General features: G+C 36.3%; 16 protein-coding genes and 2 non-coding genes across 29 annotated transcripts; 9 read left to right on the top strand and 9 right to left on the bottom strand.

The window, feature by feature from the left end:
- The first annotated feature begins 1,665 nt into the window (after positions 1-1,665).
- On the top strand, positions 1,666-4,944 carry LOC147279395 (uncharacterized protein At4g37920). The gene is made up of 6 exons (XM_086251470.1): positions 1,666-1,906; positions 2,264-2,685; positions 2,884-3,052; positions 3,701-3,945; positions 4,170-4,357; positions 4,448-4,944. The coding sequence occupies exons 1-6, from the start codon at positions 1,762-1,764 to the stop codon at positions 4,605-4,607; spliced, it is 1,329 nt and encodes a 442-aa protein (XP_086107596.1). The 5' UTR covers positions 1,666-1,761; the 3' UTR covers positions 4,608-4,944.
- A 5,416-nt stretch (positions 4,945-10,360) lies between these two features.
- On the top strand, positions 10,361-17,748 carry LOC147279394 (DNA-directed RNA polymerase II protein). Its single transcript, XM_086251074.1, has 14 exons — positions 10,361-10,501; positions 10,883-10,974; positions 11,186-11,273; positions 11,977-12,076; positions 12,167-12,240; positions 12,331-12,402; positions 12,671-12,748; positions 13,056-13,180; positions 13,433-13,505; positions 14,019-14,080; positions 14,164-14,544; positions 15,875-15,977; positions 16,633-16,863; positions 17,462-17,748. Exons 2-13 carry the CDS (start codon positions 10,892-10,894, stop codon positions 16,831-16,833), a joined length of 1,440 nt encoding a protein of 479 aa, XP_086107200.1. The 5' UTR covers positions 10,361-10,501; positions 10,883-10,891; the 3' UTR covers positions 16,834-16,863; positions 17,462-17,748.
- Positions 17,749-18,071: 323 nt separating this feature from the next.
- LOC147279393 (uncharacterized) lies at positions 18,072-20,118 on the bottom strand. Of its 3 annotated transcripts, none has more exons than XM_086251386.1 (3): positions 19,865-20,118; positions 19,473-19,685; positions 18,072-18,679 (listed from the first exon to the last, which is right to left on the bottom strand). In XM_086251386.1, the coding sequence occupies exons 2-3, from the start codon at positions 19,602-19,604 to the stop codon at positions 18,194-18,196; spliced, it is 618 nt and encodes a 205-aa protein (XP_086107512.1). In that variant the 5' UTR covers positions 19,605-19,685; positions 19,865-20,118; the 3' UTR covers positions 18,072-18,193. The 3 variants fall into 3 exon arrangements, with proteins under 3 accessions (XP_086107512.1, XP_086107513.1, XP_086107511.1); XM_086251387.1 differs by having other exon boundaries at positions 19,473-19,674; XM_086251385.1 differs by having other exon boundaries at positions 19,473-19,628; positions 19,865-20,117.
- Positions 20,119-36,966: 16,848 nt separating this feature from the next.
- TGA7 (bZIP transcription factor family protein) lies at positions 36,967-41,505 on the top strand. Of its 2 annotated transcripts, none has more exons than XM_086250137.1 (9): positions 36,967-37,301; positions 37,947-38,108; positions 38,206-38,277; positions 38,751-38,810; positions 38,902-38,976; positions 39,092-39,155; positions 39,799-40,076; positions 40,430-40,660; positions 41,017-41,505. In XM_086250137.1, the coding sequence occupies exons 1-9, from the start codon at positions 37,290-37,292 to the stop codon at positions 41,161-41,163; spliced, it is 1,101 nt and encodes a 366-aa protein (XP_086106263.1). In that variant the 5' UTR covers positions 36,967-37,289; the 3' UTR covers positions 41,164-41,505. The 2 variants fall into 2 exon arrangements, with proteins under 2 accessions (XP_086106263.1, XP_086106262.1); XM_086250136.1 differs by having other exon boundaries at positions 36,969-37,301; positions 41,021-41,505.
- A 525-nt stretch (positions 41,506-42,030) lies between these two features.
- LOC147279391 (Chaperone DnaJ-domain superfamily protein) lies at positions 42,031-44,258 on the top strand. Its single transcript, XM_086250027.1, has 5 exons — positions 42,031-42,462; positions 42,616-42,690; positions 43,098-43,237; positions 43,443-43,580; positions 43,880-44,258. The coding sequence occupies exons 1-5, from the start codon at positions 42,216-42,218 to the stop codon at positions 44,087-44,089; spliced, it is 810 nt and encodes a 269-aa protein (XP_086106153.1). The 5' UTR covers positions 42,031-42,215; the 3' UTR covers positions 44,090-44,258.
- A 223-nt stretch (positions 44,259-44,481) lies between these two features.
- Positions 44,482-49,671, bottom strand: LOC147279390 (phosphopantothenate--cysteine ligase 2-like). The gene is made up of 10 exons (XM_086250025.1): positions 49,446-49,671; positions 48,279-48,427; positions 48,014-48,137; positions 47,888-47,932; positions 47,684-47,769; positions 46,606-46,658; positions 46,396-46,455; positions 46,129-46,230; positions 45,573-45,692; positions 44,482-45,048 (listed from the first exon to the last, which is right to left on the bottom strand). The coding sequence occupies exons 2-10, from the start codon at positions 48,415-48,417 to the stop codon at positions 44,809-44,811; spliced, it is 969 nt and encodes a 322-aa protein (XP_086106151.1). The 5' UTR covers positions 48,418-48,427; positions 49,446-49,671; the 3' UTR covers positions 44,482-44,808.
- A 2,029-nt stretch (positions 49,672-51,700) lies between these two features.
- TRNAW-CCA (transfer RNA tryptophan (anticodon CCA)) lies at positions 51,701-51,772 on the bottom strand. Its single transcript has one exon. It is a non-coding gene; the product is annotated as a tRNA-Trp (tRNA).
- A 230-nt stretch (positions 51,773-52,002) lies between these two features.
- On the top strand, positions 52,003-55,143 carry KOM (Rhomboid-related intramembrane serine protease family protein). The gene is made up of 6 exons (XM_086252504.1): positions 52,003-52,328; positions 53,017-53,180; positions 53,305-53,468; positions 53,561-53,832; positions 53,913-54,039; positions 55,021-55,143. Exons 1-6 carry the CDS (start codon positions 52,003-52,005, stop codon positions 55,141-55,143), a joined length of 1,176 nt encoding a protein of 391 aa, XP_086108630.1.
- Positions 55,144-55,967: 824 nt separating this feature from the next.
- Positions 55,968-56,040, top strand: TRNAR-UCU (transfer RNA arginine (anticodon UCU)). Its single transcript has one exon. It is a non-coding gene; the product is annotated as a tRNA-Arg (tRNA).
- Positions 56,041-67,830: 11,790 nt separating this feature from the next.
- LOC147279386 (BPS1-like protein) lies at positions 67,831-69,674 on the top strand. Its single transcript, XM_086251828.1, has 2 exons — positions 67,831-68,647; positions 68,719-69,674. The coding sequence occupies exons 1-2, from the start codon at positions 68,291-68,293 to the stop codon at positions 69,325-69,327; spliced, it is 966 nt and encodes a 321-aa protein (XP_086107954.1). The 5' UTR covers positions 67,831-68,290; the 3' UTR covers positions 69,328-69,674.
- Positions 69,675-72,185: 2,511 nt separating this feature from the next.
- Positions 72,186-77,158, bottom strand: SHM7 (serine hydroxymethyltransferase 7). The gene is made up of 4 exons (XM_086251827.1): positions 75,957-77,158; positions 74,105-74,510; positions 73,218-73,319; positions 72,186-72,854 (listed from the first exon to the last, which is right to left on the bottom strand). Exons 1-4 carry the CDS (start codon positions 76,905-76,907, stop codon positions 72,631-72,633), a joined length of 1,683 nt encoding a protein of 560 aa, XP_086107953.1. The 5' UTR covers positions 76,908-77,158; the 3' UTR covers positions 72,186-72,630.
- A 2,364-nt stretch (positions 77,159-79,522) lies between these two features.
- Positions 79,523-80,942, top strand: LOC147279384 (uncharacterized). Of its 2 annotated transcripts, XM_086251830.1 has the most exons (3): positions 79,549-79,725; positions 79,881-80,037; positions 80,676-80,942. In XM_086251830.1, coding segments are annotated over exons 1-3 (246 nt in total). In that variant the 5' UTR covers positions 79,549-79,637; the 3' UTR covers positions 80,677-80,942. The 2 variants fall into 2 exon arrangements, with proteins under 2 accessions (XP_086107955.1, XP_086107956.1); XM_086251829.1 differs by lacking the exon at positions 80,676-80,942 and having other exon boundaries at positions 79,523-79,725; positions 79,881-80,041.
- Positions 80,943-82,400: 1,458 nt separating this feature from the next.
- Positions 82,401-86,477, top strand: LOC147279383 (pentatricopeptide repeat-containing protein At1g19720-like). Of its 3 annotated transcripts, XM_086251826.1 has the most exons (3): positions 82,401-85,279; positions 85,388-85,874; positions 86,342-86,477. In XM_086251826.1, exon 1 carries the CDS (start codon positions 82,520-82,522, stop codon positions 84,713-84,715), a length of 2,196 nt encoding a protein of 731 aa, XP_086107952.1. In that variant the 5' UTR covers positions 82,401-82,519; the 3' UTR covers positions 84,716-85,279; positions 85,388-85,874; positions 86,342-86,477. The 3 variants fall into 3 exon arrangements, with proteins under 3 accessions (XP_086107952.1, XP_086107950.1, XP_086107951.1); XM_086251824.1 differs by having other exon boundaries at positions 82,401-85,874; XM_086251825.1 differs by lacking the exon at positions 86,342-86,477 and adding an exon at positions 86,237-86,317 and having other exon boundaries at positions 82,401-85,874.
- A 1,747-nt stretch (positions 86,478-88,224) lies between these two features.
- On the bottom strand, positions 88,225-91,396 carry LOC147279382 (Co-chaperone GrpE family protein). The gene is made up of 3 exons (XM_086251098.1): positions 91,053-91,396; positions 89,903-90,415; positions 88,225-88,627 (listed from the first exon to the last, which is right to left on the bottom strand). Exons 1-3 carry the CDS (start codon positions 91,242-91,244, stop codon positions 88,427-88,429), a joined length of 906 nt encoding a protein of 301 aa, XP_086107224.1. The 5' UTR covers positions 91,245-91,396; the 3' UTR covers positions 88,225-88,426.
- A 2,087-nt stretch (positions 91,397-93,483) lies between these two features.
- On the bottom strand, positions 93,484-98,186 carry ARF17 (auxin response factor 17). Of its 2 annotated transcripts, none has more exons than XM_086252688.1 (3): positions 96,987-98,186; positions 95,201-95,951; positions 93,484-93,814 (listed from the first exon to the last, which is right to left on the bottom strand). In XM_086252688.1, the coding sequence occupies exons 1-2, from the start codon at positions 98,082-98,084 to the stop codon at positions 95,244-95,246; spliced, it is 1,806 nt and encodes a 601-aa protein (XP_086108814.1). In that variant the 5' UTR covers positions 98,085-98,186; the 3' UTR covers positions 93,484-93,814; positions 95,201-95,243. The 2 variants fall into 2 exon arrangements, with proteins under 2 accessions (XP_086108814.1, XP_086108815.1); XM_086252689.1 differs by having other exon boundaries at positions 95,218-95,951.
- A 6,634-nt stretch (positions 98,187-104,820) lies between these two features.
- On the bottom strand, positions 104,821-109,018 carry LOC147279380 (putative eukaryotic translation initiation factor 5-1). 2 transcript variants are annotated; one of them, XM_086251961.1, is made up of 2 exons: positions 108,880-109,018; positions 104,821-106,966 (listed from the first exon to the last, which is right to left on the bottom strand). In XM_086251961.1, exon 2 carries the CDS (start codon positions 106,634-106,636, stop codon positions 105,317-105,319), a length of 1,320 nt encoding a protein of 439 aa, XP_086108087.1. In that variant the 5' UTR covers positions 106,637-106,966; positions 108,880-109,018; the 3' UTR covers positions 104,821-105,316. The 2 variants fall into 2 exon arrangements, with proteins under 2 accessions (XP_086108087.1, XP_086108088.1); XM_086251962.1 differs by having other exon boundaries at positions 104,821-106,962; positions 108,880-109,009.
- Positions 109,019-111,711: 2,693 nt separating this feature from the next.
- Positions 111,712-113,699, bottom strand: LOC147279379 (cytochrome b-c1 complex subunit 9-like). Its single transcript, XM_086251495.1, has 4 exons — positions 113,579-113,699; positions 113,289-113,488; positions 112,552-112,599; positions 111,712-112,005 (listed from the first exon to the last, which is right to left on the bottom strand). The coding sequence occupies exons 2-4, from the start codon at positions 113,409-113,411 to the stop codon at positions 111,955-111,957; spliced, it is 222 nt and encodes a 73-aa protein (XP_086107621.1). The 5' UTR covers positions 113,412-113,488; positions 113,579-113,699; the 3' UTR covers positions 111,712-111,954.
- A 1,086-nt stretch (positions 113,700-114,785) lies between these two features.
- Positions 114,786-117,010, bottom strand: LOC147279378 (TonB-dependent heme receptor A). Of its 4 annotated transcripts, none has more exons than XM_086251144.1 (3): positions 116,925-117,010; positions 116,501-116,612; positions 114,786-115,182 (listed from the first exon to the last, which is right to left on the bottom strand). In XM_086251144.1, exons 2-3 carry the CDS (start codon positions 116,574-116,576, stop codon positions 114,968-114,970), a joined length of 291 nt encoding a protein of 96 aa, XP_086107270.1. In that variant the 5' UTR covers positions 116,577-116,612; positions 116,925-117,010; the 3' UTR covers positions 114,786-114,967. The 4 variants fall into 4 exon arrangements, with proteins under 4 accessions (XP_086107270.1, XP_086107269.1, XP_086107271.1 ...); XM_086251143.1 differs by having other exon boundaries at positions 116,891-116,960; XM_086251145.1 differs by having other exon boundaries at positions 116,501-116,609; positions 116,925-116,949.
- Positions 117,011-119,333: the final 2,323 nt, after the last annotated feature.

The following is a 119,333-nucleotide window of genomic DNA, read 5'->3' as shown; positions in this document are numbered from 1 at the left end:
AGTTACACCAAATACCAAACTTCTTCATTTATGATTAACAACTTTAGTTATTTGTATTCCACTAAAAAAAAAAAAACTTTAGTTATTTCACTATTTTGTAACTATTTTATCGTGGTGTGGGGCGAAGTTTGATCATTCATTCATCCAAGTGACCCTTATACATATGCTCGCTTGGCCCAAAATGAGCATGTATAACATGACTACATGAGATGGTATGGTTATCTAAGTGACCTTCTTGCTCAACTCCACCAAAGATGAGCATAATATGGAGTGGCAAGAGGTATAGTCATCTAAGTGATCCTTATGTGGTATAGTCATTTTCATGTGTTGTATTCCTAATTTAGGTATACAAAGATGTTTTCTATCGAAATTAGTGGTCAACTCCATTGGCTTGGTCACGGATTAGTCCAATAGTCATCAAAGTTGTAAGGTTTTTCGCAGTGAGCCTGAAAATTGAGTGCCAAACTCATATATGAGTATCACTTTATCTACAATGGATCAAAAAATGAGAGAGCTATAGGGTATGAGTGCCAAACCTAAAGGTTTTGTTGAGGGCCATAGGTGTGGGGACCACAAATTTAAAAAAAAAAAAAAAAGAGAAGAGGGAGAATCCACGTGCATAAAGATGTGTTAAGGTGGCATGAGATGAACGACACAAATTGCGCCATGTGTCTTGATTTTTATTTTTTGATTTTTCTCAATATTTTCTACTTGTAAAATCAACTAAATTTGAAAAATGTCCCGTCCCGTAAATTGCTATGCACTCGTATGAGTACTATTTTCTTGAATTTTCAAAATTAATTTTTGACTTCTAAATTTTTCCAAAAAATTTGCACTCCTTTAAATAGATTTCATAAATCCAACTTTAATTCCGATAACATCCAATAATTCATCCAAGATTTCAAAAATTCTGAAAAAAATACAAAACAAGTTGGAAAATAGAGAAATTTTGATTTGGATATTAAAATAAAGATATTTAAGTATATTCAATATTTGACTCATATTAAATACCCATTAAAATAAATATAATGATAAAATTTTCATAAATACTGAAGTTATAAATTATGAAGCAACGGTCACTTAATCAAATTTATAGCTCTCAATACTACTACAGCTTTCAATTCTATTTAAGCCAATTTGAGACCTATATATGACTATCACTCTCACCAAACCACTATAGAAGGTGGAACCACATAGAGGTAGTCCTGTGGTGAAACCTTCATTGATTATTTAGTTCACCTAAAAATGCCAATGAACAATCTCTAGTTTTTATATTAATTAGCATCCAATGAACAGTTAGTTTAGTAGTGTTTTTCATCTCAATGTTGGAATAAATTATAAGTTTGATTCTTTCCTTGGTCAAAAAAAAAAAATTATAAAAAATTGACATATTCATACGAAAAGTCTGTCGAAACCGTTTGAGTCTTTGACAATATGTGAAACTTTTCCTTTAACTATGATTGGTTTGACCATTTTCTTTAGGCCTTGACAAACTCTTAGGAACGAACCAACTAATTATTGGTGTAATGCTATTTTTCTTTTCAATGTTGAAAAAAAAAAAAGAATTAAAAGAAAATGTGGTTGTGCAAATTGTTTTCTTTTTTTGGGGTGGAAATAGAATTTGTCAAATTTGTTAGAGTAGGGTGCACTAAAATCTGCGTTTCGTTTAGTCACTGACTCACTCGCCGGTAAAGCACCGTCACTAGAATCCCATTCCCTCCCTCTCTCAGACAAACAAATTAATTTGGCGCAAATTCTTCTATGGAGGTTTCTACGGCCACTCTCCAACCCTCTTGTTCTTTCCCACTCAGAGCCCCTGAAACCGCTACCAGTGACCGCGTATCTTCTCTCTCTTTCATCAGAACCTCGGCTAAAAGTTCTTCCCTATCTTCTAGAAGCACCAAAGGTATGTACTTTAGAGCTTCTTTCATTCGAAAGTCGAAACTTACATCCTTCATTTTCAGTTTGATTTTTCATCAACTGGGTATTGTTAATTTGCACCAAGCATACAAGTAATTGTCTTTTTTGTGCTTTACTTAATGCCCATAGCCTCTTTCTATGGTATCAAAGCCTGTTTATGAAAATTTTCAAATTAGGAATTGAAAACATATATATATTTTGTGTCCAAGAAGCATCAGAGGAATTGGGAAATACCATGTTAATTTCTTAGAAGGAACCTTTGTTGCATCTGGGTTGAGGTTGCTTGTTGCTGTTTTGAAGTCACTGTGACACTGTGTAACAGATAGCTGTTATGAACTGTTAGGTTGTCAGTTACTAGTCAAACCAGTCAGGTTATGGCGGTCTTCTGTTGTTGCTGCTGCTACTGTTGGTGATACAACTGCAGTGCCAAATGATTGTTCTAGTGGGGAAGAGTTGTCTGTTTCTGATTCTTCTAATCCCACACTGGTTCAAGATGGAGCCAGAGGAGATGGTGAAGAGGGGGAGCAGAAAGGGGGCGTTGAGGGCTTGGATGACCACAAAATGACCCGAATATGCGACAAGCTTATTGAGGTTTTCATGGTCGACAAGCCCACTCCAACTGACTGGAGAAGGTTATTAGCTTTCAGTAAGGAATGGGATGATATCCGGCCTCATTTCTTTAAGCAATGTCAGGACCGAGCAGATAAGGAGGATGATCCTGGAATGAAGCATAAGCTACTCCGGCTTGGGAGGAAATTGAAAGAGGTAGGTCTAACAATTCAAAATATGAGCTTCATTGCTTAAATGTCTTTTATTCAGGTATAGTATATCCTTACATGTGAATAGAAATTTTTTTTTACCCTTTGGTGTATAGGTGAGTAAACCTTGATTGTAGGTTATTTTCTAATGATTTGTTTGAGTTTTCTGTTAAACTAACAGTGTTTGGGTGCTTCTCTCTTACAGATTGATGAAGATGTGCAAAGACACAATGCACTTCTTGAAGTCATTAGAGGCACTCCATCAGAAATTACTGAAATAGTTTCCAGACGTCGCAAAGATTTCACAAAAGAATTTTTCGTGCATCTTCATACTGTTGTCGAATCCTATTACGACAATCCAACAGAGCAAACTGGTGAGCTGTTTATAATACTTATGATGTATCCATCAGTCAGTTATTCAGTTTTGCTAAAGATGTCCATTATATAATTAACACATTGTTTGTCTTTTCCTTTAAGCATGATAAGCATCATTGAATCACCAACGTCCTTGCCTTTTTCCCAATTAGGGTTGAGCCTCGGCATTAGTATAATTTAATATACATTTAAAAGAAAAAAAATATTTGCTTCCCTTCATTTAAAAGCATGTGCACCTCTGTTCAAATTCTAATCGGCTGTGCAGTCCGATCTGATTGACTTAAGTAGTGTTACTTGCATAGATGCAGTGCCAGCTAAGACTTGTTAATATGTTATGCTTTACAAAAAACATCTGATTTCTGAGTTTTTTTTTTTTTCTTGAAGAAACAAAAGTATCACATGACCATAATTGTGTGGCAATAACTTTTAGCCATATAGATCCATGCATGGCTTTCGTTCTGGATTTTTTTTAGCTAAAATTAAGCCTGAAAGGGGAACCAAGCCATTAAACTGGAACTGAGGCTAACCTTGCGGGGCAAGAAGTGAGCCATTAAACTGTCTAGGCCTGAAAATGCAACCATCTCTAAACGTTTCTTAACCATTACATTGTGGGTAAAACTGATAAAATTTCTTTTTTGTTTGACTAGCTTTGGCAAGTATTGGAAATACGTGCTTGGCTGCCGTACAGGCCTATGATTCTGCAACCGAAAGCATTGAAGCACTGAATGCTGCAGAGTTGAAATTCCAAGATATTATCAACTCTCCTTCTATTGATGCTGCTTGTAGGAAGATAGACCACTTGGCTGAGAAAAATCAACTCGACTCAACATTGGTGATGATGATTACAAAAGCTTGGTCAGCTGCCAAAGAGTCGAACATGATGAAAGATGAGGTAAGATGATAGCTTGCCTCAGAAATACTCGTCTTTCTATAATTATAGATAAGCTGTTGCATCACTATTATGGCAAACCAAGTCATTCATATGGATAAACTAGAGACAAGAAAGTCATCTCAAATAATTATAGTTTTAACTTTGACACAGAGGCTAGTTAAGCTACAATTTCATTTGTTTGGTAGTGAAATGCTGCTAATTTTATGATTTTTTTTGGTGAGTAGGTGAAAGACATATTATATCATTTATATGTGACTGCAAGAGGTAATCTTCAGAGGCTCATGCCAAAAGAAATTCGGATACTTAAATATCTTCTCACAATTGAGGATCCTGAGGAGCGTCTGTCTGCCTTACAAGATGCATTTACCCCGGGAGAGGAACTTGAAGGGAAGGATGTAGATAACCTCTTCACGTGTGCATCAGGAACTCAATTACTCTTATTTGTGCATGGTTTTTCAAAGCTCATTTACACTCTTTTTATTTTCTTATTATGTTATCTCAGGACCCCAGAGAAACTTCACACCTGGATGAAGGCTATTGTGGATGCTTATCATTTCAGCAGGGAAGGCACTCTAATAAGGGAAGCAAGGGACCTGATGAATCCAAAGATCATTAAAAAACTAGAGGACCTGAAGAAGTTAGTCGAAAACAAGTTCATGTGACTGAGAGCTTATACACCATCAATGGTACTTTTCTATATGTTAAATATCAATGGTACACGTCTCCCCCGGACCTGTCTATTTATCTCAGATTAAGTTTGGAAATACAAGAGAACCGTAGCCATCACTCTCTGGGGTTTTTGGGCTCCTGGTGGCATGAACCATGAAGCTTCAAACATCAAAGTGATTTGTCAGCCTTATAGGTTAAAAAATTCTGTAGTTATGTGTTGGATTTTTGTAGTCGATACACATACACCAGACACCTTTGTCATTGTAAACCACAGCTTTGTAGAATTACAGGCTCAATATTTGTTCACAATTAATCAATTGAAAGTCTCTCTCTTCCTCTAGGATTTGCTTGGCACCATTTTGTTACTTTGAGGGCAAATGAGAAGTATTACTATATATGCCCAAATATTTAATCTCCACACCAAGCTTAGAAAAAAAATTTCCTAAACTTTCAATTTAGAACTCATTTTTTCCCAATAAAACTTAAAATATATATATAGGCTTAATTATCGATTTACCACCCAAAACTGTAACTCATTCCCACTTTACCACCTGAAAGTTTTTTTGTCTCAGATTACCACCTGTAACTTATATCCGTGTCTCATTTTACCTTGTTCCGTCAACAATTTCATTAAAAATGATGGCCTAGCTGTTAATGCTGACGTAACGCGCTGGATGTGGGCCACATGTTACATCTTTTCTTGTATTTTCTGATTTTTTTATTTTTATAAAGTTTGAAAATTAATTAAAAATAGTTCCGAACTTAAAAAATACACGGAAAATTCCTACTGACTTGTCTTTACTAGTACTAATTTACTATGAGGTCAAAATGCCAATTTTCCCACTAAAAATTTCTAAAAAATTTGGAAAGTCCAAATTTATTTCTAGAAAATTAAAATATTCTAAACTCTTTAGAAATTCATAGGATAATCTCCCGAACTCCAAAAAATATGAGGTCTGCACCGTTAATCTTCTAAAAACTAACAATACCTTTCTTGTGAACACTTGCTACCCAAAAGACCTCTCGGTCTTAGAGGAAAATAAATTCTAGAAAAATTCTAGAATTTATGTAAAGTCTCAAAATAATTCTCTAAAACAGGCTTTGGTAATTTTCAAAATATTTTTGAGAATTTGTCCAAGAGTTTAAGAAAATTCTAGAATTTATTTAATAGAGGGAAATTTATTTTAATTTTTTAGAAATAAATTTGGACTTTCTAAATTTTTGGAAATTTTTAGAGGGAAAATTGGTAATTTAACCTTATAGTAAATTAGTGCTAGTCAAGACGAGTCCATAAGAATTTTTCGTGTATTTTTATGAGTTCGGAGCTATTTTTAATTAATTTTCAAAGTTTATAAAAATAGAAGAATAAAAAAATCTGAAAATAAAAGAAAAGATATGACACGTGGCGCACATATAGCGCGCCACGTCAGCATTAACGACCAGGTTATTATTTTTAACGGAATTATTGACAAAACAAGGTAAAATGAGACATAAATGTAAGTTATATGTGGTAATCTGGAACAAAAAAACTTTCAGGTGATAAAGTGGAAATGAGTTACAGTTTTGGGTGGTAAATCGATAATTAAGCCATATATATATATAGGAGTGCTCTAAAGCTAACCAGTTAGCAAGTTAATAAGAAACTAACCATGTTTTTGGGCCCACCACATCACTAATCTCATAATCTGAACCATCAATTATTTAGGCCATATGTCAAAGATCATCATTGCAAAAAATCAACTAAATCGAAAATCATGTAGTCATTTAATTAAGATCAAATAAATAGACGATCAATATTTTCGATAAAAGTATAGAAATAGTTGTTATTATAATCAAATGACTAAATGACTTCCGATTTTAGAGATTTTTTACAAAAATGATCTTTGAATTAAGGCCTAAAAAATAAACGGTTTGGATTTTGAGATTACATTGTGCAGTGAACCCAACATGGTGGTTAGTTTTGTATTAACTTACTAACTAATTAGTTTTAGAGCATTCTTATATATATATATATATACATACAGAAATGATCACTTGCTCACCATAGAGCGGGGAATTCCCCGCTCATCTAACTACCCAGCAACAAATTTAAATGATCGGAACCGTCCATAATTTAGGGTATCATTCAAAGATCACTCTTGTAAAAAATCAGCCAAATCGAAAACTGTTTAGCCAGTGTATTACTGTCAACATCATTTCAACCTTATCTAACGAACTGTATATATATATTTATATCATGAATGCTCTAAAGTTAATTGGTTAGTAAGTTAATACGAACCTAGCTACCATTTTGAGTTTATCACATGCCTAATTTCATAATCTGAACCACTCATCATTTAGGTTTTACTTCAAAAATCATCATTGCAAAAAATCAACCAAATTGGACATCATTTTGTTATTTGGCTATGATCAAATAAATAGACGAATACTATTTTCGATAAAAACATATAAATAGTTGTTATTATAATTAAATGGCTAAATGACTTTTAATTTTGAAAATTTTTATTAATTTACTAATCAATTAATTTTAAAGCATATATATATATATATATAGATATGTAAAAGACACTGGCCTTCATGCCAGGTCAGCTACTAGCCTCCATTAATGGAGGCCAAACTTGATGGCTAGCACCTCACTAATTTCGTGGAAATTAACTTCTTTAGTGCAAACAGCAACACCTCCATTTGAGTCAATGTTAGATTTGGGCTTATTCATGGACTAGCCTCCTAAGTTTATCCCGTACTTCAGATGGGCTTGTTCTTACTACTTTGATAATACAAGCGAGTAATTCTAAAATGATTTATTTATTTCGGGCTTATTTGATAGTGCTTTTAAAAGGCTTAAAAGTGCTTTCAAATAGTCAAAAATGATGTTGTTTATGTTTGACAAAAAAAAGTGTTTTTGGGTTCTAAAAGCACTTGGAAGCGCTTCCGAGTGACTTATTTATTTCGGGCTTATTTGACGGTACTTTTAAAAGACTTAAAAGTGCTTTCAAATAGTCAAAAATGATGTTGCTTATGTTTGGCAAAAAAATAAAAAACGTTTTTAGGTTCTAAAAGCATTTGGAAGCGCTTCCGGGTGAAGCACCTACTAGGTGCTACTAAGCAAAAACCTAGACTTCCAAGTATATTAACAAGAAGCACTTGAATTTTTTTCAAAAAAATCTATGAATTTATAACAAAAGCGCTTCTAGTGAAAGTGATACTTGAGAAAAAGTGCTTCCCAAGCAAGCCTTCATTTCTAAACTCTCTAATTTTCTCCCTAAATTTTTCCAGCTTTACCCCTCAACTATAAAAAAAGAAAAAGAAACACCAAAACCCAACAACTCCCCACCCAACACCGCCCCACCATTGGTTGGTGTTGCCTTCCCTTCCCTCCTCCTCTCATCTCTTTCTCTCTTTCCCTTCCCCCTTCTCTCCTTCCCCCTCAAGTATGGTGCAAGGGAAGGTCGACAACCTTCCAGGCCTCCAGATCAGAGGTGTTGGATGGTTAGAGGGGTAAAATTGGAAAAACTTTAGGAAAAAAAGTTGTGGGTTTAGAAAGGGAACAAGGGGGTACTTTTAGAATTACCCTTTGGGAAAATTTATTAGGCTCAAAAATGGGCCTTGGTATGAACTTAAAACCCGGCCCACTTCAAGGTCCAGGACACTAATGTATATTTATATTATTATCATTTTTTGGTAGGTATTATATTATTATCATTTTTTGGTAGGTATTATATTATTATCATTTTTTGGTAGGTATTATATTATATTGGTAGGTACAATTTAATACTTCAACTTTACATGTTGTTCAACTTAGTACCCCAACTTTGAAAACTTGTAAAAAAGTACCTCAACTTTTATTTTGTGTCAAAATAGTACCGCCGTTAGTTTTTCTATCAAATAAACCGTTATCTGCTGACGTGGCAGGGGTATTTTCGTCTTTTTTCCCAAATTTAAAAAATAATAATATTTTTAAAAACTTTTGAATAAAAAAATTTCTTAAAATAATTAAAAAACAAATTGGGGGAGATGGGCAGGGCGAGGGTCGGGGGTTTGGGTAAGGGGTGAAAGGGTTGGGTTAGGGTTGGGTAAGGGGGGTGAGGGGGGAGGGGCGATGGGACTGGTGAGTCGGGCAGGGAGAGGGGAGAGGATGGCTGGAGGAAGGCTGGGTGGGGGCGGGAAGGGGAAGGGATAGGGCTGGGGGCGGGGATGAGAGGGGCTGAGGCTGGGGGGAGGGGTACAATGGGGGCTGGGGATTGGGGGTGCGACGACGCTGGGGCTTGCACGGGACTGGGGTGGGGGGAGGGGCGGGTCGGGCTGGGGGCTGGCTGGGGGGGAGGGTAGGTCGGGCAGAGGGTGGGTCGAGCAGGGAGAGAGGGGAGGATGGGGGCCGGGCTGGGGAGGGGTGGGGGTTGGCTAGGGAGAGGAGAGGAGGGGGATGGGGGCACGAGGCATAAGGCATGGCTGGGGAAGGAAGGGGAAATGTTTTTTTTAGGGTAAATTACAATTTAATACCTCAACTTTACCTCGAATTTCAAGTTAGTACCTCAAGTTCAAAAAGTTGCAATTTTATGCCTCAACTTTCATTTTGTTTCAAGTTAATACCTCTGTTAGTCTTGCTGTAAAAAAGGCCGTTATCTGATGATGTGGCACACTACTAAAAGACTTTATTTCAATTTAGTACCTTAACTTTATCATAATTTTCAAGTTCATATCTCAAGTTCAAAAACTTGCAAATAAATAAATGTTTTTTAGTTTTTATCTCAACTTCACCCCAGTTTTTTACCCATCAAATCTCTACCAAAATTATCAATCTTATACTCATTTTGAAGCTATGAATCTTCTTTTTACAACCATATAAAAATCATGCAAAAATGAGTTATGAAACCCAAGATAATTGGTCACAAAGTAGACTACTCGAAAGTGCCAAACTTTCCAAACAAATTGACAATTTCGGATAGCCTAATTTGTAACTACTTATTTCGCGTTTCATAGCTCTTTTTTGAATTATTTCTATATGGTTATAAAGAAGAGATTCATAACTTCAAAATGCGTATAAAATTGTTGATTTTGGTGAAGATTTAATGGGTCAAAAGTTGGGGTGAAGTTGAAATAAAAACTGAAAAACATTTATTTATTTGCAAGTTTTTAAACTTGAGGTATGAACTTGAAAAACATGGTAAAGTTGAGGTACTAAATTGAAATGAAGCCTTTAGTGGTGTGCCACGTCATCAGATAACGACATTTTTGACGGCAAGACTAACAGAGGTATTAACTTGAAACAAAATGAAAGTTGAGGTATGAAATTGCAACTTTTTAAACTTGAGGTACTAACTTGAAATCCGAGGTAAAGTTGAGGTATTAAATTATAATTTACCTTTTTTTTTATTTTATGAAATTTTTTTATTTTAATTTTTTTATTCAAAAGTTTTTAAAAAATATTATTATTTTAAAAATTTGAGAAAAAAGACGAAAATACTCCTGCCATGTCAACAGATAACGGTTTATTTGACAGAAAAATTAACGGAGGTATTATTTTGACACAAAATGAAAGTTAAAGTACTTTTTTGCAAGTTTTCAAAATTGAAATACTAAGTTAAAATAACATGTAAAATTTAAGCACTAAATTGTAATTTGCTCTATTATTATTATTATTATTAGTATTACACTATTACATTATTTTTTCTATTTTTTTTTTTGCCCGGAGTATTACATTATTTTTTCGTTTCTCAATTTTATGTGCCAAACGCCAAGTCGAGGCGTCGCCCTCTCATAATGAAATTATGAGAATGAAAAATTCCCAAAAATCCCGAGTCCACTTCAAATTACAGAATTTTGCGCGCAAATTCAAAACCCTGGTTACATAGATTGCACGTCGACGACTCAGCCACCGTAGCTACCCGTAAGTTTTCTTTTTTCTCTAATTTTTCATGAATTTGTTTGTTTGTTTGTTTGCTGAGAAAGTTTGGAAAAATTAGAGGAATTGAAGTTGTAGGTTGCATCACAAATTCACAACAAATTTTGAGTCGGAAATTTCAGTATGAATCTGATTTCTCATGGACTTGCTTTTACGATTCTTCCTCTTCCTTCTTGTCAGCTCCAGCTCAATTCTGTTCAATTCTTTTGACCACCTTTGAAACCTTACTGTCATGGAACATGAACGTGAATGCCAAATTTTTAGAATTTTTAATAAGAAATTTTCGGTAATAGCAAACACATGGGGTATAGATTCATTCGCTATTTCGGAGGGGCTGACTTAGAGGAGTGTGTTGTCTTTTATTAGGAAAGCCAAATGATGAACAGGAAATCCAGTAATTGTGCTATTTGTGAGAATTCGAATCTCGCTTCTATCTGTACTGTTTGTGTCAATTACAGGTATGATATCTGAACTTAATGCTTTTTCAATTTTTTGTTGGTATTATGAACTTATTCAAATCATTATAGACTAACTACATGTTTTTAATAATTTTGCAAATTAATTGTGTATATTACGAGCCATGCTAATCATTATAGAAAGATTGCATTTTTTTAAATTTTTGCATGTTTACATGTCTTTAATCTTATATGCACGTATGCGTGTTTTCAGATTAAATGAATATAACAATTGCTTAAAGGCACTGAAGAGTCGTCGTGATTCCTTGTATTCAAGATTGAGTGAAGCGCTTGTCACAAAGGTTTATTTCTGCCTTTGATGGACTTAGGTTGTATCTCGTTTCTGTTGTTTCATTTTGTGTTCCTTGCATTCCACTACGTGCAAATAGAATATTGAGCTAGAGCCCTGTAAGTTAAGTACAATAAAATATGTCTTTCACAATATGTTATGTATTGTATTGATAATGTTATTTGCAGTATTACTCAGCTTAATGTTTGCAAATGCCTATGGAATTTGACATGATTGAAATTTGGAAGTGTTCCAATAAGGTGCCTGTTTTGAGACAAGGGGAGTTTCACTAAAAAAAAAATATACCCAGGATGCAAAGATGAGTCATGGACCCTATATAGAATCTATATAGGAATATGGTTTGCAACATGGAATTATCACAGTAGTGTTTAACAATTAAATTGATGCTTATTTTATAAAAGTTAAGGTTATTCATTCATCTTCATTGAGTAACTTAATCTTGAATAAATCTTGGGTGACCAAATATAATTGAAATATGTCCATTGTGATAAAAGTTCAGTGGGATAATTCACTTTGATTCTTAGGCATGTGCATGAGTATGTTTTTTTTTTTTTCTTTCACCAATTATTGCTACTTTTCCAGTGTATTTTAGTATATCCAATCATCCGAATTTTGGATAACTGATTTCAAACTGCTCTTCATATTTTTTTAAGGCATTCTGCTAATTTATTTATACCAATGTACACATTCGTCAGGGTAAGGCAGATGATCAACTAAGTTGGAGAGTGCTTCAAAATGAGAAGCTTGTGAGGTTAAGGGAAAAGCTCCGGCGTAATAAAGAACAGCTTGTGCAAGGTTGGATGCCTATTACAAAATACATTTAAATTGAAATTCATTCATGTTTAGTTTTATATGAACTTGTTAGACTGATTGAGAAGTTTACAGGAAAGGCTAAGATTGAGAAGACGTCCTATGATCTAAAAGTCAAATATGGGGTGCTTGAATCGGCCCTTTCTATGGTACCACATATTATGTTAAAAAATAAATTTGCATTCAATTCAATCATACAATTTTTGAGATGTATAGACTTCTGAATTTTCTATTTGCAGTTGGAAAAAAATCGTGTGGAACAACTGGAGAAGTTCTATCCTAACCTTATATGCACTCAGAGCTTAGGACATGTAAGGCATATTTATGCTCCTTTAATATAGCTGTTTCTTTTGTGCGTTATAATTAAAGGAAGATATATGAAAAACGTATATCTTTATTGTCTCAGGAGATTTGAAGATAAGTATATTTTTATTTTGGTCTATTTCACTTTGATGTTCCGCTGTTTTGAGGGTGGAGATCTATATCTTCCATGTATTTTTTTCCCTTCTCATCCAGATACTTTAAAAAAAAAAAAATTGAACAAAAAGGTTGATGATGGATACATTCTCTGAATTGCAGATGGCAATTACCTCTGAACGCCTCCATAAACAGTCAGTGGTTATAAAACAAATATGCAAATTGTTTCCCCAACGTCGGGTAAGCACTAAAAATTAAATGTAACTGATATATGTTCATGACCTACAAGTCTTCTATTAAGTATTATGAACTCAATTGTTGATTATATTTGATTGATATACCTTGAGGATCGTTTCTTGAAACTTTTGACTGACTCATACATGTAAAGTTAAAGCTGCACCTTTTTTTATTTTTTATTTATTTAAAGCTTCACTACAGTTTAGGGCTGCGATTGTGAATAATCACTAACTTTTAAAATACCTTTATACAAGTATTGGGGTTTGAGTAGCTTAATTCCAAGCTTTTTTGTGTTCATTCTTTCTCTTAGGTGATTGTAGATGGGAAGAAGAAAGATGGAGCTGGTGGTCAATATGATCAAATTTGCAATGCCTGCTTACCACGAGGACTAGATCCACACTCAGTTTCATCAGAAGAGCTTGCTGCTTCTTTGGGGTAATCTCTCTTTAAGGTTATATATGCAAATATGCTTTATAAGCAGGATACTATCGTGGTACGGGATAATATTATTATATTATCTTACTAAGATTTCACCACTAAATTGCTGAGAAGTATTGCTTTGTTTCTCTTTGGGTATATATTATGTATTGAAGTTATGCTCTTAGTTAAATCCTATGCAGTTGGATCATGTTTATCTTTGGATATTGTGTTTTACACTAATAACTGATCACTATGGTTGGAGAACAGATACATGGTTCAACTCCTGAATCTTGTTGTTCAGAACTTAGCTGCTCCAGCACTTCATAACTCAGGATTTGCGGTAAGCACTGTTCACCCTTATGGCTTAAAGTTTCCCTTGAAGGCCATGGTTTGAATATCTTTATTTGTGCTGTATCTTTCCTGAGCATCTGGATTTACTATGGACTGACTCCTTTAGGGGTTTGAAAGTACTAATGATCATTATATAATATAAGGAAGTATTGGGAAAAGAATGTAGTTTACAATCTTCGTAAGTTTTTTAATGTTTTAAATATGTAAGGAAAATGATTGTATTTATATTTATCAAATAAAATTGCGTACATTGTTCGCTTATAATATGTAATTTTGTTTTTCATGATTTTGGATAAACATTTGGTTTGTAAGAAAATCTTACCTTCACCAGGAACATCTTCCAGTGAAAGCTTTTTATTTTTCTTTTCCCTTAGGTGTGCTTTTTTTTTCTTCTCTGAAGAGACATTTGGAGCTTCATTAAGATTAACCAATAAGCTTTTCATGTGGTATTTGTGGATTCTCTTGACATGTATTTGTCTTATTTGGGTATGTCTTACTTCAGGGTTCTTGCTCCCGGATATGGCAAAGAGATTCTTATTGGGATGCCTGTCCTTCTTCTCGGAGGTACTTTGGCCGGAGATTATTTATTTGACATGGCAGAATTGGATTTCTCAGCCTGTTGACTGAAAAAATTTATGTTATTGCAGCAATGAATATCCCCTCTTTATACCACGCCAAAATTATTGCTCTGCTAGTGGGGAAAATTCATGGTCTGACAGAAGCTCAAGTAATTTTGGTGTTGCTTCAATAGAATCTGTGAGGAAACCCCGTCTGGATTCTTCTGGAAGTAGTAGCTTTAATTATTCTTCCGCTTCTACACATTCTGCTGAAACGCACAAAGATTTGCAGAGAGGGATTTCACTTCTCAAGAAAAGTGTGGCATGCATTACAGCATACTGTTACAACTCACTATGCTTAGATGTCCCTTCTGAAGCATCTACCTTCGAAGCATTTGCAAAATTGTTGGCCACATTATCTTCTTCCAAGGAAGTTCATTCAGTTTTTTCTTTAAAAATGGCTTGTTCAAGGTACGTTGTCCCACAGCTTCCTTTGTGAATTATGTTCTGTGCACCTTCATGTCAGTTCTACTATGCATAACTGAAGTAATACCTGCAATCAATAAAAATATATTGCAATGCGATTTCTTTTTTATTTTTCCTTGGTTTAGCCAATCTACCATGAAAAGTAAAAAGGGGTAAAGTAACTTTGGGTTGATTGTTTTCTAAATGTTATTAACAGTTTTTGGGCAAACATGAAGTTCTGAGGGAGTATTTTCTTCCAAAGTAGATCATTGTGGTTGTTTTAACTAAAACATGCTATATGTAACAGCTAAATTAGACTGTTAAGTGCTTCATTGTTGGGTTCTTAACTGAGCCATTAGCTATGCTGTGGTACCGAATAGGATTACATTTTGAAATATGTCACATAGGTGCTTGAAGTACCAATGGTACAAAGCTTGAACAACAGATAGACTTTGCATAAGTTGTTCAGCACAACATTTATCGATAGTGAAGTTGGTACTGCATGGAATGTTACATTATTCTAATGCATTGGCATGACAATGGGAAGGTGATCAAAAACTTTGAAAAATTGTGATGGCATTGTTTCAGGGAAACACAAGAATCATCTGAGTCATTGATTTAATCTCGCTACACCTTCACCCCCATGGTCATAATAGATCCTAATTTCTCTGATAACTTTCTGTGATGGAATTTTAGCCCCCCAAATAAAGAAAAAGACTGTTAGAGGTGAACGACAAAATTAAGGTATCCTCTAAATAGCCAAAGCTATCCCTTGTCAAACAGAACACAAATTTATTGGTAATACACTTTTTAACCTTTCAGTTGGAAGGCTCAAGTCCTAGAACCTGGATCATGAACAAAGCATGATCATTCTTTCAAGTTGCATAATTTTGAAATGGTCTTATGGGACAGTGTACTGATGCCATCTGGGATCTAGATATTAGATTCAATGTTGAGTGAATGGAGCATAAAATTAAGTATTTTCTTATATTCCTTTAGCAAAGGTTGCTCATTTGTATTTTCTTACTGAAGGCATTTGTCTTCTTTTTAATATCCAAATGTTAACAATGGAAAATGGATTTAAAGTCATGTGTGCTGAGTTTTGGAAGAATGATTTTGGTACAAGAAACACATATATTGCTGTTATTCTAAAATTCTGAACTGTACTAGACTCTTAGTTTATTAGTATATTATGTATATTGAAATATCTGCATGTTTTTACCTGGACTGGAAAATGTCTTCATAATACTCAATTTCTTGTTGAAGAACTCTACTTTACTGACATGCCATGGAAGATAGATAAACATTCATTGGAATTTCCTCTTTTAACTTTCAGGTCATGTAAGCAAGTTCAACAATTAAACAAATCTGTATGGAATGTGAATTCTGCCATATCGTCAACCACTCTACTGGATAGTGCACATGCAATGACAATGACGGTATATGCTTGGGCTTCCACTCTGTTTTGTTAGGAGATTTGGGTTTTTTTAAGCTAACGGACATTTTTCCCTGAGTTAATCAACAATGTCATAGGTTTACACTATTACATATTTACACAGTGTATTGTTGCTCTGCTGTGGCTTCTTAAGGATATTCCTCATTTTCCTATTCATAACCATACTGTTATTCTTCCTTTTTCTTCTCTCATTATGATTCTATCTTTCCCACTTTTTCTTTGCTAGCCATGATTGTAAAATCTTTATTGTCAGCTGTTGGCACATGCTGTTAATGAGCTGTGCATTGACATGATGTGGTCCAACAAGGGACATAAACAACTGCAGAATCTTCGTTGGTGCCTAAATCTAAATGCATACTTATACATAAAAGGCCTATAATTGTTACTGTAGGAATGGTCTTGTTACATAGTTTCAGTACTGTGTGTTTATGTCTTGGGTTTTATTTGAGTTAGTTTCAGTACTGTGTGTTTATGTCTTGGGTTTTATTTGAGTTAGGAGTTGGTTGATATCATTATTTACACCTTTTTGCATATATAGAAATAAGAAATAATTTGGTAATTGTTAAATCAGTAAGCTGCTGTTCTTTGCATGCATGAAAACTGTACTTGATTTTCATACATTTTCTTCTGCCTTGCAGAAAAACTTTGGTGAAAATAACCTTCCTAATTATGCCACCAGCTTTCTCGGTTCCACCGAGTTGTCTGATTCTGGGAAAAATGAATCCCTTATTGAAGGATGGGATCTTGTGGAACATCCAACTTTTCCTCCTCCACCATCGCAATGTGAAGATATTGAGCATTGGACTCGAGCCATGATCATCGATGCCACAAAGAAATGATTTGATGCTACAACGGTCTTTCTGCCAATTGTAAGTTAACCATTTGGATAGTTGTCTCTTCACAATACATGCTTGAAACTCTTTTAGTAGTCCTGTGTATAACCCCAACTTTTTCACTCAAATAAAGTCAAAACTTTACTATTCTGGTTCATTGAAAGGCATCCTATGATTGGTCATCTTTTGTAGGAATAGTGTCTTCCATGCAAGGAAAGAAGAAATTCTTTGGTTTAAACTGTTATTTTTGTGTTGTCCCTTCTACCTTAAAACATGACAGTTTTTTGTGTGAGTGGAATTTTGTACCCCTCTCCTTGCCACCCACCTTGATCCCCAAATCTTGCCCTTAATTTTTGCTACTGGCCATGGGTATTGATGCCGTGTAAAAGTGGTAACACCTAAACTTCTAATGGTTTTTTTTTTTTTTTTTTGGCCACTAAACTTCTAATGGTTTATATTTCAACCCAAACTGGTTATTTTGAATCTAATCCATCATCAATTACCTATGTACCAGGGCCACAGTTTAGTAGTACATGATAAATTATGATTTGTTTATTTTCTTTGTAGATGTTTCTTTGAGTATTCTTGCGCCTCCTTCAACAAATGTTTTTCTCTTTTGTTTTCTACTGGACAGGTATGGTGAAGTACGCACTTATTCAAAAAGTAAGACTGCATGGACCATACAGGACTATGTAACTAGGAGCGGAACATATAAAGGTCTAAGAGGGGCCATGGCCCCTCCAAACCTTAAAAAAAAAAAAAAAAAACAATATAATTTGTAAAATACCAATGTGTGTCACTTGTAAATATATATTTTTTCTCCTCGACTATTTTAGTCTTCTCGTGAATATTACATTTAAAATTAAATATCACCTAACTCAAACCCTGCAACATCATTTGAATAGTTGATCTTTATGATTATGGGTGACATGAGTTTTAATTTGTAGTTAATTGATTAGTATTGCTTTTGTTTTTTTTATTCGAACTCAATTATTGTGTATCTTATTATTTTTATTTAATTAAGTTCAAATAAACAAAAGCAATATTAATCAAATGTGGAATAAATCACCTAACTTTTTTTAATTTTTTTTTTCATATTTTCACTTGCAAAATACTACAACCTTGGTGATTTATTCTTGTAATTTCTTTTTCACATTTGAAATTTCAGAAGAGATTGTTTTGTTGCATTTTTTCCTTTTTTCTTCTTTTTCTTGTTTTTTGTGTTATTTAATTAGACCATAAAATGTCTACGAAATACAACAAAATTAGCTTAAACTGTTCTGGCACAGAAGCTTTCCCCTTTAATAGGGTACAAAGTTAAAATAGCGTCATTGTATAGTTGGCATGATGAGAAAAAAAGCTTCTTTCACTTCTTCCTCTTCTTCGGGGGCTGAAGGCTCTCTTCTTCATCCTCCGGTTCGTCCTCTTCTTCATCCTCGGGTTCCTCCTCTTCTACAACTTCTTCGTCATCGTTGTCCTCACCTTCATCGTCGTCTTCGTCATTGTCTTGCTCTTCGTCATCATCACCACCATCATCGTTGTCATCGTTGTCACGATTGTTGCCATCTCCCTCCTCTTCCTCTTCTCTATTGTCTTCCCCCGCCCCAACGTCATCTCCTCCAGACCCACCTTTGGAATTGTTGCTTTTGCCATTAGGATTGTTCCCACTGCCTCCATCTTCAGAAGATAGGTCCTCTTCGGTTTCTCCATAGCCACCATCGTTGTGATCTTCATCATTGTTCTTCTCTTCATCTCCGTCTTCCCCACCATCAACTGCTTTGAAGTTGGAATGTTCAATCGCATTGTCTCCTTGACTTTTCTGTCCACAAGTTGTTGAGAGCACAATAGGATCCTGAAACCATAGGATGAAGGTGCAACTCAAAAATGGAAATGACAACGTGCATGACCTTGAATGCAATGGATGTTGAGGTTTTCAAAAGTTCAGAAATTTTTTTTAAATAGTCTAATTTAGAAAATCAAAATAATTTTTATTTTAAAAAACCAATATGAACTCTTATCTCAAAACACATCTCAATTTACATCGACTATAACATGATCTTAACAATTTTTTTTTTTCTATAAAAAACAAAAAATGTAGAGAGATAATTCAAACTTAGACCCCTACATATATCATCGTGGATAGAAATATCACTATATTAATAATTAATTAGTACATGATCTCGACAGTCTAAAAATAAATTTTTTTTAATTTAAAAAAATGATTAGTTTTCTTATTTTTTTTGCTAGAAAATTGTTAGTTTTCTAATAACCCTACATCTACAGCATATTCGTTTCAAGAGCATATTCGTTTTTCAGAAATCCAGTGTTCTTATGATTTTATCTTCATCTGTCACATGTGGCCCTAAGAAGGGTGTAGGTCACCCACTTTCATTTTTTTTTTTTTTTTACAAATTGTAGTAAAATAACCATACAAGTTAATAAAAGTTGTAACTTCCAGGACAAACAAAACGACATTGAAAACCGTTGGGTCGTTAACTGCCCTAACAAACAAAACGACATCGAATATTCTATTATTATTATTATTATTATTTTACCTTGCAATAATAAATAAGAAATAAAATCCCGGACACTGATAAAAAAAATTTCACGAAGAAAAAGAAAACAAAGAAAATATCTGAACTGACTTGAGCCAAAGAGAGCAGAGCTGCTGTGGTAAGCAGAGTAGCAAGAGCATCCCAAGCGCACGTTAGCAACGAGCCCTGGCCAACCGTAACCTCAAGTTGAACAGCACCACAACTTCTCCTTTTGGTCTCCATTTGTACGGACTCGCAACCGTAACCCTGTCAAGTAGACAAGACAACAAACAAACCCAGTGGACCGTTAGATCTGTTCCCTCTCTTTGGCCCAACCGTTAGATCTCGCAGTAAACAAAGTAGTACATACATGATACATGATACATGATACATGATACATGATACATACAAATTAAAAAACAAATAAATAAAATAAATCAACAAGTTAAAACGTCCGAGAAAACTAGGAAGAAAAGGAATGGAGGTGGAACAAAAGTGAGTACCTGAAAGCCGAAGGTAGGAGGTGAGCAGAGAGAGAGCTTAGAGAGGTAGTGAGACTTTTGCTTGGAGATCTGAATTTGTGAAGCTTCTCTTCTCTTCTCTTCTGTGCTAGTGTGCTGTGCTGAGCTGAGTGTGTGTTCTAATTTTCTAAAGCGTCGTTAAGCTTGCGTTGGAATCACTTTCATTCTGGACCGTTGGATTTTGATCATGCAGAGAAAGAACCTTTCTGTGCGTGTTGTGAGAGAGAGAGAGAGAGAGAGAGAGAGAGAGAGAGAGAGAGAGAGAGAGAGAGAGGATTGGATTGCCAGTGAAGTTGGAAATCAATGAAGTAGGGCCAGTGCCCAATGGGGCAGCATGGTCAGTGATACAGTACCATGCTGCGGCTGCCCGAGAGTGGTCAGGACTCAGGACTCAAATTACGAGCAAGTCCTTTTTGTTTTTTTGTTTTTGGCCAAGAAGTCCTTTTTGTTTTATTAATCCTTTTTTACATATAAATAACAGGTTTTGAGTTACAATTTATTTACTATTTTAATCCATTGATTTAGAGCTACTTGGCAGTTGGTTGTTGCCACTTGCCAGTTGGGTTTTTACTATTTTTACTATTTAATTACCAATTAATTATTGGTTTAATCCTCATTCTCTATAATATTGAACAGATTCATTGATTCAAGTTTGAATCTATCTTTTCCCAATTAAAAGAAATTATTTGATTAATCATTAATCCTAGTGGCCTAGACTATTAAGTTAATCACAGTGGTCCTGGGGCAGTACATTTTATATTTATGACACATCTGTCGTTATATTAGTTGGAGGGGCCAATCAGTTTATTTTTTCACTTTTTGTGATAGTGCAGGCTTGCAGCATAAAGCCTGTGAATTATCCTTGTGCAATTTATTTGTTGTCATTTACTTACTACCAGCAAGCGAAAATTATTGTACGTTGTCGTTTTATGAAGTTCTTTTCGCCTTGAGAAAAGAAATTGCTGCTTCTTCAATACTCAAACCTACTTTGCACCGGAAAAAGCAAAAGAAATGAAAAAGAAGAATATCACAATCTCTCAGCATCTGTACTCTGCACTTGGAAAGTGTTTCAATTCCAAAGGTATTTGTTCCAAACACATTTTGACTAAGTGCAAGGATGATTGGATTCCTTCTTAAATCTTCGACTTCAACCACCTATAATTTTGAGCAATCGTGGCAAAACAATGTATAATTATGTTGGATTGAATTCATTATATTAAATCCAACCATATAAAAGTAATACTCATATATGTGCCACTTTTTATAATTCACCCATAAAAATAACTTAAGGGGGTTTGCTTGGATTAACCCTCAGCTTGGCCCAAATTTTTTGTGTGGCTACTCTACTCAATTCTCTATATATTTCATAGTGAACTTCTCTAGTGTGGAATAGTTGAGAAATGTCAGAGTGAATTGAGCATTCGAATGCTCTCTCACATTCCGTTTTTATTTAGAATGTGAGAGAGCATTGAGCATTCGAACGCTCTTTCACATTATGTATTTATTTAATAAGTTTATTCCACAATGGAAAAAAGTTCATGTTCCATACATTGACTAGTTTTTTTTCTTTTTGAAGGATGTTCTTTTCTTTAAATGCAAAGGGATTTTTTTTTTCTTTTTTGCTAAGAGAATGACATTAGAAAGAAGGAAAGGTTAGACTGTGATAGTGCATGTGTAATACCCAAATTTGAAATATTTTGGGGTTTGCCCAAGAATATCCCAAATGGACCAGAGAAAAATTATTGGTACAGGCGCAAGAAAAGCTTAAGCCAACCCAACTCTATGCAATTGCCAGCCATTTTTTGGAAGAGAGTTGCTTACACAATAAAATTGTGATCGTTACACCCAATACTTGAAAAACAAAATTTTCAATTTTACCTTAGAGTAGTGATAAAAAATAAATAAAAAGTCAACCATATTTGGTTGGTTTATTTTTCATTTTTTGTTCACTGCACTTAGGGGTAAAATCGGAAACTTCCAAAATTATAATAAAAAAATGTTTTAAACGAGAGACTTTTCTTTCCTGGTTTTGATTTGTGAATGAGAGACTTTTCTTTCGATAGACTTGTAGTTATAGACTTATAGTACATTGCAACTATTTATTATGGTAAGCGGCCGCCACCTTCTCGTTGGCATAGTCGCAATTTAATAAAAAAGTTTGGTGTTGGATGTAGTGATTAAATATCTAGTGTATATAGAAGTATAGAACCTTATTTTGACCCGTGAAAGTATAATTTTTAGGCTTATTTTGCGGCTCTTGAAATTACATTTCATTCTCATTTTTCCTTTTTAAATTTAAATCTTTAAATCTATTTATTTTACTTTCAAAATCTATAAACCTCATATTTCGTCAAGTCCGTAATGACTCTGTTAAAAAATTCGACGTGGCACTTACTGAAAGGGTTTGTAAACTTTAGAGGCCAAAGTGAAAATGAAAGTTACTTTCAAGAGACATTTGTGCGAATAAGCCTAATTTTTATCGAGTCTAGAAATTGATAGAATTGAAGAAATAAGGCCTATTGTAACAACAAAGTAATACAGTTTAAGGGGCAAAGTGAGATCAAACACATATCTTTCTGGCGGTATTGGTGCTAATAAACCTCTATGAGAAATAAAGTCAAGAACTGAAGAACTCAATAAACAAGGTTCAAGCCCAGAGATTGAAATTGGGCTTAAGCCAAGCCTAAGTGAGAAGTGAGAACCCAATAGGATCGGCCATGTTTAGGGAAATGGCCCATTTTCATATGGTAGTGGGTACTATCTTGTACTAAAGACTCTGTAGCTCATACTAGGAAATGATACATCTGAGTTTGAATGCTGAATTTATTTATTTATTCATTCTCTTTTGTTTATAATAAGATTTGTTTCTGCACAGATTTCTTCTACTTGGGTATACCTATACACCACTGTGCAATCCATCATATTACTTTCAACATAAAAAATAGAAAAAAGAAAAGAAAGAAAGTGTTCCTTGTTATGGAAAAATACCAAATTCTCACAAAATGAAAAGAAAAATGAATGAATTCATAAGCAACAGAACAGAGGAAGCTGAATCATAATGGAAGGAAGAGCATGATATATATATATAGCAGTCCCGTTCAAGTAAGGATGCCCTTAATTTCCCTATAAACAGATGCTAGAAGGAAGTAGAACTGGTGCGCCTAAGTTGGTATTTAGGCATGGAACTAGGATTTGCAGATAAGATTGTCTCCACCTCCTGCAACAAAAAACATGATCAACAAGCAGTAATGCAAAACTCTATTCTAATATTTATTGCTTCATTTGTTTTGAGCTAGATATTAACTGTTTTGTGCTATGTAAATTTGGTTTTATTCACATGGAGATAATGACCAAAAACAGATAGTTGTTCTTGATGTGGGAAGAATGAAGAGCCTAATAATGTATATGTCACAATGACATAATGCAAGCAAACAGTTAGCTGATTGAAGCTGATTGAAGCAAACAGTTAGCTGATGACCCTAATAATGTACTTTCCAGGTGATGATAAGATGGAGAGCAATTACTAATAAAAGATGATAAGATGGAGAAAATTGAAAACCTTTTACATTTTCAGATGTGGTAGTACAACTAGAAACATCATGATCAATGTTCGATAATCATTGGATTCCAAAAACTTAAAACTTTTTAGAAATGAGTCAACCATGTATATTAAGCTAACACTCCCCCTCATATGTAGTCCTACGGCACGTGGAAAGGTAGATATATACAAACAAAGACAATTTAGGTGCAGCTCCACTCGGCTGACTAACATGATAAGTGATAAGTGTCTGGGGTCTTAGAATTGGAGTTCTTATTCCATTTTAGACAACTATTAGACCCCAAAAGCTTATGTTCTTCAAGAATAAGTCAACAATGTATATCAAGCTAACATTATTCACCGTAAAAAAAAAAAATGTAAATAAAATATTGTTTGGTTTGGTACGTTTAAAATGTGTGGTTGTGGTACCTTCTGCTTTTTGAGCCAGTTATTCAGATTCTGCAACTGCTTTACTTCAGCCTCCAACTGATTGGTATAAGCCTAAAACCATCAAACAAAGGGACACTCATAAGTTGCAAGTTCATATAATTATATATACATATAGATAATTGATAACTCGAAGTCTCTAACTACATCACAAATCTTGTTTAAGCTTTGCAATATGACCTGCTTCCTTGCCCTTGACCTTGCAGCCGACTCACGATTCTTGATCATCCTCTTCTGCCTCCTCTCAATAGTCTTCTCCTTCATTTCATCGGAGTAACTGCGCTTCCTCTCAGCAGCGGCTGCCTGAGACTCTGAAGATGATGCTGCAGATATTGCTGGAATTGGCATTGACATTCCCACTTGATGACTACTCTCTGCAGAGTACTCCAGGTTCACCACAGAGCTCTCATACACTGATGACTCACAAACCTTCAAATTTGAGTCCAGCATTGTCATCTGCTGCTGCACAGCAGCCACTTGAAACTGAAACCAATTTTCTGCAGCCTGCTGATCAAGTGTCATAATTGGATGAGCATTTATCACACCAGCACGAACTAGAAAATGTTCATGAGGTGTTGTTGTTGTTGTTGTTGTTTCTCCAATCAATCGTTGATGCAATGATTTGTTGGCTGCCTCCGAATTGACATGTTCATGGAAAATCTCCTTCCATACCTCATCAACAGTTTTCTTACTCAGTGTGGTGCTTCCATTCAGGTTGAAATTCCCAAGAAAAAATGAAGTGGGCAATGAGGAGGAAGAAGAAGGGTTTTGCAGTAGCTGCCCTTCTTCAACTGAAATCACATTTTTGAGAAACTCATCCAAATGAATTGTATCCAAAGGCTTGCTTATGTTGCCCAATTGGCTCTGGACCTCATCCAAAGTGAGATTGTAAGACCCTTGTCTAGCCAAAGGAGGAAACTGTGACTGTGTTCCCTGATGATCACCTCCATTTCCAGACACCAAAGTTCTCTCATCCATACCCCTAAACAACACTAAATTTGGTGTGAAATTGTTGGAAACTAAATTTTTAAGGAAAAAGATTGATCCCAAGAATGTGTTTACACTGAAAGCTATCAGGGCAAGAAAATGTACCAAGAAGCAGCATGATCATCCGACATTAGTCAGTCAATTGTTTGTAGCTCAACCCACAAGAGAGAAATGGTCTATTTTAAGTGTATCAGAAATTGTAATCAAACCATGTTGAAGAGCTAGTAAGAAAGAGTCGCATATTTTGTAATGTGAAGCATGGAATGGTGGGTAAAGAGTGATGAGTAGTAATGAAGTTTGAGGAGCGAAATCTGAGCCGCCAGAAATGATCTGGCTGAAGCTGATTTGTTGAAGAGGATCCTATTTTCAGTGAGAGAGAGATAGAGAGAAAGAGAGAGAGTTCTCATCTCAACAGCCAAACCAGATTTTCATGCTACTTTTGTGGAATAGAGACCCAATTCCATCTCATCTCTCTCTCTCTGGATTTTTAGTTTATTTTCTCTTATTGTTGAGTGAGAATTTTAGTACTTTCAGCTCTGTTCAAAGGTACAGATGACCGTTGTTTCAGTTAATACCAAAGCACCTTGCAGTACTGCTGAGTGGACTTAATAGTTAATACATAGAAGGCCCATGATGAAAAGATGGGCTTCGTTTGGGTTTTCTTGAGAATTGCAATCCATCACCCAAATCAACCCATTAATGAATTGGGTTTTCATATTTATGTGAATGGGCTCAACCTAAATCAAAGCAATACAGAAGTAATATGAAAAGCATGGATCAGTCTAAGAACAGTGCCCTTCCTTTTGGCAATGTGCTGGCTTTTTGTTTTTTGTTTTTTTTCTGTTTTTGTTGTTTAGGTTGAATCACAACAAAAGTTAAAACAAACAACGGATAAAGGGCCAACCGGCCAAGTGATAAAGGGTACTCCTCATCTATGGGAAATACCGAAATACAATGGGTTTTTGAGGGTGATAACTCGATGAGGGATTGTCCCTAACTTTAAAAGAAAGTACTTTTCCTGATTTGTCCCTTTTGGGCCTATGAGGCTAGGATTGCTCATTTGCTCTCCAAGCTTAACATGCATTATTGATTTATTTCTTAAGTGGCTAAGTTTTGGAGTCGGTTATCTAATATAATATTAGAGTTGAGAGCTTTGTTTGCATAAAGTCTCGGGTTCGTTCGAAACCTTTAATCCTCATTGATCAAGTTGAGTTACACCCATATATGCTTCTTTCTTTAAATTTATCTACCTTTTTACGTGTATAATGAAAGTGCATGTGACTCATAAAATGTGTTTTGAGAAAGAACTAAGAAGAAAGAAAAGTAGCTTGCTTACTTTTTTCTTTCACCAAGGATAGGTAGCTTGCTTACTTAGAGCATGTGCAATGGTTGAAGGTGAATGTTAATTCAAAGCTTTATTGATTCGGTGTCAATAATTGAATTGACATAAAACAGTTTTGCTGCAATGGTTCAAGTCAATTACGTAAGTTAATACTATACAATCCTATAATAAGGAATAGATTATATCAATTCTATGCAATCTCATTATTCAACTATAAAAAAAATCCTCTGCCATATTATGCAGAATGTTTCCAAATTCTGAGGCAAAATGGCACATGAAATCCTCAGCTCCAATTTTGTTACCCTCACTAGGCTAGGAAATCCAAGTTGTATTGCCCACTTGAGTTAGGTCGCAGCCGCCACCAGTGGCTCATAAAGGCCGTCCTCTTACACCCCCAAAATTAGCATAATATATTCAACACAAGGACAGAGCAAAGGGTCAACAGAATCAACCAAACATGGTTAGTACGTGTTGAAGATCACCTTGCTTACCATATGCCTTTATATTCCTAAATAGTTATGTCAAGTACCAGCACTTATATCATAGTACTTGAACCAAAACCCTTGCTGCCAATTATTCTTGGGGTTTGAATAGATTATTTTAGATTTTCATAACCTATTAACCAGTTTTATTAAGAGATAAATATGTTGAGTAAGCCACTGTGTTGCGCAAAAAGTTGATAAATAAGTCTGTGATTACAAATTTTTATGAGTTCACACACATATATCACACATGCTGATATTTCTTTCATTTAATCATTTCAAACACTATCTAGGTGTGTGATTTTACCGAAAGCCTTAACATCAAATGTGTGGTTTCCTTCTTTATGTACAATGTCAATAGGTAACTTCTTAGAGTTAATTACACTTACATTTCTTGAGGTTTATTGTCTTTTCACATACACCTCTTAGAGTTTCAAAAATTACACATACACCCTTTGAAGTTTTAAAACTATTGCATATAACCCCCTACAAGAGAAAAAAATAAATAAACAAGAAAGAAAATATTTGTATTGAGCTTGGACCTTACACCTTCAGTAATCTTATTAGGTCATTTAACCCCTTAGCATGCCTTTTTGCATAATTTCTCATCATTTTTCGTCTTACTATAGGGGGTTATATGCAATAGTTTTAAAACTTCATAGGGTGTATATGTAATTATTAAAATCTTAAGGGGTGTATGTGAAAAGACGATAAATCTTAAAAGGTGTAAATGTAATTAATTCTAACTTCTTACTTATTCGATGTGGAATTACATTTATGCCTCTAATCTAACTACTTTCTCTAATACTGCGGCTCACTACTTATTTTGCACTAACACTAATATTATCTGCAACTTAACCACTCAAGTTTATAAAACTTGGGCAATCTCAATAGACTCGTGAGATTAATTTTATCTAAGAAAATATCATCATAAATTGATCTCATTCTCACCCATAACATGCATTTATGCTTGTAACCCCAACAAAATACGTCTACAGTTCTACATACATAAAGCTGAAAAATAATTAAGGCTGAGTGGGGTGGGGATTAAAGTGTGAAGGGACAAATTAATAATTGCAGCCTGTGAACAGTGAACCACTCCTTATAGATTAAGTGAATGACGTCAAAGGGTCTCTACGTGTTCAAGTATGCCATGACAAGCAAAAGAGAAATTCAAAAAGAGGGTTGCTTTTTTTTTTCTTTTTCTTTTGTTTTTTTTATATTTCTGGTGGGAAAGTTGGAATTAATCACAGCGATTCATTATCAATTAATTGCTAACAAAAAAACAAAAACAAAAATCAATTAATTGCAATGTTTTCTTCCATCAATTAATCACTAGCATGCATGCTAAATTGCTAATGGAGAATATATATCTCTAAGCCAATTAATGGTGATATTGGAGGGAGGGATATATTGAGACGAGACCCAAATGGTTGGTCTTCTCTGAATGCGTGCTTTTCCTACTTTTGATGAATTTTTAATGATTCTTGTTGTGAATTAAGTAGTTCACATAACATGGGACTTATAGAATCTCATCATCTTAGGACTAATCCACTAGCCAGTGAGTTGGGCCAAATATGATTCGGCTGCACTTTGCGTGTACTTTGTGCCTCTGATCTTTTGCAAATACATCATACATGTTGATAAAAGGAATGAAGAAAGATACTTATTTATATATATGAAAGTCACAATTCCTAATTAATGCTTTCACCTCAACAATGACTTGCATATGCTATTGAAGCAGGCCCATGAATTTCAGATTCTCATCTTTTTTTTGATAATTTAGGTTATTTGCACGTATTCTGGATTTATCATAAAATTTTGTCGGCCAATAATAAAATATGTCAAATTTTCTTGTCATCCAAGAAAACCATTTTTACAGAAGGAGAAATACTCGAAACACCAAAACAACATCTTAATAACTTAAAACTTTTAAGATAATTAATACCCTATAAACTTTATCATGATATTAGAGTAGAGATCCTAAATTTAAATTATATAAGTTGAATTTCACATAAATTAAGCTCGAATGGTGGAGAGAAAGGGGAATGTCATCTTAACAGCTCAATTCTTAAGTTACTCATGACAAATTAGTACTGCTACATAATTTGGTAGCTAAAAATTCGAGAGATTTTTTGATATTATTGATTAAGAAAAGAAGAAAAGGAAAATTTAAAGTGAAAAAGAACAAAGGAAGGTCGGGAAGTCCAAACAAAATGCCTTTATAGTAAAATCATTTTTTTAGAGTTATCTAATGCTGGAGATGCGTTCGGTATAACTGTATAAGCACTAGAAAATCACTTTAGATTTTCATAAGTGATGGGAGTTGGGGAAGCATGAACAGAGAATGGTTTAGGGTTTTTAGAATATATTCTTGCTTAATTGAATAAAACCACAAAATGTGGTTTATATACATGGGCCTATAACTAAAATACAGGAATTAATAAATCACCTAATTAATTCTAATAATTACACAATAATCACATGAGTTGACTCACACCAACACTTCCCCTCAAGTTGGTGCATATATGTCGCACATGCCCAACTTGTCTAGTGAGTCCAAAAACACCCTATTTGCTACGGCCTTGGTCAACACATCTGCAAGCTGATCTTCGGACTTCACAAATGAGAAGTTAATAATCTTAGCTTCAAGTTTCTCTTTAATGAAGTGTCGATCAATCTCAATGTGCTTTGTTCTATCATGCTGAACAGGATTATGTGCTATATCAATAGCAGATTTGTTATCACAAAACAAGTCCATAGGTTTGGTAGGTGGACACCCTAAATCAGTCAATAAATGTCTCAGCCATAAAAGTTCGACTACTCCAAGTGCCATACCTCTGTATTCAGCCTCTGCACTTGATCTAGATACAACCGATTGCTTCTTACTCCTCCAGGTCACCAAATTTCCTCCTACAAAGGTAAAGTAGCCTGAGGTAGACCTTCTATCATCTGCTGAACCACCCCAGTCTGCATCAGAAAAACCTTCAACATTCACATGACCATGATTAGCAAACAACAATCCTTTACCAGGTGCAGATTTTAAATACCGCAAAATTCGCTCCACAGCATCCATATGGGGTTTACACGGGGCATGCATAAACTGGCTTACTACACTAACCGCATAAGCAATGTCAGGTCTAGTGTGAGACAAATATATCAATCTTCCAACAAGTCTCTGATATCGCCCCTTATCTGCAGGAAAAGCCCCCAAACACTCGAAAAGTTTATGGTTTTGTTCCATAGGAGTGACAGCTGGCTTACACCCAAGCATACCAGTTTCAGACAACAAGTCTAAAACATATTTCCTTTGAGATAAGAATATGCCATGTTTAGACCGAGCAACTTCTATCCCAAGAAAGAACTTCAAGTCCCCCAGCTGTTTCATTTCAAACTCTCTAGACAAGTACCTCTGCAAATTGGAGATTTCCTCATAATCATCTCCGGTCAGAACCATATCATCAACATAAATGATAAGAGCAGTAATCTTCTTCCCTCTTTTCTTTAGAAACAAAGTATGATCAAAATTACTCTGCCGATAACCATAGTTTTTCATTGCACGGGTGAATCTCCCAAACCAGGCTCTCGGAGATTGTTTAAGACCATACAAAGACTTCCTTAGTCTGCATACTAATCTCGTATTCTCAAACTCTGGTATACCTAGAGGAGGATCCATGTATACTTCTTCAGTTAAATCACCATGGAGAAAGGCATTCTTTACATCAAACTGAAGCAGTGGCCAATCTTTGTTAGCAGCCAAAGATAACAGAACCCGTACTGTGTTTAACTTGGCCACTGGAGCAAACGTCTCCAAGTAGTCTATGCCATAGGACTGTGTATAACTCTTTGCTACCAACCTTGCCTTATACCTTTCAACTGACCCATCAGCTTTGTGTTTGACTGCAAACACCCATCTGCATCCCACTGTCTTCTTCCCCTTAGGTAAAGAAACCAATTCCTAGGTTGAATTCTTCTGTAATGCCGCCATTTCTTCAGCCATAGCTTTGGTCCATCTAGAATCTGTAAGAGCATCCTGCAATCTACTAGGAATAGAAACAGAAGATAATTGTAGAACATACGATTCATATGACTTTGAAAGCCTAACAGATGACACATGATTATTAATTGAGTACCTAACTTTGGCATTTGGATCTGGCTCATATTTAGCTGGTGGTTGTCCTCGGTTAGACCGAGGAGGAAGTGTAAATTTAGAAGCATGAGAATCAAGATCTGAACCAGAAAGTGAATCAAGAGTATTATTGGTTACCTCAATGGACGAAGAAGATTGATTCAATGGAGTAGGAGAGATGACGGTACTATCATGGAGTGGTGATTCCTCAGACTCAAAAACCGTGGGTTCTTGTCCCACCACATTCTCAGTATTATTCTCAGTAAATTCTGCTGTCTCAGTCTCATCCTCAGACTCAGACACTGGACGGTCAGTAGTCTGTTCTGATCCTTCCTCCCTACTAGACTCCGACACTAGACGATCAGTAGTCTGTTCTGATCTTTCCTCACCACTACTACCAAAGAACAACAGATCATCTCGATTCTGCACTTCACTATAAACCTCCCCCTGAAGGGTAGAATCCAGTGGACGTGGGGAATAAAAAAGTTGATGTTCATGAAAAGTGACATCCATAGAAACATAGAAGCGCTGAGTAGAAGGATGATAGCACCGATACCCCTTCTGGGATGGACCATAACCAACAAATACACACTCTAATGCCCGAGATACGAGCTTGGATCGCTGATGAGAATGTAAATGCACAAAAACAACACACCCAAAAACACGGGGTTCCAAATGAAGGATACCTGGTAGAGAGACAAAACCCGAGAGAACATCCAAAGGTTGCCGAAAGTCAAGGACACTAGATGGGGTCCGATTAATCAAATAGACGGCAGAACTCAAGGCATCACCCCAGAACAAAGATGGCACGTGACCCCCCAGAAGAAGGGACCGAGTGACTTCCAATAAATGTCGATTTTTGCGTTCAGCAACCCCATTCTGTTGTGGAGAATGAGCGCAAGAAGTCTGATGAAGGATCCCCGCAGAAGCAAAATACTGAGTCATCTCTGTATTAACGAACTCACCACCATTATCAGAGCGCAAAACTTTAATAGGACAGGCAAACTGGGTGAGGACCATGTGATGAAAAATGCGAAAAACAGCACACACATCACTTTTATGTTTCAGAAGATAAACCTAAGTCATTCTAGTACAATCATCAATAAATGTCACAAACCATTTCATTCCTTTATGTGTACTACACGGGGCCGGACCCCAAACATCCGAGTGGACCAAAGCAAAAGGAACATCCATACGTGTAGCACTAGAAGGAAACACTGAACGATGGCTTTTGGCCAACACACAAACTTCACAATTAAAATTGGAAATGTCCAATCCAAGAAATAAAGAAGGAAATAAGCGCCGAAGATAACTGAAGGACGGATGACCAAGTCAACGATGCCACAACCAAATCTTCTTCTTATTTTCGGAGGAACCATCACTAACTAGACTCACAATGCCACGACCATCTGAAGCGGAAACCCCACTATCCAGATAGTACAATCCACCACTCTTTCTACCACTGCCAATATTCTCCTTGGTATGAATATCCTGGAAAACACAATGGGTAGGAAAGAATGTGGCCACACAATTATGAGTTTTGGTTAGTTGACTAACAGAAATAAGGTTACAATTTAAGGAAGGAACAAACAGCACATTATGTAAAGACAAATCAGACGAAAAGGATACTGTGCCGCCCCCTAGAACAGGAGATGACACACCATTGGCATTAATAATACATGGTTTAGGACAGACAGATGAAAGATGACTAAAAACATAACGATCAGAAGTCATATGATCCGTAGCACCTGTATCAATTATCCATGCACCATTACCAGTACAAGCAGAAGTACTCAAAGCAGAGTAAGAGATACCTGACTTGACAACAAAGCTGGAGGAACTAACAGAGTTAACCCTGGAAAGCAGCGTTTTTTTTTCCTTTTTTTTTTTTTTCTTCCTTCTTGCACAGATAGAGTCTCACCGCACAGCCCTCACCTCCGGTCACTGACCAGCCACACCACTGATCGCACGCACACCACCACGCGTCACACCCACCTGTTCAGCCGCACCACCGATCGCACAACAAGGGCTGGGCCGGTTCTCGCACAGCAGGAAGCCCAACCGCGTTGCACAGCCGCAGCGATAGGGTCGTCGCACAGCAGCGTCGCACAACCACGCGATCGGGACGTCGCACAGCCGCAGCGATCGAGTCGTCGCTCAGCAGGAAACCCAGTCGCGTCGCACAGCCGCAGAGATCGCAGCACCGCTGCCAGTCGCGTCGCTGCCAGTCGCGTCTCACTGCAAGTCGCCCAGCCGTGTCGCAGCCACGCCCAATCCAAACAGAAAACCAGCAACACAAAATCCAACCTGAACAGAACAGAAACAGAGAACTCACGCAATCTTCTGGCTAGTGAGATCAACCAATCGATCGAGGAAGGGGAACCAATCGCAGCGGAAAGAAACAAAAAAAGTTTATGTCTTTGACGTTGGCTCTATAAAGAAAAGGGATGAGTAATATATTTAAATAAGTCAATGAGCAAGATAGACCCTTAAGCCATTCATAACCACCATGACCGAACCTTAATACCTATGTGAGAAGAAAAGTGATTAAGGTCGGCTCTGATACCATGAACAGAGAATGGTTTAGGGTTTTTAGAATATATTCTTGCTTAATTGAATAAAACCACAAAATGTGGTTTATATACATGGGCCTATAACTAAAATACAAGAATTAATAAATCACCTAATTAATTTTAATAATTACACAATAATCACATGAGTTGACTCATACCAACAAAGCAGATGCCATTAGCTCATGAAATCAAAACAAAGTCCCATCCTGAAGCATTATAAATATAAAAGAAAAAGTGAGACTGATCGATCAGGATCTCTATTAATTTTATTCAAATTATGACCTTATATGGATGATGCATCATATAAATGGGTGTCTTTTCATTTTGGAAATTAATTCTATATGCACCAAACACCTGCGTGCTGTTAGGGACTAGGGCGGCTTACCAATCTGATCTTTTTTTAATTACTTAATTTGTTATAGTATCTATGATGGCATATTGAGTTCGTCAATAGTACAAGGTTTGTATGTCATACAAAATACATCTAATGGTGGAGAATTTATATTCTATTAGTGAAAAGATGAACGAGTCTACACTCAATAGTTAAAAGTATAAGATAGTATGATAAAAAAGTGAACCCGTAAAATCTTCTTTGTATATTATACAAGTATACAACTCATTTTCTAATCATTGAATCTGAGGTGCTCATTTTTTCATATTAGGATTTAGATTTATGGACCATTGGATTTCTATGTTTGATTTGTTCATATGACATACAAATTTACACTAGAGACAATCTCTATATTTTGAATATTTTTAGGAAACGAGAAAACATCAATGATTCACTCTTTCATTGGATATAATGTCTTTTTAAATAAGACTTTGAAAAGAATTTATATGTTCATGTGATAGGGATATGTGGTATCACAGAGAGATTAGAGAGAGAGAGAAAGAGCCAATGAGAAAGGGATACCAGATTATCAGGTGGTATCCCAGGAGGGATATGTGAGTTATTTCCGTAAGACCTTATATACATAAACTCACTCTCAAATCACAAGTATGAATTAAACTCATAAGTTTCATACTCACATGTTTAAATCCTAAAATTCATTTATTTTTGTTACATTGAAGTGAGTTGAATCCTTAAACTAAACTATTATTAAACACTCCCTCATCATTTGGGCTAACTCCAATTATTTACCTAAAATGTATTTTAACTATAACACAAGTAAACAACATAGAAAATATACTAAAGAGAATCCTATCTAACTAAAGTTATCAAATTTTTAATTGATTAATTAATTGTGGTAAAGTGGTAACCAAACAAAATTAAATTAGTTTTGTAAAGTATTGCCATCAACCAAATATTTTAAACCATAGCCAAATAATTGGTGATCATGTACAGAAGAACTTATATACCAAATGGCCAAGCATCATCTTATATATGGCCACTTGGCAATATATTTACATATATTTATCTTTTAATCTTTTTCTTTTTCTAGTTTTTTTTTTTTGTTTTTCCTACTTTCCACTGTACCGGCTATGCAAAGTTGACGCAGCATTTCTTCGTCTGACATGGGTGGGTACACAGTGCACATTATGCTACCAAAACTCAAAGAAAATTAAAATATGTTATTGCCAGCTAATATGGCAACATGTACGATATTCATCATGCTCATAATAGTTAGATTTGAATTTCTTGTTTTCTTTTTCAGTTTATTCGGAAAGGATCATTCAAATTGAGATATTTTTCAATAGAAGCAAAAAAGAATATTATTAGACTAATAGTTGGTTGATACTTGATACAATTGATTGATGTTCAAATTAAAGTGCTTGTTCAAATACTTACGCGGTTTAAATTTTAACCAAACGCACAATATAATTCTACCATTTTTATCTAATGAATAAAAGTTTATGTTATCCATTTGGCTCATTTTTTAAAAGGATATCAAATGAAATCAACTACCATATTTTCTCACGAAAATTTTCAACTTAATTTACATATTATTTTTGGAAAAAAGCATATCGACTTCAAATTAAATAAGAGATCTTAACATCCTACCATTATAAAACTTTCTATTTTGACATGTTAAATGAAAGCTCAACTCATGAAATGCAATTTCCATTTAAATGTGGACTTTTTTTTTTTAATCCATTTGAATGCGTCCTTATGTTCATTCCCTTTGTCAAAAGGTTTTCATCGGATTAGAGTCCTTTAATCACCTCCTAGTTGATGGGAAAGTATTACTTTTCTTCATTTTATCTACTTTTTCATGTATCATGAATAAAGGTGTCAAATGGGTCGAGCCAGCCCGAACACGATATGGCACGGTACGATTAAAATAGGCACGACACGATAAAATGGGCCGAGCCAAAGTTTTACCCCATCGGGCACGACACGGGTTAAGCACGGCACGAAATGGGCCCGAATTAGGCACAACTCTTTTAACATTATTTTTTTTTCATTTTTAGAGAACTTTTCCACAAAAATTTTCAATTTTCATGAAAAATAATGTTAATATTTAATTATAAATAAGAAAAAATATCATAAGATTAGTTTTATCACCCTAAAAAATAAAAATAAAAAAAGATATGTGGGTCGGTCCATTTAAGGCAAGACACGAGCACAAATAGCCCGCGGGCCGTGTCGGACCTATGTCTTAACTATATGGGCCGGTCCGAGTACAGCACAAAAGCATGATGAATTTAACTTAAACGGATCGAGTCGGGCGGGGTAGACTGGGCCGTTTGACACCTCTAATCATGAATAGTCCTTTTCATGTTTTAGATTGAGAAGGGACATTTATTGTCGGAAAAAGTTTTCGACCATCTTTAAAATTATGTTGGTTAAGTATTTAACTAACAATATGCTATCTATGAATTATGATTATGGAAAAAAGGTTTGAGAAACCATTCATAAATTCATAAGAAATTTAAGCTTCCAAAAACGAACATAACACCAATTAGAGAAAAAGAAAAAAGAAACATTATGTGCGGATATTCCAAATTATGCATCGAATAATTACAAGTGTACTGTTTTAATACAAATGAGATTAAAAAAAAATAAAGAGACCTGAATGAATACGAAAGTAAATAATCTCTATAATTAGAATTACGTTACAGTTATATTTAAATCTTAAAAATTGCGATAAAAAAACTGATTAATTATTCACGAAATTTTTTAGAGCAAATAGAACTTATATAGTTATATTGCCAGATTAAAAAGAAAATTTTGCATGTTGATAATTGAGGCTTGTAGTTTTAGTGATAAAAAAATAATAAAAATCTCCAAAAAATACATCCATTTTGGCGGGTGGAATCCCAACCCCGCAGGTACAATTTCTTCTGGTAGGAGACCAGATCACACGCATGTTGGACCTGTGTCAGATTCCGACCCATTTTTCCCACAATGACCAAACTAACCCTTCTCCACTAACGTACCTACATTTCTATCATCACAGCCCACAGAAGTCACCAACCAATCAGCAAAATCCAACTGGCCTCAATGTTCTTTTTTGTCTTTTTTTTTTTTTTTTCACAAAGAAAAAAAAAAAGTTTTGAAAACGACGTTAGTGGGGACGTAGCGACGTTAACGGTTTACTGTGGCGCTTTGAGAAAAGAATGAATATTATAAGAGAGAGAGACAGAGAGAGAGAGAGCGCTTGTGGTTCTTGCAAAGTTGCTTACAAATCCTCTGAGAAAATGGATGACCAATGATTCCCACAAATTTGGGTCTCACCAAATGATCGTGGTGGTGTTGAAATTGGGGATTTGGGGTCATCACAAGTCTACCCAGAAGGCTAGTTTCTTTCACTTCCACCATTGATGAAAGTATTTCTAAGTTTGAAGCCTCAAAGGTCTTTGCTTGTTACTTGGGTTGGGTTGATGAATGACTCAGTGAACCTTGAAATTTCAAGTTATGCCCTGTTGGTGAGATAGTCTTTTTTGTTGCCTGCAGTCCTGGAAAGCATGTTACAAGAGGTAAGTAATGTCAGTCTGTGAATCTTTTCTTTTTTTCTTATACTCCCAATGTAATATATGTGTATATCTATGTATTTTTGGATGTGGGTGTGTATGTGTGTGAATGTCTATAACATAGTTTAATAAGTGTATGTGTAATATAATATAACTGCAGATTACTATCAGTTCCCCCAACTTTTGGCTGAGCTTTATCCACTTCTTTTGGTTATTTAAAGTGGAAGTTGTTTATGTTTCGGCAAGCTTTAGTACCATGCTTCTTTCTTTGCTTTTGACATTTTTTTCTCCTGCTTTGTGTACAAGGCTGGATTTTCTTGGACTCAACATTAGGACATCCAACATGGGAATCCTTTCGGTTTTTTTGAGGTTCCCAAATCCAAACCAATGATTCCAACTTACTCATGCTGTATTTAGAACCATTACAAGTTATAATTTGTTCCAATCTTGCTCCTTAGCTTTATGTTGTTCTCAGTTTCTCACTGTGAGGGTCATTTTTAAGTCCCATTAGAATTATATTTGCTGTCATATTTATTGGTCTTTCTCTTGGAGCAAAGTATTCAATTATGATTTTGCAACAGAGTGATTATGAATGCTCTTTATTTACTTATTTATTTGTTTGTTCATTTATTTATTCAATTTCTCTGATAGAGTATGAGCTATACATCAACTCAATTTGCCACCGCAAGACAAATGGGCATATATGAGCCATTCCGGCAGGTTGGTGTGTGGAAAGAAACCTTCAGGGGTGATCATAGCTCAAATACAGGTTCTTCCATACTTGGAGATGTGGATGCTGGGCTAGAAAACAAGGTGAAGATTCATGAAGCTTGGTCTCTATTCTTCAATGTTCAAGGCACTTTTATTTTAGTTATGAACTTCAATTGATTTTCTGCTTCTACTCCTCTAGGTGGGATTTGTTTCTCATGAATCCATGGGACCTTCTGGAAATGATCAAGAAGTAAACAGATCTACTGATAAGGTGATGAATGTGCTCCCCCACCCCACCCCTTTTTACTTTCTTGTATTGTTGAGCATGGTCTTAGCATGGCAACATATATCTATGTCTTGGTCTTTTTACTTATTTGCATCTCATTAATTATAAATTAAATCATACTATCACCAACTTGAAAGAGAATTTGTTTGTTTGCACTGATGCTGAAAAATTACATAGAGGAAAAATACAATATACCTCCTAATTGCCTTCATTGTCTAGCTTTGTGAATTGCTAATCAAAGATTTGTGGATCTCCTATTCTAGTTGAGTTCTTTAGAGTTATATATTTGTCTTCTTGTATTCATAAGGTACTTTCTTTGACTACAGCCCCCCATAAGGTGCTTCTTCAGACACCCTGGTCATGCTGAGAATAAAAGATCTGATATAATCAGGCTTCTTTTTTCCTTTTTCTTTTTATTTCCTTATAAATTGGTTCTCTAAGTGCAAATATCTATACAGGTACAGAGACGCTTAGAGCAAAATCGTGAAGCTGCTCGCAAAAGTCGTATGCGAAAAAAGGTGAATATGAATCCCCTACAAGGCTTCAATGATGTATTGCATCGCCAGGACATGTCAAGTTAATTGAATAATTTTATTTTGTACTGCATAGGCTTATGTTCAACAACTAGAAACAAGCCGTTTAAAGCTGGCACAATTGGAGCAGGAACTTGACAGAGCTAGAAAGGTGAGTTGAAAATCACCTTTATTTTGTCTTTGTTCATATTACCAGATGTATTTAATTTTTTATCAACATTGGAATATAGTATTCATTGGATAACCTGTGACCTGCCTGATTGCAGGGTGCGTACGTAGGCAGTTCATTAGGTACTAGTCATATGGGATACAATGGAACTGTGAATTCAGGTTTGTGATTCTAAGTTTTTGCAGTCACCGTTATATATTATGTTATTATCCTAAGACTATTGATATCCCAATATTAACTGTTGAACTTCATTTCCACCTATCTATATTCTAACACATTTGCAATGGACTATAGCTTGTGAATAATCATGTTCTCTTATCAAGCTTTTCCTTGACCAGGAATTAAGGCTTACAGCTTACTAACGTTAATCTTCCATGTTTTATATCTTCCTTCACAAAAAAACCCTGCAAAGAATATAGAAGTTGATGGCAGAAATTACACTAGTGTAGCAAATGCTCTGCTGTCTTCGTGGAATTTTGTTTTTGAAAGTATATATGCAGGTGGATCTGAAAAAATGACAAATATTAAGAGGCATCCTAGTTTCTTAGCTAATAGGACCCTTTCACGAGAGAAGTTTTGTATTCCAGTATCCTATAAATAATTGTTCTATCCTTATTGACAAGTATATCGAGTTATAGCTCTGAAGTTCTAAACTCTTTAATCTCTGTTGTAAACATCCTTCTACAGAAAATATTTTCTTTTATGAACTAATTACCTACTAGTTTTTAGATATTTAAGTGGTTTTCATAGAAAATTGTGTTTATAGTTTCAATAGAAGTGTTACTCCAGTTATGAATCTTGCAGGGATCACTACATTTGAGATGGAATATGGACACTGGGTTGAAGAACAACATAGACAGAATTTTGAACTGAGAAATGCATTGCAAGATCATGCCACTGTCACTGATGTAGAACTTCGAATACTTGTAGAAAGTGGCTTGAACCACTATGCTAATCTTTTCCGTATGAAGGCAGATGCCGCAAAAGCTGATATCTTTTACTTATTGTCTGGCATATGGAGAAGTTCAGTAGAACGCTATTTTCATTGGATTGGAGGATTTCGCCCGTCAGAGCTTCTAAATGTAATGCTTAATTTAGTTCAACTTGGCATTTGAGGACTCATTATTGTTTGGTCACTGATAATACTAATTCTCTCTCTCTCTCTCTCTCTCTCTCTCTCTCTCTCTCTCTCTCTATGCATATATGTATATCTATATTATGATGCATCTGTCTACGTTTAAGATCAGTTTCACTTGTATAATATGCTGGATTTCCTTCTCCACCTGGAGATATGGTTGAGTACTACCGAGATGCATAGCTTTTCTATGATATACTAACCTTAGCAGTTATGCATGAATCTACAATGACTTGATTTTTATCATCATTATTTCTGATGAGCTATATGTGTGACATACTGCTTATTTCATTCATACAGATTCTGGTGAAACAAATTGAGCCATTGACTGATCAGCAACTTATGGATTTCTGTAACCTGCGGCTATCTTCTCAGCAAGCTGAAGATGCTCTCTCACAGGGAATGGATAAACTGCAGCAGACATTGGCCCAGGTCATATCAGCTGATCAAATATTGATTGGAGAAAGTTATGGATCTCAGATGGCTGCTGCACTGGAGAAGTTCGAAGCACTGGAGAGCTTTGTGAGCCAGGTAATGTATCAGATGGCCATCTTGTAGTGTTTTAGTTAGTGAAAATTCCGTATATTCAATATTAATTGACTTTCTTGATGATATTGCCATTGAGGGATTTGATTATAATTCTTCTAAGTAACTTCATGAACCTATTGAAGAATTCTAACTTCAAAGGGCAAGGATTGCTAATAAGCATGAAGCAAGAAATGCCTATCCCACCAAGAGTGATAAACATGTACATATATGACATGTACTATATGAGAAGCATGTACATATATATGACATCTAGAGTGATAAACATGTATATCTGATTCACATGAACTGCCCTTTTCCAAAGACTCCTTGTTCATTGAACTGTGTTGCTCTTCTCCAAGACAGGCAGATCACCTTCGGCAGCAAACTCTGCAGCAAATGTCAAGAATCCTAACAACTCACCAAGCAGCTCTAGGCTTGCTTGCATTGGGGGAGTACTTTCACCGTCTACGTGCCCTCAGTTCTCTTTGGACTGCTCGTCCTCGTGAACTGGCATAGTCAGCTGCAGCCTAATCTCCATATTTATATATTCTTTTCCAATAAACTTCTCATGTTTTAGAAGGTGTAAATATGCAGCTTATGTCTCCAATGCCTGTAGCATAGTATTTTGTTGGGTAGGTTGATTTGAAATGCAAGATGCATTACCAGTACTCCATGTGTAAATTTGTTTGAGACAATTATTGTCATGCATGCCAGCATTTTTAGGGTTTGTTGAGGGGGTGGAATGCAAATTGTTGATGTTGTATTAGTTGCTATATTTCTAAAGTTACTAGATTGTGGCCACAATTGGAGCCTCCTTTTATATTATTTGGAATTAATCCAGTATGCCTGATGATTTTGCACATTAGATTCACAGATTTAGTTAAGCTGATATCAGATAGACAGTTCTGTTTTTCAGCTTACAGCTGAAATCCTTAGTGAAAATCATGCAAGAACTGGCTTATGCACATGCTTCTGGGTTTAAACTACAAATATTTATGAGACAAATAAGAAAATTACTCATTTTAAGCATAATGCACAATTTGTTACCCACACACTTATATTAATTATTATACTCCCAACTTTATGGTCAAATGTGAAGAATAATTTAGAAAAGTTTCTTGTGTACATGAATAACATGGTTTTATTCTTCTTTTTTTTTTTCTAATCTGAAAAAGGAAAATAAAGTATTATCTATATTATTGTAAAATACCATATTATTTTGTACCTTTTTTATTCATTTCTCTCTTTTGGCTGTAGCATGACAACAAGCCAAACCGTCCACGAAAATTTTCCGGGTAAAATAAATCAAAGAAAATAAGAAAATACAAATTAAAAAAAAAAAAAAAAAAAGATATTTAGATTCAGTCAGATTCTCAAAAATGTTCATTATCAGATTCAGAACCTTTTCGCTCCCTTCACGTCTTCAACCTTGGTAGCCCCAAATTGTTACCCCAAAACAAACCCTAATTTTGATTTCCAAATTCCAATTGATTGGCTTCAATTCTTTCCAATCGACTGGAGGTCTGAACTGAGAGAGCCTGAGAACACCTGAAAAAAAATGAGCAATCTGAGAACAATCTGTAGGCCCCACATGGTCTTCAGCTCCTTGATATGTTGCAGACACCAAGCTCGCTCTAGCTCTAGGGTTTCGTTTCGAAACCCTAATTTCAAGCCTTGCTTTTCGCCTTCGTCCGATTTTGCAAGGTTGAAGGGGGGTGGTGGGTCCTGGTTCCGAGTGAACCAGAGAAGGACCATGGTTAGGGTATCCAATTGGACCCACCCCAAGTCTCCGTACGAAACTCTTGGTAATTGAATCCTTCTTGATTGGGAACAATTTAAAAGCTTCAAGCTCTAGGGTTTTGGAAATTCTGATATTTTAAACATTTTCACTGTTTCCATTTTAAATTTTGTTTCTTTTTTTTTTTTGACAAATTTTGAATTTTGTTATTCAAACACAGAATTAGAGAAGGACGCTGATGACGACCAGATAAAGATTGCTTACAGACGCTTGGCCAAATTTTATCATCCAGATGGTTTGCTCGCTTATCTTCATTGGAAATGCTTTTTAGAGATTTCAATTTTATATCTCTGTAAATTGCTATTATTATTACAATTAAAAAGACAAATTTAGAAGAAATAATATATGTAGGTGACAGTTATTGGGTCATAATCAAATACTAATGAAAAAAATAATTCGTTTTCTCTAGTTGTTCTTGGGTTTTCTTCCTTAATTTTCATGCAATGGTTTTGAGACTAATATTAGAAGTGAGTTACTATCTTTCCTTGCGTACTAGATGGGGTTGCATGTATTGTTTTTGAAATGAATGAATGTTCTTTTGCAATATATTTGTGCCATTTGTTTTGGTCTATTGGTTATTGCTTAAAAGTTTATCTTTATTCACTGAGTTTAAGTTGATCCAGTTGTTTTTCCTGTTTCAAGTCTATGATGGTAGAGGGACCCTAGAGGAGGGGGAAACAGCTGAAACTAGATTTATTAAGATTCAAGCTGCTTATGAGTTGCTGATAGATGAAGAGAGGAGGGGACAATATGATAGGGATAACCAAGTCAACCCAATGAAAGTAAGATTTGTAGTTCACATTTTGATCACTGTATACTTTCTTGCTTATTATTTTGGGATGTATAGATGCTAATATTTTATGTAATATAGGAAAATGTAGAGTAGAAGTAGATCATGAATTGGATGATAATCTACTTATCAACTGATAGCTTGGCTCCTGTTTTATTGTTTTAGTAATGGATTCTTCCTGTGCATTGTTACATCAGGCATCTCAAGCATGGATGGAGTGGCTAATTAAGAAGCGAAAAGCTTTTGATCAGCGAGGTGACATGGCAATCGCAGCTTGGGCTGAGCAACAGCAGCGTGAGATGAATATTCGTGCACGTCGACTTTCACGCTCCAAGGTAAAGAAATAATTCTTTAAGCATATGAATTAGCTGTTTAAAATAATTTGTTTAGTTCATTAAAAATGGAAGTTCTCCATTCTAATAATTTGATGGGTGCTGCAAAGCCTTGCCCTTGATGCTTTGCAGGATGTAAAAGAATCAGTTGGAACCGCATTACTAATCGAACACTATGTTCAAAAGCTTTAATCATGCTCCTTTTTGTGATCTCATTTTTTAAAATTAGCACAAACCCTGGATTTGTTTTGGCTGCATTTCTCTTTAACTTATTTCGTAGCGATAATGTATTGGAAATCCAGGTTGACCCGGATGAAGAGAAGAGAATCTTGGCAAGAGAAAAGAAGGCCACAGCAGAGTATTACTCCAGTACTCTCCGGCGGCATACACTAGTCTTGAAGAAAAGGGACATAATGCGAAGGAAAGCAGAGGAAGAGAAGAAAAAGATCATCAGTCGGCTTCTAGCAGCTGAAGGACTTGAGCTTGACACAGATGACGATGAAATACGGTAGACAAAGAATTACTCATTGTCTTCCCACATTGTATTATAGAATACCTTTTGGATCGTCCGATGAAGACGTATCCGCCCATATTTTTATTCCATATTTTTATTCTACAGTGAGAGAAAAAGAATCTGTATATATTTTTTCGTTGCAGAAATATAAAGAAATTAATGAGAAATTGCCATTCAATTAAATCAGATGTGTTCCCCTGCCTTGTATGCATGCTTCAAAGAAATCTCTCAATCTTCAAAAATTCTCAGCAGCTTTGGATGACTGATCAATCATGATGGAATGCTGCGCTGTTTCTGGATCTGATTCAACAACCAATTCTTCAAAACTATAGATTTATTTCAAAATATAGGAATCAAGATTACTCTATTAGGACCCTCAAATCTTTCCCAAGGAGAAAATGAGAACTAAAGCTTTATTGACTGGAACTTTTCCTTGAAATATCAGAGAGATAGTTAGAACTTCTTTATCTCCCCTCAAAGGTATGATTGATATTTTACAAGTAATTTGATTGCTTTCAAGAGAAAATTACGTTGGACAATCTTTTGCTCGATAAGCAAACTAAGTACTCAGAGATAAAACGAACTATATGTTAAGAAAAATGTTCACCAAGGCAAAGGAAAGCTGGTGTTACATAGCCCACAAAATACAGTACTAGGCAATGTTTGACAGAATGGGAACTGCTTGTTGCACCAATCATCTCTTGGATAAATATCAATCTATAGATCAGGATTCTCGACATAAGATGAATGTCTCTCCACAATTAGTTCAATAAGGGAACTCTCCACATCATCAACACCTAGAGACTTATTTCGGCGAACTGAAATCTTTTCATTGCTAGTGACGACTATAACCTCTTCTTTGCGGTTAGAAAGTTCATTCGCTACAACCATATGCATATTGTACCTCTTAAGAGCCATATCAGCCTTCTCTAAAAGAATCTTCGAATCTGTCTCTAGCTGTTCAGTCATGCATGTCAAAGGTTTAGTCCCAAAACATAATACTGTGATATGTTATTTCTGTATTTTATTTGTCATTTTGGGTCAGATACCCAATTATATTATTCAAAGGTGGGGCAGCCGAGCAGGGGAGTTAACCTGTTAAACTTTTCCAGGAAACACAAATTATACAATAAGACATTAGAGAAAGTTAAGGAGCACGATATTTTATAGTATCTAGATATGACTGCATCATACATGTAGGGGACGATATATGGGTCCACTTTCTTTGAGATACAAGGCATAGTGGAAAAATAACTTAAGTCTGTCTACACCTATCCAATCTATTTTCAAACATGAGAATATGACAACAGAAAAATTGAGATTAGAGATCTTTTAAATGACTTCCCCCCAACAGAATTATTGAAGTCAACAATAAATTTTCATCCACGTGCAGTGACAGGACACAAGAAAAAAAAAAAAAAAAAAAAGCTTCTATGGATATGACCAGTAAACTACAAGGAAGCAGAAGCTTCATATCTGACCTTGAATGATATACAGAAGGCCATGGGGACCCAGTCTTTCCTCAGCACTGAGAGCATCTTTGGCACCTGAACAAGTCGCATGTCCAACGGACCAGACCCTGATTGAATTTTGTGCTCTGCCTGCAAAAATATGTTTTTTTTTTTTTTAAGAAAATGAAGCATAGACATGAAATAATATTTTATTCAAATGGCTTTGCAAGAAGTATTTGTATCACTGTATGCCCTCTGAGTGGTTGGAAACTCTGAAACAATTTTGACTTAGTGGTGAGGTTTCCTCTGCTAAACTAAATGACACAGGATCTAATGCCTGGGCTATCTTTGGTACTTCAAAAAGCACTTCATCTCGTTCACTTTTTTTTTTTTTTTTTGTAATATTGCAATAGGATGTAATGCTAAATTGAGAGTACTGTGAAGCATATAGTACCCAACAAACAAAGAAAAAGTGAAACAAATAGTCCACGTATTTTTCTGGAACGCAGCTATCACCATAGATAGTCAACTTCTTTAAAAACAGAGTGAAGAGCACAACACTAATTTCAATATATTTAACCATTACCATGCTCTTCCAGGGAACATAAAAGTCAGATACTGCTGCTGCAAGATAAAGAATGGCTTGTGGTCCAAAACTTCTCATTGATAACGCAATCATCTGCAACATCTGCTCATAATACAAAGATCAATAAGTCACGCATAGGAGAGACTAACTATTATATCCAAAGCTTCCAGCCACTTAACATAATGTAAAGCAGTGCAGGCAGCTTTGAGGCAGCTGCTAGAACATTTTGTGTTAAAAAATTTCAGTTAACAACCAACTTAACCTAACCTGAAGATACTCAAATATGGTTGTAAAAGGAAGTTTCAACAGGAGGTCATCTGCTACTGCCTGCAATAGAATAAAACCCCATATAGCATTCACTGTAACGTTGAGCTAATCATCTGCTAATGCATTATAGACCAAGAGGAAAAATGTCACAATATGGAATAAGTAAATACATATATCACTCAACGCAAGTTAAATAAAAGTGGTCCATACAGCATGAGTCTTAGTGATAGCGCTCTTCACTGCCTCAGAATGTGACGGGCACACTGGAGTATGAAACAAAGTTCAGTCATCTCAGCAGGAACAAACAAAGGTTCATATAATATTAATAATCAGATTTGACTATTTGACGTCACCAGAAAGCTGCGAGAAAAGAAACAATTTGAAAGATTCCTGCTTCCCATCACCCCAAAACTCAATCATTCAGCCAGAACCTTAACTTCCAAGACTTGAGTGCAATCAACTCCTATAGGTAGCACACAAAAATCTAAATTTTTTTCACTACTTATGCTAAACGTGTCAGAACAGATGATAGAAAAAGTGTAGCTAGATGACAAGGAGAAAGTTTTATGTCTCTATTATTAATGCAGACAAAAATACTTTTCCTCTGTTAAGTTCACATTTGATTCCTCAAGCAACAACCTGTTACGAACCAGCCAATGCTTCTCAAAAGTTCCAGTTGTCAAGGAGCGGAAGGCCTAATTACTTTCCTTAGGACTGTAACATTCCAGTATTCAACCATGCTTCCAAAAGTTGACGTCCTTGTCAGCCTACTTATCGATACTGGCTCAATGGTAGCCTTCTCTTCTTTGGGTAGCTTCACTCAACTACCAGTAATAATGACTCAGTGTTATGCCACACATAATACCAAGGCATTTTAATCCAGTGTCTAGTGACGGCTTGGAGCATTTGAGGAGTATTGGTTGGTTCTTAAAAATTCCACGACCAGTTGTCAAGGTTCGAGTTCCAGTTGTGAAAGGCTTAATTACCTTCAGATCGTAACGCAGTCATTGTTAATTAGGCCATGGAAATTAAGTATTTGAGTTGTGTAATTATATAGCCATTGCACCACAGAAATTGTGTTGTTATTTCATACCAAGGTCTTTTCTCAAGGTAGAAGTTTTTTGTTACTATTGTAACTGGTATTGCATGAATTTATGCATCATTTTGTCATACCAAAACTTGAGAGGGGGAGCATAAATTTTCTTTGCAGTCCATTTTTATTTTATCCTCAAGAAAAAAGAAAAAAAAAACATATATAACCATGATGTGGCTTACACTAACTACAAACCTTGAATATTTGACTCATCCACAATTTCACAACATTCAAGTAAGGGATCATCGGGAAGAGATCTGCAATATGGTTGGCAAGTTCCCCTGCATAAAATTTATAAACCATCCACAGAAAACATGCAAAAAAAATTTATCTTAGACCATGTAAACTTGTTGAAATATGAATAGATGATATATATAAAATAATAGGAATAGAGATTACCTTCGATATAGAAAGATGACAGCATAACCTGCCTTCAAAAAGTACCTGCAATATTATCAGGAAAGTCCAATCCATAAGTCTGTAATATTAAAGATGGCCTATTCAGTGATGTGTAAGGTTATATACTCTGTGGATGCTGCTCCTCTATGACCTGAGCTGAAGTTGTCGATGTAGCGAACACATCGTTGCTCCAGAGGAACTGTGGTGCCACCCGATGTCACACAAACCACCCTCCTAGTTCCTCTATTTCCTACAACACATGTTGAGTCAATCAAAACCCACCAAACCTTATTTTAACACCCAACAAAATAATGGAAATGGACCTAAGGGGACCTAAGGTAGTCAATAGAATTGGAAAATATAAATGTAGCAATGCAAAACGTGAATATACCTGAATTCTTCTTCACAAATTCCTCAAGTTTTTCACTAACATCAACACTGTTCTTCAAAGGAGGAGCTGAATCAAAAAAGGACTTGATTTCTGCATCCAGTGTTTCTTTTGGAACTCCCACCCCATTCGTTAGAGCCATTTGAAATTGCCTACAGCCAATTACTTGTCAAAAACCCACAATATGATTTCACATCAACATGCAAATGCACCACACACAAATAACTGACTTAAATTTTCCAACTTGGTACAAGTTTCACTAGTTACAAGGCAAAACAGAAGATTATGAAGCTACCCTTATAACTAAAAATTATTAGGATTATGAAGCTATCCTTATAACTCACTAGTCAATAGTCATAATGAAAGATGAAACTGAATAAAACCAATTAAATTTAGATAAATATTGACTGCAAAAACAAAAAACCCATGGATCATGAGATAATTGTAAAATGGGGAAAAGATACCCAAAATTCCCAAAATCCATATATGTAGGGATCTCAAATCAGATACTCATTAAATATCAGAATCCAATCGGTAATGTAATTTCACAATATATCTGAGTTGAGAAGAAATTCAAATTCAGAGCGCTAACCCAGAAAGGAAAAATTGCCAAAAATATACCCATAGTGAAGAAAGCTTCAAAACTAGGTGTGTGGTAGTTTCAGTGTATGGGGTAATCTCCTTCTCTCCATAACCAGAGTTTGGAGGAAAAAAAATGGCTACATAACATTAGACTACTCTTGCCGTGGGAAGGCAGAAAATGCCATATTTCTAATAAAGCTGGGTCCTGTTTTACAGTATGAGGTAAAGAAACAACATATCAAAGGTGCAAACGAAGAAAATAAAGTTCAGCCACAAAAATCCGAAGTGAACCCATAAAAATTTAACAAAGTTGAAAACTTTCCCATAAAAACTACAATCAAGGGAAGTCAATAAGTTCATAAAACGCAAATAACAAAATCAGAGCTGGAAACCCATGGCTGGAAGTTGCTTCTACTATCCATTCATCAATTGCATTTGATCCATAACAATGGTACATTAAAAAACAACAAAATTAGAGGTGTAAACCATAGCTAGAAGTTGCTTCTACTTTGCAGACATAAAATCAAAATCAGAGGTGGAAATTGGAAACCCATATAGCCAAAAGAAAAATGAAGAAAAATAACGCACCTGTAGAGAGAGAGAGAGCAGCTGATGAAATGGGTTTGATTTTTTATGCAGAGAGAAGGTGCCCTTTGAATATCAAAAACAACCAACAATTTTTCTGGTTCTACGAAGTAGCTCAGGAAGTGGGAAGGAACACGTTCTTGTTATTTCAGTTTCAGTAGCATCCGGGTCACACCCAAACACTTGATTTTATACATCTTTGCTAAACGGGTTTGAATCTCAACCGTTAAAAGTATGGAACGTTGAGATGTTTCGTGCGCAATACCAATTAATTAGTTAATACCATAGGCCATACAGTACTGCCATAGCCGTCTATTGCCGCTAAAATAAATGATGATGATAATGGATATGGATGGTGACTGGTGAGTATGTGACTGGAGTGAAGGCTGTGAAGCATCCAACCAAAGTTGACCCACGGACTCAATTTTGGCGTCCAATTTGGTAGGTAAATAAAAGAGTGAGTCACTTAAAAATCAAAATAGACTTGAATCCTCTCCTAGCCTAAGCTTTTTTTAATCTACATACACTTTTAATCTCTTAATGTCACATGTCCAAAAATAAATCTTATGGCTCATAATAGTTTTGAATTTTTTTACATTTTATTTTACTCCATTTTGCCATTAAAAGCACACCTCCACTCTTCTAGAAATTTTTGGCCCCTCATTATGTCGGCCATGCCCATTAATCAAGCACAAACTCATCCCCTTCATTTCCCAGCCACCACCCCACCATTGTACATTACTCATCTGCTACCACCCCACCATTGTAGAGAACTCATCACTCTTCCCTTAAATTCAAGACAGTTCTTGCATTGTTTTTTTGCCTTTGAATTTATTTGACCAAGGAAACAGTAATACAGTATAACGCTATGGGAATATTATTGTATAGATCATTGGGCTCAAGAGTTTCTACAACAGTAGAACTTAATTAAACTCTTTTGATCAATCAAATGAAATTAAAATGCAACAAATATCTTTAATTTCATAATATCCCCTTTTATTTTATTCTTCCTCATCTATCAAATTATATGTTTGTGAGCCTTCTTTTTTTCTCTTAACTTTCACTTTCTCTTATTTTCTTGACAACTAATAAACACAAAAATAAATCTCATAAATAAATTTGGGATTGCTTCTAGTGTTGGATGAAATTACTCAGATCAAACAAGAGGGAAAATATGGATGGAAGGTGCAATTAAAATTTTTTTGTTTGAGATTTGTCTCTAGTGGGCCTAAGAATGTTATAGCCATTGAAATCACAAATTGATCAAAGAATACAGAGATTAGCAATGAAAATTCTTAGATCTAGTGAGTTATGAAAGCAAAAAGTAATGGTTGAGAATTATTGGTAATCATGCGGTTGAGAGTCTTGAGACGGTGTCAAAGTTGTTCCGTCTACAAGAGAGAAATTTAAAAGTCTCAAGCTAAATTTTTTGCCAGAGAATGGAGGTTGGGGATGGAGAGATAAAAGAACATAAAAAGACCACAATTTATTTAAGCCGCAAAATTTAGTGTTTCATATGTGACTCTAGTTAAAAGATTAGGAAGGTTAGGAGATAATTAAGGTTAGGAGAGGATTCAAATCCAATCAAATTACTCATTTTTTTAATAAGATAAATATAATATTAATTAGAGGAGTCTAACATGTAATGCATTCATGTTTTGTGTCGTGCTTAATTGAATCATTTCATAATTATATATGATATCATACTTATACTAACCTAAATAAATAAGATCTAAGTTCACAACCTATTCATAGTTTTATACTCATATCATGTTTGTGTTGTGCCTTAAAACACATCAACCTACGAGTTCTTTGATTTTTTTTATTTTTTTTATTTTTCAGGGTTAAAGGTTCTCTTATGTTAGTTTATAGTTATTATAATTAAACATATTGAATTTTTTGTTGAAAAGTTTTTCTAAAATGGAAAAACAATGTTAAATTATCTATATAAGCTCATTGTGTGCTTGTGTCACACAATGCCTAATGAGTTAAAAACTTAAGTTGTACTAGAACTGGTTCAATTTGTTTTGCATTCTTTTCATGTCCATTTTAATCTTATCGCGTTAATATTAATTTGACCCATTTAACATCTCTAAAATTGCCCTTGTAATTTTATGCAACATAGCGTGATTATTTATGTGAGTTATAATTTTATGCAATATGCAATTTTATGATTTATAATATGTTATATACTAAATTTGTCAATTATAGTAGAGAGAAAAACTAAAAATAATAATAAAAAGGAAAAAAATGGGGATTGAACCCGACGTGAATCGAACACGCAACCTTCTGATCTGGAGTCAGACGCGCTACCATTGCGCCACGGATCCGGTTGATAATTAATGTGTTATTTTAGATACTTATATGCAACTTCGTTTCAGCACTACCAAACCGCTCAAAGAAAATTCCCGCCAAATCCCCCAACCGTTTAACAGCTGGAAACACAAACCGGTATAAAACCCACGAGACGGATTAGCTTCCTTCTCAGTTCTCTCTCTCTCTGCGAGTGAGCTCCAAAGAAAAAACCCATTTTCACACAATTCTTGCAGAGAAACAAACAATGGCCGACCCAGCAAAGCTTCAAACCCTAATCGACATCAAGCCTTCAATCCCATTCTCCACCGAAACCCAGCTCCAAGATCAGAGTCCGATTCTCTCCTTGTTCACCTCCCTCTGCTACCGGAGGAGCACTCCTCGCCGCCGTCGCCGAGCTGACACGTGGATCATCTCGCTCTTCGTCATCCTTCACATCGTGGCCTTCACAGCCACCATGGTCGTCAACGACTGCTGGCGCAAGTCTCACGGCGACTGCGCCCTCAAGGCCTTCGGAAGGTTGTCCTTTCAGCCACTCTCCGAGAATCCACTCCTTGGCCCTTCGGCTTCCACGTGAGAGCTTTTCTTGTTCTTGATTCGAAGCTTTTTTCTGTTTGATTTCAGAGAACGGTTTTGGCGGCAGTTAATTTTCAATTCTGAGTTTCTTTGATGAATCTTTCAGTAATTTCTTTGATATCGAGTCTAATTTGGTGTTCTGTGTTTGGTTGCTGAGAAAACAAAGGGATTTCTGAAAATATGGAAAGAGTTTTATTTCCCTTATCTCTGCATAGTTTGCTTCATTATGTTGATGTTTCATCAGTTGTTACATCCAGTTGTTGTCACTGCTTATTGGGACCCGTATCTAGGACCATTGTTTTGGTGAAGGGAGTTAGGCATTTTCTTATAAAACATATTTGGTTCTTCAGTTCTATGCTCAACTTTATATCTTTTAATTATGGAAAGTTTGGTTGCAAAAAAATAAAAAATGAAAATTGGTTACCTGTGTTGGCTTTAGTAGAATTCTTTGTGGTTTTTGTAGTCTTGTCAAGTTGGCATTTGGCCTCATCTGTGTAAATGTTTGAATTGAGAGATTGCTAGAATGGTGATTCTAAAAGCTGTGGTAGAATGCATGAACATGCTTGTGGTCTTTGGTAAAGCTTTAGTTTTACAGGAAATGTATAAAGACTTCCCTAATTACCCCAACACTTTATGTGGGTCGTTATATGTGATGGTTTCACCCACAATGCTAATGGTATTGCAGGCTTGATGAAGTGGGAGCTCTTCGACGGACATTTTTGACAGAGAATCACCAAACTTGGCGTCTTTTCACATTTCCATGTCTGCATGCTGGAACCATCCACCTTGTGATCAACCTTAGCAGTGTTATCTTTGTTGGAATTCACTTGGAGCAAGAGTTTGGACCATGTAGATTTTCCTTTCCATTTCCATTTCTGGACCATATTCTGCAAGATCAATTAGGTTTATGTGTAGCTCTTGAAATTTTTAGACACTCTCTTATTCTTTTTTTTTTTTTTTTCCTTTGTGACAGTAATCGCTGGGTTAATCTATATAGTCTCTGCTTTTGTTGGTTCATTGGTGGCTGCACTTTTTGTTGAGAAAAGCCCAGCAGTGGGTTCTTCTGGAGCTCTATATGGGTTACTTGGAGCCACACTTTCTGCATTGATTCAAAACTGGGAAACATGCACCAATAAGGTTTTCTACCTACTTTTTTTTCTCATTCAGCTTGATCTCTTTTTCATGATCTGATTTAATAATGTAATGTTTTGTGCTTCATTTGATTGCAGTTCACAGCTCTGGCATCAGTAACATTTGTCTCCATTGGCAATTTTCTCCTTGGTTTGCTACCTTATGTGGACAACTTTTCAAGCATTGGAGGGTTTATATCAGGATTCCTACTTGGATCTGTGCTTTTATCCAGTCCTCAGATTAAAGAAGTGGTTCAAGTTAAAGGAGGCCTCTTGGAATGTAGTCTTAAAAGTTCTATCAAGTCGAGGCTGAGGCAGAAGCTGGACAGACCAATCTATAAAAGTGTCACTTTTCTTCTCTTTGGTCTTATGTGAGTGTTTCTCATGTTTATAGAACATGTTCTACATTGTTTCTTGTCATTTAAAATTAACATGAGTTTTTTATATGCAGGCTTGCTGGATGTCTTGTAGCAGTTCTGCAAGGCATTGACCTGAACCAGTACTGCAGTTGGTGTAGTTATATTGACTGTGTCCCTTCCAAAAGATGGAGCTGCGGAAACGTGGAAACTTCTTGTGAGGTATATATCTGATTGTAGCACCTTAATCTGTATAAATACTGGAAGTAGCAAATCGTAAATTGGAGGGGGGTAAAAATTGGCATAAGTTTATCCTCCCCTCCTTTCCCCTTCCCCACCTCTATAAAAGAAGCAAATAATCTTGGAGTAAAAAGTACTTAAAGCTAAACATCGCTTTATTTTATGTAATTGTGCCTCTCTTCACATTGTTAAGAAGCAGTGCAACCAAGGATAGTTGATTTCTAAAGAAATTCTTTCCTAATGAGAACCTTCAACAAGGTTGTACGATTCCAGGTATTCTTTTCTTTCTCATGACAATCTAGGAACCAATAAGTGGAGTAAGTTTGCAGAGAGTGAGAAATGATACGTATAGGTCCCAGTGAACAAGTATTAGCAGTCATTCTGTTTTCAAATATCTGCATGAAAAGTGAGCGACCATGAAAATGGAATTCCTGCCAAGAAACATTTAATCATCTAAGGAGGAAGGAGCAGAATTACAATTATAGAAAAGATAGGAAAGGAATGTTTTCCTCTTATATGCCAGATTGGGAAGTATGCTCCATGTTACAGATTCTGTTGGTAAAATTGATACCCTATGCTGCACATTGGTTACTATACATGATGAAAATACTGTTAGTGACTAGAACTGTTTTCCAGGATGGATAATAATTCCTTTCTAACACAATGTATGTTTTCATTTCATTCCAGCTCCCATATTTAGGGTTATATTCACATTTATTTCTTACTTCTATGATGGAGTAGCTTGCCTGTTTCAATTTTGCCTCTGTTTGCCCCACACATAATGCTGCATGCTCTCTTAGGTTTTGTGTTAGTAATGAGTAGCACCTTCCTGTTACAGAAGGGACATCTAACAACAAGAACATTTTTCTATTTGCAAGTTAATTCCTCCTCCTAGTTACTTCAAACTCACTCAACTGTCTGTATTCTGACTGACTTTCTTGTGCTTGATCTTCAATGATGCAGACCATGGTGAGCAATGAACAGTTGACTTTGACCTGCATGGGTAACGGGAACTTCAAGGTTCTTCCATTCACCAACATTTCTCAAGCTAGGATAAATGACTTGTGCAGTGTGATATGCTCATAAGAATTGTAGTTTGGTGATTCCATTGCGATTTGCGACATAGGGAACAATACAAACTTTTCATATCAATACTTTGTTGATAGCTATTCTTTTCTGTTGAAAAAGAAACTTTAGAAAGGGAGACGATCATTGTAATGCATATTCAATTGAAAGGTGTACATCAATGCATATAAGTTTTCAGGACATAAATTTGCTCTCTTAATCAGCTTTATAAATTAGACCTTAATTTAAGCTAGCAGCCTTAGTTTTAGTTTAAATCCTAATAATCAGCCTATATCACAAATTAAGAGGCATGCACCCAAAACTTTCTCAAGGTTAACTTGACGTACAACTGAGTTCTATTGTTCCTTTTTTATTTTTTGTTATAATAGAAGAAATTGAATCTTAGACTTATCCTAATTCTAACCCATCCTCACCACCACATAAACGGTTGTTAGTACAAGGCTACAAGCTGTTCATAAGGCATTTCAAATGTAAAGGTATAAATTGAAATTCAATATAAAGGGTTAAGTCTTTTTAAGTATTTCACTCTATTGGCTTAGGGTCCATTAGTCTTAGCTGTCAGTCTAGTATGTTAAGATAGATACTTATTCAATTTTTCAGACCAAAAAAACAAAAGATAATTATTCAATTAAGTGGCTCGAGAATGATCTCATTCTGGTCAACCAAATAAAATAATTATCATGAAGGTTAGTGTGTCATAGACTCATAGTACTCAATAAAAAGAAGAAATTATTTTCTTCTCTTGTCGCCATGTGGGCCATGTCAACAAAACTATCTGTACCTTTAACAGTTAAATATTATTTTTTGTTAGAGCATAGCATCTAGCGCCCGTGGCCTAATGGATAAGGCATCTGACTTCTAATCAGGCGATTGTGGGTTCGAGTCCCACCGGGCGTGTGAATATTTTACTTTATTTTTCAACTGGACTAGGTGGCCTACCTCTCGGCTCTAGCCCAACAAAGCCCACCTACATAGAGTCAGCTGCGTTTTGGAGTTCATCCATTGGCCCACTTCTTCTAGGACCTAGTTTTTTTTTTTTTTGAGTTTTTTTCATATTTAGTATTTAAACTTTCATCCTTATCTTAATGTGGTATCTAAATTTTTATTTGTCTTAATTAAGTACGTAAACTTTTATTTTGTGTCTAATAGGTACTAAAATAAATTTATGTTAAAATTGTCAACAAAAGTTAGGGGCAATATAGTCACTAAAAAAATTTATATTTTAATTATTTTCTTTATATGTTTAAAATTATAAAAAAAAAAAACACCACAAACAAAAAAAACAAAAAATTATAATTAAAATATAATTTTTTTGAAGTGGCCATATTGTCCTTAACTTATGTTAACAATTTTAACAGAAATTCATTTTGGTACCTATTAAACACAAAATAAAAGCTTAGGTACTTAATTAGGACAAATAAAAGTTTAAGTACCACATTAAGACAATGATCAAAGTTTAGGTACTAAATATGAAAAAAAAAAAAAAAACCCTTTTTCTTTTTTAGAAAAAAGCCAACCTTAAAAGCATCCTATTCATTTCATTTTTGTACCAACACTTAATAAATCTGTTTACATCAATTAATATGTATGTACTTTTTGTATGTACAAATATAGGAGTAGTACAATTGACTAAGCATATCATATTTATTAGGCATAAATTCAATTTAGACACATAATTATATAAGCGATTTCAACGGGGTCCATGAACTTTAAAATATTTCAAATATACACCCGATCTATTATCTAAATTGAAAAATGAATTTTTGTCCATTGATTCGTTGAGAGATCAGTTAAATGACAGCTTGGCTTTTGCTGACCGGGATTACTTGACGACGTGGCGCTATCTCAGCAAACATTTCCCACCAAATGAGCGACATGGGTCCACAATTTAATAATAACAGAGAGAGTGAAAGTTTGTAGGCCCGTGCTAGGGGTTAGGTGGACCCGTGTCACTCATTTCTCGCCAAATGAGCGACACAGGTTTACTTAACCCCTGACACAGGTCCACAAAGTCATTATCTCTTTCTCGCTCGTTGAACACAAGTGAGAGATTTATATTCGAATTTGAGGGAAACGTGATATTTTTTGGAGACTAAATGGTCAGGAGAGTATTCGACGAGCGGGAAAGAGGTGATGAGTGTGTGGGCCCGTGTCAAGTGGACATGTGTTGCTCATTTGGCGGAAAATGTATGCTGAGTTGGTGCCACGTCGCCAATTAATCCCCGTTAGAAAAAGCCAAGCTGACATTTAACTGATCTCTCAATAAATTGATGGACGTAATTTCATTTTTCAATTTACATAATAAATCAGGTGTATATTTAAAATATTTAAAAATTTGTAGACCTCATTAAAATAGTATATATAGTTACATGTCTAAATTAAATTTATCCCTATTTATTACTAACCCAATGTAACAACTACTAAGGCTGGTGAGCCGAGACTGAGAGCAACAACCATTAAAGTCCAATTATGAACCCAGAAAAGGCTTTTGTGTTTCATTTCATTGGGTTTTTGACAGATGCGATGCGACTCCTTTTGCGGCTCTGGGACAGGGTCTATCGATGTTGGCCGCCCTTACAGTAATTAATAGTTACAGTTACAGCCTGCCTTGCAGGGCCACCCAGCAAGCTAGCAAGCCGCAATCATTTTAAAAGTAAAACTAAAATTCACTCAATTACTTTACCAAGCATCATTTTGGCCTACCTACACCTAAATGTCAATTTTTTGTTGGGTTACAACTATTTTACTTTTTCGGGCTTCTATATTACTATATATACACATCCCACTTTTAGAATTTAAAAAAGAAATTGGTTATACCGGTCATATGAGAATGTAAAGTGTTATTTTATAATATGTTGGACTTCTTCGTTCACTATCAATCGATTTTGAATAAAATATTGTAATTTTCTTCATTACTCTTATTTAAGATGATCTTATATAAAAGCAGATCATAAATCGAGTCTGATTGACTTTTTTTTTATTCTTAATCCACTAGAGTAAAATTGAAAATTTTGTAATTTATTTTTCTTGAGTTGTGAGTGCATTTAGAATTTTAGGGGATCCCTTGCCCAATGGGTGTAATGTGATTGGAATAGGTAATTGAGTAGGAGTGTAACGTAGGAGAATCCATTGGCAAGTTGCAATTAACATAAGGGAAAATATTAGCAAAATGACTATAATTATACCCCTATTTTTAGTTAAGAATCTCGTTTTCACTTTACTTCAATCAAGGACTATTATTTTTCAAGTGCTTCAATCAAGGATATTCCGTCAATTCTGTCAAAACTTCCGTTAAAATTGATCACGTGAGGGTCACGTGACCAATTTATAAGGGCAAAAAAGTCTTTTCTCATAAAAAAGAATTATAAAAAAAATAAAACTAAATAAATTTAAACAAATTTAAAAAAAAAAAAATTCCCTCCATCTCCCACCTTCGCCACCCCTGCACCATGTTGACCTAACATTCCCCCTACCTAGCCCAACCCCACCCCACCCCACCCCTCCCCCCTCCTCTCTCCCCCACCCGTCCCAGCCTTGGCCCCATCCAGCTCCACCACCCCAACCTAGCCCCGGGCCCGTCACAAAACCCAGCAAACCCATCTCAGCCCCAGCCCCGTCCAGATCAGAAAGAGAGAGAAAGCAAGAGATAAAGAGATAAAGAGAGAGAGGCGGCATGGGGAGAGAATAGTTGTTGCTGCTGCTACTACTGCTGTCGGGGGTGTGAAGAGTCGTCGGGCGTTGGGTGAGGGGGCAAGACGAGAGTGAGCGAGGGGTGGGGTAGGGATGGGTTTGACTGGGTTTTGCGACGGGGCCGGGGAGGGGTGGTGGAGCTGGATGGGGCCAGGGCTGGGATGGGTGGGGGGAGGGGGGAAGGGGAGGGATGACGATGGTATAGAGGGAGGAGGGGCGGGGATAGGTGACTGTGACGGGGAGGGGGAGCTGGCTGGGGGGCAAAGAAAAAGAGAAAGATAAGATGAGAGAAAAGAAAGGGGAGGGGAAGGGAGGGGAGGGCTAGGGCGGGGTTGGGTGGGGGGATTGTTGGGTCGACATGGTGCAGGGGGTGGTGAGGGTAAGAGATGGAGGAAATTTTTTTATTTTTTTTTAATTTGTTCAAATTTATTTAGTTTTATTTTTTTATAATTCTTTTTTATGAGAAAAGACTTTTTTGCCCTTATAAATTGGTCACGTGACCCTCACGTAATCAATTTTAATAGAAGTTTTGACAGAATTGACGAAATATTCTTGATTGAAGCACTTGAAAAATAATAGTACTTGATTGAAGCAAAGTGAAAACGGATCCTCAACTGAAAATAGGGGTATAGTTATATTTATTTTGCTAATATTTTCCCTTATCAGAAATGCTGCTGCTTTGGCCGCATATATTGTATTGGGCTGAAATTTCAAATCAAATTCCGGCTGAAAGTTGAAGACTTATTTGGAGAGCATATATTGTGGTACTTTCGTTTCATCGAAAGCACCATATATATAGAATAGATATTGGACCATGTATACATACCATGATACCATTGGTGGTACGCACCTCCAGCTAAATTCATAAATAGCCCACAAAAGTTTTAAACATGCATACAGCCATTCACTATAATGTCTGTACGTGGCAGCCTTCGCACAAAATTAAAGCTACAAAGTACAAACTATTCAAGTTGAACTACTCTCTCTCTCGATCGATCAATTGCCAATTTGCCAGCTAGCTAGTTGTACTCTCTAGCCAATAATGATTTTAAAGACAAATTCTTTTATTAAAGTAAATTCCAAAGATAGTTTGACCAAGGAAACATATATCTGTAGGTGTCGTTGTTGCGGGCACACATATACTTAGATCATTGCATGACTAGCAAGATTAGATGATTATGCATAAGTTGTGTTGGGTTTTTAGACCATTGAACACATATACCACGGACGACTTCTAATTTTTGTGTATAATAATACTATTATTTCACACTTACCACAAAAATTTAATTCTTATTCTATTCATTTTCTGAATAAAAAAGAAAATAAATATTATGAACATGTCGAGTATAGCCCAAGTAAAATTAATTGTACTATATTTATTAACAATATTATGTATCACGTAAAGTAAAATTCATGTGAGAGGATTTATGTCTTATTCGATAATATAATTAGTAAATGTAATATACATTTTTTTTAGTTCATACATGTTATTTGATTATATGTAGCCTTGGGGTAAATTTACTACCAAAAGATCACAAATGCAAAATTGCTAGGGGAAACTTAAATGCAAGCTGAGCATCAGTTGGTCAAGGCACTTCTTGGTCAGAATCAACAAGCATGTCAGCTGTCAAAATTTAAATGCTTGGCATTTCCACAACCAATTAATGAGGCTTGCAACCACTAATTCGGCAACATGTGGCATGATCTCACTTATGCACATTGTGATGTTCTACCTTATAGAACCCTTCACGGATGCATATTCTAAATGAAAACCATACTCAAGAAAAAGGGACTCCTAGGGTCTCTCTTTTTAGATCCCCCTATTCATAAAGCCTATAAAGCACTATATATCATGCTTAGTTGATGACTTGATGGTTTCAGCTTGGTTGCAAAATTATATGTGATTTTAGAAGGCTCCCTCTTTTGGGGGTGGAGGAGGGGATTAAAAAGGCACCTTATAGTGCTAAGGGAATCTGAAGTGGGTTTTGCCTAGTTGAACCAAAAAGCAAAGAAAGATGATAGCTAGCCTTGTAACCCTATAGCTCTCACCATCAATGTTAGTCAAAAAAAGGGTCAATGAGTTATAAACTTAAATAGGTTTAGTCTATATTCTATAAATCCAAAGTGAGGACAGGATTTAGATTTTGTATTATACTTTGGCTCCTTTTCTTAATCTATCATCATTTTAAAGAATCCTACTATTATACTTTGTTTCTATAAAAAGGATATCCTAACTAAGTTGACTCTTCCCATGCATATCTCTCTCTCTCTCTCTCTCTCTCTCTCTCTCTCTCTCTCTCATAGGTGTGCACTCAAGCACAAAGAGATGCAATATGTGTAAAAGGGTAGGGTATAAGTGAATTGTGTTGGTGAATTGTGTTGAGAGGAAGCTATTTGTAAGCCATTTAGATTTAAGGCTTGGTATTTAAAAATTGGAAGTCTAAAAAGACATAGCTTTAGATAAAAGTATAATATTAGGATAAAAAATATCAACACAAATCTGAACTCTCTTTTCTTGTCTATTAAAAGATAAAGAAAAAGATTGAGGCCAACCGGTGCTATACGGCTTGTTTAATATTAGGATATTCTAACATACCTGTCTCAAGTCAAGCATTGGCTTGAATTCTCCAAATAGCCAGATAAATAAAATAAAATAAAATAAAAATGGTAGGATTCCATCCACATGATTGAGAATTTTCTAAATCCTAACATATATATAAGTCATTAAAAAGTAGATTTGGTGCTCAGATTACTATATGGAGTTATGGACAGATAATGCAGCTACCACAATATATATCTTCAAGAATAATAGTACATTGTATTGGGCACAAATATGCTTTGATCAATAATAACAATGATGAAGGATCCCATTCGCTTAGCTTAAAAAAATAGATTAATAAAACAAGGATTCCGTTAAATCATGTATGAGTATCTTGATTATTGTCAACCATCTTTGGAAACTCATATATATATAATAATATTAATAATAACAATTATAATCTTAATAATCAAGTTCTAAACAAATTGTATGACCTTGTTCAAATTTTATACTAGTATACTATAAAATATTATTGTATTTTTTTGGGACAAATATAATATATTAATGTTTAAAAAGATAGAATAAGATTATCGAATTCTTTCTGTAGAACAGAAGGCCTCATAAAACTACATGATTGAGTGCATAATTTTATTTTGTTTAAAAAAATTTATTAAAACATTTTCCCGAATCTATGAAGGGACATTTTGATAGTAAAGTTAATGAGGATGGCCCAGAGCAAAAGAAAACTATGCTTTAGAAGCTTAAGAATATGATTATTATCCAGTTGTTTAGTTATATCATTGCCACGTGTCCCAGAATGTATAGGCAAGAAATACTTTTTTTTGGCCAAAGGTTCCCTTTTTCCTTTTTAACCAAATAGGGTAGTGATTTGCCCATGTTTGTGATAAGTGGAGCATCTTTCCTGCTGAAAGACTATCATGTCCTTTGGAACTTCATTTTGCTTCTAGCATGCAAGAGCTGTTTTATTTATTTAATTTCATGTGATTACTGATATATGAATGAGAAATACCAAGATTAGTAAGTATAGCTACTTAACCTTTGAAATTTCTCATAAAGTATAGGTACATATGTGTCATGACTAACATGACTTAAGCATAAAGCATGCCCTTGCGACATTATCACAATACTTCAAGAAAATTAGTCACTAATTACAAAGGTGATTCAAAAATATTTTCTCCATGATGAATATTTTCCTTCTCCTTTTCTCTTTACCAAAATCAATGAAAAAATAACCTGAGTCAATTGCCTCTTTGAGGTATTTCTACAAACACACAATTAATATAATTATTGAAGAATGTGACACTTAAAGAAAATTCTTAGCTAATTACTCACATAATCAATAGGAGGATGGATGTCCAAATCGCTAGTGCTAGATGTTGATGGTGGGTTCCAATAACAAGGGGAGCAGTAGAGGATGCTTGGAGATAATGAATTCCACAATGCATACTCAATACTACCCACTTCAAGCTACTCTTTCGTAGACAAGTCTTGTAAAACACCTCCATCATGAAAAGAGAGAGAGAAAAAAAAAACATCTATGAAAGTAGCACCAAAATATATTCATGAGTTATAAATGGAACCAATATCTTTTTCATGGTTGTAAATAATTAATAGTGTGATTTTGTTTACCATTATGATACCTTGATAAATTTAAAGAACACAAAATATTGTTTTTAAGTGTTTTCTTCTCCAACTCAAAAAAGAGAAAACAGCTTGTCTTCGATGTGTTTGTATAACAATTTTGTTACATGGAATGAGGACATATCCTCAATAAGCAACAACAACTTGCTACAAACGACTACTATATCAACTGCATCTAAGTAATAGATTCAAAACTTTTATAATGCGAAATGACCCAAATATAAGATTAAAACGAAAGTTAAACAAGTATTTAAACACTCTCTTACATTGTGTATTAGAGAAAATCTCTTAATATATACTATTAATTTAAGCTCATAATCGTGATATACTCAAATAAAAAAATTATTTCACTAATGATTTTGATCGGTAATCTAATAATATAACACCTTAGATTGTTTGATAAAAAAAATATTTTCCCATGTTAGCTACTCTTTTTTTTTTTCTTTTTTGTTTGGTCCCTTTAAATGCCATTAACAATCATTCGATTTTTCATTCCTTGGTATCATTTTCATGGTTGAGAGGACCATACAGTTGTATCCCATCTAAGCTCATAAAGAGGAAAATGAAACATTCTTCCATAGACACTTTTATGGGTAATTATCATTGATGGGGATGAAAGGGATATATGGTTGGACAAATCTAGCCATCAATTACGTATACTTTCACCTCAACTGTTGGGACCCACATGACATGTCCACCCTCTCATTCATTGTAAAATTTAATTTGCTCCAGTTCCAGCCTTCCAGGTATTTCTCTAGCATAAAATTTTCACAAAAGTGCATATTTTACCATTAATAATCAAGCAACCCCTCACCCACCCCTAGATCCTAAATCCACAGCTACCCCATTTCACTTGGCAAAATTTGGAATCCTGGAAGACCTTCTGTTTGCGTGGCGAAAGTGGAAGGTTCTTCAACATGGAGGTTGTATCAGGTCCCAAAAAAAAAAAATAATAATAATAATAATTTTTAATTTTTTTATGGGAAGATCATTTTATTCCAAATGAAACCAGGAAATATCTGAAACACTATGTATATCATGTCATCATCCTAAAATGAGTGAAGTAATCCAATCAAGTCATTTATCTATATTAATAGTGTCAGACATATATACAAAATTACAAACCCACTACTTGATTATATCTTCTTTTCTTGGTTAGGTTCAACATTACATTCTAACCTAAAGAATTGGATATTGGGTTCAAAATAAGGGGTTTGAAACTTGTTAATTTCAAAGAGGGTTGCTATTTGCACACCCCTATTAAAAAAAAAAAAAAAAAGACTATACAGCCCCTCCCTTCTTTCCTTCTCTTTTTTCTCTCGCTCACACCCCCCTTCCCCTGTTTTTTTTTTTTTTCTTCTTCTTCTCCAACCCTCCCCCAGCCAGCCCCTCCACCCAACCCACCTAGCCTCTCAACCCCCTCACCCGACCCACCCCTCCCTCCCTCCCCCTCCGGCCTCCCCCCTCCACCCAACCCACCTAGCCCCTCAGCCCCTGCACCAACCCCCCCAGCCCCTGCACCACCAAAACAGCCACCACCACCACCTTCTTCTTTCCCTTACCTAAGCCAAAACAGCCACCACCACCACCTTCTTCTTCCCCTTACCTAAGCCAAAACAGCCACCACCACTGCCACATTCTTCTCTCTCTCTCTCTATCTCTCTCTCTCTCTCTCTCTCTCTCTCTCTCTCTCCCAAGCAAATAGCAAAAAAAAAAAAAAAAAGGGTGGCAGGTGGTTCAGCAGACCAGTGCCGAACCTGTCGGTTTCGTTCGACAGGTAACCGTCGAACAAACCCGGTTCGTTCGGTGGGTACCTGCCGAACGAAACAGCCAGGTTCGGCACTGGTCTGCTGAACCTGCAATTTTTTTTTTTTAAAGTTGGTGTTGCGAGGGAGGAGAAGGTGTTGCGAGGAGGAGAGAGAAATACGAGGGTCGGTGTTGCGGGGAGGAGAGAGAGATGGAGGTGGTCGGGTGAGGGAAAGAGAGTGGGAGGGAGGTGGTCGGTGAGGGAGGGGAAGGGAGGGAGGTTGTCGGGGTGGGTGAGGGAGGGGGAGGGGCTGGGATGGCAGAGGCTTGCGGGTGGCTAGTTTCAACATTTTTTTTTGTTCTTTGTTTTTTTTTTTTAATTTAAAAATTCACATTTGGGGTGAGGTATGTAGTGTTTGGATTAGGTGGGTGTGTAGTGAGAAATTTTGGTGAGATTAATGAGGTTGGAGTATTTTGATAATGGGAGGGGTGTGTAAAAGATAAATTTTAAATTTTAAAAAATAATAAAAGGTGTATAAAAGAAAAATATGTATAAAAAAAAAAAGGATGTGCAAATAGCAGCTCTCATTTCAAAAGTCAAAAGCCAAGGGGGCTATCTCTCCTCTATGCATCTATAACAACTGGTTCAGTTACCAGTTACCAATGCAGGCCTATAATGGTGAGTATGGGTACGGCATCCTTGTAGGTGAAACAGATCAATTATTACAATTGGCCTAAAAAAAAAGATGCACTTTTCCTGCATGGTATTAACTATCAAACTGAAAAATTCCCAGAGAAAAATAAAAGAAAATCAAAATCTGGTACAATCAGTTGGGTTTTCTGCCCCAAGTATATTAATGAGATCATGCATGTACTATGATCAATAAATTTGGTAACCCTCTAAACTATGAGTTGTTTTCTTTGGTACAAGAGAGGTTAAAAACGGAAGGAGGGGAAGAGATTTCAACCTGGCCTTTGGTGTGTGTGGGAATAAATATTCATTACCAATAGAGTTAAAACTTAAAAGGCCACCACTAAACTTATTGAGTTAAAAGTGCATTCTCAAGACATCTCTTGAGAATTATATACCTAAAGGGTCCAAGGATTTGAGATTCCCCTTTTCATAAGTCTGAGATACTCATGTAAGAGGGCTTTTGGGTTTGCGTTAATCGAATTACCCCTCATGTATATATAATCGACTAGCTTAATACTAATCTTGACATTTTTTATTCTAAATTCTCATGTACATTTGACTAAGTCAATTTTTAATATAAACATTTTTTATACTTATTTTGATATTCTCAGTGCTTTTACATCCCAAAAAAATTCAAAATTGTTATCTTTTCAAAACATAAGTTAAATCGTAAGACTCTCATTAAATTTGGCCATTTTATAAAGTTTCCCATGTAGACATCAAACTAGAGGAAATACAACTTCTAATTACGGGTATTTTAGAAATATTATGAGTGAGTTTTCTTTTAGTTATATTGAAGGGAACATAATCTAGACCTAATATAATTCTAACACATTACTCCACTTATCCTCACTACTTAAACTAACTCGAAAAACTTACATTATGAATAAGTTAAGTAGAATAATTTTTTGTGATTTATTTTTGTTGGGGGGTTAGAAAAGTGACCGGATAAGGTGGTGAGTAGTTTGGGAGATAGCATTAGCAATACTTTTACTCTAAACCAAATATTAAGGACACCCATATCAATGCCCTTAAGCACTTGTCCTAAACTTCTTCCTCTTCACTTTCCAATGAAATCTCAAAAGACCAACATACTCTTAAGATGTCATATTTCCCAAAAACCCACGAGCACCCTACTAAAATAAAATCAAGTAAATTGTCACATACCCCAACATAAATTAGATTTCCTGGTCCCCCCTCCCCACATCAAGAAACAAGACACATAAATATTAAAATAAACAATATACAAATAAAAATGGGATTATTAAATTAAAGGTAAAGAAACATCCACCTTTAAACAATTTCATAGCCTTAGTTTAGTGTCTAAACACCACTTAATGATTAATACCCCCATTGAGTGGACTGCAGCAAGATTTGGGACCCATGCAGTTGATCATGCACATTAAGATTTACTTTCTCCGCCGTTCGATGGGTCCTGAGGAGACCCAAATGAACGGCTGGGATTAAACAATTGGGTGGAATGTGTATATAGAATTCAAGTTGAGGGGCATGATTCATGAAGAAGCATCATCCATTTTGTCCCCTGAGGAAAATTAAAGTAATGATAAAAACTATATATTAAAAAGGAAAATGTGGCCTAAAAAGACTGATTGTGCATGGTAGAGGACTAGAGAAGGTTACAACTTACAAGACAAGAAATCAACATACATGTATGTACAAGGAACCTCATCATTCCAAGTCTCTCCCCTTTTGAAAAAATCAACAAAACAAGAAGTATCTGGGAAATACAAACCCACAAATTTCAATAGAATAGAGAGGGGAAGGAAGGAGCAAAGTCAGTAGCTCGAGGAAGGAAAACAGGAAAGAAGAAGCCAAAGAGCACTCAAATCAAAAGGTAGCGAGACAGATACACTCACTTATATATGTACATTAAATATTAAAAGAATAAGAGAGTGGTACAAGTACTAATAAAAATCCAAAGGAGTTTTGCCGAAACGGAAAAGAATGAAGAGAAAATGAATTAGGATTAAGATAAATAATAAATTAACAATTTAACCGGACAAAAAAATAAAAAATTTGATCGGTCTTTTCAATTTAGTCAAACACTTTACTTCCCAATAACCTCAAATCTTAAAAATCATACAATTCCAACTAAATTAAAAACATTAAAATACCACTTGCACCTTTCTCTCTCTCTCTCTCTCGTCTCTACCCCCAACTAAATATATAATTGATAATGTGCAATTGGGCATGCTTTAAATAAGTGGGAGAAAAGAAAGGCATAAAGTCAGAAATTGGAAGGGAGCTGGAGGTCATGAAAACTTCATGGTCTTGTTGTATAAGACTATAAGTATACCTCTGCTCTCATGCTCTGCTAGTGAGCTGCTCTCTCTCTCTCTCTCAAATCACAAACACAAGCACACAAGCACAGTTGATAGCATTTCCTTTTTGGGTATTTTCTTGGGGATTCTTTTATAGAATACATTTTTCCATAAAAATAAAAAAATCTCTCTCTTTTTTATTTTTTTGAGCCCATTAAACAATGAAAATGGCATATTACCATTCATCTTTTCCCCTCTATAGGAAACACCCATCATTGCTCCCAACAATCGTTTTCAACCTTAGAAACCTGAGCTTCTTCTAAGATATTCCCTCCCCTCCCCTTCCCATTCCCATTCCTTCCATTCCTTCTCTCTTCTATTTCTTCTTCTTCTTCTTCAATTCCTCTCACCATTTAAATACATATCACCCTCTTTATATATAACCTTTCTCTCACTCACTCACTACCCTCCAACCCCTTCTTTTGCTCTTCTCACCCCAACACTGAACAAAAAAAACAAAAAAACAAAAGTTCAATGGATCCTTCCTCCACCAACTCTGTCAATGGCTTCTACTCATTCCTGACTCGCGGGATCGACGATCTCGAGAGGGTCTACCTCTCCAACAACTTCATGTCAATCCAATTCCTCCAAAGGGCTCTCTCCCTTCTCCGATCCTTCCATTCCCAGCTGACCCTTCTGGTCCAGAAGCTCCATTTGCCTGTTGGGGACAAGTGGCTCGACGAGTACATGGACGAGAGCTCCAAGCTCTGGGAAGCCTGCCATGTCCTCAAGTCCGCCATATCCGCCATGGACAATTACTACACCTCCGGCTTCAACATCACCTCCACGCTGGACTCCCATCGCCATCTCACCCCTCAGCTCTCGCGCCAGGTTGGTTCTTGTTGATTACTTTGAATGAATCATACATGGATGGCCTTTGTCTTATGCAATTGATCGAACAGGTGGTTCGCGCGATTTCGGGGTGTCGGCGAGAGGCGTTTGGATTGGAGGAGGAGAACAGAGCGCTGATGGAGACGAGAATCGAACCACTTTCGCTGCGGTTCGACGAAAGGGTGTCGATCGAATCAAAGCTGAATGGGTTCAATGGGTTCAGGGGAGTCCTGTACGCAATGAGAAACGTGAGCTCGCTGCTGCTGATGATCTTGCTGTACGGACTGGTGTTCTGCTGGCCGGAGTCAAACTTCTGCAGAGGAGGGTATGAAGGGTGTTTGATCTTCGGATCATCGTTCATGATATCAACGGCCAGATTGCAGCAGAGGGTGGCGGCGGAGATCAGCCAGATCAGCGAGAGGCCTGGGATTTTGCTGTACGAGTTCAGGAGGTCCAAGACGGCCATGGAGGAGCTGAGAGGGGAGCTTGAGCGGAGAGGAGGAGGCGGAGTTATGGATTGGGAAGGTGAGGGTGGAGTCAGAGAGAGAGTGGACAACTTGAGAGCCTGCTTTGGGGTCTTGAGATCTGGTGCTGAGAATATTGCCAGCCAACTTGATGATTTCTTTGATGAAATTGTTGAGGGGAGGAAGAAGCTTTTGGACTTTTGCAGTCATAGGTAGACACACAGGGAATGTGATAAAAACTTGTTGAAAAAGAAAAAAGAAAAAAATATTTACAGACTAGAGGAGGTAAATTTAGTTGTTGGGTTTTTGTTGTGTACCTTTTAACCCTTCTTCTTCTTCTTCTTCTTACTTCTGTTTGTATTTTAAAATTTTCTTCTTTTTTTTTTTTTGAACTTTTCTTTGTGTCTTCTCCTTTGTCTCCTAATGGTTAGTTACTACTACTTAGTGATAGCTTGTATTTATTTTTGTTTTATTTTTATTTTTTAACCAAAAACCAGTTAAAAAGAAATGCAATTCTGGGTCTGAAAAGGCCTAATGTGAAATCCAATTTTAGGACTTGTTTTCAAGCATGTGGTGCAACCGTGCAAGTTCTACTAAGTTCTAAGATTGAACACCATCCCCCATGAATAAAAAAACACAAAAAGAAGGAAGAGAAAGTAAAAGTAAAGAAGGGTTGGGTGAAAAAAGGAGAGCAAAAGGGAATGGAATGGAAGCTTCTTGTTACTATCTTAGGAGCACAATCAAATCTCCCCATATAATTCCTACCAAAAAAATCTCCGCATATATTTAATTGATGAAAAAAAAGCCATTTATTCTAATTTTATCATATGGTTTTCTTTTTTGTTTGGGATATTATTTTTCTTTTGAAAAGATTCCCCTCTTGTTGGGTTTTGAGAGAGAGAGAGAGAGTCAGAGAGTGGGGTTTAGTTGTTATAGTAAAAAAGTAATCATTCTTGCTGTGAAAGAATGATGAAAAAGGGAGGCTTAGGACTGTAGTCTGTAATATGTAGGGAAGGCACCGTGAGATTCCTGGGCTGCTTTAATGTCAAAAGCACCTTCTTTTGATCTTAAGAAGCTTTTGTCTGATTCTCTTCACTTTGAAAGCAATGGAGTTGATCATGAAAGCTCTCACTCCATCTCTCTCTCTCTCTCTCTCTCTCTCTCTCTCTCTCTCATGATTTTCTTCTGTCAAAAATGCTTCTTCTTCTTCCCCCTTCTTTGGGTTTTGGATTTGGGATTTGGGATTTTGGAGAAAATAAATAAATATATAAAATAAAGCAGAAAATTTTGGGTCACTTTCTTGCTTCTTAATAACCGTATCTCATGCTTTTTGTCCCTTGCCGGAAATTCATGCCTTGCCTCCCTTGAAGGGATCCATAGCAGCGTCCAACATAAGCAAATCAATAAAATATTGGTGACAACCAAAACTAAAAGGCAACACTGATATGATAAAATAAAGGCTTATTTGCATATTTGCATATTTGCCTGATTTTTAGGTTTTCTCTTATTTTGCTCCCTTACATTTATTTGTCTCATATAACCCCCTGAACTTTTATGTCGTTTCCCACATTGTCCGATTCCGTTAACTCCGTCTATACCACCGTTACAATGCTGACGTGGCGTCTATGTGGCGGGGTAATTTCGTCTTTTTAATCACAGAGGACCAATTTTTGCCATGTGGTCATTTGTGGGACCCAATATGCCATGTTGGCAACCTTACCACTTTTTTTTTAGGCTTATTTGCAAATTTCAGTTTTATGTTTTTTAATTAAAAACATAAAACTGAAATTTTAATTAAAATAAATAAATATTTGGGATTGTGGGTTTTGAGGTGAAGCTGGGGGAGGGGGAGGGGGAGGGGAGGGGGTGTGGGACAGTGGGAGGTGCTGGGTGGAGGCGGGCGAGGGGAGGGGCTGGGTCGAGCTGGGGCTAGTCGGGGAGGAGCTGGGCCAAGCTGGGGTTGGCGGGGAAGGGCTCGACTGTGTGAGGCAGATCGGGGCAGAGCGAGGGCCGGGCTAGGCTGGGCTGCGTGCGACGAATCGGGGCAGGGTGAGGTTGTGCAGGGCGGGGGAGGGGTTGGGTGGGGGTGGGCGGGGCGGGGAGGGGTTGAGTGAGGGTGGGGGTGGGCTAGGATGGGGCTGGGCTGCATAGGGTAGATCGGGGCAGGGTGAGGCTGTGCGGGGCAAGGCTGGGCGAGGCTGGGCTGGGCGGGGCTGGGTGGGGCGGGTCTGGGGCTGGGTGGTACAGGTCTTGGCTGGGCGGGGAGGAGTTGAGGCTGGGTAGGGCGTGGCTGGCATGTGCAAGGAAGAGGGGGGGGGAGAGAGAGAGAGAGAGAGAGAGAGAGAGAGAGAGAGAATGGAGGAGGTTGTCGGCATATGCAGTGGGTGGAGAAGGTGGGGTGGCCGGAATGTGCAAAGTGTGGGAAGAGGGGGATGGCCGGCATGCGCAGTGGGTGGGGAGGGAGGGGTTTGGTCTTTTTTTTGTTTTTTTAATTTAATTTAATATAATTTTAAAAGTTTTATTTTAATTTACAGTTTTATTAGTTTGTTAATTTAAATATTGTTTTAAATATATTTTTCGGGTGAAATGACAAAATTATCCTTCTACATCAGCATTTCTAACGGTGGTGTAGACGGAGTTGACGGAATCGGACAATGTGAGAAACGACATAAAAGTTCAGGGGGTTATATGAGACAAATAAATGTTAAGAGGCAAAGTGAGAAAAAATCTAAAAACCAGGGGACAAATATGTAAATAAACCTAAAATAAACAACCAGAAGCATTAGAAAAACAAAAGGCAAGCAAGCAAGCAAAGCACTGCCGAAATCAACTACTTTTGGCAGTGCTCTCAGCTCTCAGTCTCTCTCTGACCCAACAAAACATTATCATCCTTAAAGCAGCAAACCGCGGCTCGTATTCATAATCACACCACCAAACAAAAACAAAGGCTCTGTGAATTAATATTATGATCCTTCAAAAGGAGAAAAAAAAAAAAAAAAAAACCCAATATAATACATTAACTGCTGCAATAACTAAAAGAATATCAATGCCAACCAGATTGAAATGGACCATAGTTAACACAGAACAAAAAGCAGCGTCCAAAGTGGAATTGACAACCAACAAACACAATGAAACCCAATCTGCATGACAGGTGGGAAAAAACAGATGTAGCTCTCTGTTTGCAACAGTTCCATAATTACTACTGCTTTATCTAGAATCCAAGTGGAATGTTATAGGCTACAGACCCAACCAAACACAATAAGTTTGGTTACACTTTGACAAAGAAGTGGAATATTTGCTTTCTATAATTTATACAAAATCACAAAGAAATAGTCAGGCGGGATCTGGCAACGACTACATGGGAAAATTGGGAAACATATTTGGTATTCCTCTGTAATTTACAAGAGATTAATTGGAGAACAGAGCACAGGAAAAAAATTTGTATGGTTACCAAGAAAAGCAGGGGTAAGCCGCAGAAGCAAGATAATATGCTGCAGATGCATGAAAGATGACACATGTTCAAGCATCATATCCTGGCATTGCAAACTGGGACGCAAATGCCTCAACCCGATTTCTGAGCTCAACGATATCTTTATTGTTCTGGAGACCTTTGAGAAAATCTTTCTGAAATTTTCCATATTCCCTCTGAATAGCAACAGTAATCTGAGCCGCCCTAAGAAGAAAGTCAGCAATTGTCTCAAAATCAGCCTCCATGCAACCTCTTGATGTCATAGCTGGGGTACCTGCAAAAACCAACAAGAACTTAATATCTATGCCAAATAAGATTGACCTTTAAGAGAAACAAAACAAATTTTGAGAAGCAGTTGAGCAAGTTGAGATAAGAAATTAATCCACCATCAAATTATTACCAAAAAAAAAAAAACTTCAGAAATGCCCCACAAGGTAAGCAGGCTGTTTGATCCACTACATGCCAAAAAGACAAAAAGAAAACAAAAGGCGATTTTTAACCAAATAATATTTATAAATAAGAAAACTGGAAGATTGTTTGAACATCCCATGTTGATAGAATTTAAGCAGGCAAAATAACCTAGTCTAAATCTTTCAGCACATCAGAGATCAGTTCAAATGATAAGACTACCACTCACCAATTCTCACTCCCCCAGGAGAAAAAGCACCATTATCACCAAATATAGCACTTTTATTGAGAGTGATGTGACACATCTCGCAGACCTTTTCGTAGTTCTTCCCTATATCATTGTTATTGCAAAGAGGAAATGGGAAAAAACAAGAATTAGATAGTGAAGTGCAAAATTAGACACAAATAGGGAAAATAAAAGAAAGATAATATAACACTTGGATACATGCAAATGTCTGCAAATACCTACAAAATAGGAATAGAGATGTGTTCCTATAAAAAATGTTTATTACGCATAACTGTTCAAAAGATAAGACCTCCAACTATCATCCACAGGTAAGAATATATTAGTTTTAACCTTAGCTCCTTCTAAATCCATCACTTCTAATATATATATTTGTAGGGAGAAAAACCAATGTCCCCACAACTTAAAAATAATGAAAAGTATTGTCAAGAATCCCAGAGCACTTAGAACAAAAAAAAAAAAAATCCCAGAGGACAATTGTTTAAAGCAGTGCTTGATTGACTGTCTCCACTAGTTTTAAAGAAGCCTTGACCACCCTGAGCCGCCAGGGTGGTGCTTCCTGGACAGCTCTGTAGACTTTTCCTTTTTTTTTTTTTGGGTCTAACATTACTAATGACCAAAGTTCACTATTAACGTTTACAAAGACGTATTTTTATTGTTCTTAAAGCTAAACAGTTTCTGTTTGGCTTATGAAGCTATCATGTAATGCAAAATCGATTGGTGTAAATGAGAATGTGACCTAATTATAAATTCAACAGATATTGGACCAAAATCATACTGAAACTCAACAGGTAACAGTACATTTGGTCTACATGTGGTTGTAAATTTTATGATCCAGTTCTTTGAAATTAGGCTAATTAACATTATAATACCTGTTAAACCAAGAGCAGTTAGATCCCAAAGCAACAAGTGATTGTCAGTACCCCCAGTTACCAATCTGCATTTTCTTCTTAACAAAGCATTCGCTAAGGCCTGCGCATTTTTCTTCACCTGTTGCATGTATGCTTTATATTCTGGAGTAGCTACTTGTTTTAATGCTATGGCGAGAGCAGCAATATGGTTATTGTGAGGACCACCTTGCAGCGAAGGGAAAACAGCAAAGTTTATCTTTTCCTCGAAATCATATTGGTTACTACCATCTCCATTAGTATGAAGCATGCCTTGCTTCCTTAATTTTGTGCCTTTCCTGTAAAATATAATACCACCCCTAGGACCCCGGAGACTTTTGTGCGTTGTTGAGGTAACAATATCACAATAATCAAATGGACTTGCACATTCCTGTAATAAACAATAGCCAATAAGTAAGAAAAAATATTGCAGATATTTCTTTTTCAATAAATATCAGCCCAGTGGCTTTATATATAGCTATGATGTCCATCTCTTTATCAGGTTCCTTTTGCATCTGGGCATAGACACAATAAAAGCACAAAAACAAATGCAGTTTTTAGGCACAATCAACTTTCAGGAGCTAAAAATATAGTAAATCAGTAAATTTTATTATGACTAATGATAATTGAACACATTACAAATGGTGGAATACTTGAATGTTGAAAAGCTCATTGAATGAAGACAACTGTACAAAATTACACAAAGACTCAGATAGCCAAAAATCATTATTCTATGTTTCTTAAGCAACAAACAGATAATCCATGCAAGAAGACAATAGTGAAAGATGATTCATTCCAAACAAGTACTACAAATCAATATTGTGAGGCTAGTATATATTAAAGAAACGAGTTTCACAAACACCATTAAGGATGTCGTCATCTCTCTCAAGAGATTCAAATATTAAAAAATCATTGTACATTCACAATAATTCAGATCATAACCCTAGAATGTCAATATTTAATAACACAAGATCGCTTTCACATTTAAGTCCAAAGGAAACAAAGCCAAAGATTACTATAAGTACTTGGATGAAGAAAAGTTATCATACATAAGATACATCAAGATGAAGAAAGCACAAGATACAAACTGAGACATTAGAACTAAGAAGCATAAATCACATGACATTAGAAATAAAAGGAAATCCGTGTCTAAACTAAGGCACAAGTAGACTACTGTTATTTGCACCTATCTCCACTGTGTCATAATTCATCGTACAGGTGAAAAAGCTTTTTTACATTCAAATCTATTTGAAAGGTGAGCACCCTCTCACAGTGCAGCTTACTTGATTTATACTTCCTCATAAAAGACCGAAATATAACAACAGTTGTCCAATAGACTAGAAGATCAACCTAAAGACCAATTGACTAGCATAAAGCCACTCCAACACCATTTACATGTTATTATAGTATCATGTTGCTATAAACAGCTGAAAAATATACTTAATAAAAAAATACAGTCAAGTGTTTTTGTAAGCAGGCCATGAAGTCATAATGTGATATCTTAACGGATTAATCAATTCGTTTTCTTTTCTACGCTAAGAATGAAAAAATGGTTCAATCACTGTGATTCAGGTTGAAATTTTTGCAGCCTAATTTCTGAGCATTAAACCAATATAAGGTCTGTTATATTGTCAAATAGGTCAGAGGACTCTGAAACTGCTCTGCTCTACTACTACAACAACCAGTCTACATCTTCGTGACAAATATGATCTCAAGCAATAATAACAGCATCACACGTGTACAGAAATGGGTAAGAAATTCAGCAACATGCTTATTATCATCCGCATCTATAGTATAATATACAAATAAAATAAAACTAGGATATCAACATTCAAACCTTAGCTGCCGCAAGACCGCTGATATGAGCCATGTCACACATCAACACAGCTCCGCATTTATCCGCAATATGCCTAAACCTGGCATAATCCCACTCCCGGGGATACGAACTCCCACCGCAAATAAGTATCTTGGGACGATAATCAACCGCCTTCTCCTCAAGCTTATCGTAATCAATGTACCCCGTTTGGGGGTTCACCTTATAAGGGAGACTCTCAAAGAATATCGATGCAGCCGACACCTTCTTCCCACTAGGAGTATAATACCCATGACTCAAATGCCCTCCAGACGGCGAGTCCAACCCCATCATGCGATCATTTGGGAGCAAAAGGCCGGTGTAGACTGCGAAATTCGCAGAAGTACAAGAGTAAGGCTGAACATTAACACCCCATTTCTCAGGATCGAGATTGAAAGCGACCAATGCGCGTTCGCAACAGAGCAACTCAATCTGATCAATATGCTGATTGCCCGTATAGTATCTCCCTCCGGGCATTCCCTCGGAGTACTTGTTGGTCAAGTGGCTGCCCAGAGCTTCCATCACAGCCCTGCACACAAAGTTCTCGGAAGCAATCAATTCGATGCCTTTGAACTGCCTGTGCCTCTCCTTCTCCATAATTTCATAAATCTCCGGGTCCGCAACCGAAAGGGGTTGGTTCCCCCAAGAGCGAACCGCCGCCCGCCTCGCCTCGAGCCCCGATTCCACCACAAAGCACTTGGAAGGGTATGAAGAGGACCCGGAGCCGTCCCTCGGCCTTTTCGGGTAAATTGAGTGCCCTAAAAGGTTGAATTTCTCATCATCCTCCTCGTAATCATCTCCATTTTCGACCCTAATTTTCTCTTCCTTTAATTCGAGCAATTGTAGCGGAACAGACTGGATCGAATTCGACGAACTTGAACTGTGATGCGAGTTAAACCCTAGAAAGAGACCCGGCTGAGCCTCCGAGAAATCCATAAGCACCCAAAAATTAGAAATTTTTATCAGTGCTGAGGCTGTGGATTAGGTGTAGAAGAAACAACAGGAGCAGCGACAATAAACGCAGCGACAAAATCGTCTGAATGAGCTACAGTGAAAGCAACGAAGCGACGATCGTCCTGAAGAAGAAGAAGCAGAGGTTTCCATGCACGGACCCTAAAACCGCCAAAATTGCAAGCGAGTTCGAGTGAGAGAGAAAAATGAAGTGCGTGTGATTTGCTTGCAGCGAATAGTAGTTAAAAGAGGGATTTAGGGAGGATGAACCTGGATGTGATCACGTAAAAGATGAGTCCAGGGTCAAACGGTCGTGGCGTGTGGGTGTGGGGTTGGGGTTAACTGGCAACCGGGAGTAGCCGGTAGCGTTTGGTTGTCTTCCGGTAAATGGACACGTGGTGGACTTGTATGGGAATGTTGGAGTTTGGCCCACCTGGACTGAATGACGTCTAGGTTCAGTGAGGGCATTTGGGAGATTTTAGGTTGGTGCTCACTAATTGGTCCACGTCATTCGAGTGGGTCCCCGTTGTTATTCTGAGACACGGGAAGATTTGTGTTTTAAAGATGAAAAAAGAATGACGAGTGAGACTGAGACCGGAGGTTGTTTATAGGCCTTGTTTATCTGGGGAGGGATCCAACGGTCCCAGTGATTCATGCATCATGCCTTTATGTTGTGGACCCTCACATAGCCGCTAGATTGCTTGCAGCCAGCGGTCGGTGGATGCATTATGCATGCATCATTATTCATTACCATGACTAACAAGTTCACCAAACTCCATGCTTAATAACCGTTGGTTTTCAGGTAGATGGGTTCGAAATAAAAGGCTGTGAACAAAATTTCTACTCAATAGGGATTTCAAAAACCAATAAATCATATAAATTTTTGGAAAAATTACTATGCAGGGCCATTTATACATGAATGTTAACAAAAAACACTTTTACACAATTAAATGACCATATTGTCCATATATTTTTAGTTTTTTACTAAAATGGTCTATGATGGGGTCCAATACACCTTTTTTTCACATGCCCTAGATCTACGTGGTCTTTTTTGTTTTTTTAATTAATTATTTTTTATGACATATGGCGGTGTGTCAGTCCATGTGGCAGTCAGTCTTAGAAGGGAATTGGTAGGTCAAGGTTGACGAGGCAAGTTTAGGCAGGAATCAATTCCATTAAGCCACGTCGTGGCCAAGCATGCGGTCCAGGTGGACCATAGTAGCACAACGTCATCATATAATAGGCTTCTTGACAGTCTGAGTAACGAAGGTGTTAACTTGACACAAAAATTAAGTTGAGGCACATATTTATAACTTTTTGAACTAGATGTATGAACTTGAAAAACGAAGTATAATTAAGGTATAAAATTATAATTTCACCATATTTTATTTTGTTGTGAAATAAATGAGCCTTAGGAAGAATATGAATCCAGGGCTAAATGTGTAGAAAAAAAAAGAAGAGCAAATTACATTTTAGTACTTCAATTATATACTGATTTTCAATTTAGTACCCCACCTTTAAAAATTTGACAAAAAATACCTCAACTTTCATTTTGTGTCAAAATAGTACCTCCGTTAGTTTTCTGTTAAATAACCGTTATATGCTGACGTGGCAGGGGTATTTTCGTCTTTTTACCCACATTTAAAAAATAATAATATTTTTAAAAACTTTTAAATAAAAAAAATCTTAAAAAAATTAAAACTTTTAATTTTTAATTTTTTCCCCTCCTCCCCCCCCAGCCATCCCCTCCCCTCTCCCCCGTCGCACCCCCAGTCTCGTCCCCTGACTTGAATACAAAATTTTTTTAAAATAATTAAAATAAAAAAAAAATTTGGGGGAAATGGGTAGGGGGATGGTCGGGGGTTTGGGTAAGGGGTGAGGGGGCTGGGTTGGGTGGGGGCAGGAAGGGAAGGGGATGGGGATGGGGCTGGGTGGGGGCAGGGCGGGGAGGGGCTGGGGACTGAGGTTGGGGGGAGTGGGTGCGACGGGGGTTGGGGCTGGGGGAGGGGGTGCGATGGGACTGGGGTGGGGGGGAGGGGTGGGTCGGGTAGGGAGAGGGGGAGTGGGTGGGGGTGGGCTGGGGAGGAGGGGAGCGCAGAGGTGGGGTCGGGCAGGGAGGGGGGCGGGCTGGGCTGGGGAGGGGAGGGGTGGGGGCTGGCTAGGGAGGGGAGGGGTGGGGGTGGAGGTAGAGGTGGAGGTGGGGGCGAGGGGGAGGGGAGGCGATGGCTAGGGGCGGGGGGGGGGGAGGGGAAAAAATTTAAAATTTTTTTTAATTTTAATTATTTTAAAATTTTAAAAAATATTATTATTTTTTAAATTTAGGAAAAAAGACGAAAATGCCACTGCCACGTCAGCAGATAACGGTTTATTTAACTAAAAAACTAACGGAGGTACTATTTTGACACAAAATGAAAGTTGAGGTATTTTTTGTCAAATTTTTAAAGTTGGGGTACTAAATTGAAAATTAGTGTATAATTGAGGTACTAAAATATAATTTGCTCAAAAAAAAAAAAAAGTTTTTGAGTGTCCATAACTCATAGTGGATCATGATGGACTGGGCCTGACCTCCACCAGGCCTAGGCCCGTTTGCTTCTTTCTTCAAGCTCAGGCCAAATCATACGTTAATTTCAAGTCAAACTCGGTATATACTCGTTACTCAGAGCCCAAAACCATCGGAAGCTTGTTGAGCTCGAGTCATCGTCTTCGTCTTCCTCAATGTCTCTGTCTTACTTGGACTACCTCACCCTTCTCCTTCTACGTCCTCTCTTCGCCATTGCAGTCGTACTCTTGTTCATTTTTGCTGGTAACTAAGTCTATTCCTCTAACTCCCTCACTATTTATTTAATTTCTCTTTTTCGAATTCTGCTGGTAATTAAACGCGAATTGACGATCTGGGTCGGTGAAAATTCTTGTCTATGAATATGATCGAGCTCTGAGCCTCTGAACGTGGGTTTTCAGGTTGGGTTTTGGCGTGGAAGCTGGTTCTTGTTCACGTTCCTCTGGTGCAAGAGATTTTTGGGTTGCGAAAGAAGCCCGTCCAGCCCAAACCCCCAACTCGTGGTCGCCTTTCTAAAATTTACAGCTCCATTGAAGCCCGCAATTCAGCTTCAAAATGGTAATTTTTGTTTTCTTATTTATTTTGAATTTGTGCTCCTGAAAATACGTCAGCAGCTCAATATTCTTCAAGCCCAGAAATTGATGTTAGATAACTCTTATTTGTAGCTAAAGTTCCCACATGCAAGGTTCCTCAGTTATACCCATTTCCTTGGAAAAAAAGACTAAATAGAATTTGGTCCATTGAATTTGTTCTATAGGCTCAACTAGAATTTGGTCCATTGAATTGTACCCATTTCCTTGAAAAACAAAGACTCCTTGAGGTATCATATATTTTTTAAATATTATCTGTGCCTTGCTTTGCTAATCATATGTTCTTGATTTGCATAGGTTGTAAATTTGGTTTCCCTTTTGTATAATTGCATAAGTTCTAGAATGAGATTTGGGATTCTTTACAAATGTAGAAAAGAGGGTTCTTTTAGGACAGCGGTAGGATTACTTTTAGGACCCAGGTGGTCCAAAATCCATGGCAGCTTCTTTTGTCATTGATGAATTTGTGTACAAGGGCAATGTTGGTACAATGAACTGTCAAAATCCAATTTCATCATGCTTCCAAATGCATTTTCATTCAATAATTCATGCAGAAAAGATTGATTTGTGAGTCAAGAAATCTGATTGTGGGATTCCATGGTATTGCAGAAAGAAAAAGCATTGGGTGAAAGGAAGAGCAAACTTGGTAGATTCTTGTGTGTTTGAAGGGTAAGGGAATGGACAACACCGGGTTTACTGTTTGATGCAAAGAAGAAATTGGCATCACAAAAGTTCAGGGTGCTTGAAGACTGGAGAATTGTGTTCCTTTGCTTGATCTATTGAATCTGTGATGCACGTAGTTTCTCAATTACAACATATAATTTTCTCTGTAGGTTTCCCTTGTATGCATTTAATGTAAGATGTATATAATTTGATTGATTTTAATTTTAGTTTCATAACACCTAAATTATCCTGTATCATGGGAGCCACCCATGTGTATCAAAAGCCTATTGCTTTCCAAATGCCATACAATTCAGACAGCTATGAACAACATTTGGGTATAGCTTCAAGTTAAAAGAAGCAAAGCTTATGCACTTAAGTTACTTAACAACTTACGAAGGCCTAAGGAAATGAAATCATAAGAAAAAAATTTGGCAAGCTATTTGTCCTTGGAGACTCAGCTTGCATCCTGCATAAACATATGATGTAATGGCAAGGTTAACTCCCAACATCACTATTGCATATCGGTCAATTTGGTTCACTGTTAGGGCTCGTTTGGTTTACGAAATTGATTTTTTAGAAAATCAATTCCTTTGCATTTTCCAGGGGGAAGAGAATGTAAAGTTTCCTTTCCTGTGTTTGATAAGTTTGGGAAAGTAAATTAAGAATTGGAAGCAATAAATGCTGTGTTTGGTCAGTTTTTCAATTGTACCATAGTCTATTATTTATTTTAAAATGATAGCATGGTTAGTTATGTCAAAAAATAAGCAATAAATAGTTTCCTTAGAAGGGGGAAATCAATTTCATTGCTCCAACTAATGAATACTTGACCGATTCTTAGTGTTTAAAAATTTCTACTGACTTTCAATATTCAGTTTAAAAATTTTTGCAAATGGTACCATTGGAAAAAGATAATGTTTTTGGGACTTTCAAAACTGATCATACATCACATATTTAGTTGATCATATGATGTGTCAATTGATGTACGGTCATCTAAGGAATATATTTTAATGGTGGTCCCAAAAGCTGACCATACATCAGCTGACACCACACATAGTCAGCTAAATATAATCAGTTGAAAAGGTCTTAATAACATTACCCACTGGAAAAACCTGACTGTTTATTCAACTTCACTCATTAACTACATGGCATTTCCGTATCAGTTGCTATCTAAAGTGATCAGTTATGTGTGTACAAATATATAGCACCACTCTTTAGCAATATTTTGAAAATATAATTCTTGACTATTTTTCTCTATCAAGTAATACTCGAAGTCGAACCATTTTCAAAGTATTACTCAAAGAGAATAACTTGCATGTCCCTGTGATAGAGATAGGTTGGTGTCACGCCAGAAAGAGAAAAAGAGAAGAAGGAGATGGGAGAGAGAGAGAGAGATACCAGTTGTGGTATCCCCGGACAACATGTAAGTCCCTCCATGTCGAGCAGTACTTGAACCATTGGAGGGTTAATTTTTTAAATTAAAAAATGGGTTTCCAAACAGGGCCTAAAAAAAAAAAAAAACCAAGAAAAACAAGTGGGGAAGGTCAGCTAAGCTGCTGAAGGGGGAAAACCGAAAACCCCCGTTTCCAATAGACGTCGTCGTTTTAGTTGAAGAGGCTGGAGGCAAAACCCAAAGTTCCCATCTTCAACTTCAAAAACAAACACAATCCCATCACACCGCTTACACTCTGTCTCTGAGCGCGCCGCAGAGCTTGGTTTCTTCAACCTCATCCATTGCTTTGCTTCTTCTTAGTGGGGTTGTCATTTCGTTACACAAAGTTTGCCTTTTGGCAATGGAGGTTCTTCGGAGTGCTTTGCTTCCTAACAACCCCTTATTCATTGACGCCTCTCTCTCACAAACACCCAAGTTCAAATTTCGAGCTTCCACAGACACAACCCACGTTTTCACCACCACCACACTCTCAAACCAAGCAAACCCACAACCCCATCTCGCTTTTACCGCCAAAAAGAACACCGACCTCAGCAATAATCTAAAGGCTGAAACCAGTTCTGAGATGGGTCATTGCCTTTCTTTACTGAAGAGTAAGCGTGTGTCTGACTGTAGAAAAATTCATGCTCAAGCTCTGAAGTTTAACGCTTTTGAAGAGAATAGATGGGTAGGAAACAAGCTTGCTATGCTGTACTCCAAGAATGAGGAGTTCTTAGACTATGCCCGTAAGTTGTTCAACGATATTCCCGAGCGAACAATACCTGCTTACGCAGCTTTGATAAGCGCGTATTGTCGGTCAGAGCAGTGGGAAGACCTGTTCTTGGTGTTTAAGTTGATGGTTGATGAAGGCAAGCTACCTGATAAATACGTTGTACCTACTGTTCTAAAAGCCTCTGCAGTGATGGGGATGCTGAGGTTTGGTAAAATGATTCACGGGTTTGTGATAAGGAAGGAGTTGGACTCAGATGTTTTTGTGGGGAATGCGCTTATTGATTTTTATGCCAACTGTGGATATTTCGGGTTTTCAGTAAGTGTTTTTGATGCAATGAAGGAAAGGGATGTGGTTTCGTGGACTGCCCTTGTTTCTGCTTACATGAATGAAGGCCTTTCTGATGAGGCAACAGAGGTTTTCAATTCCATGCTGCTCAATGGGGTCAAGACAGATTTGATCTCTTGGAATGCGCTTGTATCGGGATTTGCACAGAATGGAGAGATTGATTTGGCTCTTCAGTATTTGGAAGCAATGCAAGAGGAAGGTATGAGGCCGAGGGTAAATTCTTGGAATGGAATCATTTCGGGTTGTGTTCAGAATAAATATTTCGAGGATGCTTTGGATGCATTCTATAATATGTTATGTTTCCCTGAGGATCCAAATTATGTTACAATTGCAAGCATTTTACCAGCTTGTGCAGGCCTGAAAGATCTAAACTTAGGCAGGGCAGTTCATGGATTTTCTCTGAAGCGTCAGCTTTGTGAGAACATTCATGTGGAAGGTTCATTAATTGATATGTATGCAAAATGTGGGATGAAAGATTATGCGGAGAAGATATTTTCCAAGGCCAAGAACAAAAGCACCGCTATGTGGAATGAGATGATTGCAGCTTATGTGAATGCAGGAGAAACAAAGAAGGGATTAGAGCTTCTAAGAGTGATGCATCATCATGGCTTAAAACCTGATGTGGTATCTTATAACACAATATTGGCTGGCCATGCAAGAAATGGGCAAAAAAATGAGGCATATGAGTTGCTTTCTGAGATGGTCCAGATGGATTTGAAGCCGAATATTATTTCTTTCAACGTTTTAATTTCTGGTTTTCAACAATTTGGGCTTAGTTTTGAAGCTTTGAAATTGTTCCGGACCTTGCAATCCCCATCCAATGGTTGCTTTGCTAATGATGTGCTACCTGAGTCAACCCAACCAAACTCCATTACCATTGCTGGTGCTCTTGCAGCTTGTGCTGATCTCAATCTACTATGCCAAGGAAAGGAAATCCATGGATACACGGTGAGGAATGGCTTTGAGCCTAATAGCTATATCTCAAGTGCATTGGTTGACATGTATTCAAAATGTCATGATATTGTTTCAGCAACTAAAGTATTTAGGAGAATTGAGGATAGAAACACAATCTGTTGGAATGCTTTGATTGCAGGCTATGTCAACAACATGCAGGTGGACCTTGCACTTAAACTTTTCTGTGAAATGCTGGAAGAAGGTCTTGGACCAAGCTCTATAACACTCATGACACTTTTCCTCACTTGTGATGATATGGAAGCTCTTAGATTTGGAAGACAATTACATGGCTATATCATAAAGAGTCAGCTCGATCAGTCAGATAATACCCTTGCAAGTGCCTTGATAGGCATGTATGCTAAGTGTGGTAGTATCAGGGAAGCCAAATCAGTGTTTGACTTTGAAGTTGAAAAAGATACTTCTCTATGGAATGCCATGCTATCTGCTTATTCAACTAATGGAATGGCCAAGAATGCAATTGCCTTGTTTGGACAAATGGAATTAGCGGGGATTGTGCCCGACATTTAACCATTAGTCTGTTCTTTGAGCTTGCGGTCATGATAGTTTAGTGGAAGAAGGATGAAATTCTCAAATCATTGAAGACTTTTGTGATGGCTTTTGTTTAGGCACGTGGATGGCTGGTTATTTGGGTGGTGCCAGTTTCATTAGATGAGGCTTTTTGACTTCATTGGATGAATGCCTATGTACCTGATTCTTTATCCGAACTAGTCTTTGATGAGCTTGGAAAGTTCATTTAAATCGAAATACTGGAGAAAGAACTGGAACAAATTTTTGTTTTCAACTCAAACCAAATAACGTACTCAATGGTGTGTTTCTCTCCAATATGTCTCTTTTGGGATGCGGGATTCCATGCAGAACTTGAGGACTTCCACCAAAAATTGTAATTTGATGACTCTTAGCAGTGCAGTTTATTGGATGTGGATACTAATTTGCAAACATTTGAAGGAAGAGGTTACATTCCAAGCTGTAGGAAACCTTTAGAGACGTGGGAGAAGTTGACAGACAAGTGGAGGGTGCCGGGTGACTCCCTCATAATCATGTATTTGAGTACAGAAATGAGCAGATGAAAAGGTTGTCCCTTTTTCTTGCTTACACAGTGAAAGGTTGTCTATGTCATCTCTTTCAGATGCTAATCCTTCAATCAACATATCTAAGAATTTGATGTGTATTGACTGCCAGGGATCAGCCAAAGGTATATAAGATTGATGAGAGGGAGATCCTTATGCTTCTATCACCATATGAAGCATGGGATGCATAGTTTCGCACATGGATAGTCACAAAGTTTACCCAAATCGTAAGTTTTGGAAGTTAATTCCTGATGGTGTTCACATTTAGGCTGGATCCATAAGAGCCCATGAAGAATTTCTTGCCCAACTCTCTAAATGCTAAAATAGCAAAAAGAAAAAAATGGGGGGAACATCAATTTGGTGTCCTCCCAAATTGACTTTGAAGCTGTTTGATCGAGGGAATTCTTGTGCAGCATGTATCACAAATTCACCGGCAACTGTAAAAGGCAAGTTTTGAAAGCTGGCTCCCACATTGGTCCTTCTATAGAGCCACAGTCTGGAGGATGCAAGACCAACAGACATTCCCACCAAAGAATTCTCCCAGTCTTTGGAAGGTGTTGATGTCCCTAAAGAAGCAAGAACGTGGAAAAGTTAGTTAGGTATCTTTTGTCATGTTTGTTCTGCTTTTATTTTGGGTTTAATTTACTTTGCTTATTAAATAATCCAAGTCAATGAGACTGTTAGTGTCAATTAAATTCTATTTTTTTTGGCCACTGTGTCAATTAAATTCTATAATCATTCAAAATAGTGCTATAAAAACATGGGGAGACCTTATCCTTTAACAGATGGATGCTCTAATCAACAATTCTGAAACCACTGTCTTTAGTCAACATAGCAAACATTTTTGTCTGTCAAAATCACATCTAAACTTCGGTAAGACTAAATCACGGTGTGCAAGTAAACAACCGCAAGTTACTGGAATTTTATTACTCACCAAACAAAACTTACATCCTTATTGCAGGCTTTGCTGCTGTGGACTGTCTACATTACGTTTTAAGGAAATATTTATTTATATGCCCCTTGGCCTTCCTCACATTTGTAAGTAAGTTCTGATGTTTATGGCCAGGTACTAGTGATGGCGTGGATCAGGTCCACCAGGACTCAGTCGCTTGGACTCGAAATACCTTCCGACTTGTCGTTCAAGACTAGCCTTCAGCACTTTGTTAGCAGTCTCCATTATTGTCTGGCTGCCCTTGTTTGAGGACGAGCCAGGAACACGAGCTTCGTTACCCGGAAAGCAAAGCAAAACCAGAAAAATACAGAACCATAAGTTCATGCTACCCATTATCAAATTGGAGACTCAAAACCACTTGATGTAGAGACTCAAAGCTAGGATATTTGGGATACAAGTGTATATCTATATATATAGAGAACGAGAGACATCCATGCCTATCATTATTAGATAATTAAAAATGAATGGAATCAATGTGGAAGAAGTTTGGTTTGTTGATCATCCTATAGTGCATGTCCCATACCATTCATTCAAATCCAATTCACAAATCCACTGTTCTCTATTCTCATTCATTTGTTTATGCAATTAAATTACAAAAACATGAAAGATTCCACTCTAGACCTCAGTCACAATGGGATTTTCCTTTGCATGAGTGCTGTGCATGCATGTATCTACTACAAAATAATACCCCCACTAATCTACAGTCAACTATGTGTATGGAAAAGATAGTAAGATACCAAGGTCCCTTGAATATTTAGATCTATATAATTGATAATTAGATATTTCTATCAACCCAGTTATTTCTCTTTGTATGCTCCATATACCTAAGAAAAGTTGTGTGCCAAGTCATAGCCTTGTCCATACGCAGCATGCAGTATTTATTGGAGAGCCATAAAAGTTGGCCTCCATAAATTAATTTTTCCTCTAAACCTATATACAAGGGGAGTCCATATAATTCAAATAGACAATACTTCTGGTATTTAAGATGATTTCCATATGTTCCAGTAGAAATGTACTAATCCATACAATCACAAGGAGAGTTCGATTCCCGTTCTTTCCTTTTCATAGCCTTAGAATCCCTTTTAACCTAAAGAAACCTAAAATTTTATGAAGTGTCAAACTTAAGCTTATTTTTAAATGGATCTTAAATATGGATCCAAATTCTAACTTATTTTTACTTACTTTTAATCTTAGTCGTATATTATAAATTCAAGCCTGAGCAAAAGAGGAAATGGATACACAACATGTTTTGAGTGTGTGAGACTACTACATTCATGATTAGGATTAAAACAAGTCAAAACAAGTATATCAAAGAATTCAAAATTTTAAAACATATGATAAAATGTGCTCATAAACGCAATAGTACATTGGTAGTTTTCTCATTCAATATAATGAAAATTGTCTAGTAAGGTTCAATTTATTGTGGTGTGCAAAATTGTGAGACATGGATTCTTCAACAATGCTTGTGACATAAAGATTCAATATACCAAGAATGTATTGTCATATTTGTGAAAGTTAACTTAAACTTCATCTTAATTGTCAATTTTCTTTTGTCGTGACTCGTGACTCGTACCTGTAATATTGAATTCAAAGGTGAAGACAGGCTTTATGAAAAAGTTTGGGCGTTAGTTAGGTTGTCGGACCTAATGGATCCGCAGTATACTCTACCAAGCATACCCCAATTGGCTTTCTTGGTGTAAATGCCAGTCAGCTCTTCTTTTTTTGTCTTATTTATTTATTTACTTTTTTTTGGTTGGGTTTTTAAAATTTTTCACAGCCATGAATAAATAAGGGGACGATTATTAAGAGTTTTATAAAAGAAAAAACAAAAACTTCCAAGTTGACCAAAACCAGAGGGGTTTGATAAAGCATCCCTGGAAGTGTCCCTGGACGAACAATACTTGTATTATTGTTAAAATTAAATACAAGAAAATTATCTAACAAGTAAATAATGCATGCATGTGGTGGAGTGCAATATGTGTGAAAAAACACTGTAATGATCATCTACTCAATGAGCTGCACTTTCTTATAAAGAACCATGTGGTTGTTACATTAACATTCAGAGTCACAAAATAATGTGACAATTGAAATTTTATACCACAGAAACTTTCAAAGAACAGATGCCATAGAAAAGAAATGCCAGATTGGCTGATGGAAGCAAATGTATCCTTACATCTAATTCAGCTTCTGTAAGAAAAATTATCGTTTCTCCACCCCAGCAGCTGTTGCAGGTAACCCAGACTTCTCAGCGGCGGATTTCTTAGTGCCAGGCCCTGTAGAGACTTTAACCATTGCGGGTCTTAGAAGTCGATCTCCAAGTAAAAAGCCACGGCGGATTTCTTGAATTATAATCCCCTCCCTGAAATCTAGAGATTGTTCGCGTGCAACAGCTTCATGCAGCTGTAACAGAGTTGAAAATTTAAAAAATGGCATGGGAAAATTTATGAGTTTACAGATCAGTTGGTGGCAGAAAGAAAGAAAAGTTGCATATCAATTTAATATGACCCCCAGCTTACAAGCCTTCCTGTTAGTCATCATCGAGGTTCATGATTTAGACAATACTATATCTTCTATTCCAAAGAAGATATCATGCTATCACCCTTAAATCAATAAGAAGCTAAACAAATAAGAATGGGATGCTGAGTCCAGGTCATTTTGGACAGATGAACTACAGTGGGAAATTAATCAAGCTACATGCACCATTCAAAAGGTGTTACATTCCAGTTACATTGACTGGTATAACAGAAAATTCTTCTGCTATATTTTGGCAAATATCTTCCACATTGGATCCTCAATGAAAACTCCAAACCTAAAATCACTCACAATGGCTAATAATGAAGTCAAGAAAGCACAGCTAAAAAGGACAATCTCCTAAGCAGCCAGACATATACACCATAGATCAAGTGGCATTATCATATTGATAGCTGGAGCTTTCCACAAAGGCAGAATTTCCATTAAGGCCCCAGAAATTGAAAGATAGAAGAGACTGGACAGTATTCCATGCTCTCCTGTACCCATGTGGCAGTTTCATATGAAAGCTTACCCATCCGAAAATTTGATCAGCCACTTGGGAAATAGTGGAAAAGATAGAGGAGACCGAAAACTACCCAAAATTTAGAGCATGTACTAGGGCCTTCAAATCTATATTAATCTTGTCCCAATCTTTTCCTAATTAAAAAAAAGTTGAACAATTCCAGTACAAGAATGTTCCATCACTAAGTACAACAAATACTGATAGTATTTTGGAAGGAGAGAGGAGGAACAAATAGAACGGAAAACAGCTTCTCCTCCAATTGGGTAGAGGAGAAGCTTACCAAGGCAATCCATCCACCACCGGGTGAACAGGGGGAGAGAGAAAAATATTATAAATTGGCATCCGGGGGGGGGAGAGAGATTTGTATCCTTTCTTTTCTTTTCTGTATCACTCCTTTTTCATTTCCCCTGGGCATCCTACCTCAACTACCCTTCCAAATATGGAGTAAAAATTTGTCATCAGTTTGGACCAAGAAAAGGTGTCATATTAAATCCTTAAAAAGTAAACATAATCGGATTGAATTTTAATTTATTTTTAGAATCTGGTTAGAAAATAGGCATGAAAAACTGGTAAGCAAAAAGACATTACTTAATATTTAGAACACATGTTGAACCAAGTAATTCTTAAAAGCCTTCACTTACCGAAGGATCAAAAGGCTTTCCCAGAGTTGGCACGGGAGCCACATGCAAGCTCTTCATAATCTCAACAAATTGCTTGTATATGCCCTGGTAACTTGCATCAATCTTTTTTTCCTTTTCAGTTTCAGGTTTAATTTGTTGTTTGGCTCTCTCAAAATTGTCAGCCATGGACAAAAGGCTCTCAATTACTTCTCCTTGGGCATCAGTCCTTACGGTAAGTCTCTCCTTCTCAAATCTTTTTCTACAATTATCAAAATCTGCTTGTAAGCGGATAAATTTCTCCTTCCCAGATGCTATCTCTGTCGACATAGATGATACTTTCTGGACTAATTCATTCTTCTTATTTTCTATTACTTCTATGCTGGCCTTAACTTCAGATACTGTTTTTTCATCTCCATAAAGAATAGCTTCCTTGTAAACTTTTAGGAGGGTCCTCAAACCAGACAAATTCTGTTGATCTGCTCCACTTTCAGAGGTTTCTACTTTATTATGACTATGGCCCTCTTTGGCATTTGTCTAGACATAAAATACATATATTTTTTATAAGTGACAATGCAAATATACATAAAATACAAAACTAGAAAACTACATACAGGAAGAATCAAAGCAAAAAATGAAATATACAAATTTAAGTTTGAAGAGTATTGACTAGTGAAAATGAGTAGAAACATCATTGGAGTTCCTAGACTTTAAGAATAAAACTTAGAACAGAGGGAAAGAATACTGCAAAAGGGGTTGGAGATTTGACATAGTAGAAATGGTACTTGAAAGATACATGAGAATACTAGCCCTTAGGCCTCAGCAAAAACAAGTCAAGTCACTTAAATGCATATATCAGAATCTGAACAAAGGTAAATGCTTGATTGTTTGAACTGGAAACAAAGTAACTAGAACTACTGGCTCGTGCTTCTTTTTAAAAACAAAACACCCATAAAAGTTTTTGCACAGTTGCAACACTATGCCTAAAGATATCAAATTCCACCAAATCAAGATTTCAACTTGAACTTAATCCAAACCCCTCACACACCCATATAACAATTTTGGAAAATTTCACCCAAATTTCCAATACCCAAGAGATGAACAAGGCAAGTATATATAACAATAATTGAAAGCATAAAATTAAAAATGAGAGAATGTAGAGAAGCGTACGTACTGTGGGAGCTGGGTCTTGAGGAGCGAGATGGGATTTGAAGGAAGAGGCACGCCTGCTGGTAGTGGTCTGATTAATAATTATGGAGGAAGAGTTGGTGAGAGAAAGGAGTTGGGGTTTTGAGGAGAAGGAAGCAGAGAGGCGAGGACGAGGAGCTATCAAAGTGTGGTTTGGGAGAAACAAAAAATTCGCCATTAAACAAAGGCGTTGACAATGGACACACTACTAGTCGTCTGTGACTGTTGTATGGATTGAGAGGCCTAAAACCCACCTCCTAAAACTCACAGCCTCAGACTCAGACAAAGAGAGAGAGAGAGATGGCAGAGCTGCACTTGTCTGCAAGTCGACTGCAATAGGAATATAGGATTCAGATTTGTATTGTTTTTTTTTTGGTCGAATCAGATTTGTATTGTTGGTAAGTAAATACAAAACCAGTTTTCAGTTTCTACTCTCTTCTAGAGATATGCCATATGGGCTTCGACAAGATGATTCGGATCTGGATTAGTTGGTTACTTGGTTTTGCCATCCGGATCCTAATCCATAGTTCGTTAACTTGGTTTTGCCATCCGAAGCCCAATCATTTTCTTTTTTCCTTTCATTTTTGTCACATTAAAATAAAGGCTTTTTGACAATTTTTCCACTAAAGTTGACTTATTTTTCACTATAAATCTTTTGATTCGATGTGACACTTTAATTTTAAAATAATTTCAATGTCAGACCTTCGTTACATTCCGTTGCATTTTTCATTAAAATAAAGATATTTTGGTCTTTTTCTTTTAATTTCTAATGTTAGAAGAAAAAATTGCAGCAATGAGCAAGCCCACCCACGTTGCTCCCTACCTCCCTCCCTCCCTCCACCACCGGCTACTGCCCATCGACAATGGTTCTCATGCCAACCATCCCAATAAATTTTACCCCTTCTTTCTTGCTTCTTTATATTTTTCTTCTTCTTTTCAAACCCAAAGAAATCTCTACCTATTCTTATTGAATCTTCACCCATTACCCACAAAACCAATTTTCTCATAGAAAGCTAGAGAGAGAAAGAGAGTTAGAAAGAGAATGGTATCGACGACGAAGGTAGATCTGGACAACAACCAAATAAAGTCGATGAAGATATGCATGAGCGGAGAAGGAGGCTGCATTGAGTTTTTGGTTTTGATTCATGTGGTTGGTGATTTGGCTTCCCCAAACACACATAGGGAGAGGGGGGGAGAGAGAGAGAGAGAGAGAGAGAGAGGGTGAACCGAGAGAGAAGAGGGGCAATGAGGTACGGGGTGGTCGGAGTGAGGGACCGTCGATGGGTGGGGTGGCGGGTTGCTGTTGTGTTTATTTTTTATTTTTTGGAAAATCTGACTTGTTGGTAAAATTAGAAATTTACAGGTATAAAGAGAATAAAGAGAATATTTTAGGGTATGAATAGAGGAACTCCTAAACAAATCTCATGGGGATTCAAAAAGACCAAAATGCCCTTTAAAAAAAGGTCACATGAGAAGCACTTGACTATTTTTGGATGGAAATCTTGACGGAATTGGACGGAGGTCTGATATTGAAATTTGTTTTAAATTAAAGTGCCACATTGAGTAAAAACAAAATTTAGGTGGTGAAGAGAAAAATAGGCCAAAATTTAGGTAGGTAAAATGTTAAAAGCCTAAAATAAATGAATCTATCTTACTCCTAACTCATTATTCCACCCACTTTTACTATCTGGACTAACCCTAAGGTAAGAGATTGGGCGGAATCCTATTTGGAGAGAAGTTCTTCGGTGAGACGGTTCTAGTGTAACACTCCATGTTTTTGAGAGATAAATTGGACTATTACGGTCGCATTCTCGAATTTTTCGTATTTTGAGTACATTAATACATACCTCAACTTGTTATAAATTACTTACTTTTTTATCAAAATAAACGTCATACAAAAGCAGCTATATGATGTCAAAAGTTAAACCAAGTAATATGTGATGTCAAACGGAAGAGCGAAGAAGCCTACTCTCACAATGAGATGGAACCCACCAACATGCCGCATACAAGAATTATGAAACAAGTGATCCAAGGAAGCCAACGAATTAGTTACGTAAGTAGGTTTCAATTAGGTTTCCGGGTCGTATGTTGAACCTGAAATTAGTCAAACTCTTGAAACGACTGAAACAATGTCCTTGGTAAGAGTAGCACCCGGCCAAGGTGAAGCTGATTTCTAGTTAAGAAGGTGAAAGAGTAATGGGGAGTCGGTTTTAATGCTTACTCTTTTAACATAATAAAGCATAAATTATAAGTGAGATTGAAAATTTGAAAATTATAACTCAAACTAGGAGTGAACAATGTTGACATCCAAATTCTTACATAATCCCAAAGTATTTCAATGCAGCATAAGTTTTCTAAACATCCACTACTCTATAACTAAATGCTATCTAAGTATCCATGACTAGAAGGCAATCCAATCAGATCAACTCTCTCTTTTTCTTTGGGGGTGGGGGAGCAATGAGAGATTTACTCTCGATAAATTGAATGGTCATACATGCTAGAAAACGAGTCAAGCTTCCCAACAGTGAAATAAACAAAATAATCTCATAAGACAAACATAGAACACGTAATCTGAAGCATAATAATGTAACATCTAGCATTAACATCTAAATACTTAATTTTGAACATCGAAAACCAAGTCTACTGATTGTTCCAACGTCCAACACCTCAAACTAAACAAACCAGAATACACACACAACTACTGCAAAGGTCAGAATACTAGTCAGCTTCCTGCCGCGGCTTGAGCGCCTGCAAACAAATACAGAACAAAGAGTATTATGCAAAGTATGGTGGTAATGTAATTCACTTCATAATCTCCTGTTCAATATCAATATGAACACACAATCACATACAGGCAGTATCAGTTTCATATTCGATATTTTATTTTTCCCCACGTATAATAGGTGTTTCTAACATTTATGTCAACAATGATTCACACATGAGGATGAAAAATGAACCTAGCTTCAGGTTGCACCAACTGTAACCCGTAAAAATCCCTGGTTTACAAAAGGCTGTCAGAAACCATAACTATAATTCCCACAGCACTCAATCAACTTCAATTCACTTTTTTATCTTTTATGCAAGCCAGTTCTCAAAACCTTTACAAACAAGACATTTAAGTCATCTAATGAATAGCAGACCTTGTTGAGTTCTGAAATAGTTAGCTAGCAAGACTACACAGAACTACATTTTAACTGCTCAACCATTTACTACAAAGGATGCCCTAACTTAGTTTCTATGCATAGTAATGAACAAGATGTTCAAATCACTTCAGTCGGTTGGATAATCTTTTGCTTTTGCATAGAAGCTTAACTGACACTCTGACAGTCCACCAAGGCTAGAGAACCAAATGTCAAAGAAAACAGATGGTGCACACCGTACTTTATTACAGGCTCTAGATATGTTGTAATAATAGCCTGAGACGACAAGCAATCTTTCTTTTTTTCCTGGGTAAAAACATACGTGCTGCACTCTTCAAAGTTTATATGGATAAAAAAAAAATTTCCCGCAATGGGGTTGATATTAAATAAAAAATTTAATTAAATATGATAATTAGATATATGCAGGACAAAACATGACATCAGAAAGGATCCCACATTTTACCTCATGTTGCAAAAAGACGTGTAGGCAATATGAAAAAAAATCATTTTACTAGATTTACAATCTTGAACACTGTATTCAAGAAAATCTAACAAACAAGTAGTTCTCTGAATTAATAAAATGGTCTGATGATGTAGATCCAATTGATGTTATCATACTAAACACAAGACAATCTGAAATATGGAAAGAAAATTGTTCTGCATAACATACAGACATCATAACAGTGTAAATAGTGTTAAAGCTACATAAGTAATATTTAGGTACATAGAATTGCCCAAGGGAGTGGTAAAACAGGATTTATGCATGTTAATCCAAATAAAAGGAATAAGGCTTCAAAACTCATGATTGCACGACTGTAGCATGTCAAGTATAAAATTGATCATAAGATACACGTTGACAGTAAGCCAAACTGTGAAATCAAATTACAAGAACAATAAAGTGTACAGAATTTGTCAGCAAACAAGCATCCACAGATCTCATCATATGATTTAATTCAACAACGCAACACAATTCAATTCAGTCAGATGAGATTACCTGTACAGGAACTTAACTGGATAATGTAGCTGCCACCAGTAGTTCACAAAGAACAAGCTTCAACAGTTGAGGCTCTTTGACATTGAACATAAGGCCTTTCAAGCAGTTTGGTATAAGAAAGATCAAGTTGGTTGCCCACAGCTTCAGTTCCATTGTACCCTTTGTTGCCATCGTCCTCAGTGCAACCAACATCATCAAAACCACCTTCAACAGGCTGTTTCATATGAATAATCTTACCAAACAGTTGAAAAGAACTTCTTCCAACCTTTGTTGAGTTGCAGTACCGGTTTCCATCAAGTTCCATGCCAAAGGAATGCACACTACTCTGGCTATCTGGTGATAATTCATCAGACTGTGAACTGCCAATGTTCAACTCAGTAGACACCCTCTTCAAATTTGGCACCATGTTGTTTCCAAAGGAATTATAAGTGCACATCTGAGGAGTATTTTCATTTAACATGTGAGATAAATTGGATACACAGATTAGATCTTGCCTGGCTCCCTGCATGCCAGCAGGAAAAGTGTTATAGTTCAACAAGGATGCACTAAATTGCCCCATTGTTGAATTAGTTGCTCCTGACATGAAGAGTTCTTCCTCTCCATTGGTCAGCAGCCCAGGACTCAGAGGAGCTCTGAATCTCTTTGCTGGGGGGAATGCGGTATGAAGCGAAGGTGTTGATGCAATAAAGTCAACTTGCCACGGGCTCACCCTCTTAGTATTCTGCAGAACTTCAGGTTCATCCCAGGTAACCTAAAATATAGAGGTCATTAATTATTTGAACTTATTGCTTGGAAAGAACTATAGATCTTAACATCAGTCAACAGTGGAGAGAAAAGAAAAATAAAATGTGCTAAATGCAATAAATTCAGAATACAACAAAATGTAGAAAATTTTAATATTATATAAATACCACAATTCTAGTTAATAAACAATCCACAACCTGAATCGAATTATCCTGACATGGCAATTTCTTTTCACAACAGTAAGTTTGGCAACACCAAAACACATATTTTAATAAAAAAATAATGTATTTTAACATAATTGATAGTAAGTATGTGAACAAAAAGCAAGCCTAGAGAGAAGTTGGTGTCATTTGATATATATAAATCATGCATCCTCCTCAACTGAACTATGGATCAACTACTCTTTCATTTCAACTTCTACTCCAACAATTTACATACAAGTTAAATTAGCCTAACCTATTCTAAGTAATTTAAAAGAAACAACATATAGCACAATTCAAGGGTGAATTGCTTTATCAAAAATCAACTATTCTCATCAATCCAAGTAATTCTACAGGAATAATATTCAACAGCAATATCATCCAGACATTGCCTTCATGGCAACAAGAAAGGAGGAAAAAAAACGACAAGCAACCGTGGTAGTATCTTCTGGGATTAACTATTAAATGTTTGTTCCAACTTCTGTACCATATCTACTTCCTGACGCATTTCCACAAATATTAACTACCACCAGATGCTCCCTAATTCAGAAAGGGTGGGTTAGCACCCTGCAGATAGCAACATGTACACAAAACTACACCCAATTGGATCTAAATTGTTGAGAAGCTAATAACAACCCACAAGAGAAGGGCCTCAACAAAATCAGTCTAAGCAAGGCGCAAGCAGCTACTAGAATTTTCAGTAAATCAATGCAAACAATGGCCTCAACGTCCAAACTATTTTCAGCTTCACTTAGTCAGTTGCTCAATATCAAGCTTGAGCACCTGAAATTCAATCAGAGAAGAGAAAACAAGTACGAGACCAAAAGCTGAAGAGTAAATACCTGAAGCATACGCCATGGGGAGCCCTGCCAAGGCCCATTGTCCGGAACCGAGACCATGGACAAGGTGCCCTGAAACCAAGTCATCCGAGACGAGTCCTCGGTCTCCATGGCCATCTTCACTCTCATCCCGGCCGTCCAAAACACCTTCAATGCCTTCTCCACCACCTCCGCCTTCACCACAAAGTCGGACCACCCGGCTTTCGGATAATACACCACCTCGAACGGCATGTCCTGCGCCGCCAGCTCAGCAGCCTCCGCCACGGCCTCCGCCGAAAGCCTCCCCTTAAACCCTTCTCCTCTTCCAGAGCCTTCCTGATCCTCCGTCTTCAGCCTCATCGTCGTCATAGTGGTCCCGCCGCAGCCGGCAATGTGAGAGCTCCACCTGGCGGTGCAGTCGGCGGTGGACCGGACGGCGCGGCGGACCCCGACGAACATCCCCCCTCGGGAGTTGCGCATGAAGACGACAGAGTCGCCGGCGACGAGCATCTTGTGGTTGACGAACTTGCTCCAGCCGGTGGTGAGCAGGTGCCGCCTCGGCGTGCCGCGGTAGATGTGGCGGAAGACCCAAACGACGCCGTGCAGGTCGACAACAGACAACGTCTGAACCGGCGGCTCGGCCTGGTAGTTGAGCGGCGGAAAGATGGAGTCGGCGCAGAACCTCGGGACCGAGAAGCCACCGCCATTGTTGGCGTCGGAAGGGGTGAGGATTTTGGCGAACGAAACGACCTTGTCGTCGTGTGGTTCGGGGTCGTCCTGGTCGTCGTTGGGGTCGTAGTGGGGGACGGGGGGGATGGGGTGGAGGAGGAGCTTGGCGAAGACCTCGTCGGTGGCGGGATCGGCGAGAAAATGGACGGCGGAGATGCGGCAGAGGATGAGAGGCTTGGAGAGGAGGAGAGGAGAGAGAAGGAGAGGAGAGGGTGAGGCAGAGTATGATTGCTCGAGGTGGCCTTGGGGAAAGTAGTAAACCCTAGAATGGAGGGTGGGGATGTTGACGCAGTTGCCGGCGCAGGCGCGCCAGATTTTGGGGTCGATTGGGCGGAGCCGATGAGGCTGAGAGTGAGGCTGAGAGTGAGAGTGAGAGTGAAGAGGAGGAGGCATTTTGGGGTTTAGGGATTTGATTTTCAGTGCGAAATTGAAAACTGTCTGTGAGAGTGTGTTTGTCTGATTATTCACTCTCTCTCTCTCTCTCTCTCTCTCTCTCTCTCAGGCTCTGAGTGTGTGTGTGAGTGCCGTCTTCGTCTTGGGATCGGAGAACCAAAACCCGAGGACTACTACTGGATGAGGGATATTTTGGGGTGCCCCTTTCCTAATTGTAATTCCCTCATTGGTGCCCTCATCATATTACCACGTACTCCCAACTACATTACATTCCACTATTTTTTCACTATTTGCTATGTCATTTTAACCATTGCCTTGCCCAATAACCAATCACACCTTCTAGAATCAGAAATTTTTAACCATATTTTGAAACAAAATCTCACGTTATCCAAATTAACAATCTTCCAATACATAGAATAAGTTAGATTAGACTACATGCTATGATAACATATTTAATGTTTTCTATATGTAAGAAAATTCTTAATTCAAATCTCATTAACATTAATGTTTTTACTTATAAAAAAATATTACCATACCCAATGTGTCAAGTATGTCAATATGCCATACACTATGTTGATTGTTGAAAGTGTAATTTTGACGCTATAGGCTATAGCTATGTTGGAGTGATTTATTTGCCAAAATACTAGTTAAGGAATGAGGAATTAATGGTTAGTGTCTCTTGAAGTTGTTCTTTTTAAGTCCTTGCATTTAATTTAAACTGTCTCTTAGCCATTAAAATTGTGCTTCATTTAATGAAGCTCTGGTTGTAAACAAAACTGGGCTTCATTTAATGGGAGCTGTCAAAAAGGATCCCATAGGCCATTGTAGCTCACCATTTGTACATAGTAGTAGTAGCAGCAATGCTGTACTTGAATACATACACACAGCAAAAATTCAATTCACTGTTGAGGCTCTGTGAATGGCATTAACTGATATTTGTGACTGACAGTGGTATGACAATGTGGCAAGTCAACGAATAAACGAATCAGGTTGTTAAGATTTTTTTATATTTTATTTTGGTCTTGGGGTTATGCGGTTTGTGCGCAAATTGTTGACTGTCCATGAAAATGTACAAAAACGTGGTTGGTGAGTTGGTGTTTTATTAGTGTCCAGCAGCGATAGCACGGACCGGATTTGCATGCCTCTCTCTCTCTCTCTCTCTCTCTCTCTCTCTCTCTCTCTCTCTCTCTCTCTCTCTCTTACTTATTTATTTCACCAAAATCAATCCACTTTTATTTCGTTTTTCTTTTTTGAATTCTTTCAATTTTCTTCTTTCGATTCACCATCATGGATAATGGTTATCAGATGAGGGTTTTTTTCTTTAGTGATGTTACAACTTACAAACACTACAACATTTTCGAAAATTTGAAATTTCAAACTAAACGAAAATGTTTTCTTATTAGATAAGATAGTTTATTTATACCATTGTAATGTAAATTTAAACTATTTGTTGAATATCCCACCTAAAAAAAATAAAAAATCATTTGTTTAATTTTGTTTAGATTCAATGCTATGATTCACAAACAGTATTTCAGCCTAAGTTTCTTTTATCTCTTATATCGTTTAATTGTCTCATGTGTAAATAAGTAAATAATATCTAACAAGAATGTTATAACGTTTGATTGTCCCACAAGAAAACATTGTCTGACAACATAAACCTCTTATAATGTGTAATTATCTCCCAATAAAATATTGTTTGCAATGTAAAACTCTTATAACATTTGATTGTCTCACAAGAAAATATTGTCTGACAAGAAAACATTATCTATGTAATAGTGTTTCATTTGTTCATATTTAATCATACTTTCCTTAAAAAAAAAAAATTCATTCTTAATTTGAATCTTATTTAACAAATAAATATTACTCACATAAGCATTTTGTTGTCAGATTATGTGGCAATAGAATATTACCCCTTAATTAATGTAACAATATTTTATTTGTTCATATCTCATTATACTTTAAACTCTATTTATTTTAAAAAATAAAATATTATCATTTCACATGCCACATTAACTAAAATTTATGGAAAACCTTGGTAATTCTAGTGTTATTGCATCTTTTTATTGAGTATTATTAGGATCATTAAATTTAGAGATAATTAGACTCGGGTCCTTTAAAAAAACAATTTTTAGATGGAGATCGGAGGTATTTTAAAATTTATAAGAAAATTCTTTTAATTCATAATAAAGTCATTTAATTTATAAGAAATTTTTTAAAATTCATAATAAAATCCTATTAATTTACAAGAAAATATTTTTAATTTATAATAAAGTTTTCCCCCGATTTGAAGGATATTTCTCCTCTTAAGATGTAGAGTGGGCTTTGTAGAAGAAAAATAAAAAAACCCAAAATTATAGAGTTAAAACCTAATATAAAGCCGTCAAAGAAGAAAGATAAAAGAACCTAATTAAAAACTCTAAATCATTACCGATCATAATCTAAAAAAGACTAAAAAATGGACTGGACTCTAAGTCTTTCTTAAATTTATTTACCAAATTATGTTCATCTAGAGTTCTAAACCTTAGTTTAATAATTATTTATTTTTAAATGAGATACCGACTCATTATTTAATAAGGTGAGAGAGAGTTGTGGTTCATTTACATCTATTAGGCTGAAATGGGATTCTCATTTTTCACAAATAGTCTAATTCAAAAGAAAAACGGCGTTGATGGGAAAAGAAAAACAAAAACAATGGAAAGTGAAAGGAAAAGTAAAAGACATAAACAGAGCAATTATGTAAAAACAAAAAAACTGGGAACGAAGACCTTGTCTATAATGTGGACACAATTTGTCATCTCTCTCTTAGAATTGTGTTACAACAAAAATGAAATTATTTGTACAAATTGTCACATAAACAAATTTGACACAACTTTTTTTATCACTACCATTGTTATTATAATTACTAAAATACAATTTTTGAGTTTGGACTTGTGTCATGGATAATGACATGAATGCCAATTTATTGATCTTATGTTTTTCTTCTTTGCACAGACAATTTATTGATATTGTTTTGTCATGTACAATGACATAAGTGTCACTGTTGGCATCTTGTAGTTGTAGACAAAGAAAACTTGACCCTAACAAGGAAAAAACAAACGAAACCAAGAAAATGGGAATTTTATCGTTCTTTTTTCAAATAATTGGGCGAAGTTTAAGAAGTAGATTTGAGATTAATTAATTGGAAATGGTGTTCAAAATTTGGAGGTTAATGGAATCATAATAATCAAAATTTGGGCCCATTGGATTAGAGAAGATAATTGAATTCCACTCATCCACGCCAAGATGTCTTGGGCTGTCTTTGTCTTATTTGTATCCACACTCTGCGATCCAATGAAAAAACCCCAAAGTTCAAATAAGAAAATAAACCACACGCATGTGAAGTTTGGAAATACACCATGTCTTCTTCATGAAAGCAAATTTTGCAGCTTGATGCACTTGTTGATTAGGACACTAGTTGAATTAAAGCCTTTTGTTAATTGTACCAATTAGGATTCAAGTTGTTATTGGGGTCTTAGGCTTTCCTGGCAAGAAAAAAACAAAACCATCTTGTTTGTTCTGAGTTTTTTTGGTTGGTATGGGCCTTGCGCTCTAAGGGCTTTGGACTTGGAAATTGTGTTGGTTTTTGTTATGAGTTTTTAAGGGATGTTTGGCGATGGTTATATACTGAAGGAGAGCACTAGAGTTCCCTAATGGTTGATGCCCTAATTGTGCTATAATAATATGAGGCTCATGTTTAAAAAAACACTCAACTATAGAATGAATTTCATTCGGGTCCAAAAATTAAAAAATCTTTCATAAACATCCACAAATTAATATCTAAATTGAAAAACTCGCTTCCATTTGGTGAGTTACTAGTGTTGGGGTTAAATGCTAACATGACTAACCATGACACGGTACGTTTAATGACATTATCTCCATCATCATTCTCATTAGAGCTATGCACACTTCGATAATCCTCATTAGAGCACATGTCCCCTTCATCATCCTAAAACTTAATCAGTGGTACTTCCACCTCAAAAATATTATCAAAACTAGGGCTAGAAGATTATCTAACTCATTAATAGGTCATTAAGCGTGTCGCGGCTACGTCATGGTTAGCCACACTAGCATTTAACTCCAACACTAACAGTTTACTAAATGGAAGTCAATTTTTCAATTTAGATATTAATTTGTAGATGTTCTTGAAAGATTTTTTAATTCATAAACGCGGATGAAATTCATCCCATAATTGGGTGTTTATTTTGAACTTAAGCCATAATATGATCTTGCCACATTAACTTTTACAAAGATTATTTTAACCTTATTTAAAATCTTCCAAAACTTAAATTACAAAATATATATTAAAGAAATTCCATCCCAAAAAAAAATCCAACACCAAAATCACTAACCCAAACATCTACTCCAATTAAATCTACTATTTTGAAAGAAATCTTTTCAACCCATTCTCTATTTTATTTATTTCAATTCATTCAACCTAGTTTGATTTACTTATTTTTAATATGTTGAGATTAATACTAAAGTTGTTCATTTGAGAATCTTTTGACTTCTGTATTTGCTCTGATACACTCTATGTTTCTTCATCTCTCTACATTTTTCTTCCGTTTGGATCTCTGCTAAGACTCTGCAACCCAGCCCAATGCAAAGAAATCAATAGCAACACAAACAAATCACAAAAAGCTCAAGCACTATCTCCCATACTATACCATTTTTCTGTTCCTTCCTCTGATTGATGCACTCTCTCTTAATCTCTCTCCCTTTTTAATTTGTTCAGATCTGTGCACCCTAAGAAAATTACAAACCAAAAAACCTCACAACAAACAAGATGGTTTATTAAGCAAGTCATCAATGCATTAAACAATCTCAAACACTTATAAACTATGTACTTAATCTAAGGTAATTAAACTACTGGTACCACATTTTTTTTACCAGCCAGGTAGTATCACATCTCAAATAAAAGGACTCCCCACTAAACAAATGTACCATATAAACATTGTCATGCATCCAGCATTACTAGTCATCAATTTGATAACAAAAATATTAATTAAATTTCATTCTGCTTCTTTAATTCTTCAATCCTTCTCTATACTTGAGTCTTGAGTGCTCCAATATGAACATGCAAGATTATATATATATCATTGATAAGCATATGTGGATGAGATTCAAAAGCTTATTATCTTAGTTCTTTAACAATGTAGAAATTAAAGTGAATTAAAGAATCCGAATCCGGCCAAGTAAATACAAATTAATTAATCTCGGAAACCTTGCTACATAATATTATGTCTTCACTGAACTCTTGGATCTCTAGAGCCGAACGAGTGGGTCAAAAGCTAGGCCATTGTCCATCTCTTGCCGGAGTCTTTCTACAAGCAACAATCCACGAAACTTCGGAACTCCATGGATACCTCCTCTGGCAAGCTCGGCAACTCTCCAAAATATATGGTGCACATAAGGGTCGCCTAGTTGGGTTGCTGATCCGGAGGCATTAGAGGGAAGATCTCGTGGTTGACGGTGGGTCGGAGTCGCCATCAAAATATTTAATTCTCACCAATATCTCACCAAATAATTCCAATAGTGTCTAAAAGTTTTTTTTTTTAACTCTTTCTATTATTACAAAAAATAGTATAAAATTATCAATACATATATTAAATCCTCATATAATTACTATGAATAGACACATTCTTTGAATGATACTACACTCAGAGAGTAAGTGTGTTGGTCCAAAAAGGTCAAAAAATTTAATTTTGGAGTGGGGGGTTAAAAAAGTTATAAAGGCATTACAAAGGGTTATTTCACAAAATTTCTTTATAAAAATGTGATAAGTATATCCTTACTTTTACCTACTTTTTTCATCAAAGATAATTATTGACCTACATTACCCCATGCGAAGTAAAAGCCTTTCAGGCAGACAATAAATTAGACTATACAACTGCAATTACAATGCCAAAAACCAGAAAGCCAAAAATAATAATTTAATTGTAAGGGAGCTGCTATTGGCACTCCCCAAAATCATTCTACACTCTCTCTAACTTTTTATTATTTTAATATAATTTTATAACTCTCAGTACCAATATTGCCCTTATTGGTTTTAATGGTTCTTTAACCTCCCCTCATTTTTGTCCATTTCTTTCTTTCTTTTGGCACAGTTGAAACCCAACATTATATTTCAAAGAAAAACAAGCCCTCAAAAACCCATTTGCATTAGTAAAATAAGTTTAAGGAATTTCACATTTTAGTAAAATAAAAATATTAAAGACAAACAAAGTGGGGTTCTATTTTCTTTTTTGAGAAGAACAAAGGGATTCTATTCTTTTTGTTTAATTTACTCTTTTATCTTCCTCTTCCATGGTGGAGTTGCAGAAAAGAGAGAGAGAGAGAGAGAGAGAGTGAGTGAAACTGAATTTAGAGAGACGAAATGGACATTGAAGAGGGTTGAAGTTGAAGAGGGTGTTCTCGGAGGATCCAAGGCCTTATTCCTTTTGGTGAGCATTTTCGCCACTTTCCCTACAGCTGCATCCAAGTATCCAACATATCCCAAGTGATTTTTCTGCCAAGGTCACTTCTTCGCTGCCATGATTTCTTTGTTTGATTTATAATTTGGGCAGTCAATTTAGGGGGTTAAAGAAAAAGAGAAATTCTGGGTAGTTCAGTAGTTGTAATAATTTGACAAAGATGTTAAAATCAAATATGATTTTATATTAAAAGAACAAGAAAAGAAGATGGACATTCTGAGATGGGATTGAGGTGAGAGAAGCTGTGGATATGCATTGAAACTTAATGATGAAAGAACAAGATTGAGGGTACTATTGACAATTACAATTAATAAAATTAAACTAAAAGGATAAAAAACTTGAAGGGAGTACAGGATGACTTTTGAGGAGTGCTATTTGAGGAGCGCCAATAGCATCTCCCAATTGTAACCCAAAATAAATTTCACTCGCATCATCAACATGACAAATGCATAACTCAAATTTAATATAAGAACCAATATCACTGAATACTTTAATAGTTTGCACACAACAAAACCAAATGTCTTGCACTCAAACAGAAGCCAAAGAGAGCAACACCAAGCAGGGGTGAACCACAGAAGCCAAACCAGTGATCCCCCCTATATTTTAAAGACAAATAACTAAAAATCCATCACTGTCATACTGATTCAGATTCCAAATAAAGCATAATAGCAACCAAGCAGAAAGCATGAAGCCATTTTAAAAATAACATGATAAACATGAACATCACTCTTCATCTGATTCCGACTCGGCACTCTGAAGCCAATCGATGAAAGGCTTGGCACACTTCCAGATCGGGGAGGTTTTGTTCTTGCCAGCCAAGCCCTGCTGGTACCACTTCAGAATGTGTTCCTCCTCCAACACATCAACATCGTACAAAGTTTTCAGAACCAGGGCCACTTCCTTTGCAGCATCAGGGTTTGCTTTCCCACTGAAAGACTCAATAGCCTGCAACAAAACCATCTGAGACCCCACAGCTTGAGTTGCTGCAGCCAGGAAGTTCTTCTTTTTAGCCACCTCTTTGTTGAACCCCTTTCCAACACCTTCAAAGAGAGCCTCAAATAGGGCATCCATAATTTCTTGGGAAGTGCCGGAAAGTGTACCCAGAAAGGATTTAAGCTGGCCAGCAGAAGATCCCTTTTTCAGGAATTGTTTTATCTCATTAGCAAGCCTCCCATGGGTATTTTCAGCTCCGTTCTCATGACTCTTTGTCTCAGATTTCTCTTCAAGCTCTGGAGCCTTCTTTGGCAACTTTTTCTTCTCTTCAGTGGTAGAAAGCATGACCATATCAGCAGTAACAGCACTCAACTGCTCCTGGATTCGCTTCCGAGCTGCCTCCAAGGAAGTGTCTGTCTGCCACTGGACATCATCATCATCAGCAGCAGCTTGGTCATTCTCATCTCCCTGGCTGTGAGTGGGGGAGTGATCCTCATCAGAACCAGTGCTTTTCTTCTTGCTTGATGCTTTAGAACCAGAAGTGCCTTTCTTCTTTGCTGCCTCCTTCTTAAGTCTCTTTTGCTCCTCATCAGCAGCTTCCCCCTCCTTAAGGTGCTCCTTGTCAGCCCTCCTCATGGCTTTCTTTTCTTTAGATGACTTCTTCTGCTCTGGAGGATTCTTGAGGATGAAAGTTGTAAGCTTGTCCCTCATATCAACATCAGACAAATACCCACATGCAGCACATTTGAGAGTGATCATCTGTGTCTTAGTGATAATTATTTCAGTTTCAGGGTTCCCACAACCATAACACTGCACATATTTCTTAATAAAGTTCTCAAGAAGTCCAGCAAGCTTAGCAGTATCATGAGCCCCATTCACATGGGAAGTTCCAGTCTTCTCATCAAATTTTGATTGGGCTCCAAGCTCACAGCCAAAATACTTGGTGGTATAAGAAGCAGGTCTTGCCAAGGCCTTAGCAATATCCACCATGTTAACCACATTAGTCTTGATACCATTTCCCCTGCCTTCAATCTTAGTTATCATCCTCGGCATCTTATACCTGTAGAAGGCATCGTCACGGTTTGAAGCACCAATATTTTGTAGAGCCATCTTCTAAAAGGGTGTAACCAAAACTGGGTTATATCAGAAGGGGACTGCCTCTTGTAGCCAAAAATCCTCCTTTACCTGACAAGTTCCTCGCGATTGGAAAAGGTTGCATAAAATGGCAACCAAAGTGTGTGTTATTGCCCTCTACTGACCCAAGATGACATCCAATTTCAGCAGCAGTAAATCTGATCTTTTTTCTAGTAGGACAATACTCTCCAAGCAAACCAATTGACGACAAAAAGAGAGAGGCCCGTTCAGACATAAAATAGGTTATAGACTTCACACGCTCCACTTTGACAAAATGCTGATTTAGCAGACTGAACTGCCAACTTCCTACAAGCAAAAAATATAGCTATTGAGCACAACAGATTCAGAGATAAGAAACATAAAATCAAGATAACATGTCAAAACAGGATAGCTCATTGAACACCTATTAGTCCACCAGATATTTTTGTCTAATAGAAGCAGAAAAAAATTGGAGCTTCAAAAAAGGTTGCTCACAAAAACAGTGAAGCATTCACTCACCTATAATTCCCAAAAAGGGTAAAAACATAAAACTATTATATATTCTGGATGTTTTCTCAATCAATATGAGCATAATTAGCAGCAAAATTAGAAGTAAACTAGTTAACCTCATAAGCTTTTACAAATAAGCAAATAAAAAAAACGAAAAAAATGAAAAATAGAGAGTTAGAGAGGCCTCAGATCTTGGTGGATAAAAATGATCAGATGGGAGATGTTTCAGATCCCATCAATAGTAGCAAATACTGATCTTGCATCAGCGGCCTCAAATTTAGTAAAAACAAATAAATAATCGATTAATATCTATATCAATATGGAATTAACTATCTATATCAATATCAAATAAAAGCAGAAAGAAGTCAAACAACAGACATATGAACATATCTATATCAATTAATATTACCATATATTAATATATATGGAGGGACATTATATTTCCCATCATCTAAAATAGCCATATATAGTAGATTCCTCATTTCTTGAACCATATGATCAAAGAATCGCAATATCTTGCAGGGGGTCACACGCCGGGGGAGGAATTTACAAACCTTGCAGGGGGAGGAGGCAAGGGGCTGCCGCAGGCGGAGAAGACAGAGAGAAGAGAGAGAGAGAGAGAGAGAGAGATCTGAGTGGATGAAAATGGGGCTGGGAGTGAGGTATCACTAGTCAAATTTCAACGAAATTCCACAAAAACATACTTGCAGGGGGGTCGAAATTTTACCAAAATATTTTTGAAAAATAAGGGATATGTGATAAAATTTCGGGACCCCAAAAAAACGAAAATTTAGGCAAAATTTCACTCCTTGGGTATAATAAACAGGTAAAACACTGGAGCATGATTTAGACAATAAACTAAATGTATGAGAATACAATTATATGAGCTCAATATGATTGGCCAACCTAACTCAAATCTTTTTAAATAATAACAAGCAAGCTAACACATTAGTTAGTACAACAAGATATAACATTACTGAAAAGAATTTCAACCTTTTTATCAAGCACCATGATAAATTTATGGTGAGTTGGGAGTAAAAGATATTTCTGGTTTTAAAATAACATATATAAATGTTCTAACCGTGCTATTAAAACAAAATCACAACTCCAAAAACATCTGACTAGTTTTCTGATTTGCAGATCCTCAACTTTCAAATATAAAAAATCCTAACACAACAAATCTGAAGAAAATTTACAATACAAACAGCAAAAACATAAAACACAAGGATGGTACAAAACAAATATACGTACTACATATTATGTTGTTTGATGGGTGAAAAATATCATACCAAGAACTCATATGCAAAAATATATCTATAAAGGAAATATGTAAGGAAAAAAAACCATGGTCCCATATAAATTCGTGTGAAGGTTCTGAAAATTTAAAAGGGCATAAAAAGTAAATAACCATTAAATAAAATATCAACGTGGAACACGGGGTTTAGTTGTCTCAAATACTGTTCAGATTAAACAAATTAAACAAATTAATACAAAAAATAAACAATCAGATTGATTTTGACCTGAAATAACACATATCCTAGAAAAAACAACAAGCATCCACAGATCTGCAACGATTTAAAACACGAACAAAAACACAAAACCCGATCCAAAAAGCGCAAAATTTGAGTTCCAATCGAACAAAGACTCGCACAATCCAAAGGAATAATTTAAAAATGAAACTAATGTACAATATCATAAGAAGAGAGCAGAGCGATTGGGGAGATTGATACCTTTTTTTCGATTGGATGAGGAGGAGGAAGAGAGAAAGAGAGAGAAGAGGTAGCGAACCCTAGAGGTTATGCTTCTGTGCTTTGCGTTTTATGCGAAAGGGAAGAGAGAAAACACGCTCCTTATATGCGGTGCGAGAAGCTACGCTAGGGCAAACTCACTGCCTTTAATTTATTATATAATTTATTTTCTCTACCAACCTGTCGATGCCAACTAAGCAATTCAAAGGGGGAAATTGATTTTTATTATCTTCTTCTATTTAAAGCAATCCGTAAAATTATTACCAAAAAAAAAAAGAGAATTATCATTTTTTTCATTAAAGCGAAAATAACAAAATATAAATTGACTATTATATTTTTTTTTTTTTGAAAAATTTACAAACATGACACATATTTTGATGGTTGTTTTATTTCAAGACATTAATTTTACTTTGTGTTAATGAAGAACACATAGCTTTTATTTTGTATCAATTAAAAACCATGTTTTTTTTAGTTTTTATCTCAACTTTGGCCCAAAGTTGAACCCATCAAAACTCCACAAAACTCATAAAAATTATACTGGGTTTAAAAATATGCATCTCCTATTTACAACCATATAAAGATCACTCAAATCGGATATCTACAACTTTAGATAATCAGCCCTAAAGTAGGGTACTTGAAACTGTCCGATTTTCCAAATTTTTTTCCAAAGGTCCGATTGGACAGTTTCGGGTACCCTACTTTTGGGCCAATTATCTGGAGTTGTAGATGTCTGATTTGAGTGATCTTTATATGATTGTAAAAAAGAGATACATAGTTTTAAACCAAGTATAAGTTTGCTAACTTTGGTGGAGTTTGAATCCAATGTCGGGCCAAAGTTGAGATAAAACAATATTCTTAATTGACACACAATAAAAATATATTTTTTTTATTAACACGAATCAAAATTAATATCCTGAAATGAAACAACTATAAAACTATGTGTTCTATTTGTAAATTTTTGCCTTTTTTTAATGATAACTATAGGTCTTCAAATGAAGATTTTTTTTCCTTCTGTCCCAAGAAAAAAAAGGAAGATTGTGAGATGCACAATGAAAGAAATACAGATCAACTATCAGTATTTAATTTAAGAGATTATAAACACGTTCTTATTTAAGTTTGTGCCTACCTGATCACCTAAAAATAAGTGTTAGTGAGCACATGTTATCTAGTAGCCGTTGGATTGAAATATTTGAATCCAACAACCCAATATATGTAATCAGATGAGCGCATTTGTTCAATGGTCACGTTTATTGCTGAGCGCGCAAAAAAAAAACCCCAAAACTTGCAAATTTTACGATTAAATTATTGAACATTTTCACCTGCTAACATTGTAAAATTCTTTGTCAAAGTCGTTGGTGAAAAAAAAAATTACAATTTAGTACTTTAACTTTATATATTGTTTCAAATTAGTATCCCCAACTTTGAAAATTTGGAAAAAAGTATCTCAACTTTCATTTTGTGTCAAAATAGTACCTCCATTAGTTTTTCTGTCAAATAAACTATTATTTGCTGATGTGGCAGAGGTATTTTCATCTTTTTCTCAAATTTTAAAAATAATAATGTTTTTAAAAACTTTTGAATAAAAAAATTTCTTAAACTTTTTTCCCCCTCCCCCTTCCCCAGCCCCTTCCCTCAACGACGAGAGCGATCAACGGCGGACATGCTGGTTTGGAGCAACTAGGCTTGGGCGTGATGCCCGGGTCCTCACCCAACTCGTCCAATCCACTTTCCTTTCCGCGAGGACACCGTCATCAACCTCATCTCGTCCTCGATTCATCTCGCGCTCGAGAACCCACTCAACTACGTGAGAAATTACCTGGGCGACATGTTAGATTGCTGTGTGGACCGGGTCATTTACTTGGACTCGGACGTGCTCTTGGTCGACGACATTCACAAGCTCTGGAACATTCGCTCACTAGGTTTTTATGGTTTATTTTCCCCTTCGTTTTAGGTGCGACAGGGTCTGGGTGGGAGGGGGCCGAGGGGGTTGCGGGGGAGGGGGAGGGGGAGGTAGTGGTCTGGGTGGGGTAAGGGGGTGAAGGGAGGAGGGTGGATCGGGGCTAGGTGAGGGGCTGAGTGAGGGACGGAGAGTGGGTCGGGGCTGGGTGAGAGATGGTGGGTCGAGGGGGGGCTGGGTTGGTGGGGAGGGGCTGAGGGAGGGGGCTGGGGAAGGGGGAGGGGGAAATGTTTATCTTTTAAGAAATTTTTTTATTCAAAAGTTAAAAAATTTTTTTTTTTAAATTTAATAAAAAAGACAAAAATACTCATACCACGTCAGTAGATAACGGTAAAAACTAACGGAGATACTATTTTGACACAACATAAAAGTTGAGGTACTTTTTTACAAATTTTTAAAGTTAAGGTACTAAGTTGAAACAACATGTAAAGTTGAGATACTAAATTATAATTTGCTCAAAAAAAAAAAAAGATACAATTAACTTGTAAAACCGAATTTTGATGTGCATTCAAATACAAAATATAATCTTTAGTATTTATTTTGAAGATAGAATAACACTTACAATTCATTCTGAAGTCCAAACCATTTATTGTTAATATTATAGGCTTCATTTAATATTTTTAAGGCAGGACCCTAAAACTTGTTCCACCTAACATTTTTACCCCTTTGAGACTAAACAACAATAGTGCAATACCATGAAATTTCGATAGACCGGGAAAACATAAATAATAGAGCAACCTATTGTTGCTCATGTCAGCCATTAAATCTTGGCATTTTTCCTCAGTCAACTTCTATGAGCATCGCAGAAACTCTTGTGCAGTCCACAACTACTATCTATACATGCTAGTCAATGGATATCAAGGCCAAAGAATTAAAATCTCATAAACAAACAATGCCATTGTTAGAGCCAAAGTGGCCATACAGAACTGATTCAATATGAAATCACACAGTTGAATGGAACATGAAACTTGCTTGATAAATGAGTTCAATCCACCCAAAATTATTACAAAAATAAGAATTGCTACCTAATGCATGATTGCATATTCCAACTTCCCGAAAGTGCGAAAACCATGAAATGGTCAAAGAGAAGAGTTGATAATTCATTCTTCTGATTGCCTTTGCCCCAAAACTGGAATGTCTTCGTATCGTTTCTGCATAGAAAAAGAAAACATTGAATTCGGATGTAAAACTAATAAGAGGACCAGTAGTGCCAATCAAATATTGAGAAATTTTTTTTTTTTTCTAAAGCACATTCAAATTTGAGAAGGTTGTAAACCACTTGCAACCACAGAAAGAGTCTCAATTGCATAGAAGTTATATGCAATACAATCTACACGTCCATGGATGTGCAAAGAAAAACCAACCCAACTCTGTTGTGGCCATACTCATAAAAAATTCCTCTATACCAGGCTAATCTCTCTCCCAAACATGTACATCCAGATCCAATTAACATCCAAACATGCATATACCGAATAATATGCAGACCGCCAGCCATGGGGAAAAGTTTGCCTTTAGAGAACATCAGCATGCATTAAAGAAGGGAGGATATGTAAATGCAATACAAACAGTATTAACAATTTGCATTTTCAGAAAAATCTGTATCTAATCCATAATTTAACACATAGATAATACATGTAATTCTTAAATACCCCATAACATACTAAAAGTAAATAATAACCACAAAATTGTTGGCATACCCCAATATTATTTTTCTCCCACAGCTTATGAACTCCATAATCCACGGCCTGAAACCAGAGAATCAAATACATAAGAATTCTGATACTTTTCTTCTTTAAGAAAAGAACAACAGATATCAAATGACACTTCGAGGTATTTCACACGAAACAAATTCAGCAAGGAAAGAAAAAGCTCACTCAGAACAATGCATATTCCCCATAACTCAGAGAAACAAGAGAAGAGTATGAACACCATTCTTGAGCAGAAAATGGGCCAAAAACTCTAAGTTGTGTATAGTCACTGTACAATAGGCAAGATTTTGAATCTCGCTAATTCAGTGATATATGACCCTGAACTTGATTGAGTTTAGTAACCGAACGCCTATACTGAGTGTTGCATATAACTTTGGAACCAACACAGTTTAAACATCATAGATTTGCTTAATTTACCTCTCTCGCAGAAAGCAAGCATATGACAAAATACGAAACCAATTAATAGAATTAGAGATAAAAAAAAAAAAAAATACTCTTACTAAACCGCAAAAAACAATATCAACTTTCATCCATTTCTCACTAACATGTAAATTCTGAGCTGGCCAGTAGACTAAGTTGACATAATCGCAAATCAAGCAAAATTTCATTTCATCATATTTCTTAGAAACCAAACAGATTATAATAGGAAAAGGAAAATAGATAACCAGACAAGCCAAAATGAGAGATTCGGTGAAGAAAACCCAAATCTAAGTTATAAGGCTCACTCGCTCGCCGAGGAAAGCGCCGGCGATGACGAAGGTGACGTAGACCGAGTTCCGGCGCATGATGACCCTGTAAAGCCCTTCGAAGAGGCCGCCTCCACCGCTTCTTCGAGCCGCTGAATCCATGGCGAAAAGTGCGAGACTCGTTCACTTGCTTCTGATCTGTGCGCTAGGGTTTGCTCCGAGCTCGCAGCAGTGTAACACTATCACGCAAACAAAGACAACAATTACCGATAAAATTGACGTACAATATCCAAAGAGAAAAGCAGAGCGATTCTTAGAGGAGATTTTACCTTATTCGATTGGTTGGGGAATGAAGAGAGGTAGAGAGCCCGATTTGGTTAAGCGAATGAACAAAGCAGACTCTTGAAAAATAAAATATAATTTCATGAAAGCACTACTTTTTTCTCAAGCATCGCATAACAAAAATAAAAATTTGTTTAATTTCTATTATAATAAGAAATGAATAATTTTTATATTTCCTAACATGTATGTGTTACTTTTTGTTTGAGATTGTTGGGTAGAAGAATCGTAGAATTACTCTTATGCGTTCAAATTCGATTTTCCTCTCACTAATTCAAAAAAAAAAAAATGTAAGTGTTACTCTTTGTAAAAATATGAAATCATTGTTATAAGTTTGTAAGTATCAAGGTCAAGTTTATTTTTGTGTAAAGTGCATCTTATGATGTCTCAAGTATATCTTATGAATGAATGTCTTTAAGGTATACTCTTAGGATGATAATCTATTAGATTAGTTATACATTTGATTTAGAAATAAAGGGAGGTTTAAGTTTTGAGTTTATAATATATGTAAGTCAATCCGAACACAATACGAATAACAAATAGGTTAAGTTAGTGTTGGATAATTAATTAAACAAGTTGAATTAAAACTTAAAATTAACTATATTTGATTGATATGGATATCACTGACATGAATTGCCACCCTAGCGATAGAGTAAACCCACTTTCCCAATTTCGGCAGCCCTCATTTTCTCTTGTCCTTCTTAATCTGCCGATGCCAGTGAGAAGGGGTGAGGAAGCGCCGATGGTGTAAGAGTGGCCGCCAATGAGGGATGGGAAGGGTTGCTGCCTTGTTTTTATGTTTTTTCTTCTAATCTTTTTAGTTTTTTATTTTTTATTCAAAGGGTAAATTGAATTTTAAGCCTTTATAATGATAGGTATAGTGAAGAAATTGAGTATGAATAGGCTTTCCATCACATTCAATTCTTAAATTTTAATAGCCAATAACAAATAAGATAATAAAATCTTATTTCTTAAAACTATAAAAGAATTTTCTAGATTGTTAGGTCCAAATAATAAAAAAAACCCTGGTCCATGTATTGAAAAAAGAAAAAGAAATAAAGAGTCAAGTAAAAAAATGGAATCAAGCATAAAAAATAACTCACTGTCATGCATTTGGCATCCAAATTTAGTTAATGTCAACTTATTTTAACTGCTCATCACTCATAGAATAGGAGAAAGCTGTGAAAGAACCGAACAGAAAAAGGGAAATAGGAATCTTTTAAAGCTCAAATCTGATTCTTATGTGCCCTGATTGGTTAACACAAAATTATCAAACAAATGTACCACATACTTTTAACAGGAGAAGTAAATGACAAATGGATTTAAGACAATGTCGGGACTGCAAAATTCTGCGTCTCTTATTGCTGCAATCGACCATCTCAACCAGAGCCTGTTTTCTTTTGTTGGAAAATGACAGCGTATACTGGAACAGCCACGCCGATGCTGAAGGCAGTGAAGACCCCAAGGCTCATCTTCAACTTCTGGTGTGACATCCTGTCCAAGTTGTACATGTGTTTGGCATGCATATAGAATGGTTCGTCATGGCCATGTCCACCCATTCTCTTCACTCCAGTTGAGTGGAACCCCCTAGTTGCTGGCAGAGCACAATAGACACTATTTCTACTTAGTACATACAATCAAAAAAGGATATAGCATTCAAGCTTGAATGAATCAACAACTCAGATGAGTTCATGCCTTGACAGTTGGAAATTAGACATTCAGTTTTTATTAAGGATGCATTGGATAAAAAAACTGTCAGTTGATATTGAACCCACATCAGGAAATCAACTTAATTAATTAAAATATATTGGTCCACTTCATAGAAGCAATGAAAGCACCAGAAAACACCAATGGAAATGCTGGTCTCTTAGGGATGCTAAAGTCTGGTCTGAAAACTATCATTTGGGATTTAGAGCATGCAAAGATTCACTTTGGCTTTAAAATGTCACTAGCTTAGACCCACTCATCACAAGGTGACAACATTGTCTTTACCAATAGAACTCTCTTAGCAAAAATACCCAAGAGATGATTTCACAGTGAATGGGTTTCTTAGTGCACAATATAACATAAAAAGTAAAAATAGACACTTCAATGCACCACCAAGAAACCCATTGACTATAAAATTACTCCTCTAATTTAAGGGTAAAAATGTTTGGATCCACATGTCAGCATGCATTAAAATTTAGTCAGTAACTAAAAACCTATAATCCAAAAGAAGAGAAATAGTTGGTAAAAATAAAAATTTAGGACAGTTCCCTGAATTGAAACATGTAAGAGAACATGTAAAACCTTGAGGCTGCCCCATAATCATATTGCCGGGTGAAACTGAGCCCTCGCACACACTTTACTTTTGCAAAGCAAGAACTCATTTGGAACGGCCAAAATTAATTTGCAAAAAGAAATAACCAGGGTGGCATAGACAATATGTATAAGACCTTTCTTCACATCAGAAAATAAAATACAAACACCTTACGGAGTACAAAGAAAGGAATTACTTTGAGGTTTCTGTATGCCCGCATGGGAACACAAGCGCCACCAGAGGCAGTTCGCTCAGTTCTTTAAAAGGCAATGAGAGAAGCACGAAGGAGAAGCTCTAAGGTTTGGAGAATAATGGGATTAGAGTTGGATGTGGTCTGGGTTTTTTTGTTCTTTATGGGTTTAGTGCAGCAATGAGAAACCCATATATTTTAGCTCCAGTCAAATTCTAACAAACCTAGATATATACCTATGCGTCTTGAAATCTTCTAAATTTTAGCTCAAAGACATCATTTTTTCCAAACTCGAAACAAAATTCAAGCATTTTCCCTAAAGCATCATAATTCATAAGTACTATTATATTGTGCATAGAGTTAACTATTGCATGATATGCCCTGGAACCAAACAAAATAAGTGACAGACAGCACCAAAATTACCTGCCGATTTTGATAGAGATGCTCCTGAAGACATCAATACCTTTGCGCAGGTCCGCATCCCACCGTTGAAGCTCATGATTGCAAATTTGTAAGAAAGAACAAGCTCTTGCTTCTTGAATAAAAAAACAAAATTTTCAACAAGCAGAATTCAAATGGAATGGTAATCAAATTAGTTCATTACACTTGGCCTAATAAAACAATAAACATCCACGGATCTATAAGGATTTACAACTAAAACGCAAAATCCGATCCGAAAATGCAATGTTTGAGTCCCGATCGAGCAAACTCTCACACTATCAGAAACAACATTCACTGATAATTTAAACCAAAAATAAGCGATGTGACAATTCAATAAATAAGAGTGAAGACAAAAATTCAAGAGCGACTCACTGAATGATGTGGAAGAGAGGAGGTGAAATGTTACCTTGACGAATTGGTGAAACCCTAGAGTCTGTTTATCAGCAGCTATGCATCGAGAAATTGGGGATGGAGAGGAGCAGTTGAGGAACCCCGGTCAAAGGTTGGGCTGGGCCTGAGCATTTTAAGCCCAATAATTTTTTGGGTTGGGCTTGGAATTGGTTGAATTTTGTGATGTTTTACTTTTTTTATTTTTTATTTTATTTTTTGAAGAAAAACTCTTTGTGATGTTCTATGCACTAAGAACAATTTCAAAATATCTCGTAAGGTTCATGGGTGCACTGATTAAATACTTGAGTGTATATCCCCTCTATGATTTACCACTCTCACTAAGGGCTCGTTTGTGATTGTTGTTGAACACCCAAAAGTAGTTGTGAATGATAATTCTAGGTCATTCACAACATTTTGGTGTTTGGTTGAAAAACAAAAAACTGTAGTGTCTCACTATTCTAAGAGCTTGTTTGACAGTGCTTTCATAAGACTTAAAAGGATTTTTAAATAGTCAAAAGTGTTTTTACTTACGTTTGGTAAAACAAATTAAAAGCGCTTCTTCCAAAAGAAAGAAAAAAAGAAGAAGAGTTAAAGGGAGAATAACTGCGCACCTTGGGTTGAAGAGATGAAGAGATGGCACATACATAATACAAGATATATATATATATATATATGACTTTACTTGTAAATTGTTCTAATTGATAAGGACAGTTTAGGAATTTCAAAAGTTTCATTAAACCAAAGAACTAGTTTCTTCCTAATTATTTCCAAAGTGAATTCTAAAAGCATCTCATGGCAGCTTTTAAAATCTCTTCCAATGGGTTGGAATTTTGGAAAAAAGCTGATGTTCATTTCTTAACCAAATGGGTCTCCAGTCAAAAATTGTCAAAATAAGTGATGTTAAGTCTAAAAACACAATACTAAACGGGGCCTAAGTCACTCACTACAATTTTGAAAAGCAGCTAATCCACCTGCTTTTCAAAACTATAATGAATAAAAGTTGTTGGACCCATCAATTAAAAAATTCAGTTGACCAATATATTTTTAATTTTATATTGATTATTAAATGATATTTTATTTGTAGCATTAAAATTATAATATACCTACAAAAATAATATGTATACTTATTTAATTATTTTGTTTTTAGCAATTTTAATGTTAATATAAATTTGTAGCCAAAAATTTTTAAACAAGTAAAAGACCTCTTTTTTACCAAACAAATAAATCAAAAGAATTTTCAGCATCATGTCTATTTTAGTAATTATAAACATCGACAACAGTTTTACATTAAAATTTATCAAATACTTTGATAGTGTTTTTTGCAGTTACAACACTTTTGACAATATAGTTTATCAAACACTCAACTGTTTTACTTTACAACTGTTTTACTTTATAGCTGCTTTTTCTCACATCAATATCAAACTAAGCCTAAGACACCCTTGATACAGCTTAGGCCACATTCAAAGTTGTGGTCAAAGTATGAGCTCCCCATTAAGCAACACTAAGATGACATAGTTTACCAATTAATTCACAGCAGTTTTTTTTCACATCAATATCAAAGTAAGCCTAAAATAGCTTAGGCCACATTCAAAGTTGTAGTCAAAGTATACGCTCCCCATTAAGCAAGACTAAGGGCCAGTTTGGTATTGCTGTGTGAAAAAACAGCTGTGAGGTAAAACAGCTGTGAAGTAAAGTCAGCTGTAAAGTAAATCAGCTGAGTGTTTGGTAAAATATGTTTTCAAAAGTGCTGTGAGTGCAAAAAACAGTATCAAAGTGTTTGGTAAATGTTAATGTAAAAGTGCTGTGACTGTGTATAATTACTAAAATAGACATGATGCTAAAAATGTCTTTCACTTATTTGTTTGGTAAAAATAAAATGTGTTTTACTTGTTTTTTAAATTTTTGGCTACAAATTTTTATTAGCATTAATTTTTCTAAGACAACATTATTAAATAACTATGTCTATTACTTTTTTAGGTATATTATAATTTTAATCGTGCAAATAAAATATCATAATTAATTATCACAATATAAAATATAACTAACAATGAACATATTTTTTAATTTAAAATAAACAAATTAAAAATATAAAAATCAATGAGGATATTATGGGTAAAATAAAATATTCATTGTTTCTGTGATTCACTGCAGCTTTCAAAAGCACCTAGAAACCTGCTTTCTGTTTTTGTTGTGGGGAGTTGAGAATTGTGGGCAAAAGCAGTTTTTAATTTTTTTACCAAACACCAAAACTGTTGTAGGTGATTGAGAATTGTCATCCACAGCAACTTTTGGGTCTTCCACCGCAATCCCAAACGGGGCCTAAGATGACCATGATAATTTTTTTAAGCAAATTGGCCAACATGACCACTTGAGACTTGAGAGTCAATATTATATAAGAAAGGCCATGCAAACAAATTCAAACTTG

The sequence above is a fragment of the Dryas octopetala genome, chromosome 7 (assembly GCF_963921425.1).
Source record: "Dryas octopetala chromosome 7, drDryOcto1.1, whole genome shotgun sequence".
In the NCBI taxonomy this organism is placed as follows: domain Eukaryota; kingdom Viridiplantae; phylum Streptophyta; class Magnoliopsida; order Rosales; family Rosaceae; genus Dryas; species Dryas octopetala.
Note: the sequence above shows the minus strand (reverse complement) of the source record. Positions and strands in the feature narration are given on the sequence as shown.

Excerpts from the sequence above, each read along its gene's own strand:
- LOC147279395 (XM_086251470.1), top strand. The coding sequence starts at position 1,762 with ATGGAGGTTTCTACGGCCACTCTCCAACCCTCTTGTTCTTTCCCACTC. Across the intron at positions 2,686-2,883 it reads TTGGGAGGAAATTGAAAGAG|ATTGATGAAGATGTGCAAAG; the intron begins GTAGGTCTAACA and ends TCTCTCTTACAG. Across the intron at positions 4,358-4,447 it reads GATGTAGATAACCTCTTCAC|GACCCCAGAGAAACTTCACA; the intron begins GTGTGCATCAGG and ends ATGTTATCTCAG.
- LOC147279394 (XM_086251074.1), top strand. The coding sequence starts at position 10,892 with ATGATGAACAGGAAATCCAGTAATTGTGCTATTTGTGAGAATTCGAAT. Across the intron at positions 12,077-12,166 it reads TAAAGAACAGCTTGTGCAAG|GAAAGGCTAAGATTGAGAAG; the intron begins GTTGGATGCCTA and ends AGAAGTTTACAG. Across the intron at positions 13,181-13,432 it reads GAGCTTGCTGCTTCTTTGGG|ATACATGGTTCAACTCCTGA; the intron begins GTAATCTCTCTT and ends GTTGGAGAACAG.
- LOC147279393 (XM_086251386.1), bottom strand. The coding sequence starts at position 19,604 with ATGGAGACCAAAAGGAGAAGTTGTGGTGCTGTTCAACTTGAGGTTACG. Across the intron at positions 18,680-19,472 it reads CTCTGCTCTCTTTGGCTCAA|GATCCTATTGTGCTCTCAAC; the intron begins GTCAGTTCAGAT and ends CTATGGTTTCAG.
- TGA7 (XM_086250136.1), top strand. Across the intron at positions 38,977-39,091 it reads AACTTGACAGAGCTAGAAAG|GGTGCGTACGTAGGCAGTTC; the intron begins GTGAGTTGAAAA and ends GCCTGATTGCAG. Across the intron at positions 39,156-39,798 it reads CAATGGAACTGTGAATTCAG|GGATCACTACATTTGAGATG; the intron begins GTTTGTGATTCT and ends TGAATCTTGCAG.
- LOC147279391 (XM_086250027.1), top strand. The coding sequence starts at position 42,216 with ATGAGCAATCTGAGAACAATCTGTAGGCCCCACATGGTCTTCAGCTCC. Across the intron at positions 42,691-43,097 it reads CAAATTTTATCATCCAGATG|TCTATGATGGTAGAGGGACC; the intron begins GTTTGCTCGCTT and ends TCCTGTTTCAAG. Across the intron at positions 43,238-43,442 it reads ACCAAGTCAACCCAATGAAA|GCATCTCAAGCATGGATGGA; the intron begins GTAAGATTTGTA and ends TTGTTACATCAG.
- LOC147279390 (XM_086250025.1), bottom strand. The coding sequence starts at position 48,417 with ATGGCTCTAACGAATGGGGTGGGAGTTCCAAAAGAAACACTGGATGCA. Across the intron at positions 47,933-48,013 it reads AGAGGAGCAGCATCCACAGA|GTACTTTTTGAAGGCAGGTT; the intron begins GTATATAACCTT and ends ATAATATTGCAG. Across the intron at positions 46,659-47,683 it reads GGATGAGTCAAATATTCAAG|TGTGCCCGTCACATTCTGAG; the intron begins GTTTGTAGTTAG and ends TTCATACTCCAG.
- KOM (XM_086252504.1), top strand. The coding sequence starts at position 52,003 with ATGGCCGACCCAGCAAAGCTTCAAACCCTAATCGACATCAAGCCTTCA. Across the intron at positions 53,469-53,560 it reads GGGAAACATGCACCAATAAG|TTCACAGCTCTGGCATCAGT; the intron begins GTTTTCTACCTA and ends ATTTGATTGCAG. Across the intron at positions 53,833-53,912 it reads TTTCTTCTCTTTGGTCTTAT|GCTTGCTGGATGTCTTGTAG; the intron begins GTGAGTGTTTCT and ends TTTTATATGCAG.
- LOC147279386 (XM_086251828.1), top strand. The coding sequence starts at position 68,291 with ATGGATCCTTCCTCCACCAACTCTGTCAATGGCTTCTACTCATTCCTG. Across the intron at positions 68,648-68,718 it reads CCCCTCAGCTCTCGCGCCAG|GTGGTTCGCGCGATTTCGGG; the intron begins GTTGGTTCTTGT and ends TTGATCGAACAG.
- SHM7 (XM_086251827.1), bottom strand. The coding sequence starts at position 76,907 with ATGGATTTCTCGGAGGCTCAGCCGGGTCTCTTTCTAGGGTTTAACTCG. Across the intron at positions 74,511-75,956 it reads GCGGTCTTGCGGCAGCTAAG|GAATGTGCAAGTCCATTTGA; the intron begins GTTTGAATGTTG and ends TGTTTATTACAG. Across the intron at positions 72,855-73,217 it reads TCCTGGGGGAGTGAGAATTG|GTACCCCAGCTATGACATCA; the intron begins GTGAGTGGTAGT and ends TGGTTTTTGCAG.
- LOC147279384 (XM_086251829.1), top strand. The coding sequence starts at position 79,638 with ATGTCTCTGTCTTACTTGGACTACCTCACCCTTCTCCTTCTACGTCCT. Across the intron at positions 79,726-79,880 it reads ACTCTTGTTCATTTTTGCTG|GTTGGGTTTTGGCGTGGAAG; the intron begins GTAACTAAGTCT and ends GTGGGTTTTCAG.
- LOC147279383 (XM_086251826.1), top strand. The coding sequence starts at position 82,520 with ATGGAGGTTCTTCGGAGTGCTTTGCTTCCTAACAACCCCTTATTCATT.
- LOC147279382 (XM_086251098.1), bottom strand. The coding sequence starts at position 91,244 with ATGGCGAATTTTTTGTTTCTCCCAAACCACACTTTGATAGCTCCTCGT. Across the intron at positions 90,416-91,052 it reads CTCAAGACCCAGCTCCCACA|ACAAATGCCAAAGAGGGCCA; the intron begins GTACGTACGCTT and ends TTTTATGTCTAG. Across the intron at positions 88,628-89,902 it reads GAAAGCCTTTTGATCCTTCG|CTGCATGAAGCTGTTGCACG; the intron begins GTAAGTGAAGGC and ends ACTCTGTTACAG.
- ARF17 (XM_086252688.1), bottom strand. The coding sequence starts at position 98,084 with ATGCCTCCTCCTCTTCACTCTCACTCTCACTCTCAGCCTCACTCTCAG. Across the intron at positions 95,952-96,986 it reads CCCCATGGCGTATGCTTCAG|GTTACCTGGGATGAACCTGA; the intron begins GTATTTACTCTT and ends TCTATATTTTAG.
- LOC147279380 (XM_086251961.1), bottom strand. The coding sequence starts at position 106,636 with ATGGCTCTACAAAATATTGGTGCTTCAAACCGTGACGATGCCTTCTAC.
- LOC147279379 (XM_086251495.1), bottom strand. The coding sequence starts at position 113,411 with ATGGATTCAGCGGCTCGAAGAAGCGGTGGAGGCGGCCTCTTCGAAGGG. Across the intron at positions 112,600-113,288 it reads GCGCTTTCCTCGGCGAGCGA|GCCGTGGATTATGGAGTTCA; the intron begins GTGAGCCTTATA and ends CTCTGGTTTCAG. Across the intron at positions 112,006-112,551 it reads GGGAGAAAAATAATATTGGG|AAACGATACGAAGACATTCC; the intron begins GTATGCCAACAA and ends TTTTCTATGCAG.
- LOC147279378 (XM_086251144.1), bottom strand. The coding sequence starts at position 116,576 with ATGAGCTTCAACGGTGGGATGCGGACCTGCGCAAAGGTATTGATGTCT. Across the intron at positions 115,183-116,500 it reads ATCTCTATCAAAATCGGCAG|CAACTAGGGGGTTCCACTCA; the intron begins GTAATTTTGGTG and ends GTGCTCTGCCAG.